Source organism: Anomaloglossus baeobatrachus, chromosome 4, assembly GCF_048569485.1.
Source record: "Anomaloglossus baeobatrachus isolate aAnoBae1 chromosome 4, aAnoBae1.hap1, whole genome shotgun sequence".
Taxonomy (NCBI): domain Eukaryota; kingdom Metazoa; phylum Chordata; class Amphibia; order Anura; family Aromobatidae; genus Anomaloglossus; species Anomaloglossus baeobatrachus.
The window spans coordinates 524,399,115-524,543,293 of NC_134356.1; the positions used below are offsets into that span (position 1 = coordinate 524,399,115).

Below are 144,179 nucleotides of genomic sequence, written 5' to 3' on the forward strand. Positions count from 1 at the left end.
GATTCTTTTTGAAGCACTCCTTTGTTGCCTTAACCGACCCTTAAAATTATAGACTGTTCATGTTTTTGTCAGTGGGCAAACTTATAAAATCAGTTTTTTACCTAAGGAGTTTCCACATCTAATGCAAGTCCATGAGAAAAATCTGCACATAAAGCCCAGCGTACCCGCAAGAGAAATTGGCATTTTACGGATTTAAAATTCACACCACGGGTCAGGTTATGCTGAGCAAAACAGAAGCACAGTGGGCAGGATATTTCTTGAAATCCCCTCTGCTTTGCTGGAACTGTAAGACGCTGCGTTTTTTACCCTTTTTTAATTCAAAGATGAAAAAAATATATTTGATATAATTATGTATATAAAAGTCCTAGTAGATGTAGGAAAATATAACATTAATGAACCCAAATGGTAAATCATGTTAAGAAAAACAAATTGAAACACCAGAATTGCCATTTTTCATCTACAACACTTCTCAAAAAAGTTCACCATGCAAAAAGCAAGCCCTCTAATAGCTTCATTAATGGAGAAATAAAAAAGTTATGGGTCTCAAAAAACGGCGACAGCAATCAAATTTATTTTTACAAAGTTTGGACCTGAAAAAATCTTAGTGAATTATTCAATAAATTGAATGGTGTCAAAACTACGACTTTTCCACCAAAAAGAAGCCCTTATATGGCTATTTTAATGGAAAACTAAAGACAGGTTCCCCGTGCCCTCAGAAGTTGTGTGCACCTAAGTTCCCTGCCTAACAGTTCATTTATTACGCTGACACATGAACAGATCTTTAGAAAAAGTATTTCTAGAGTTCTCTTATGGTATGTGTGGCGCTCCAGGATTTGGTCGCCACAACAGTGTTGCCCTCCTCCAAAGGGTTAATGCTGAGCCTGGAGGTAATTGGGGAAGTCTATTGGCCAGTAAGTACCAACATTCAACACCGTTTCTCCCTCAGGCCAGCAGAGGGAGCTCTAAACCTGGAGTTCCAGGGAGCACTCCCTTAAGCCTGACCTGGGGGAGGAGTTAGGTAGTCTGTTAGGGAAGTTCAAGGAGAGAGGAGCTGAGTAGTGCGGTCTTGTGAGCTGGGGTTTGGAGCTAGGCTAGCTCAACCCAGGAAAGCAGGAGCTGTAGCGAGGCACGCAGACAAGATTCTAGGGGAGAACTGGTTAGAACCTGTTCACCTCAGAAGAACACACTAAAAATTGGACATCGGAGTCTGTGGTTGCCAGGGTGTTAGATCCCCCAGCAACCGAATCCGGAGGGCAGGAGGAGTGTAGGTCTCGTGGCCCCCAAAACAACCCAAAGGTACAGCTGCATCACCAGGGCCCGGTGTGGACTCTAGCAGGGAAGCATCAGAGAGGGCCTGCGCAGCCTATCCTACGAGAAAGGGACGTACCACAAGTCCCAGCAGCAAGAGGGCCATTGCCAAACCCAGAGTGCAGGGTCCTGTAGGAGAAAAGGAAGAACAGGGAGTAGGCCTCAATACTCGACTGGCCAAGGAGATCACCCCAGGTGCTTCCAGGCCGACCGGATCCCCTTCACCACCTGTGACGGTCTCCCAGGACTGAACTGTTACAGAGTAAAAGAAAAGAAGGTAAAGAGACTGTTGTTTGTGTCGGTTCTTTACACTACCTGATTAGCCTTGCACCATTTCCAAAACCATCATAGACTCTTACAACCACCAACGGTTGCCCCGGGACACCATTCCACCTGTGGGGAGCAGAACCATCCCAGCTGCTAATCCATCAGCCCCGGAGGTCCCATCCAGCAGCGGCGGCTCCATAGTCGCAATCCACAGGTGGCGTCACGAATATTTCCACCAACTTTAATTAATATCCCCACCACCATCACTGTCATATTAGTTGACCCCGCCAAGGTCACGGAGTCGGGCCCTGCCACCACTGACTACCCCCGGACTAGTCCGGCCCGACACCGGGTGTCCTAAAGCCCTGGGGTGAGCGAGTCATATGCAACTTTGACTAGTCAATGGGGCAATAGATTTCCCAGACTAGTCGGCCCACTTAGCGTGATAACATGATTTACAGTAGCCAATGTCATTGCCAGAGCTTTAGAATTCATGCACATGCACGCAGCTTTGTTCACTTACATCACTGAGCCTCTGAAGCCGGATGTATGCAAATATTTCTATTCCTTGATTCCTTGGCTCTCCTGTGTATGTGAGCCATCTTCTGCAATTCCAATCATGTGCAATGCGCCTCTCTGAAGCCGGGATGCATACACCCTGCTTCAGAGGTTCAATGATGTAAGTGAACAAAGCCACTTGTATGCGAGTGATTTGTAGAGAGCTGGCAATTACACCGGCATTTGTAAATCATGTTATCATGGCCACAGGGGCGTGATAACATACTAAGTGGGCCGACTATTCTGGGGAAACTAACTCCCCATCGACTAGTCAAAGGGTTCATTTTCACATCATAAACGGATTTTACAAATATTTTTTCTAAAGATTTGTTTATGTGTCCAATGTAATAAATGGACTGATAGGCAGGGAAATTAGGTACACAAAACTGCTGGTTTTCTGTGGGCAAGGGGGACCTGTCAGGTTCCCTTTAAGAAAATAACAAGCCCAAAATATGAGGAATATAGCAAATGAGAAGTGGTTGCCCAAGTAGTGGACAACCCCTTTAAGGCCGTGGTCACACGAGTGTCCCTGTGAGGTGCGTGGTGGAAATCGTGCGCCTGTTCATTATGCCTGACGTCTCTACCCTGCACTTTTCCAGCCTTCTGTGGGCACAGACTACAATTTTGATGTCTCAGACATTGGGAGTCACTGCTATTTCACAGTGCAGAGGACAGATGGCAGGCAGAATGTGCAGGCTGCGCACCTGAAGTCACAGAGACACTGAAGAGGTGAGGAAGAATCCTGACTCAGCAAGGAGGTGCGATGACATCATTACTCTGTGCTTCCTGTGTGGATGGAACCTCAGTAGAAATAGTGCACTGACTGAAGCAGACATTGCGGGAAAGGTGGAAAGTGAGTAGTTTTTTTATTGTCAGTACTTGTGGACATGATGCCTTCTGGGGGCAGTGGAGGAACAGACAACGAATATGGTATTTGGACGTCTGTTGGGGCTGCAGGTATGACCAGACCCTGAGTCACAGCCTAATGGCAAGGCAAATAGGATACAGAAATAACAATACCACGCCACCTAGATACACATAGAGCTATAAAACATACAGTGCCTACAAGTAGTATTCAACCCCCTGCAGATTTAGCAGGTTTACACATTCGGAATTACCTTGGCATTGTGACATTTGGACTGTAGATCAGCCTGGAAGTGTGAAATGCACTGCAGCAAAAAAGAATGTTATTTCTTTTTTTATTTTTTTTTTATTTTTTTTTTAAATTGTGAAAAGTTTATTCAGAGGGTCATTTATTATTCAACCCCTCAAACCACAAGAATTCTGTTTGGTTCCCCTAAAGTATTAAGAAGTATTTCAGGCACAAAGAACAATGAGCTTCACATGTTTGGATTAATTATCTCTTTTTCCAGCCTTTTCTGACTAAGACCCTCCCCAAACTTGTGAACAGCACTCATGCTTGGTCAACATGGGAAAGACAAAGGAGCATTCCAAGGCCATCAGAGACAAGATCGTGGAGGGTCACAAGGCTGGCAAGGGATACAAAACCCTTTCCGAGGACTTGGGCCTACCTGTCTCCACTGTTGGGAGCATCATCCGTAAGTGGAAGGCTTATGGAACTACTGTTAGCCTTCCACGGCCTGGACAGCCTTTGAAAGTTTCCACCCGTGCCGAGGCCAGGCTTGTCCGAAGAGTCAAGGCTAACCCAAGGACAACAAGGAAGGAGCTCCGGGAAGATCTCATGGCAGTGGAGACATTGGTTTCAGTCAATACCATAAGTAACGTACTCCACCGCAATGGTCTCCGTTCCAGACGAGCCCGTAAGGTACCTTTACTTTCAAAGCGTCATGTCAAGGCTCGTCTACAGTTTGCTCATGATCACTTGGAGGACTCTGAGACAGACTGGTTCAAGGTTCTCTGGTCTGATGAGACCAAGATCGAGATCTTTGGTGCCAACCACACACGTGACGTTTGGAGAATGGATGGCACTGCATACGACCCCAAGAATACCATCCCTACAGTCAAGCATGGTGGTGGCAGCATCATGCTGTGGGGCTGTTCCTCAGCCAAGGGGCCTGGCCATCTGGTCCGCATCCATGGGAAGATGGATAGCACAGCCTACCTGGAGATTTTGGCCAAGAACCTCCGCTCCTCCATCAAGGATCTTAAGATGGCTCGTCATTTCATCTTCCAACAAGACAACGACTCAAAGCACACAGCCAAGAAAACCAAGGCCTGGTTCTAGAGGGAAAAAATCAAGGTGTTGCAGTGGCCTAGTCAGTCTCCTGACCTTAACCCAATTGAAAACTTGTGGAAGGAGCTCAAGATTAAAGTCCACATGAGACACCCAAAGAACCTAGATAACTTGGAGAAGATCTGCATGGAGGAGTGGGCCAAGATAACTCCAGAGACCTGTGCCGGCCTGATCAGGTCTTATAAAAGACGATTATTAGCTGTAATTGCAAACAAGGGTTATTCCACAAAATATTAAACCTAGGGGTTGAATAATAATTGACCCACACTTTTATGTTGAAACTTTATTAAAATTTAACTGAGCAACATAACTTGTTGGTTTGTAAGATTTATGCATCTGTTAATAAATCCTGCTCTTGTTTGAAGTTTGCAGGCTCTAACTTATTTGCATCTTATCAAACCTGCTAAATCTGCAGGGGGTTGAATACTACTTGTAGGCACTGTATATGTGAACAACCATATATGTAAATGAAAGGGGCATCCACGTATATATATAAAGGGTGCCTGCAGGATAAAAAGGAAATAGCATATTCCACACAGTACAACATATGAATAAAGCATATATGAATTGAAATGCAGTTTTTTAATCATTTAAAAAGGGGGGAATAAAAATAATTGCAGTACATTACCAATGTAAGATATTAAACACACAACGAGTCCTAAAATACTTGATTAATAGTAGCCTGCAGTGACAAGTTTAAAAACTTTAAGAAAAATATACCTCAGAACCATAACTATGCAAATTAAGGTCACGGATGCCCACAATGGGGACTAACCGTGCCTAGCACTTACTCCATGACATGTATCCAAAACAGAAGAATTCAGATTAATAAATTGTGCAAACTATAACAATATTTATTGATGTACAAACACGCAAGACACACAAAAGGAAAAAATGGCCATTGTAAAACACCATTAAAAACACCATAGACAAGGGGAAAGTAGCCTTAAAGTGGGACAGGAATACAACTACATAGATGTACAATATAAGTAACCTGAACTAGTAATAACTCTCATATACAATATATCATGCATTAATACATCATGTGTAACACTTAAATCAACAAAAGAGACATAAATTGTTGCATTTTGCCATAAATTGCAGTTATACAAGAAGCCAAAATAGGCAGTAGTGGATATATCCCAGGATTGCACGTAATATAACCTATACAGTGCAAACATGGTACAAAGCAGTAAACAGGTTACTGGAAGCAAAAAGGTGCTATATGCAAGTACTACAAGTCCCAGTAAGGGGATCCCCATGAAAATAAGCCCCATAACCATCCAACGCACATTTCGCCATTATATAAATACCCTTGTGGATACAGCTTCATCAGGGAGGGAAGACGTTTAAAAACTTTCACAACCAGAAGAGTCAGAAAGTAGTCAGAAGCTCCGCTCTGGGAGCACTTACAGCTACCACAGGGTAGTGCCTGGAGGAGGGATGTCCGTAAAATATCCAGTGCAGATTAGGGATCCTGCATCTGATCTGCTCGGTGAGGACACTCTGGCCGGCAGACAATCACAGTCGCTTCTAAGTAACCCCAGCGTGTGACGTCACAGTGATGCTTCGGGTGCCTCGCAGACTCTTCTTCCGATGCGCTTCCAAGAGACCGCCCTTCTTTCTTAGGGAATCATTACTATATGTTTTTTTAGTTCTATGTGTATTTAGGTGGCGCTGTATTCTTATTTCTGGGTTTTAGTACTGTCAGAATTACTGGGAATCTGCTGTCATTTTCCTAGACTTTAAAAGTTATGAGAAATAACTCTACTGCTCTAAAAACATTTTTTATGGGGGGCATTTAGAGAGGGAACCCAATTAGGACCTTTGCTATGAGCCCCATGATTTCCATGAATGCCACTTACTAAATTGGTAAGACAATTATGCATTGACTTGGGCAACTAATGACATCTTGAAACTTCAGAAGATTGGATTCTGGGCGAGGTTTGATTCTTGTCTGTGTACCTGTTCCAGTCTTGTCTGTGTTCCCAGATCTGCCCTGCCTGAATTCTAGTACTCGTCCTGTCTGTGGCTCCATTACTGTCCTGCTGTCATCCAGCTCCACTCAGCTATTACAGTCCTGAACACTGCCCTGGAAGTGGCACCTGGCGTCTACCGGCAGTGAAGCCCAACCTCACCATCAGAGGCTCTGGTAAATACCTGGTAGGCACTTACATAACTCCATGCTTACCCACACACTTGTCTGATGAATCTAGTGCTGATCATAACATCCTCATGGTTTTATAGAAGCCTAGGTACATAAATTTCTTACTTTGATGAAATTTCTGTGCTGATATCAGAAAAAAAAAATATCCGGCCTCTGCCCCCTTAATAGCCGGCCATCACTCACCTGTTTCCTCAGCACACATGACAGATCTGTCATAATGATAAGGAATTTTACGTACAAGTAAATGTAAAACAAACATAGGAATGTGCTTAGATGTTACGATTAAAAAAAAATCCGGCCTGCTCATCTCCCCTTAATAGCTGGCCATCACTAACCTTTGTATTTTCCCATTGCCCAAAACAGCACTAGATGCTGGTGCTATCAGGAGCATGGGGAAATCCACTTACTGGTAAGTATAAAATGTGTTACACATACCTATGTCTTATAGCGCAGGTGTTATAGCGCTTACTTACTACCAGCTGCTGGATGGATCTGCTGGCTTCTTCGTTTGCCGTCCTCCTAGTGTCTTTCATCTAAGTCAGGTGTCTTCAGAGGAGCAATGACGGTCTTCATCCATGTAGTGATGCATGATGATATTGGATATGTAGTCTCCTGGTCTCTTCTCATGGTCTTATTGAGGCACAAGTACATATTTTTCTTACTTTGATGACATTTCTAATCTGGTATCTGAAAAAAAAAATCCGACCTTCTTATCTCCCCTTAATAGCTGACCATCACTCACCTTTGTATTTTCCTGTTGCCCAAGACAGCACTAGAAGCTGGTGCTATCAGGAGCATGGGGACATCCACTTACTGGTAAGTTTAAAATGTGTTACACATGCCTATGACTTGATGATGCAGGTGATATGGCGCTTACTTACTGCCAGCTGCTGGATGGATCTGCTGGCTTCTTCTGTTGTCCTCCTACTGGTGTCTTTCATCCCAGTCAGCTCTCGTCAAAGTAATGGAGGTGTCCATTCATGTAGTGATCCATGGTGATGTTGGATATCCAATCTCCTGGTCTTCACTTTCTGGTCCTCTGGAGTCTCCGGTACATATGTTTCTTACTTTAATGGCATTACTGAGCTGGTAGCTGGAAAAAAAAAAATCCGGCCTCCTCCACCCCTTAATAGCCGGCCATCACACACCTCTTTCCTCATCACCCATGACAGATCTGTCATAAGAATAAGGAAATTAAATTACCAGTAAATGTAAAACTATCAGTGGCATGTGCATAGATGTTAAGATTAAATTACAAAAAAAAAATCCGGCCTCCTCATCTCCCCTTAATAGCCGGCCATCACTCACCTTTGTATTTCCCCCTTGCCCAAGACAGCACTAGATGCTGGTGTTATCAGGAGCATGGGGAAATCCACTTACTGATAAGTAAAAAATGTGTTACACATGCCTAAGACTTGTGGTGCTGGTGTTATAGCGCTTACTTACCGCTAGCTGCTAGATGGATCTGCTGCCTTCTTCTCTTGTCCTCCTCCTGGCATCTTCCATCCCAGTCATGCGTCTTCAGAGTAATGTCGTACTTCATCCATGTAGATATCTATGGTGATGCTGGATATTCAATCTCCTGGTCTTGTACTCTGTAACGCCGGAGTTCCTATACCTATATTTGATGTTTGCTGGCGTCCCGGTGTTTGCCAGTGCTTATGCCCCTGCATTATCCTCTTCCACCACCCAGCAGGGATACTAATGCCGTTAACTCCTCGGCCGCCTGCTTTGGTTGCGAGTGTGCATGTGTTACATGGCCCTCTACTCCCTCGCATGGCGATCCACGTGTGTATAGGTCCCCTGCCCTCTTGAATGGCTGTTCATGTGTGTCTCGGTCTTCTCTCCCACATGGCCGCTCACTTGCTGCTTGGTCCTTGGTTCTCCTGCACTGCCATCCTCATGCGTGGTCCTTTGCTGTCCTGCATTGCTGCCCACATGTAATGCGGACACTGGTTCTCCTCCGCAGCTGCCCACTTGTGCTTTGGTTTTCAACTCCTGGCAAGGTCCCTTAGGCTCCAAGGCCTGCTCTTGCTGATCGGGTTCCCTGGTTACTAGGATAGAGTATGTGTGCGCGATCCTCTTCCCTTTAAGGTGCAGCAAACATCTGTGAAGATGTCCCCAGCCTTTCTCTGGGTGGCACCAGGCATTTAAAGCCCATTCCCCTGTTGGACGGGGCTTGAGCAACGCTTTAAGTTTTTAACCTTTTCCTGTCATGTTGGTCCAGCCTGTTGCTCCAGTTTACCTATATCCAGCTCCAGTCCTGCCTGTAACCAGTTCTGTGTCTGCTGTGTACCTGGACCCATCCAGCCTGTGTTCCTGTCCATGTTCCTGAACCCAATCAGCTTGTCTTCCTGTCCATGTTACTGGATTCATTCAGCTTGTTTTTCTGTCCATGTTTTTGGACCCATCCAGCCTGAGTTCCTGCCAGTGTTCCTGGACACGTGCAGCCTGGGTTCCTGTACCTGATCTGTTCTGTGTTGATGGATCCCTCCAGCCTGTGTTCCTGTATCCGTACCTGCATCCATTCCTTTGTCCACGTACCAGCCTGTGTTCATGTGTCTGTATTCCGGTATCAGTCTGGCCTGAGTCTGGTGTCCTGCCTCAGTCCGGCATGTCCTGCGTCCATCAAATTTAGGGTTCAGCGTATTCAGAGACCGGCGTATCCAGGATCCAGTGTTCAGTATATCCAGTCTTGCAACTGTTTCTGTTCCAGTCCTGTCTATGTACCTGTTTCAGTCTTGTCTGTGTTCCTGACTCTGCCCTGCCTGAATCCTAGTACCCGTCCTGTCTGTGGCTGCATTACTGGCCTGCTGTCATCCAGTTCTGCTCAGCTAGCACAGTCTCGGACACTGCACTGGGAGTGGCACCTGGCTTCTACCGGCAGTCAAGCCCAACCTCACCATCAGGGGCTCTGGTAAATATTTGGTAGATAAGCCCCTCCCTTGTAACGGTAAGAATAGCTCTGTCTGTGATCCAGTGGGTCCAAGCTTACCAACACACTTGTGTGCGATGAATCCAGCGCTGAGTGTAACATCTTTATTGTTTAATAGAAGCCTAGGTACATATTATTCTTACTTTAATGACATTTCTGAGCTGATATCTGAAAAAAATTAAAATCCGGCCTCCTCATCTCCCCTTAATAGCTGGCCATGACACACCATTTTCCCCATCACCCATGACAGATCTGTCATAAAGATAAGGAAATTCACTTACCAGTAAATGTTAAACAAACATAGGCATGTGCTTATATGTTAAGATTGAAATAAAAAACAAAATCCGGCCTCCTCATCTCCCTTTAGTAGCTGGCCATCACTCACCTACCTTTGTATTTTCCCCTTGCCCAAGACAGCACTAGATGCTGGTGCTATCAGGAGCATGGGGAAATCCACTTACTGGTAAGTATAAAATGTGTTACACAAACCTATATCTTATAGCGCAGGTGTTATAGCGCTTACTTACTACCAGCTGCTGGATGGATCTGCTGGCTTCTTCGTTTGCCATCCTCCAAGTGTCTTACATCCCAGTCAGGTGTCTTCAGAGGAGCAATGACGGTCTTCATCCATGTAGTGATCCATGATGATATTGGATATTCAGTCTCCTAGTCTCCTCTTATGGTCTTATTGAGGCACAGGTACATACTTTTATTACTTTGATGACATTTCTAATCTGGTATCTGAAAAAAAAAAAATTATCCGACCTCCTTATCTTCCCTTAATTGACAGCCATCACTCACCTTTGTATTTCCCTGTTGCCCAAGACAGCACCAGAAGCTGGTGCTATCAGGAGCATGGGGACTTCCACTTACTGGTAAGTATAAAATGTGTTACACATGCCTATGACTTAATGATGCAGGTTTTATGGCGCCTACTTACTGCCAGCTGCTGGATGGATCTGCTGGCTTCTTCTGTTGTCCTCCTACTGGTGTCTTTCATCCCAGTCAGCTGTTGTCAAAGTAATGGAGGTCTCCATCCATGTAGTGATCGATGGTGATGTTGGATATCCAATCTCCTGGTCTTCTCCTTGTGGTCCTCTAGAGTCTCCGGTACATATTTTTCTTACTTTGATGGCATTAGGCTATGTGCCCACGGGCGCTCGTACCTGCGGATGTATCCGCAGGTACGAGCGCATGTTTCCCGCAGCTGCCCGCCGGCGTCCGCAGCTATTTTTAGCACTGAGATTCCAGCGGAATAGCTGCGGGAAACATGCGGACATTCATGCGGACGTCCCGGCCTCTATCTCCATAGCGGAGGGCTGGGATTTCCGCAGGTAATTCCGCATGAATAATTGACATGTAGTTACGTGCGGCTGCGGGACATCCGCAACATGTTCCGCAGCCGCATTTTCCGCAGCGTGGACACAGCACTCCCCATGTCCCATAGGATAACATGGGGAGTGTCTGTAGCTCCCGTGGGCACATAGCCTTACTGAGCTGGTAGCTGGAAAAAAAAAAATTCCGGCCTCCTCATCTCCCCTTAATAGCCGGCCATCACTCACCTCTTTCCTCATCACCCATGACAGATCTGTCATAAGAATAAGGAAATTCAAATACCAGTAAATATAAAACTATCATAGGCATGTGCTTAGATGTTAAGATTTAAAAAAAAAAAAAATCCGGCCTCCTCATCTCCCCTTAATAGCCGGCCGTCACTCACCTTTGCATTTACCCTCTGCCCAAGACAGCACTAGATGCTGATGCTGTCATGAACATTGGGAAATCTACTTACTGGTAAGTATAAAATGTGTTACACATGCCTATGTAATATATCGCAGATGTTATGGCGCCTTCTTATGGTGTCATTCATCCCAGTCAGGTGTCATCAGAGTAATGGAGGTCTCCATCCATGTCTCTTCTCATGGTGTTATTGAGACACAGGTACATATTTTTTATTACTTTGACAACCTTACTGAGCTGGTATCTTTTAAAAAAAAAAAAATCCGGCCTCCTCATCTCCCCTTAATAGCCGGCCAACACTCACCTCTTTCCTCATCACCCATGACAGATCTGTCATGAGGATAAGGAAAGTCAATTACCAGTAAATGTAAAACTATCATAGGCATGTGCTTAGATGTTACGATTAAACAAAAAAAAAAAAATCCGGCCTCCTCATCTCCCCTTAATAGCCGGCCATCGCTCACCTTTGTATTTCTCCCTTGCCCAAGACAGCACTAGATGCTACTGCTATTAGGAGCATGGGGAAATCCATTTACTGGTAAGTAAAAAAGTGTGACACATGCCTATGACCTGAGGCGCAGATGTTATAGCGCTTACTTACCGCCAGCTGCTGGGTGGATCTGCTGGCTTCTTCTCTTGTCCTCCTCCTGGTGTCTTTCTTCCCAGTCAGGTGCCTTCAAAGAAATGGAAGTCTTCATCCATGTGGAGGTCCCCGGTGATGTTGGACATTCGATCTTCTGGTGTTCTTTGCATTATCTTCTGGAGGCTCAGGATCACAGCATGCTCTGATATTATTGAGCTGGTGTCTTGTTGAGGGTTTCCCAGTTGACAAATGAAAACCCTCTGAACCTGGCCTGGTCCTCTGGTGTTATAGAACACCTAGCCTCTGCTGCTTCGATGTTTTGAAGCTTTAATGGATGGGAGCTGGGATTACGCTTAGTTGGCTACAAGAAAATGAGGCAGAAAAACAAAGTCATTGTGAACTTGGTGACTAATTATAGCAATCTTAGATTTGAAGTATTGAAAAGAAATTTCTCAATGTTTAAGGAATGTTTTCAAATGTAAAAAGAATATCTCAGAGACAAAACCAGCACCGCATGCATTGCATCTCAGGTCTAGTCACCTCAATGAGCTTCAATGCCATTAATAATCTATATGGACAATTATACTTTTGTCTTATCATGAATAGGATGCAGAATTATGTGCACTGTAACATGAAAGTGCTGAAGCATGGTTAGAATGAGAAATGACCAGAAAACAGTTTTTACACAAATACAATATAACCTGTCATTACAACTTCAGCTCTGGACACAGTGGCATAACTAAAGTTTGATAGGCTTTGGAATAAAATTTGGACCTGGGCCCCCCCTCCACGTACACCGACACTCGGGGTATGGGATAATGATGCCGACACTGGCGGTACGGGATAATGATGCTGACACTTGGCTCTTACCCTCAGCACCCAGGTTTACCATGATCTGACATCCCTCTTTCTATCAGTACCCAGCTTTCTTATGTTCTCATATCCATCTTGTCCTGGAGACCTAGCTTCCCCATGATCTACTATACATCTTTCCCTCGGCACCCAGCTTTCCCATAACAGAGCATGTGAAAGCTGGGTGCTGAGACAATATGTATAGCAGAGCATGGAAAAGATGGGTGCTGAGGGAAAGAGCCATTTTCCGTCACCAAAAAAAACTTTCCCATCCAGTGCTTGTATATTTGTCCCACAATTATATATAGTTCTCCAAATACAATACTGGCCCCCACATAGCCTTTCATATAGTATAAAGGGTCCCACATAATTCTTCATATATTAGAATGCACCCCCATAATCCACCATGTATTATAATGCATTTCCCATAGTCCTCCATGTATAAAGTAGCCCTCATAGCCCTCCAATTATTATAATGCCACTCCCATAGTCCTCCATGTATTATAATTCACCCCATAGTTCTCCATATGTTATAATGCACCCGTTAGTCCTCCATATATTATACTGCAACACATAGTCCTCCATACATTATAATACACCCCCATAGTCCTATATGTATTATAATGCAGCCCTATTGACCTTCATATTGTATTATACAGCCCCATAGTCTTCCATGTATAATGCACCCCTACAGTCCTTGTATAAGGTGTCCTTCATATTGTATTATGCAGCCCCATACTCCTCCATTTATAATGCACCCCTATAGTCCATGTATAAGATGTCCTCTATGTATAATGCAGCTGCCCATAGACCTTCATGTATAATGCAGCCCCATAGACCTCCGTGTATAATGCAGACCCATAGAACTCCATGTATAATGCAGCCCCATAGACCTCCATGTATTATGCAGCCCCCTAGGCCTCTGGCCACCATGTACTTACTGATTTAAAAAAAAAACAACAAGTACTCACCTCTCCTCGTTCCCCCGCTGCTCCGGTCAGAGCATCCTCCCGTCCTGCACTTCGTGATCTGCAGTTTCAGCACAGTAGTCACGCAGAAGTAACGTCACCATGCTCTGCTGCATTGAGACGTCAAACACAGGCACAGGGGGACAATGATGAAGCATGGAGTGGAGCGCGCCGTTTGATGCTTCATCATTGCTGTGTGCGATGACGGGTGAGGGTGACCCGATGCCGCTGCCGCTGACACCGGGTCCCCTTGACTCACGGGTCATATAGCAGCCGCGTGGTCTGCCACAGAACAGCGCAGCTCCTCTCTCAAAGAGAGGAGCCGGCTGCTGTTCTGCAGGATGGGTGCTGGGCCCCTAACATGCCGGGCCCGGTCGCGATGGCAAGCTCTGCGACTGCAGTCATTACACCAATGTCTGGACACTTGGGCCTGTTAACAGACTTTCCAAATTGTTGTTAGCTCAATCAGTTCTGTTTTGTGACAAAATTTATTTTTTTTTCTTCTGGGCAAAATCAGTAGTGGAGACTATAAAAAAAGGAGAATTATGGAAAAATGTAAACTCTTCTCTGGAGGTCTTTCTGAAAAGTTATCAAGAAGTTGTGAACTTGGCCTCATGGACTGCTCATTTTAATCTTTTAAGTCAAGGTTCCTCTCTTCTAGCTCAGGCTACAGACACCTGTGCAGTGCTTTGTTAACCAGTTAATTATTCGCATACAGACTGCAAAAAGGGTCTTAAAGAGGCACAATACTTTAGATTAGACATAAGCTGGGTTTACACACTGCAACATCTCAAACGACATCGCTGTAACGTCACCAGTTTTGTGACGCAATAGCGATGTCGTTTGCGATGTTGCAGTGTGTGAAACACATCAGCGACCTGGCCCCTGCTGTGAAGTTGCTGATCGCTACAAATCGTTCAGGACCATTCCTAGGTCCTTTGTTTCCCGCTGTGCAGCATGGATCGCTAGAAAGTTTCAGTGTGTGAAAGACTTTGCAGCGACTTTGTTAGCAACTTCCCTTTCAAAAAGCTGCTTATCAACGTCCCCAACAACCAGCTAGGTCGCTCTGCAGGTCCGGATCGCTGTTGCGTTGTTGGCCAGGTTTGCCTGTTTGACAGCTCACCAGCGACTCAACAGAGACTTAGGGAGGTCGCTGTTACGTCACAAAACCGGTGACGTTACAGCGATGTCCTTTGCGATGTTGCAGTGTGTAAACCCAGCTATACATCATTAATTAATTAAGTTGTCCAACCAGCCCGATAATAGTATTTTAAAGATTAACGCCATCCAAATTACTTTCCAATCCTAACATTAACCATAAAGTATAAGAGAGCCAAAAGTGAAGAGTGTTGGAGAATATGTAAGTCTTATCCAAGTGACATAGTGACATATCAGTAAAATATATACTTACTACAGGGATGTATGGTGGGTCCATCCTAAGGGCTTCCACTGAGACCCAATCAATACGCTGGAAGAATTGATGTTCTCGAATGTTACCATTGACTCCCAATCGCTGGACAGGATCTTTCTGGAGGAGCTGAAAATGAGAAACATATTTAGAATTTAGTAAGTGAACCCCGTGATCTGCGGAACACACAAGAATCTGAACAATAAAGATTATAACACAGTGATCACTTCATTCTGATTGCTGCTCTCCAGTAGCATCATTGAAGCTCATGTGCCCCAATGCAAAGCTCCAACGGGGCCCACAATTATTGCAAGTCTTTTATAGCATTGGTCTTTCCACATAGGCCAAAGGGACTTTTGGGGCCCCCAAGTCTCTAGGGCTCTGGTGTGATTGCACCTATTGTAATTGCACCCCTGCTGCTCTCCATTTTTAGTTGTCTGTTGTGATAATAAAAAATAGCAATATTTAGTGGTGACGGGTGCAATCAATGGAAAATTTCTGTGTAAAGCGCTGTTCAATTCAATTCCAATCACCATGTCAGCTGTTAATCTGGCAACCCTAATACTAGAATCTTACACCGTGAACATACTCACCTGTTTAATGATGTCCTTGGCGCCGGAGGAAGATTCATCAGAGAGTGTGCGATGGTATGCACTCTTACTGGGCAGCATATCGTTTAGGATGACACCAAACGAGTACCAGTCTACTCCGGCGTTATACTCCTTCTTGTCCAGCATCTGCCATAAAGAATCATTATTAGTACTGCTATATACTGTATGTCACCATACTGATATGTCTCATATTGTTGTCTATTTATATAGTAAATGGCACTGTGTTTTACTAACTATTCAAGAGACAACATCCTTGTAGACATGTGCGCTAGGAGGAATGAGAGACTCTAGTCCTCCCACTTAGTGATTGTGAAGCTTCTATAGATGAAACATTTCACACTTGTTCTGTGGATAAGTTGAAAATCCCTTAAAGTGAACCTGTCAGGAACAATATTCACCCAGAACCACGTGCTGTTCTGGGTGCATATTACTAATCCCTTCCTATCAGTCCCTGTATCTAGTAGCATAGATAAAGAGATCTTTAGAAAAAGTATTTCTAAAGCTCCTTTATGATATGATAATGAGCACAGGGACAAGTCACAAGGGCGTTAGTTCCTGCGCTCACTCTGCCCTTAGCATGTTAGCACGCCCACATGGATGTGCTAACATGCTATACAATGCCAATTTCCTAGCATCAACAGCGATGATGAGTGAACCTGTGTCCATTGTCACTGCCTCAGGAGCCGAGTCTAGGGTCAGTGCGCATAATCAGAATGCCAGCACTTCCGGACATGTTCACTAGACCCCTCTGAAGTCGGTACGCGTGCACCTGGCTTCATAGTGCGCATGACCAGAAGTGCGGGTCATTCTGATCATGCGCACTGACCCTAAGCCTGGCTTCTGAGGCGGTGACAATGGACACAGGTTAGCGGAGCTTCACAGCTCTGATCACTGGATAGTGGCAACTGCTCAATACTACAGATCAGCTCCTATTGAAATCAACACAGGCTGATCTGCAGTTTTCTGTGCTGACCACTAAACAGCACAAAGGTTCGGCTTTCCACGCTGCTTACATCTAGTTTCCGTGAATGATGATAGCTAATCGGTAAGGATGCCGGTTGTTAGATCCCCAACAATTTTATATTGATGACCTACCCAAAGTATGTGTCATCAATATAAAAGAACCAGAAAGACCCTTTTAAGTGGAAAAATAATAATAATAATAATAATAATAATAATAATAATAAATAATTAAAAAAAAAAGTAAAAATCTTTTCTCACCTCAGGAGCCATGTAACCCATGGTCCCAGCGTAACTGGTGGCTGTCCGGTCTCTGTGCATGTTGTCAAGAGCTAGACCGTAATCCATGATCTTAATATGGCCCGTATCAGCCACCAGGATGTTTTCGGGCTTCAGGTCTCTGTAAGAATAATAAAAAGTACCTGAATATGGAGTAGTTGTTTACTTATATCTGTGATCAATGATGACACACACTTTAATAAACATATTTTATTTTATTAAAATACTTTCATTGATGAAATTCTTTTACCATATGTCCTATTTGCAACACTCTGGATATAACTGCGGCTACATGTGACAGGCCGCTCATTGTAGCTTCCTGGCAGTGATACTGTCGCGGGCGGGGAGGAGGGTGTCAGCACACCGCGCTCACCCCTTCTGCTCGGGTCCGGCTGCTCAGTGGTGGCTCGAGCCGTAGGTCGGATCCCGGGGGTTTTCTCGAGCGGCACTCCTCGCCCGTGAGTGAAAGGGGTTGGTTGGGTGTGGGGATTGTTATAGTTCGTGACGCCACCCACGGTTGTGGTGATTTCACCACCGCTGCTCAATGCGGGGGTCCCGGGGATGGTGATGCGGAGCAGCCAGGTGTTGTGTTGCCCCTCCGTGGGCAGGGGTTGGTGATCCCGGGGCCCGGTGATGGTTTGTGAGGTGCGGGGCCTGGTGGGCGCAGGGACGCGGGGGCAGCGCTGTGCCTTGCGGCACCGTGGTACTCACTCAGCCTGAGACACGGACACAGTTTGTACGGTAAACCAAACGGCTGGTAGGACGGTCCCACAGACGGCTGCACCTGCACTCCCGGTAGGTGACGGTGATGTCCCTCTTCCTTGCACCTATGGTTGACTTGTGGTAGCGGTGGATTCCCTCCGGTTACCCGCTCCCCGACTACAATCTGGGCCGGAGGAGCTCTACACTTTGCCCGCAGGCGCTGGCCCTGAGAAAACTGGTGCCTTGGCGGTGACGATGTCTCTCTGCTTCAGGTTGAGCTGTTGCCTTCAATCGGGACTTGGTTGCTGGGGGGTCTACGTCCCCTTCGCTGACGGATTCGGCAAATTTGGCGACTCCTAGCCTTGCCGGGGTCCGAGAGGCCCCTGCCCTGGTGCTGACTGTCTTTCGGAACACTGCTCCAGACCACCGGGCACACAGCCAACGGGGTCCTTCCAGGAACTTCCAAACGGTCCCACTCCGGACAGTCACCGCCGTCGCTGACCTTGCTGATCTGGCCCTACACAAAGCTGGACCTTCAGGCTTTCCTTCCTTTTCCACTTTTCTACTTTCACTTAGTTGTTTACTCCTCTCTAGCCCTCAGCTAGACTTCAGTCTTGCCCTGCCTGGGCTTAACTCTCTGGTTTTCCCCGCCTCCAGAGCTGTGATCTCCTTGGTGGGCGGAGCCAACCGCCTGGCCCACCCCCTGGTGTGAATCATCAGCCTCTGGAGGAAGGCAACAAGGATTTGTAGTTTAGCTGTGATGTGCCTACCTGGAGTGGGGTGTGGTGGTGTTGTGACCTGTGACCCCTGGCTTGCCCAGGGCGTCACATTCCCCCTTAGCAAAATGCAGACCGTCCGCGGGCTGCCGTCCTACACCGGTTTTATTTTTCTGAAAAAGGGGATAACAGGGTTAAACATAACATATGACATTTTTAATAAATCTTCCCAAGACGGGAGGCACATTTCTTAAACGTTGCAACGGTTTACGGTTACGGTTTCCGCTCTCTCCCACCCAAGTAACCTGGCCCTGATGCTGCCCCTAAAGCCCAGGCAGCACCCCTTGACCCACAGTCCAGCACATGGTACCCGAGCGGGATCTGTCCTTCCCTGCAGAGGGTAGCCACCGGTTCCTTTGGTGGCTGGGCCCCAGCCTGCTCTGCTGAGGGCCCTCCCTCCAACCTGCCGCTCCGGAGGCGGCTTTGCGGAAAACGGTAACGGTAACCAACATATTTACAAGCCACTAACGTCTGTGGTTGCCCTGCAAGTTCACGGGCTTGTCCCATGGATAGTTCCCATGCATTTTTAAACGGTCCCCACGGGGACAACGGTGCCGGCTCCGGCCGGTTCAATCACAACAGACAATCTGGTGAAAACTCGGTAATTATCATTCTTCATTTTTCAAACTTTCAACAAACAAACTGTGGTGGTCCCAACGGGGACTGGACAACGGTGCTCCGCTGCCCTACTCCGGTCCCTCTGCTGCTTCATCTGAGGGAGGGGGTGCAGGGCTCACCTTGCTCTCTTTGCTGCTCCTTAGCTTTACATCCAGGGCAAACCACCCCCTCTCTCCGCAGTGTCGGGTGTACCGCACCATGTCTCCCGGTATGAGGTTTCGGCCAGGATGCTCCTCGGGCAGGTGGGCATTCACGTCCCGCCGGGCTACAAACACTTCGGCCTCCAGGCCCGGTTCATATATAAACCCGTAGCCCCGGCGGACATCAAACCGCCTCACCTGCCCCTCGTACAACGGGCCCCGGACACGGAAGGTCGCTTGCCGCAGATTTTCTTTTTCCCGAATGGCTCGGGCCACCAGCTCGGCTTTCCTTCTCTCCCTCTCCGCGATCTCCAGGCCCAGCTTTGTCGGCTCCCTTTCCCAATATGGCGCTGCTGCCAGCTCCGGCGCACGGGTCGGGCCCCGCGGGACATCCAGAACGTTACCCACTGTCAGGAAGGTGGGCGGCGTATCCCGCGGTGTCATGGCCTTGGGCGCTGCCCTGCAGCAACAACCTGGCGCCACCTCAGCCGAGGTGTGGGGGATGGGCACAGGGGCTTTCCGCAGCTGGGCCTTCGGCTCGGAGCGGGTCATCGGCTCCGGCTCAGGAAACTGCTCGGGGACTGTCTCTGGCACAATCTTCGGGGCCTTCCATGGCAACACCTCCGGTTTGCTACGGGCTCCGGCTACAGGTCGGTCCGTTGGGGCGGACGGGCTGGGTATCGCTACCGGTTGCGGTGGTAGCGGGCCTAGTGGCGGGGTCACGGCCTCCGAGACGGGTGGCGAGGGAGGCAACGGGGGGAGAGGGCTTGGACCGGGTCCCTCAGCCGCAGCGACCGGTCCCTCCGGGACATAGGGGCGTGGGTCACTCACCCTCCCTTCCTCCGCTTCCTCCTCGCGTCTCCACACGGTGGCTATAATGTCCGCCATGTCGGTCTCCCACTCCTCCAAGAGGAGCTGCATCTTGACCTGCAGCCTTAGGTGGAGCTGCGCGGTCCGGATTTCCACCCACGCTGCGGTTCCCGGCGCGGGGGCCACGGTGTTTCGGGACGGCATCCACATGGTGACTTTCTCTCTTTCTTCCAGGAACGGTATGTTTGCAGGGTCCTGGTGTCCCTGCTTTTATAGCCGCGACTACATGCGGCCAGCCGCCATCGTGTCCCCCTTAGCTCTTTCCGGCCCCTCCTCTCTCGGGGCGGGGTCTTGGCCTTCGCGCCTCTACTGCTCGAGAAGACGCTCGAGCGGGAACTTTTCGCGCCAAAGATGGCGGCTTCTGCAATTTTTCTGCCGGATACCTCCGGCGGTAACAAGGCGCACCTCCACCAGACGGCAGAGCGGTAAGATCCTGTTCGTGACGCCAAGTTGTCGCGGGCGGGGAGGAGGGTGTCAGCACACTACGCTCGCCCCCCTTCTGCTCGGGTCCGGCGGCCGCTGCTCCGTGGTGGCTCGAGCCGTAGGCCGGATCCCGGGGGTTTCTCGAGCAACACTCCTCGCCCGTGAGTGAAAGGGGTTTGTTGGGTGCGGGGATTGTTATAGTTCGTGACGCCACCCACGGTTGTGGTGATTTCACCACCGCTGCTCAATGCGGGGATCCCGGGGATGGTGATGCGGAGCAGCCAGGTGTTGTGTTGCCCCTCCGTGGGCAGGGGTTGGTGATCCCGGGGCCCGGTGATGGTTTGTGAGGTGCGGGGCCTGGTGGGCGCAGGGACGCGGGGCCTTCCCGGAACTTCCAAACGGTCCCACTCCGGACAGTCACCGCCGTCGCTGACCTTGCTGATCTGGCCCTACACAAAGCTGGACCTTCAGGCTTTCCTTCCTTTTCCACTTTTCTACTTTCACTTAGTTGTTTACTCCTCTCTAGCCCTCAGCTAGACTTCACTCTTACCCTGCCTGGGCTTAACTCTCTGGTTTTCCCCGCCTCCAGAGCTGTGATGTCCTTGGTGGGCTGAGCCAACCGCCTGGCCCACCCCCTGGTGTGAATCATCAGCCTCTGGAGGAAGGCAACAAGGATTTGTAGTTTAGCTGTGATGTGCCTACCTGGAGTGTGGGGTGTGACCTGTGACCCCTGGCTTGCCCAGGGCGTCACAATACCTACTAGAAACCCATTCACAGGGCATCAATCTGCAGGTCACCAGGGTGGAGAGTTAAGTACAGGCTTTAACACTGACTCAATTACCTATGGATGACGCCCTTAGAATGGAGGAACTGGATCCCACAAACTAGTTCGGCGGCATAGAATCTGACAAAAAGAAAATGAACAAGTATCAGTTCCTGTAGATAATACACTTGTGAATTCATATTAGTCAATGTCAATATAAGCATTATTCTATATTATCCTGCTTCCAGAACAATTTTCTATTATTACTAAAGATGAGCAATCTGGTTTGGAAAAGATTCGCCAATTTTAAATTTGGTACGAGCCTTGGCGCGCTCAGCTTGGGCTCGGATTTGCGAACACTTTTGTCAAAAGTTGGCAATGTTTGGTTATGTTTGGTAACTGTTCAGTTTGCAGATACCATCTACTCACAGCCCCATCACAGCCAATATCAAGTATTGGCATGGCTGTGATTGGCCAGGGAAATCATTGCAGTCAGACTCTCATCCAGGCCAGCTTAGTAAACTTCATCAATTTTCAATGCTTTCCTCACCTACTGTGTAAAGCAGTCTGTGTTTGGTTACTCCAGCAGTGAGGACGGAGTGCAGAGCACGCCCGGAAGATAGTGTCACATCATGGGCAAGGGCAGCTGTAGTCTCCTGCGGAGGACACTTATGGCCCCACAGGAAAGGACACGCTGCTTCCAGGATGCAGTGTGTCCTGACTCCTGAACAAGTGCATAAACACTGAAAGTGAAAGTCACTGCCAGAGTGCGGAGCAAACCACACTCTGGCAGCACTTTCACTTTGAAGCCACTGACGGACTGTCTGAAGGTAGAAAAACACGTTCTTTTGGCTAAAAGATGCAGATTTTTGCTGAAATTTATACACAAAATTCCTGCATCAAATCTGCATTTACTGGCAAAAAACGCATCAATACTGCATCACTACTGCATAGAATATTTTGCTAGAAGATGCAGATTTGGTGCAGGAATTTGCAGCATAAATTTCAGCAACAAATCTGCATCTCCTGGTTTTTATGCGGTTTTCTGCCAAGAGATGCAGCTATAGTGCAGAAATGTCTCCATCTAGATTTCCAAGCAGCTGGGAATTCAAGGAATGTTAAAGGCTCTCTTGCAGCAGCTTTTAACACGGTAACTTTAAGGGAGCCTTTAAGTGAGCCTTTAGGCTATGTGTCCACAGGAGAAAGTACCTGCGGATTTTTCTGCATCAAAATCCGCAGCTTTCCCCCGGAATCCGCACCTTAGCATAGGTGCGGATTTGACGCGGATTTGACGCGGATTTGACGCGGATTTCGTTGCGGATTTTGATGCGGATTTTGATGCGGATTTTGTCCATTGTACTCTATTGTGTTTCTGAATAAAGCTTAGTCTGTTTTGAAGGAAAAAAAAGGCTCTTTATGTCATTTCCTGTCCCAACCCTCCTTTCTTCTCCCATTTTGTAATAAAGGGGCAGAAATGTATAAAGGGAACCTGTCACCACTTTTTTTGTAAAAAGCTGCGGCCAACACCACTGTGCTCTTATATACAGCATTTTAACAGGCTGTATATAATAACCCAGTGGTGGTGGCCGCAGCTTACAGCCAAAAAATGTGGTGCCATGTTCCCTTTCACTGTTATTTTTAAAAAAAAAAAAAAAAAATGTGCTCCGCTGTATTTTCACTGTCCAGCCCGATGCAAGCAAGCAACTGAGGGCTGTGCTTCTCAGCGGGGTAAGGCTGAAGCATTCTCTGCCCCTCCTGCTGAGAAAAACAGTCCTCAGCTGCCCCTGAAAATGGCGGCTCCGTTGTGAAGCGCCATTCACAGGTGCTGTACCGAGGCTCATCCAGCTGCCCTGATGCATTGGCTGGCTGGGTAATAACGGGGTTAATGCCAGTTTTCTGCAAACTGGCACTAAGCCTGAGGTTCATAATGTCATGCCTGTGTAGACACGGCCATTATGAACCTCCGTTTGGTAATAAATAAAAGAAAACACTTTTTGAAAAATTTTATTTGAAAGAAAAACACACACACATCCCTGATTGCCATCTTTATTACTCCCAAGCCTCAGAGGTTAATCCAGGACAATTGTAATCACTGGTTTGCTCTCTGCCGGCTGCTGTGAGCGCCAGAACTCACTGGCCGGGTCAGCTCAGTTCATAGCTGAGCCCGGGTCACAGCGTCAGCCGGTCACAGCAGCCGTCAGTGTATTAAATGCTGCACAGCTCTCTTCCGGCAGCTGGGAACGTCTGACGTCAGAGCCCTGGTCAGCTGACTTAATTCGCGAGCGCGGGCGGGTCAGCTGACTGCACACCGATCAGCTGATGTGCCGGGCTCCGATGTGCACTCATGTGACCCGGGCATGGACGTCAGCCGGTACCAGCAGCCGGAAGAGAGCTTTGCAGCATCTCGAACACTGACGGCTGCTGGGACTGGCTGACGTCCGTGCCCGGGTCACATGAGTGCACATCGTCAGCTGACCCGCCTGCGCTCGCGAATTAAGTCAGCTGACCAGGGCTCTGATATCAGACGTTCCCAGCTGCCGGAAAAGAGCTGTGCAGCATTTAATAATACACTGACGGCTGCTGTCACCGGCTGACGTCAGTGCACGGGTCAGCCGGGTGCACATCGGAGCCCGGCTCGGAGTTGTCATGGATTATCGTCGGGGATTCAGGGAGTAATAAAGATGGCAATCAGGGATGTGTGTGTGTTTTTCTTTCAAATAAAATTTTTAAAAAAAGTGTTTTCTTTTGTTTAGTACCAAACGGAGGTTCATAATGGCCGTGTCTACACAGGCATGACATTATGAACCTCGGGCTTAGTGCCAGTTTGCAGAAAACTGGCATTAACTCCGTTATATTACACAGCCAGCCAATGCATCAGGGCAGCTGGATGAGCCTCGGTACAGCACCTGTGAATGGCGCTTCACAACGGAGCCGCCATTTTCAGGGGCAGCTGAGGACTGTTTTTCTCAGCGGGAGGGGCAGAGAATGCTTCAGCCTTATCCCGCTGAGAAGCACAGCCCTCAGTTGCTTGCTTGCATCGGGCTGGACAGTGAAAATACAGCGGAGCACATTTTTTTTTTTTTTTAAAAGAATTGTGAAAAAAGACCTGGGATCCTGTTTTGCCAGCTAAAAGCAAGCAGCCTGTAACTAGCTGCTTTTAGCTGGCAATCCAGAGTCCGGACACAACACGACTACACTGCCACTACTCTACACTACAAAATGGTGAAACTTCCTCTTCCTGAACTATCCTACATCACTTCCTGCGGATTTGTTTGCGAAATCCGCACCAAATCCGCAGGAAAAAGAGCCTGTGGGAACAGACCTGTGGATTTCTTGCGGATTTTACACCTTGCATTGACTTGCATGGGAAAAATCCGCAACAAAATCCGCAACAATAATTGACATGCTGCAGATTTTTCCGGATCAAAATCCGCAGCATGGGCACAGCATTTCCAAAATGCCATTGAAATGGCTTGGAAGTGCCGCTGCTGCAGATTTTCGGCAAATCCGCGGTAAATCCGCGGCAAATCCGCGGCAAAATCCGCGGTAAATCCGCAGCGTGGGCACATAGCCTTAGGCTATGTGCCCACGCTGCGGATTTTACGCGGATTTTGCCGCGGATTTGCCGCGGATTTCCCGAAAATCTGCAGCAGCGGCACTTTCAAGCCATTTCAATGGCACTTTGGAAATGCTGTGTCCATGTCGCGGATTTTCAGGCAGAAAAATCCGCAGGTACATTCTACCGTGGACACATAGCCTTAATGTTCCTTAAGTTCCCAGCTGCTGGGACATCTGCAGGCTCTGCGCTGGTACCAGGGTTCAAAGCCTTCAGGTGTCCAAACAGCAGGGAATTCCAATAAACTTAAAGGCTCTCTTAAAGGCTATTTTAAAGGCTCCCTTAAGGATTCTGGATTACACAGCTGCCGGGAGACCATGTGGCTATAAGCTTCAGTAACCTTTATGTTATATAAGTTGTATCTTGTCTGTAGTGGTAGGGACCTCAGAGCAACTGGCTTACACCTGTCACTCATCCATCCACCCAGCTCTTGATTTGAAAGTTCAAAATGCTAGGTCAGTCCCTGTGTCATGTATGGCCCATGCTTGACTGCAGCGGTAAGACACTATGGGTGCTGTGGGGCAATTGATGCCACTGTCCTGCTGTCTGGTTCTAATTTTTGGAAATGTGGAGATTACAAGATGGGTCTCCAAGTTGTATCTTGTCTGTAGTGGCAGGGGTCTCAGAGCAACAGACCTACTCCTATCACTCATCCAATATTTTTTATGTTAATAATTTAGGAAGGTAATGGCTGTGACACAACAGTGTGGCTCCACCGTAAAACGATTTGAGCTGTATTAGCAGCTTTTAGACCCCCATTAAGGTGTTGTCTATGCCTTTGTTTTGCCTCCCATTGAATTCAATGGGTTTATGTATGTTCAGCGAACCATTCAGTGAACACAGGTGAAGTCGGAGAAAACGAACTGAACCTCGGGCATTTCGCTCATCTCTAATCATTAGGCTAAGCAATTTAATTTGAGTTACTTTAAAAATAATCAGAATTAATCTGAGCCCTTGATGAGACTATTATCAAATATTTCCACTTTCAGAAACAGACGGACTCGCAGGACCTGACCTTTCAGAAATGGAAGTAACGCTGTGACCGAAGTATCTAACTACCCATATATGTACAAAGTAGCTTGAAGTTTTACTTAAAGTAGTTGTCTGGTCTCAGAAGAAAAGTCTAATGTGACTGTGTAAAAAGGGCACAGTGTCAATATTCCATTATATTTACCATGTGTTTGGGCAGTCTCGTGACTGCATGTATGCAACTTACATACTTGGGATTACATGCAGACTATACTCCTGCACTTCTCTCAATTCTCTCCTATTGAGTGAAGCCGGGTGAGACTAGTCGTCACGTGACCACATGTTTACAAACACAGGATCGCCCACTTGAACAGTGAAAACAGAGAGATCATGTGACTGCTGACATTTATTCTGATGCCGGGCAAACCATAAGACACTTTACCTGGCACTGGTGATGTCAAGCCGCCCCTTCTTCCGTAGAAGTTTGGCAAAGTCCCCGCAGCGCATGTATTCCATACCAAGAAAGAGACTCCCCTGTAACATGGAACATACTTGTATACGCATTTCTTATACATTATAGACAAATACTGTATACATTTCAATATTTAAACCCTTAAGTAATGACAGATATTTTCTGTCAAAAGTAGGTGTCAGTTCCTGCATTATGATGGATATGCTCATCGTGAACTTGAACTGTCACTGTGCGGAAACACAGGGACAGGTCCATGCCGGCAGCAGTCACAGACAGCTACCAGTACAACTAGTGATGTGGTGACCAATTACAGCTGCCCCTGCTCTCTGATCAATGTGATTGGTTAGCCAATTTGACTAACATATCACAGCATGTGATCGGCAGAAGTTCAGAGTTCATCTTAGCTGACAGCTGCACTCCAGCAGTAACAGCCAGGGTCGGTGACAGCACCGCTACAGGCTAATTTACCTGACAAATACTGTGATTGATGGCAATCACGGCATTTAGAAGGTTGTGAGGGAGCTCAACGCAATAACAGGGAGCCAAGGGTTGACATGGCACTCACAGGACAAACAATGACATCCTGCTGTGCCAGGTATGGTGGCCTGTTAGACTGTGCCATGGCCTGGCTCTAACAGGCATTCTGCCTGTGTAATCTGACGTTTTCTGACATGTAGTTCAGCTAATCTGTGTAACTCCGCTGCTACTACTGATTAGCAGTTTGCTGATAATTATCAACACTACATTACACCACTAATTATCAGCTTCTTGTGTGCACTGTATATTATAATGCACAATGTACAGAATAAGCTGCTAAAAAGTGGTGTGGGTGGGGTTATACAGAGCTCAGCATTCTGAGGAACGCAACATCTACAGCAGAGAAAACAGGAATGTTATCAATACTGCATGACAAGCGGTCTAGTAAGTGATACATCCCTTTAGGCCTCCTTCACAAGTCAGTGTTTCCGGTACGTATGGCTTCCGTATTTTTCACATAGGACACACCTACCCATTATAACCTATAGTGCTGCTCACTTGTCCGTGTTTTTCTGCAGCATGGATGACAAAGGCCAATATATGTATATGGGTCTGTGAAAAACATGTACAGCTCACGGATGGCATAGTGTGCAATCCGTGCGCCATCTGTGTGCTGTACGTGTTTAACATTAAAAGTATAGGAAAAGCTTTGTGATATCTTTATGTCTTTACACATGAAAAAAAAACGTGGATGGCACACACATGACACATTAATGGCACACTAATGGAAAACACTGACAATACCGGTATCATTTTTCTCATGCACGTGTTTTAAACACATATGTGAAGAGACCCTTAAAGAGGCTGTTCAGGTTTAGGAGAAAAGCTTGCTTTCCTTCCAGAAGTAAAGTGTTGTCTAACCATGGGCTGTACTTGGTATTTCAGCTCACCTCCATTGAAGACTATATAGAGCCATTTTGTTCTGAACACTAATATCTTCTATACCACCTCTGTACTGTTTGCCCCCTGCCAGAGGCATTGCCCATTAAAAGCAACCTGTCACCAGATTTGGTGACTATAAGCTGCGGCAATCACCAGTGGGCTCTTATATACAACATTCTAACATGCTGTATATAAGAGCCCAGGCCGCTGTGCAGAACGTAAAAATGACTTTATAATACTTACCTAAATGGTTGGTTCGGTGCAGATGGGTCAAATTGGTGGCTCCATTCTCCGGGTGTGGCCATTTCAGCCATCTTCATTCACCTTCTTCTGAAGCTGAGGTGCATGATGCGTCCTACGTCATACACACGTGCCGGCATTGAGGTCCTGCGCAGGCGCACTTTGATCTGCCCTGAGCAGGGGAGATCAAAGTATTGTACTGCGCCTGCGCAGGACCTCAATGCCGACGCATGTGCATGATGTAGGACGCATCATGCACCTCGGCTTCAGAAGAAGGAGGACGAAGATGGCCGAAAGAGGAGGCGCCGCACACAGAGAACCGAGCCACCAATTTGACCCATCTTCACCGACCTAACCGTTTAGGTAAGTATTATAAAGTCATTTTTTCGTTCTAAACAAAGGCCTGGGCTTTAATATACAGCATGTTAGAATGCTGTATATAAGAGCCCACTGGTGATTGCCGCAGCTTATAGTCACCAAATCTGGTGACACGTTCCCTTCAAGCAGAACAGCTTCTATTCAGACAAATGGGTCATCAATATCAAAGAAGTGGAAAACCCTTTTAAGGCTGGGGTCACACCAGTGGGTTGATTATGCAAATCACACTCTGATATGTGATCAGAGTATGTTCAGAAAGTGATGATACCTTGGTCTGGAATGAGAAGTCTGCGTGGACTAGGAAGGGGCTTCCAGTTGCCAGCTGAAGAACTCGCCTCTCCACCATGACATCCTCGTCCTCACCAGCGGCTAGCAGGGCTCTTTTGCTGATGATCTTAACAGCAAATTGTCGGCGGGTTAAAGTATCTTCCGCCATCAGGACCTTTCCAAAACCTCCAGAGCCGATCTTATGATGGAATAGTAATCTCTCTTTGATGGAATGAGAGCTTGTGCTGGAGGTGGTTGGCCGAACACCGCTGTATCCTATCAGTGGAGATAAATGGGATACATCACTTGGCTGTACAGTATTCACAATGAGGACATCGTCAGCTCTAAGTAAAGATTGTGCATCATGTAGGCTGTCATGAGATTGAAGAGATTGAACAATGTGAACATTTAAAGCGTTTTTCCATAATGACACTTATCACTAGAGATAAACAGAACTGGCGAGATTCAAGTTTGCTAAATCGCATGGATTTTACTGGAATATTTGATTCACAGTAAATTTATTCTCTATAAACTCAATGTCCTTTATTAACCCCTGGGGTATTGAAAGCCCCCGGGTCATAAGAACCATAAGATATAGAAAAAAAACCCCTACTAATACTACTAATACCACACTGCTTACTGTCTCCTGTAGGTCCTTGGTCCTTCTCACCGCTGGCGAGAAGGGTATCTTCATGCTGAGCCAGGACTTTTGGCCGCATACACAGGAATGCCCTTGTGTACTCCAAGAGTGCACGTCCTAAAGTCATGGCGCACATCATTACGTCACTATGTGTGCGTCACCTTACAGCAAGCCTTCTAAACCAGGACTTTCGGCTCTGACTAAGCCTGGGATGTTCCTGTGCATGATGGCAACTCTGTACAGGAGATCTGAAAAGGTGTTTTACCATGTTGAACCTCTCTGTAGGGTTTTAACAGCTGTGTATGTTTAATCTGGTGCACAAAAATAATCAGAAATGCTTTCTGAGTGTTTCCTAACACTAAAGTGCCCCAGGCTCGCTATAAGAAGCGCACCAAAACATGTTCACTGTACTGTTGAGTGATGACTGCCATAGACATCTGGACAGATGCTATGGCTGTGTCACTCAAGAGCAAAGGTGTAGTAAAGTGCTCACTGCAGAATGCCCAGAGGTCAGGAGCAGCGTGCACCAGAGAAAAATCTACATTTTCTAATTTGTGATGGTGATAAAATATACATTTGCAGACTTCTTTTTAGAGAATCACTCCAGCACTTTTTTGTGTGTATACAAGGTTGAACTGGCCCACCAGGGTAGCAGGGAATCCCCTGGTAGGCCTCGGGCCCTCAGTGGGCCGCCATGCCTTATATAGTGCGGGGCTGAAGTACAGGGCCATGGGGCCTCGTGTTTCTCAGGTTAGGCATTTATTGGTGGGCAGACTGGGCAGCTGAACCAGGGCCCCCACGCTCTGAGGGGCCACCAGCCTTTAAATCATAAACTTCAGTGATCATACAAGTTGTGTACAATCACTGAAGTTTGCACAGTTGCAGAATGACCTTTAGTGGCATCAAAGTCATGTGACTCACCAAAGGTCCTAACGCTGCCCTGAGGACCTGCACAGATGAGGGACATAATTACTATATGAATGACAAAGGAATTCAGCTCACCCACTCCAAGTCTCCAGGCCTTCTCTCTGCAGCAAGGACAATCGGCCGGGAAGCTGCAAGCATGTAAGAAAAGATCCAGCGCAGAAAGGAAGGCACTCATGACTAAGACCGTGTAAAGTGGTCGAAATGCATCGCTAGTCATTTTTTCCCCTGCTTAGGGGCTGTCTGTACCTACCTTCACATGTGTGCACATGGAATAAACCATATGGAAATTTATATTGAAGAGTGCCTTCCTATCTGCGCTGGAACTTTTCTTACATAATTACTATATGGGGCCAGAATGAGGGACATATATTATTGGTTTATGGTGACAAGTGGGGCATAATTACTGTAGGGGAAATTATTATTGATGAAATAAAGGTGAATTTTGAGGATACTGTCTTCCATGGAGAACAAAAGTCTGATGTAGTGTAGAAATTGGGGAAAAAGTGTGGAATGTGCTCTGAAAGTGATCAGCTACAGGTGACTGTGTGTTATTTTCTGCAGAGTTGCCTCATAGCAGGAAGAAGTGATGGCGGTCAGTGCCGGATGAAGAGGAAAATGAAGCTGAGTAACTTCAGCTAAAGACGTCACTGGTAAGTCAGTGTATTACATGTATACACACTATACACTATATACAGCGCTCCTGTGTATTATGTCACTGGTGATCGCTGTATTACCTATACACTGTATACAGAGCTCCTGTGTATTACGGTACTGATGATAATATTAGTGTTATTAGTATTGTAGTTTTAATTCATGATCATAATTGTAGTATTATACGTCCCTGTTTGGTAGTAATATGTGGTCTGGTCATGGTGTGCTGATATTTGTCTCTTGTGTTTGGTATTATTTAGTCATTATGTTGTGTGGTTATAGTATTGCAGTATTTCTTATTATTCCTCTATAATTGTTACTTGTTTGTATATGTTTATGTATATGATATGTATATGTTCCTCCTGAATTGTAAAGCGCTGCGGAATATGTTGGCGCTATAGAAATAAAGATTATTATTATATCTCCTTTGTATGTGGTTGTATTCGCTCACTATGTGGTCTGATTATGTTGTGGCGGTATTACTCTCTTGTATGTGGTTATATTCGGTCATTATGTGGTCTGGTCAAAGTGTTGCGGTATTTCTCCCTTATATGTGGTTATATTTGGTTACTACGTGGTCTAATTATGGTGTGGCAGTATTCCTCTCTTGTATGTGGTATTATTGGTTTTGGTATAGTAGATTGTATCATGTATGGTGGTCACTTTTTCTCTCTATAAGGGGGAGATTATTTCCAGTATCTATTAAATACTTGAACATTAAACCCCTCTCTGTCCTGTGATTATTACACTGTAGGAAACATGCACTTACATAGGTTCTCCGGTCAAAATAAGTAATCATCTTTTCTAAGGCCACGTGCACACGTTGAGTATTTGGTAAGGATTTTACCTCAGTATTTGTAGCCAAAACTAGGAGTGGTAAAATCAGAGGAAAGTATAATAGAAACACGACACCACTTCTGCGTTTTTCACCCACTGCTGGTTTTGGCTACAAATAGTGATGTAAGATACTGACCAAATACTGAATGTGTGAACGTGGCCTAAGGATAAGTGAAAACTTAAGCGGGCTTTACACACTACGATTTTGCTACAGCGATCTCGTTGGGGTCACGGAATTTGATCTCGTTGTGTGTGACGACTAGGAGCGATTTCGGATCGTTACAAAAACGTCCAAAATCGCTCCTCGTTGACATGGGGGTCCGCTCCCAAGTATCGATGCTATTGCTTCGCCGAAGTTGTTCCTCGTTCCTGCGGCAGTGCACATTGCTGTGTGTGACCCCCGTAGGAACGAGGAACATCTCCTTACCTGCCGCCGGCCAAAATGCGGAAGGAAGGAGATGGGCGGGATGTTCATCCCGCTCATCTCCGCCCCTCCGCTTTCATTGGGCGGCCGCTTAGTGACGTCGCTGTGACACCGAACGGACCGCCCCCTTAGCAAGGAGGCGGTACGCCGGTCACAGCGACATCGCTATGCAGGTAAGTATGTGTGACGGGGGTGCCGGATTTTGTGCGCGACGGGCAGCGATATGCCAGTTTCACACAAACGAAGGGGGCGGGTCGCATGCTGTCGGTACCTATATCGTAGCATGTAAAGCCACCCTTAGTCATCAGTGGGGATCTGATTGCTGGGAGCCGCACTGATCGGCCAAATGTGCAACTTTTATCTCCATTACACTGGAGCTCATGTCCGACTCGACCCCTGATCCATTCATTCCCTCAGTGGCTGCCGTGTGCTGTGCTTGGCTTTTTCTGTCCTCCCCAAAGTGGATCAGTAGAGCTGCGGTCACACATCTGACCTGCTGCCACTGCATATTATAATGGGTATAAAAATTACAAAATCTTCCGATCGGTGCGGTTTCCCCTGGTCGGATTCCATCAATCAATTAGTTATCACCTACCTAACCTGTGGATCGGTGATAACTTGTTGTTGTAGCACCTGGTCCCGCCAGATCCCGAGGGGGGCGCTCTCCCTCACATCTGCCCAGCTCCAGCATGGCCCCCACGTGCACTCACGGTCCCAGCCGCCGGCAGCGACGTCCTTCCTCTTACCGGTCCCATGGCTCTGCAGGCTCTGCTCCTGGTTCAGGTCCTGCTGTACGTCCTGCTCACTCCCGGGTCGGGCATCCTGCTCCAGGGGCTGCTGCAGCCTCTTCCTGTCTCCCGTCCACACACAGATCTGCAGTAAGTGACTCTAGGCTGCGCGCGAGGCCACGCCCCCTTTCTTAAAGCGGTAGTGCCCCATTATCTGGAAGTGACCTCAGAGGCCACCTGTTACCTAATGGGTATTTAGGTTCGCCTCCCCTGGCAGCAGGCGCCCGAGCAACGCTCCTACTAGTGCATTGCTAGTGTCCAGGCCCCTGTGTACTACTGTTTGTATCCGTGTATCATCTACCTGTTGCTAATCTTCTGTCTCGCCTTAGTGCCATCTGTACCTTTCCGGCTGTGGACGTCACCGGTCATACCTGCAGTGGACGTCATCGTGCCATACCTACTGTGGACGTCACCGGCCATACCTGCAGTGGACGTCACCGTGCCTTACCTACTGTGGACGTCACTGGCCATACCTGCATTGGACGTCACCGTGCCATACCTACAGTGAATGTCTCCGTGCCACCTGCTGTGAACATCTCCGGTGCCACAACCATGTTCTGCCTGCTGCGGACGTCACACCCGTGCTACGCCTGGCCGTACTGAGACTCCTACTACCGGTTCCTGGCTGCCGTGCATCTAGGCCCTCTGAGGAGGCACCACACAGTCCCTGTATAGGGGTTCGCTGCTGGATGTCTTCTCAGGGGAGTCCGGTGCACGGTTCAGTGAGTCCACCTCCGGACGCTCGCCGCTCCTCGGCATGGACTCCGCCGGGATCAAGGTTAACCCCCTGACTGACTTGCAACAGGAGCTCTCTCGCCAACGCGAGACCCAAGCAAGATTAGTGGCTCACATGAAGTCCGTGGAATCCCGTCTGGCATCCATGCAAACCTCCGGATCCTCTGACGGCTACCAACTAGTTGAACTACAGAAGGAACTATCCCGCCAGCATGAGGCCCAGAGACGCATGGCTGAATACATGGCGTCCGTGGATTCCCGTCTATACGCCCTGCAGAATCCGGCCTCGTCAACAACCCCCGACTCTACGGGATTGTCGACATGCATGTCTCCTTCCCGCCTGGCCTCCCCACCCATGTATGGAGGTGATCCCAGTTTGTGTCGTGGATTCTTAAACCAATGCTCCCTGCACTTTGAGCTGTCGCCTCTGCAGCGAGCGACTGATCGCTCGAAGATAGCATTCATCATGTCTCATTTGACTGGTCGGGCTCTGACTTAGATGAATCCGCTCTGGGAGAAGAATGACCCGACCATTCAAGTCCTGTCTGTCTTTTTGAATACCTTCCGTAAAGTGTTCAATGAGCCAGGCCGTCTCTCGTCTACTGCCTCTTCGCTCATGAGAATCCGCCTGGGGAATCTCACCGTGGGACAGTATGCAATCGAGTTCCACACTCTGTCCTCCGAACTCAAGTGGAACAACGACGCTTTGGTAGCTGCCTTCATGGAAGGGTTATCCGGAAAAATCAAGGATGAACTGGCCGGCTGGGATGTACCTACCACCCTGGAAGAGCTGATCTCTCTGGCTACCCGTATTGATCTCTGCTTCCAAGAGCGTGCCAGAGAAGTCACCCGGGCGAGAAGAACCCCGCGCCTTGTGCCCACCTTCCAACGGCCAATGTCACCTCCTTCCAACAGGCCTACTGCTCCGCACGAGCCCATGGAGGTCAATCGCGTCACTGAGTCCAGACTGCGGCAGGGGAATCGGAGAACGGCAGGAGAGTGCTTCTACTGTGGAAGTGCCAAACATCTGATTCAGGACTGTCCAGTAAAGCCGGGAAACTACTGAGCCTAGGGTCAGTTGGAGAGGCCACCCTAGGTCACGCCAAGTCCTCTCCTTTTCTCCATGTACCCGTATCCCTGTCCTGCGGTTCCATCCGGTTGTCTGAGTATGCATTCTTGGATTCAGGCTCTGCCGGGAACTTTATCCAACAGTCTGTGGTGGACCTACATCGGATTCCTGTCCGACGTCTTGCTACCCCCATCAGTCTTTCTTCGGTGGATGGAAAACCGCTTTCCGAACCCATCCGGTACATCACGGAGAACTGTGAAATGCAAGTGGGGTTGCTGCACTTTGAGACAATTGCCTTCCATGTGCTCCCTGGCATGGCGCATCCTCTACTTCTGGGAATACCCTGGCTTCGGTCACACAAGCCAGTACTGGACTGGGATTCTGGAGACATCCTGCAATGGGGTGCTTCTTGCCACAATAACTGCATGAAACCAATGCATCCTCCGCACCTACCAGTCGAACCGGTCACCCTTCCTGGGTTACCCCCCACCTATTGGTCCTATGCCGATGTCTTTGACAAGAAGGAAGCTGAGACGTTACTGTCACACAGACCCTACGATTGTCCCATCGACCTGCTCCCCGGGACAACCCCTCCTCGTGGGCGCATCTACCCTCTGTTGCGAGAAGAGACCCAAGCCATGTCTGACTACATAAAGGAGAATTTAGCACGAGACTTCATCCGAAAATCCTTCTCTCCTGCCGGAGCGGGCTTCTTCTTCTTTGTGGGGAAAAAGGACGGGGGTCTACGGCCTTGCATTGACTACCGCAGATTGAATAAGATCACGGTGAAGAACAGATACCCGCTACCCCTTATACCGGAACTGTTTGATCGTTTTCGAGGTGCCAAGATCTTCTCCAAGTTAGATCTCCGGGGTGCGTACAATCTGGTCCGCATTCGGTCGGGGGACGAATGGAAGACTGCGTTCAACACTCGTGATGGGCACTATGAATACCGAGTGATGCCCTTCGGGCTCAGTAACGCTCCGGTGGTTTTCCAGGAGTTTGTGAACGACGTCTTCCGTCATCTTCTCTACACCTGTGTGGTCGTGTATTTAGACGACATCCTTATCTTCTCTCCGGACTTGCATACCCATCGAAGACATGTCCGTCTTGTCCTGCGGAGGTTGAGGGAGAATCGCCTTTATGCCAAACTTGAGAAATGCCTGTTTGAGCAGACCTCGCTACCCATCCTTGGCCACATAGTCTCTAATACCAGTCTGAAGATGGATCCAGATAAGTTGTCAGCCGTACTGAATTAGCCCCTTCCGGAAGGATTGATGAAATCTATCCAGCGATTCCTGGGATTCACCAACTATTACCGGCAATTCATTCCACATTTCTCGTCTCTGGTACGCCCCATATCCTCTCTCACTCGCAAAGGGGAGAACCCAAAGAAATGGACCCCAGAAGCTGAAGAATCTTTCATGTCCCTTAAACGAGCCTTCGCTTCTGCTCCAGCCTTACACAGACCCGACACTAACAAACCGTTTATCCTTGAGGTAGATGCCTCCTCATCCGAAGCCGGTGCGGTCCTTACACAGAAAACGTCCGATGGTAAGACGTGGCTTCTTTTCTAAGGCTTTCTCCCCAGCGGAACAAAACTACTCAATTGGAGACCGTGAGTTGCTGGCAATTAAGTTGGCCCTGGAGGAGTGGCGATATCTGTTGGAAGGGTCATTGCATACAGTTACCATCTATACCGACCACAAGAATCTGGCATATCTCCAGACAGCCCACAGGCTAAACTCCCGACAGGCCCGATGGTCCTTATTCTTCGCCCGCTTTGATTTTGTTCTGCACTTTCGTCCAGCCGAGAAGAATCTGAAGGCTGATGCGCTGTCTCGATCATTCCTGTTAGTGGATCAGGAGGATGAACCTCGGCACATCACTGAACCTTCCAAGCTAATGGCGACACCAGTTGACATGCACCACCTTCCTCCCGGTAAAATGTTTGTTGCTGAGGTCGATAGAGAACGTGTACTCTGGTGGGGACACTCTTCCAGAATAGCAGGTCACGTGGGTCAAAGGAAATCTCTGCAATTGATATCCCGGTATTACTGGTGGCCAGGGCTACGTCAAGACGTCCAGGACTTCGTTTCATCCTGTTCCTCCTGTGCTCGGAACAAGGTCCCGAAGACTCTTCCAGCAGGCCCTTTGCTTCCTTTACCCGTACCATCCGCTCCATGGCAACATATCGGCATGGATTTCATCACAAACCTGCCAAAATCGTTTGGCTGCACAGTCATCTGGGTGGTGGTGGACAGGTTCTCCAAGATGGCCCACTTCACACCACTCACCAGGCTACCGTCCGCTCCGGTTCTTGCTGAACTATTCATTCAAGACATTTTTCGGCTTCACGGCTTGCTTCTCCATATCGTGTCCGACAGAGGGGTCCAGTTCACCGCTCAGTTTTGGAGAGCAGTCTGCAAAATGATCGATGTGAAATTGGACTTTTCTTCTGCCTACCACCCTCAGTCTAATGGGCAAGTGGAACGCATTAACCAAGTCCTGACTAACTATCTTCGCCACTTCGTGGACGAACACCACAGCAACTGTGTCAAACTTCTTACATGGGCCGAGTTCTCCTACAACAATAATGAAAGTGAGTCCTCTTCTAAATCTCCGTTCCAGGTGGTTTATGGACAGCGACCCAAAGTGCCGTGCCCTGTGACATGTTCTTCAGGCAACCCTGCAGCTGATGACCTCGTGAGGTCCTTCTCCGCCATCTGGGCTGAGACCAAGTCGGCTCTGGAACATTCCTCTGTCCGCATGAAGACACAGGCTGAGAAGAAACGTCTGAATGTTCCTTTCTTTCAACCCGGAGATAAAGTCTGGCTCTCATCCAAGTACGTCCGCCTGAAGATGCCGTATTACAAGCTGGGTCCCCGCTTTATTGGTCCCTTTGAAGTGCTCCGGCGGATCAATGAGATGTCCTATAAGTTGAAGTTGCCGTCTACACTTCGCATCCCGAACTCCTTCCATGTGTCCCTCCTCAAGCCGGTCCTGAGCCGTTTCCATAGTGATCCTGTCAGCCGGTCACTGATAAGGGCAATCTGACCTGTTGTCCGGAGCACCAGGCTCCGGGAGGCCCGTGGTCAGATTGCCCTCATCACACGCTGTGTGCCGGGCAGGGAACAGAGGACAGACCCTGCAGCGCCGCACAGTGTAGGCAGCGGAACGCAGGAATCTCTCCTCTGTTTCCTGCCCGACACTTTTCTCTGTGACACATGCGCGCCCTGATATCATCAGTACGGCGCGCGTGTGTCATTTGAAAAGTTCCCGCCCGGCAGGAGAAGAAGCTGCAGCGGCAGGGCCCATACGGAGAGAAGCAGCGGCGGGGGCTCCTAGGAATACAGCATCGGCGCAGCCTGGGCATGTAAACGAGAAGCAGTTCAGTTTGGGGCTCGTACGGAGGAGCCTGAGAAGGGGACAATAAGAAGAGACAGGTGAGTGGTTACTAGTAACCTTCGGGGACAATGGGGGGCGGGGGGGTGGGGGGGTAACTGTTGACAAATATTTAGGGTGTAGTGGTGTAGTATATGGGAATGTAGTTTTACAGGTGTGGTATATGGGGGGTGTAGTGGTGCAGTATATAGTGGTGTAGTTTTATAGGGGTGTAGTGGTGTAGTATAATACAGGTATATATAGGGGTGTAGTATAATACTACACCCCTATATACACCTGTATTATACTACACCCCTATATACACCTGTATTATACTACACCCCTATATACACCTGTATAATACAGGTTTATATAGGGGTGTAGTGGTGTAGTATAATACAGGCGTATATAGGGGTGTAGTATAATACAAGTGTATATAGGGGTGTAGTGGTGTAGCATAATACAGGCGTATATAGGGGTGTAGTATAATACAAGTGTATATAGGGGTGTAGTGGTGTAGTATAATACAGGTGTATATAGGGGTGTAGTGGTGTTGTATAATACAGGTGTATATAGGGGTGTAGTATAATATAGTATAATACAGGTGTATATAGGGGTGTAGTGGTGTAGTATAATACAGGTGTATATAGGGGTGTAGTACAATACAAAGCGTATATAGGGGTGTAGTGGTGTAGTATAATACAGGTGTATATAGGGGTGTAGTGGTGTAGTATAATACAGGTGTATATAGGGGTGTAGTGGTGTAGTATAATACAGGTGTATATAGGGGTGTAGTGGTGTAGTATAATACAGGTGTATATAGGGGCGTAGTGGTGTAGTATAATACAGGTGTATATAGGGGTGTGCTCCAGGGCCGTATGTATATGCTGTATAATAATAATAGTTGTACACTGGCCTTACAATGGTGGTCAGCGGTGCTGGTGCTGGGTGCACTGAAGCAGGTAGGCAGATTTCCTTTAAGAAGTGTGCTTTAGAAGCACCGTGAATCCTGCAATGATGCTCCTTTATGCAGGTCTGAAACCGAGGAGTGGTCTCTCCTTAGAAGTGTGCTGTAAAGCACCGTGGGGCTAGTGATTGTGATAGGCGCTCAAGTTCAAAGCGGGAAATATATATGTATATATTTGTGTAGAACAATATGAATAAATATATCGAAATGATAAAATATATAAAGAATATAAAAAATATATAAAAAAATGCAAAAGAAATCAAAAAGTGTAAAAATCCGCAAAAAATGGACAAGAGGTTCAGAAAAAATATTAATATAAGATACAATAAAGATTCAATAAAAAATTATGATTTGTAAATAAAGCACACATCTTTCAAAATAGGATTAAAAATAAAGATGCAATGCAGAGAGTATATAAATAATATTATAAATAATATAGTTTGTAAATAATATGGATATGGTACAAATAAAAAATAAAAGCTACACAAAAAATAGAATGATAAAGTATGCGCAAAAATAGAATAATAAACATGAAAGAATTTACAGTACCTTGCGAAAGTATTCGGCTCCCTTGAATTTTTCAGCCTTTTCCCACATTTCAGGCGTCAAACATAAAGATAAAAAGTTTAATGTTATGGTGAAGAATCAATAACAAGTGGGACACAATTGTGAAGTTGAACGAAATTTAATGCTTATTTTTACTTTTTTAAAAAATAAATAACTGAAAATTGGGGCGTGCAATATTATTCGGCCCCTTTAAGTTAATACTTTGTAGCGCCACCTTTTACTGCGATTACAGCTGCAAGTCACTTGGGATATGTCTCTATCAGTTTTGCACATCGAGAGACTGAAATTCTTCCTTTGCAAACAGCTCGAGCTGAGTGAGGTTGGATGGAGAGCGTTTGTGAACCGCAGATTTCAGCTCTTTCCACAGATTCTCAATTGGATTCAGGTCTGGACTTTGACTTGGCCATTCTAACAACTGGATATGTTTATTTGTGAACCATTCCATTGTAGATTTTGCTTTATGTTTGGGATAATTGTCTTGTTGGTAGACAAATCTCCATCCCAGTCTCAGGTCTTTTGCAGACTCCAACACATTTTCTTCAAGAATGGTCCTGTATTTGGTTCCATCCATCTTCCCATCAATTTTAACCATCTTCCCTGTCGCTGCTGAAGAAAAGCAGGCCCAAACCATGATGCTGCTACCACCATGTTTGACAGTGGGGATGGTGTGTTCAGGGTGATGTGCTGTGTTGCTTTTATGCCAAATATATCGTTTGGCATTGTGCCCAAATAGTTCGATTTTGGTTTAATCTGACCAGAGCACCTTCTTCCACATGTTTGGTGTGTCTCCCAGGTGGCTTGTGGCAAACTTTAAAAAACACTTTTTATGGATATCTTTGAGAAATGGATTTCTCCTTGCCACTCTTCCATAAAGGCCTGATTTGTGCAGTGTACGACTGATTGTTGTCCTATGGACAGACTCTCCCACCTCAGCTGTAGATCTCTGCAGTTCATCCAGAGCGATCATGGGCCTCTTGGCTGCATCTCTGATCAGTCTTCTCCTTGTTTGGATAGATGGCCGTGTCTAGGTAGATTTGTAGTGGTATGATACTCCTTCCATTTCAATATGATCGCTTGCACAATGCTCCTTGGGATGTTTAAAGTTTTGGAAATCTTTTTGTAACCAAATCCGGCTTTAAACTTCTCCACAACAGTATCACAGACCCGCGTGTTGTGTTCCTTGGTCTTCATGATGCTGTCTGCGCTTTAAACATAACACTGAGGCTATCACAGAGCAGGTGCATTTATACGGAGACTTCATTACACACAGATGGCTTATATTTATCATCATCAGTCATTTAGGACAACATTGGATCATTCAGAGATCCTCAATGAACTTCAGGAGTGAGTTTGCTGCACTGAAAGTAAAGGGGACGAATAATATTGCACACCCCAATTTTCAGTTATTTATTTGTTAAAAAAGTTTAAAGTAAGCAATAAATTTCGTTCAACTTCACAATTGTGTCCCACTTGTTGTTGATTCTTCACCATAACACTAAAATTTCTATCTTTATGTTTGAAGTCTGAATGTGGGAAAAGGTTGAAAAATTCAAGAGGGCTGAATACTTTCGCAAGGCACTGTATATTCTTCCATCTTTATCATTCTATTTTTTTGCATCTTTTATTTTTTATTTGTACCATATCCATATTATTTACATACTATATTTTTTAAAATATTATTTACAGTCAGATGAAAACGTTTGGGCACCCCTATTAATGTTAACCTTTTTTCTTTATAACAATTTGGGTTTTTGCAACAGCTATTTCAGTTTCATATATCTAATAACTGATGGACTCAGTAATATTTCTGGATTGAAATGAGGTTTATTGTACTAACAGAAAATGTGCAATCTGCATTTAAACAAAATTTGACAGGTGCAAAAGTATGGGCACCTCAACATAAAAGTGACATTAATATTTTATAGATCCTCCTTTTGCAAAAATAACAGCCTCTAGTCGCTTCCTGTAGCTTTTAATGAGTTCCTGGATGAAGGTATATTTGACCATTCCTGTTTACAAAACAATTCCAGTTCAGTTAAGTTTGATGGTCGCCGAGAATGGACAGCACGCTTCAAATCATCCACAGATTTTCAATGATATTCAGGTCTGGGGACTGGGATGGCCATTCCAGAACATTGTAATTGTTCCTCTGCATGAATGCCTGAGTAGATTTTGAGCGGTGTTTTGGATCATTGTCTTGCTGAAATATCCATCCCCTGCGTAACTTCAACTTCGTCACTGATTCTTGCACATTATTGTCAAGAATCTGCTGATACTGAGTTGAATCCATGTGACCCTCAACTTTAACAAGATTCCCGGTGTCGGCTTTGGCCACACAGCCCCAAAGCATGATGGAACCTCCACCAAATTTTACTGTGGGTAGCAGGTGCTTTTCTTGGAATGCCGTGTTTTTTTGCCTCCATGCATAACGCCTTTTTGTATGACCAAACAACTCAATCTTTGTTTCATCAGTCCACAGGACCTTCTTCCAAAATGTAACTTGCTTGTCCAAATGTGCTTTTGCATACCTCAGGCGACTCTGTTTGTGGCGTGCTTGCAGAAATGGCTTCTTTCGCATCACTCTCCCATACAGCTTCTCCTTGTGCAATGTGCGCTGTATTGTTGACCGATGCACATTGACACCATCTGCAGCAAGATGATGCTGCAGGTCTTTGGAGGTGGTCTGTGGATTGCCCTTGACTGTTCTCACCATTCTTCTTCTCTGCCTTTCTGATATTTTTCTTGGCCTGCCACTTCTGAGCTTAACAAGTACTGTACCTGTCTTCTTCCATTTCCTTACTATGTTCCTCACAGTGGAAACTGACAGTTTAAATCTCTGAGACAACTTTTTGTATCCTTCCCCTGAACAACTATGTTGAATAATCTTTGTTTTCAGATCATTTGAGAGCTGTTTTGAGGAGCCCATGATGCTACTCTTCATAGGAGATTCAAACAGGAGAACAACTTGCAAGTGGCCACCTTAAATACCTTTTCTCATGATTGGATACACCTGCCTATGAAGTTCAAGGCTCAATGAGGTTACAAAACCAATTTAGTGCTTCAGTAAGTCAGTAAAAAGTAGTTAGGAGTATTCAATCCAGAAATTGTTAAGGGTGCCCATACTTTTGCACCTGTCAAATTTTGTTTAAATGCAGATTGCACATTTTCTGTTAGTACAATAAACCTCATTTAAATCCAGAAATATTACTCAGTCCATCAGTTATTAGATATATGAAACTGAAATAGCTGCTGCAAAAACCCAAATTGTTATAAAGAAAAAAGGTTAACATTAATAGGGGTGCCCAAACTTTTTCATATGACTGTACATACTCTCTGCATTGCATCTTTATTTTTAATCCTATTTTGAAAGATGTGTGCTTTATTTACACATAATAATTGTTTATTGAATTTATTTAATTTTTATTTTATCTTATATTGATATTTTTTCTAAACCTCTTGCCCATTTTTTGCACATTTTTGTGGATTTTTACAGTTTTTGCTTTCTTTTGCATTTTTTTTATATTCTTTATATATTTTATCATTTTGATATATTTCTTCATATTTTCATACACAAATATATGCATATATATTTCCTACTTTGAACCTGAGCGCCTATCACCGTCACTAGCCCCACGGTGCTTTACAGCACACTTCTAAGGAGAGACCACTCCTCGGTTTCAGACCTGCATGATTCACGGTGCTTCTAAACCACACTTCTTAGGCTAGGTTCACACTTCCGTTGTTTTGCATCAGTCACAATCTGTCGCCTTGAGGAATTACTTAAAATATTTTGCAGGAATCCAGTTTTTTCCCATAGATTTCTATTAGCGATGGATTATGACTGATTGCCTTGCGTTGCATCCGCTGTGAATGGATCAGTCGTTTAGTGACTGACCGTCAGGCAGGAGCAACGCTGAATGTATCGTTTTTTGGAGCAGCCAAAAAACGAACTCTGCAGGAATCCGTCACAATCCATCACAAACTATAATGAATGTCTATGGTGTTGGATTCTGTCGTAATCCGTCACACGGAAGCCCAGCATGTTTGGCACACCCAGCGGGCTGTCCCAAACACAAACGGATCACGACGCATCCGTCAAAGAACCAATGCACAACGGATGTAAGGCTACTTTCACACTTGCGTTGAACGGCATCCGTTGCTATCCGCAGCCTTGAGGAATTACGGTAACCGTTGCAGGAAACCGTTTGATTCCTCATAGACTTCTATTAGCTATGGATAGCAACGGATGGTCTTGCGTTGCATCCGCCCCTCGGCATATCTGTTATTTTGTCGCTGACCGTCAGTGACCGCCGGGCGGATGGAATGCTGCATGTAGCGTTTTTCTGCACTTGGCGGAGTGTCAAAAAGCGCAACCTGCAGGAATCCGTTGGCGTCCGTTGTTTTTATAATGGACGCCTATGGTGGCGGATTCCGTTAGAATACGTAATTTAACGGATTCCGTTAACGCATTCGTCTTTACACGACTGCGCATGGCCAGATGTGTAAAATCAAGAAAAAAAAACTATAACGGATTGTGTTATTTTGTACGATCCGTAGCATCCGTTGTGCCACTATATGCAACGCATCTGTTGCATGCGTCACACAACGCAATGCAACGGATGCCATTCAACGCAAGTGTGAAAGTAGCCTAACGGACGCGACTGATCAGTTTTTTCACAGGATTCCGTTCACAAATTACACATCCGTTGCGTCAGTTGACATCTCAAAAATGACGGATCCGTCATTGCTTCGCAACAACGGACCTGACGGAAGCAAAACAAGGGAACTGTAAACCTAGCCTAAAAGGAAATGTGCCTACCTGCTTCCTGCACCCAGCACCAGCACCGCTGACCACCATTGTAAGGCAAGTGTACAACTATTATTATTATACAGCATATACATACGGCCCTGGAGCAGGCAAACCGCTGAGACAATCTGTCATTCAGCCACTGTAACTAAGCTGGTATAAGCCAACTATATTCAGCATAATCGTTGGTTTTCACTGGCTGAACTAAGTTCTCCACCAAGCCTGCAGCCAGATCTATCATCAGTGTATAATCTGAATATATTAATCTGCATATATTGATCTGTTTTTACCCCTTTTTTCCTTAGACCTATGAGACCACGAGGCACAGCAGAGCCTAGATCTCGGTTCCAATATTCCTCAGTCACCCACTAATATAAAAGAAAAAAAGACGCCGGTCTGATGGAGCGCTATAACTGATTAAACGAAACCAGGGAATGTTTTTTTAGATATTTTTTAAAAAAACAATCCTTTTATTAATAGTCCCTTATAGTCACAATGCCTTTCAACAACAATGTTGCCTTCCGCTAGTAATATCCAGCCTACTACTGGAGTTGTGCGGGGGCGCACAACCCTTTAAGGTGAGCAGTAAATTAATGAAAGCTTTTTTAATAATCCCACTGGTGCTTCTCATTTGCGCCCCATATTTTTACTTTGTCTTGTATCTATCACCCACTAAGACTTACCATACCCGGTGTATTTCTCTCTACACACCACCTGAAATCTAGACACCGTGCTCAGCCAGTGGTCAAAAACCAGACATTAAAAATTAGATACTTAACGCCACTGCCCTATTTTGTATTTCATAGAATATACATTAATAATAAAAAAAACAAAAAGTAACAAAGAACAAAATAGAATTTTTAAACTCTCCTAAACCTTCCACATTTCCCCTCTTCATACCATTTCCCCACAGACAACCATCAATTATCCGCACACCTTGCTGCTCGTCCTGTACCTACTACCACGTACTACATCCCCGGGTACTTAAAGGCAAGGTCAGTATTATCACATTATGGTCTATAAACCTTGTTTCCTTTTCTTCCCCTATCTCAGGTCATAGTCATACCATTCTATTTACACTTATAGTTTTACCTCCAACTTTCCCCGTACTAGTGGAACTTTGCATATTTTGGGCCTAAAGCATCTTCCTAAGGACCATACCAAATACTTCATAATCACAGGTACCCTAAAAAAACTTTCTGTCCACTTTTGTATTAATTTATTTATTTATTTAGATTTTTATCTAGTATTATAGCAGTTAACCCCCTTACCACCATTAAACCACTACGTTAGGCGTATTTTAGCTCAGCAGTTATTAATACCATTTCTTTCGCTCTTCCTTGGCAGGTTACGCGGACCCTGCCTACTGCTTGCAGCTTTACATTTGTGGTACATAATACCTTCTCAATAAACATACTCTGTTTTGAAGCTATTATTGTCACCTCTCATTTTCTTGAGCGCCAGTGTTTCCTTACTGTAATTGTACATGAGTTATGGCGCACAGTAGATGTGCAGGAGCCGTCTGTGTTTTACAGTCTATGCAACACAATAACGGGGTTAACACTAATGGGTATTTATATTTCGCTGTAGGGTGGGCCCCTGGAGTCAATTTCCCTGGTGGGCCCCAGACACCCCAGTCCGACCCTGTGTGTATAAAATTACTCACCATCAATATTATAGCTATTTAACCACTTAATGACCGGGCTGTTTCACCCCTTTTCTTTCCAGTCACTATTTGAGGTTTTATCAAACATATGCCTTTAATCCCTTCCCCCCTGGGAAATTTTCTGTTTTGTTTTTTTCTCCACTTCTTCCAAGAAGAATGTAATTACACAATTTTGAGGTTTTTTTTAATTTACCATGTTCACAATATGGTAAATTAAACGGCTGGTTCACGACACAGCATTACTGGCCATATCCATGTAAAACTCATAGGGAAGGCTTTTCTCAAATACCTTGTGAAGTAACTTCTGCCTCTGAGCATTGCTATTGTGGTCCACTCACCCCTTCAAGTTGCCCCCAAACTCCGTGACCTCTGAGATCCGGTGATGTCACATCAACTTCCAGTTGACCCGACATCACCGAGGTGGCCCCAGTCTTCCTGAGTGACTGGGCTTTGGGCAGAGTTTCACCGCTCACCACAGCCCAGCGTCACTCCTACTTGCGGCGGCGGTGCTCTGCAGCGAAGGAGGGAGCATGAGACGCTGGGCTGTGGTGAACGGTGAAACTCTGCCCACAGCCCAGTCACTCAGGAAGACTGGGGCCACCTCGGTGATGTCGGGTCAACTGGAAGTTGATGTGACATCACTGGATCTCAGAGGTCACTGAGTCCGGGGGTCATTTGAAGGGGATGAGTGGACATGCAATAGCAATACTTAGAGGCAGAATTTACTTAACAAGGTATTTGAGAAAAGCCTTCCCTATGAGTTTAACATGGATGTGGCCACTACACCATGTTCCAAATTATTATGCAAATTGGATTTAAGTGTCATAGCGATTAATTTTTCTTTTTTCAATGAAACTCATTGATGGTATTGTGTATCAGGGTTCTTTGGATCACTGAAATCAATCTCAGATACCTGTGATAATTAGTTTGCCAGGAGAAAAACTGTGGAAAAAGAAGCGCAATAGGGTCTTACCCCAATATATATAGGGTGAGGCAATGAGCAATACTACTCACCAAAAGGGGTTGTGAAAGTCACAACTCCTATAACAGCATGTAACTCCAAGTCCCGGCAGCGCTCCCCATAAGGCAGATAACAGAGAGTAGTAGAGATGGGTTTCAAGGCCGCGCCAAAGACCACTGGATCTTTATTTCATGCACAGGTCAGGTCAACGCGTTTCAGGAGGCACAGCTCCCTTCCTCAGGACAAACCAGCAAAGAACATCAAATTCCTCAAAGAGATTTGATGTTCTTTGCTGGTTTGTCCTGAGGAAGGGAGCTGTGCCTCCTGAAACGCGTTGACCTGACCTGTGCATGAAATAAAGAAACATTAATCTTAAGCTGATATGATCCAGTGGTCTTTGGCGCGGCCTTGAAACCCATCTCTACTACTCTCTGTTAATTAGTTTGCCAGGTGAGCCCAATAAAAGGAAAACTGGATGTTCCACAATATTAAGCAGGCCACAGTTTTCAAGTAACATGGGAAAGAAAAAGGATCTCTCTGCTGCCGAAAAGCATCAAATAGTGCAATGTCTTGGACAAGGGATGAAAACATTAGATATTTCACAAAAACCTAAGCGTGATCATCGTACTGTGAAGGGATTTGTGGCTGATTCAGAGCACATACTTGTTCGTGCTGATAAAGGCAGAATGTGGAAGGTTTCTGCCAGGTAAGTTCATCGAATTAAGAGAGTAGCTGCTAAAAAACCATTACAAACCAGCAAACAGATATTTGAAGCTGCTGGTGCCTCTGGAGTCCCTCGAATCTCAATGTGTAGGGTCCTTCAAAGGTTTGCTGTGGTACATAAACCTACTATTCGGCCACCCCTAACCAGTGCTCACAAGCAGAAATGGTTGCAGTGGGCCCAGACATACATGAAGACTAATTTTCAAACAAACAGTCTTGTTTACTGACGAATGTCAAGCAACCCTGGATGCTCCAGGTGGATGGAGTAGTAGATAGTTGGTGAATGGCCACCATGTCCCAACAAGGATGTCACGTCAGCAAGGAGGTGGAGGAGTCGTGTTTTGGGCTGGAATCATGGGGAGACATCTGGTAGGCCCCTTTAGGGTTCCTGAAAGTGTGAAAATGACCTCTGCAAAGTATATAGAGTTTCTGACTGACAACTTTCTTCTATGCTACAAAAAGCAGAAACGTGCCTTCAGAAGCAAAATCATCTTCATGCATGACAATGCACCATCTCATACTGCAAAGAATACCTCTGTGTCATTGGCTGCTATGGGCATAAAATGAGATAAACTCATGGTGTGGCCACAATCTTCCCTTGACCTTAACCCTATAGAGAACCTTTGGAGTATCATCAAGCAAAAGATCTATGAGGGTGAGAGGCAGTTCCCATCAAAATAGCAGCTCTGGGAGGCTATTCTGACATCATGCAAAGAAATTCAAGCAGAAACTCTCCAAAAACTCACAAGTTAAAAGGATGCAAGAATTGTGAAAGTGATATCAAAGAAGGGTTCCTATATTAACATGTAACTTGGCCTGTTAGGATGTTTTTGATTTAAATAGCTTTCTAATTCAGTGAATGTGACCTCCTAATGCGGCAAATTCCACAAATGAGCATTTTCAGTTCTTTAAAACATATAACATTTTTAGAAACTCTACTGTGCCTAATAATTGGAACAGTGCATTTTGAGGTTTTTTTTTTTAATTTTGAAGATTATACTGTTATCATTGGGAGGTTTCTTCAATAAAATTCAATGTATACTCTAACGGGTGATGACTTTATTAGACTGACTGTCATTTGCATCGACCATTTAGGAAAATCACAGAAAAATATCATTTGCATAATAATTTGGAACATTGTGTAATGCTGAGTTTTGAACCACCTCTAACATGGCAATTTGATTCTCCAGGTCGGTACAAGTACATAGATATCAAACTTGTATAGTTTTTTTAAGTAGTGAAAAAAAATTGGAATTCTGTAAATATTGTATTTTTCGCTTTATAAGACGCACCCCAAACTTAAACATAAAAAAAGGTAAAAAAAAGAAAAATGGGGTCTGTCTTATACTCCGGTGTTCTCTTACCGGAGGGGGGCAGCAGTGGTGGTGAAGCGGGGTCACAGGGGGCACAGGTTGTGCTGGCAGGCGCGGCGGGTCAGTGGCAGCGGAGTCCGCGGTGGCAGGAGCCGTGGGGTCTGTGGTGGCGGCAGCAGCGGTGGCGGGTGAGCCGTGCAGCAGGCCGGTGCAGTGAGTGTCCGCGGTCCCGGTTCAGTGGTGTCAGCGGCGGCGACGTCTCAGTGGTGGGAGCGGCGGCGACTGCTCAGTGGTGGCAGCGGCAGAGACTGCTCAGTGGTGGAGCAGACGGATGCGGTGTTTTCCCAGTGTGTCCGCGGTCCCGATTCAAGTAATGGCGCCCGGAGCGACGCATGCGCAGAGGGAGCTCTCATCCAAGGGCTCCATCTGTGTACGCGCTGACTCCCGGAGCAGCGCGTGCGCAGATGAAGCTCTCATCCAAGAGCTCCACCGGCGCCATCATTTGAAAGTGGGACCGCGGACAACTGGTAACATGCTGCACAGCCGCCCGCCCCGCATGCACAGAGTGGCAGCCAGCAGGCTGCCCGCCCACCCTGCGTACAAGCCGCCGGGTACCCGTGCTTGCGTGCGGTGGCAGCCGGGTACCCATGGCTGTGTGCGGGCGGCAGCTGGGTGACTGTGTGAGGGCGGCAGCCGGGTGCCTGTGTGAGGGCGGCAGCCGGCTGCCGCTCGCATGGGCACCCGACTGCCGCTCGCACACAGCACTCGGCTGCCGCCCGCACACAGCCATGGATACCCGGCTGCCACCGCACGCAAGCACGGGTATCCGGCTGCCGACCCCACACAGCACCCGGCTGCCGCCCGCACACAGCCACGGGTACCCGGCTGCCACCGCACGCAAGCACAGGTACCTGGCCGCTTGCATGCAGCCATAGGCACCCGGCCGCCCGATCGCCTCAGACAGGACCCCCCAGGTACTGCTTTATAAGACGCACCCCCAATTTTCCTCCCAAATTTTTGGAGGAAAACTGCGTCTTATAAAGCGAAAAATACGGTAAATAAATAAATAAAATTTGCTTGTCACCAATTTCCAAGCCCTGTAACATTTTTATTTTTCGTGATCTGGGGGTGTGATGGCTCATTCTTTGTGCCCTGAGCTGGCATTTTTATTGATAACATTTTGGGGTAGATAAAACGTTTTGACTGCCTCTTATTGCTTTTTATTGAGACGTTGCAGTGAACAAAAAATGTAGTTCCGGCATTTTGATTATTTTTGTCATGTTTGGCATTTACTAATCAGATTATTTTATTTTATATTTTAAAAGATCAGACATTTCTGACAGAAGCAATACCAAATATGTGCAGATTTTTTTTAATTGTTTTAATTTTAATGGGGCAAAAGGAGGAGGGTGATTTGAACTTCTGGGCCATTTTTATTTTTTTCATATTTGTCCCAATTTTTTTTATTTAACTTTTTACTGTATTTAATAGACCCCTTAGGAGACTTGAAACTGTAATCATCCGATCTCAAAAGTTGCGTTTAAAGAATTATTATCACCAAAACAAATTTCTTGCTTGGATACTCACATAATTATTGCCCCTTTTTCATGAAACATGGGCTTAATTTTTATGTAAGGTTTGTACTCCTCTTTTTCTGTTCCTATTTTCCATCCAATTAAAATACATTTGTAACCGGGATGGAGGATATCCCCCAACCAGGATAACCAGCAACTCAGATAATAAAGAAAAAACAAGAGGACAAGGAGTTATTGCTGAAAGAAAAAGTGTTTATTGAAAAATATCATAAAGTGCAATCGTGCATAAGAATAAGAAAAAAGAGGAGGGATATGGCATTAACAGAAAAGGTCCCAAATCATCCTGCAAAGTGCATGTGCAAGTATATGAAGAATAAATATTATGTGCAGGACAATGAGAAACACCAGACGAGAAAACACTGGGCAAGACACAACATTATGGATTGGACTGAGCTGCATGCAGGAAGGATCAAAGACAAGTTATGTGCAAACAAGTGACTCCTGCATGCAGCCCAGTAACACCACAAGTGCAAAATAGCAATGGTTGAATGAGGTATTTACAGTATTTTTCGGACTATAAGAGGCACCCTGGTTTTAGAGGAGGAAAATAAAATTTTAAGCAAAAAATGTGGTCATGACACACTGTTATGGGACGAGGATCTGCTGCTGACACTGTTATGGGGGTAATGTCCCCAAATTCTCTACTAAGGTACCCCATCCTGGTAATGATCCTCCTGCCTTGTTTATGATCCCCATCCTTGTATATACTGTATGTCCCTCATCCTGGTATAGCCCCCATCCTGCTATATACCGCCATCCTGCACAATACCCCCATCCTGATAAATACCCCATCCTGGTAAATACCCCCATCCTGCTATATACCCCCATCCTGCTATATACCCACATCCTGATATATACCTTCATCCTGCTCAGATACCCCCATCCTGCTCATATACACCCATCCTGCTCATATACCTTTATCCTGCTCATATACCCCCATCCTACTCATATACCCCCATCCTGCTCATATACCCCATCCTGACATATACCCCCATCCTGCTATATGCCCCCATACTGCTATATACCCCCATACTGCTATATACCACCATCCTGCTCATATACCCCCTTCCTGCTCATATACCCCCTTCCTGCTCATAATATACACCCATTCTAGTATGTGCCCCCATCCTGCTATATGGCCTGTATCCTAAGGCACAGAAAAAATAAACATTAATACTCACCTTTCCTCACTCCCTGCAGCATCGATCATCTTCCTCTCTGTGTCAGCAGCAGCGCCGATGACCTGTGTGGAGCCGTCACCACCAGTGGACTCTTATATACAGCATTCTAACATGCTGTATATAAGAGCCCAGGTCACTGTGTAGGACTTAAAAAACACTTTATAATACTTACCTAAACCGGTCATTGCAGTGGATGTGGCTCAAATAGGCGTCTTCGTCCTCCGGTGTCGGCGCCTCCTCTTTCGGCCATCTTCATCCTCCTTCTGAAGCCTGTGTGCATGACACATCCTACATCATACACACCGGTCCCGCTCATGCGCACTACAATACTATCATCTGCCCTGCTCAGAGCAGATCAAAGTGCACCTGCAGAGGACCTGAATGCCGGCGAGTGTGTATGACGTCAGACGTGTTATGCACCGCGGCTTCAAAAGATGAAGGACAAAGATGGCCGAAAGAGGTGACGCCAGCACCGGAGGACGGAGACGCCCATTTGAGCCACATCACCGCAGCAACTTCTTAAGGTGAGTATTATAAAGTGTTTTTTATGTTCTACACAGCGGTCTGGGCTATTATATACAGCATGTTAGAATGCTGTATATAAGAGCTCACTGGTGGTGGCCGCAGCTTATAGGGCAAAAAACTGGTGACAGGATCCCTTTAAAGGTACAGTGCGGTCCTCCGGCGGCCCTGAACCACGGCTAAAGCAGGGGTGGGATTCAAATTTTTAACAACAGGTTCTCTGTAAACCCCGCCCATTTGAAAACCACGCCCATTCTGTAACCACACCCATTTTGTTAGCCACACCCATTTTCATGCACTTTCCTCAACCAAAAAAATACAAGTAATTTAACGTAAAATCTCTTTCCCCTTCTTCCCCTCCTCTACCTTCACTCTCCTGTCCAGTACCAGTAGTTCCAGTCACTGTCACTCTTATTGTATTAAACGGTTTATCTACAATTTTTAAAAATTATTACTAAAGTAGCCCTGCTAAAATTGGAACGAACGACCTTCCCCATACAGATCTCATCCCATGTGGCTGCTTTTCCAGTGCAGATCCCATCCCATGTGGTCTCTTTCCCCTGCAGATCCCATCCCATGTGGCTCCTTTCCCCCTACAGATCCCATCCCATGTGGCTCCTTTGCCCCTACAGATCCCATCCCATGTGGCTCCTTTCCCCCTACAAATCCCATCCCATGTGGTCTCTTTCCATTGCAGATCCCATCCCATTATGACCTCTTTCCCCTGCAAATCATATCCCATTATGGCTTCTTTCCCTTGCAGATCCCATCCCATTATGGCCTCTTTTCCCTGCAGATCCCATCCCATTAAGGCCTTTTTAACTGCAGATCCCATCCATTATGGCCTCTTTCCCCTGCAGATCCCATGCCATTATGACCTCTTTCCCCTGCAGATCCCATTCCATTATGGCCTCTTTCCCCTGCAGATCCCATCCATTATGACCTCTTTGCCCTGCACATCCCATCCCATTATGGCCTCTTTCCCCTGCAGATCTCATCCCATGTGGCTCCTTTTCCCAAATAGTTCCCATGTTATGCGGCTCCTCTGCCCTGCAGATGCTTGTCTCCCTGCATCTTCGGCTTACTGAGCACTTATCTACTCCAAGCACCGGCGTCCTCTCCTCTGTCTTCCGTCCTCCTCCGCGGCACTCTGCAGCCACACTGACGCTGGCAGGCGGCAGCAGGATGAGCAACCTCACGACGCTGCCGTGACCTCTGCAGCGTCAGCACGTCGCTGCATGTCAGGCAGGGGCTGGCGGTCACATTTTAGCCTGGGGGGCAATCATAAGGCAATGGCCCTCAAGTTGTAGCGGTCCACCTTTGGCCTGTTTATCTCTAGCCGCTGCATTAAAGCAGAAGAGGTAACAGGCTTTACGAACAGACTGGTACATATATATGGGAACAGAACCGCGCTTACTGCAACAGAACCAAGATGAATACAAAGATACGGGAACTGCAAGCAGCTTACTACAGAGATATGGGAGGAGAACCGAGCTTACTACAGAGATACAAGATCAGAACCGACGTTACTACAGAGATACGAGATCAGAACCGAGCTTACTACAGACATACGAGATCAGAACCGAGCTTACTACAGACATACGAGATCAGAACCGTGCTTACTACAGAGATACGAGATCAGAACCGAGCTTACTACAGAGATACGAGATCAGAACCGAGCTTACTACAGAGATACAAGATCAGAACCGAGCTTACTACAGACATACGAGATCAGAACCGTGCTTATTACAGAGATACAAGATCAGAACCGAGCTTGCTACAGACATACGAGATCAGAAGCAAGCTTACTACAGAGATATGAGATCAGAACCAAGCTTACTACATAGATACATAATCAGAACCGAGCTTACTACAGAGATACGAGATCAGAACCAAGCTTACTACAGAGATACAAGATCAGAACCGAGCTTACTACAGAGATATAAGATCAGAACCAAGCTTACTACAGACATACGAGATCAGAACTGAGCTTACTACAGAGATACATGATCAGAACCGAGCTTACTACACAGATACGAGATCAGAACTGAGCTTACTACAGATATATGAGAGCAGAACTGAGCTTACTACAGATATATGAGAGCAGAACCGAGCTTTCTACAGAGATATCGGAGCAGAACAAAGCTTACTACAGATATACAAAAGCACAACCGATCTTACTACAGAGATAAGGATGCAGAACTGAGCTTACTACAGCGATATGGGAGCAGAACAGACATTACTACAGAGATAAAGGAGCAGAACAAAGCATACTACAGGGATACGAGAACAGAACCGAGCTTACTACAGAGATACTGGAGCAGAACAGAGCTTAGTACAGAGAAAAGGGTGAAGACCAAAGCTTTCTACAGAGATATGGGAACAGAAATGAGCTTACTACAGAGATACGAGAACAGAACCGAGCTTACTACAGAGACATTGGAGCAGAAGAGAGCTTAATACAGAGATAAGGGTGGAGAACAGAACTGAGCTTACTACAGAGATATGAGAAGAGAACCAAGCTTACTACAGATACGAGAACAGAACCGAGCTTACTGTATCCATACAGTAACAGAATTGTACTTACTATTCTACTACATAGAAACCGCAACAGAACCAAGCCTCCTACATAGATATGGGAACATAACACGCTTACTGCATACACATAGTACCACCACTAAGCTTATTGCTTAAATATGGTACCATAACTGAGCTTACTATATAGATGCAAAACCACACTTGCTACATAGATACAGTACCATATCCCAGCTAACTACATATACAACAATTAGAAAGCTTCTCCTATATTTTCAATGTTAAACACGCACAGCACACAGATGGCACATGGACTGTACACTGCATGTGCTGTACGTGTTTTTCACAGCCCCATAGACTTCTATTGGCCCTTAACATCTGTGCTGCTGGAGAAAAAACAGACGGCTCCATGTGAACCACATGGACACGCGGTCCTCGTAAACACACGGACATGTGAGCAGCACCAAAGTTTATAATGGGTACTTGTGGTAACAGTGAAAAAAACGGATACAACTCGTACCAGACACACAGACATGTAAAGGAGGCCTTAAGGTCACTTAGCTACGTCACAGTGCAGGGGTTAATTTCACTTTTCTTTTCATAAACATAGAATGACAAATGAAATTCCCAAACACATATGTGATTGAGCTGCGTACCCACGATCAGTGTCAACAGCGTTTTGGACGCAAAGTGTTTTCACTGTGTCCAAAATGCTGCATTGTACATTACAGGCACAGTTGATGGATTTATAGAAATCTCCTGCCCCCTGGGCTTCTTTTAGGCGTTCCATAAACTGACCTGTGGCGTGAGTTTCCAAGCTGCAGCATGTCAATTTATTCTAACAGCGATGATAGTGCTCTGGGCGGGAGAACACAGCGACAATCCGCTGTCAGTCACCCTGATCGCTCAGGAGACTAGCGTCTCCAATAGAGAAAGTACGCTGCATCCACACCCATAAGGAAGCCTGATGGTGGGCACTCACCCTTATAGATTAAATGGTGCTTTACACGCTGTGACATCGCTAACGATATATCGTCGGGGTCACGTCGTTAGTGACGCACATCCGTTGTTGATCATTGACACGTCGCTCCTTTTCATAATATCGTTGGTGGTGCATGCCGCTGGTTGTTCGTCGTTCCTGCGGCAGCACACATCGCTATGTGTGACACCGCAGGAACGATGAACATCTCCTTACCTGCCTCCACCGGCAATGAGGAAGGAAGGAGGTTGGCGGGATATTCCGCCTGCTCATCTCCGCTTCTAGGACGGCTGCCGTGTGACGTCGCTGTGACGCCGCACGAACCGCCCCCTTAGAAAGGAGGCTGTTCGCCGGGCAGAGCGACTTCGCAGGGAAGGTAAGTCCGTGTGACGGGTGTAAGTGCTATTGTGCGCCACGGGCAGCGATTTTCCCGACGGCGGGTACGCTCGCTAGCGATATCGATAGCGATATTGCAGCATGTAAAGTGCCCTTTAGGGGGCTATATATCGTCGGGGTCATGTTGTTAGTGACGCACATCCGGCGCCGGTAGCGACATCGCAACGTGTAAATCCTAGGTGTGACGATGAACGAGCACAGAAGCGTACAATATCGCTGATCTGTGTAACGTCGTTCATTTCTATAATGTCAGTTCGACCGCAGGTACAATGTTGTTTGTTGTTCCTGCAGCTCTACACATCGCTGTGTGTAAACCCGCAGGAGCGACAAACATCTCCTTACCTGCGTCCTGACCGCAATGCCGAAGGGAGAAGGTGGGCGGGATGTTATGTCCCGCTCATCTCCGCCCCTCCACTTCTATTGGCCGGTCGCTCAGTGACGTCGCTGTGACGCCAAACGCACCTCCCCCTTGAAGGACGGATTGTTCGGCAGTCACAGTGACGTCGCCGAGCAGGTATGTGCGCGTGAAGCTGCTGTAGCAATAATGTTCGCTACGGCAGCAATAATCACATATAGCATGCACGACGGGGGCGGGTACTATTGTGCTCGAGATTGCTAGTAATTGCTAGCGATGTCGCAACGTGTAAAACCTGCCTTAGTGTTGTGCCCTAAAGATACAAATGTTTTACACATACACCACAATACACTATAAAGCTATGTGCCCACGTTGCGTTCTGTCCGTGCAGAAATTTTTGCAGCGATTTGAACAGCACACGTGCACTTCAAATCGCTGCAGAAACAGTCCGTAATGAAAAGCCGATTTCATGCGCTCTGGATGCTGCCTCTCCCATAGACAGAGCGGGGCCTGCATCCAAAGCACATGAAAGAAGTGACATGTTGTTTTTTAGAACGCAGCGATTTGGCAGCAGCCGAAGCGCTTCGTTCTAATATGCAACGTGGGCATGGATTAGGCACAATCTTCATAGATTGTGCTGGGGACGCAGGACGCATGCAGTTACGCTGCGGTGCAGAACGAAGCGTAATTGCATGAAAATACACTACGTGGGCACATAGCCTAAGACGCAGCATGTCCTCTCCTGCAGGGCCACGAGTGCCATCTGCAGGGACCACAGCTGCAGTGACTTCTATCCACAGGGACTGCAGCTGCTCGTGCCCACGATCAGGGTTCGGGCTGCTGCGGTGTTTCTCTGTTTTCTGTGTGAAGAACACTCGTGGCTCCACAGCAATAAAATGACATGCTGCAGCATGGAAAGCCACTCCGCAGATCAGATTACGCTGCGGCCAGTACACGCACAGTGGGCATGTGATTTCTATAATTCCATCCACTGTGCTTGTACTGTACAATGCAGCATTTAGAAAGCAGCGAAAACACACTGCTTCCTTCGCTGCAAACACTGATCGTGAGCACACAGCCTTAGGCCCGTTTCACACGTCAGTGAAAAACAGTGACGTTTTTCACTGGCGTGTAAAACATGCACATGTCCCTGCGTGTGCCGTGATTCATGGCACACGTGGGTTGTCTAAGTGCAATCCGGGCTCCGTTCTCCGTGGCCCGTGATTGCACTTAGAAAACAACTCACCTGTGCGCGCTCCCGCTGTCCATGGTGCTGATCGCTCCTGCGGTGCACATCCGGCCGGCGGTGACCCCCGCAGCAGCTGCTTCCGGGTCGGCTGTGTCGCGCATAATGAATATGCGCGACAATAATGAGCCGGCTCAGAAGCAGCCGGCAGAACGGGCTGCAGAGGACATCGCTGGACGCCGGGTGAGTTAAAATGTTTTTTATTTTAAAAGAACATTTTTTTCTGGCACGTGTTTCACGGAGCACACCACTGCGTGGTCCGAGGGACATCAGTGATGCCAGAAAAAAATGGACATGTCTCCGTGCGGCAATCACGCACACGCGGGTACGCCGCACGGAGACACGTGCAGTGACAAATCACTGACGTGTGAGCAGACCCATTCATTATAATGTGTCTGCGTATGTCAGTGATTCTGGTACGTTTAAAAAAAAGCACAAACGTACCAGAATCACTGACGTGTGAAAGGGGCCTTACACACATACAGCCCCAGAAACACGGACATGTAAACACACAGGACACAGATGTGTACACACACACAGACATTTGCACACACCTATACACAGACACGTACACAGATATAGTCACATAGAAGCATATACATATTTGAAGACAATCACAAACATGTAAACACACAAGAATGGAGAAACACAATCATATACACACAGCCATACACACATACTGGGGGCTTTTACTGATGATGATTGGGGAACACTTCTTCTCTTGTCTTCCGTGCCGTCCACATAATTGTTTGAAGGTAAACTCCAGTGGGCTAAAGGACCTTGCTGACGTCATGCACATGTGATCAGAAGGGGGCGGGGCCAACATTGCTGATACCAAGATCAAACTCCACGTGGTCCTGGAGTTGTTTATAATAGAAGCGCGGGTCTGAGGTAAGATCCCCAAATGGGAAGGGGTGCGGGGGGGGGGTCTTACCACAGACCCCCACTTCTATTATAAACAGCATAATAGTGGGCGGGAGGAAACATGGCCACGCCCACCAAGCAAGCCGGCCACGCCTACTAACCGGGAAGGTCCTTCTAGCTACTGGGATTCAGCCACAACCCTTGTCTGATGCTCCTCTTCGGAGGCAGCGCGCGCAGCATGACGCCATTATAACACACATGGCTGTGCACTGCGCACGGCCGTGTCTCCTGTACTATGCGGCCGGTCAGCACTGTCTGTGCCTGTAATGTGTCAGTGTGTCCGGCCACATCTCAGTGCAGGAGACGGCCACGCACAATTCACTGTGCGCGGCCATGTGTGTTATAATGACATTATGCAGCGGGCGGCCGGCCCTGTACAACAGCTGGGGGAGCAGACAGGGTCCACTGAACCCGGAAGTGCGGCGTGTACGGAGGGACGGGATTCATTTGTGTTAGTGTCTTAGGCCGAAAACACACTTCCGCATAAAAAACGTACGTGTCTCACGTTCCGTTTTTTAGGGGCGTTTCTCAGGTACGTATGACATCCGTGTGATGGAGTATGCTGTCCGTGTGTGCGTGTGGAATGCCCGTGTGATGGCGTATGCTGTCCGTGTGTGCGTGTGGAATGACCGTGCATGTGTACGTGGAATGTCCGTGTGGAATGTCCGTGTGGAATATCCGTGTGTGTGATGCACAATGTCGTTGATACATGTCGGCTGACAGCAGACAGAGTTGTGCGATGAGAATGAACTCGGGTGAACTTCACCCGACTTCATTGTCATGCCGCGGCTGTCGCGTACTGATTAGCGGTCACCCGTGAAGGATTCACCGTTGACCGCTAATCCCCTGAGTGACTGAAGTGAGCAGCCCTCTCTCATACTTACCGTTCCTCGATCTCCGGCGCGGCGCTGCACGGCTGTTATAAAAACTTCGGCGGCTTTTACTATTTTGAAAATGCTGGCCGCTCATCCTGGCATACCTCCCAACATTTAAAGATGAGAAAGAGGGACAAAGTATGCGGCGCGCTGAGCGCGCCGTGGCAATTTTAAGCCACGCCCCTAACCACACCCATTTTGCAATCTGTCACGCCCACATCCAATCCTTTTCAGCACTGCTGATCACATTGTTTAAGGCTGCGTGCCCACGATCAGTATTTGCAGCATTTTGGATGTAGCGTGTTTTTGCTGTGTCTAAAACGCCGCATTGTACAGTACAAGCACAGTGGAGGGATTTCTAGAAATCCCGTGCCCACTGTGCTTGTTTTTTCTGCAGCAAACACTGGTCTGCGGAGCGTCTTTCCAGACTGCAGCATATCAATTGTTTGCTGCAGTTGCATGCGTCCTCCGTAGGGAGAACACAGCAGCAGACCGAAGCGCACTGAACCCTGATCGTGGGCACAGGCAGCTGTGGTCTCCTGTGGAGAAGACGTGCAGCACCGCAGGTCAGGACCCGCTGCCTCCAGGACACAGTGAGTCCTGATTGTGGGCACAGGCAGCTGTGGTCTCCTGCGGAGGAGACGTGCAGCCCCGCAGGTCAGGACTCGCTGCCTCCAGGATACAGTGAGTCCTGATCATGGGCACAGGCAGCTGCATTCTCCTGGGGAGGAGACGTGCAGCCCCGTAGGTCAGGACCCGCTGCCTCCAGGACACAGTGAGTCCTGATCGTGGGCACAGGCAGCTGCATTCTCCTGGGGAGGAGACGTGCAGCCCCGCAGGTCAGGACCCGCTGCCTCCAGGACACAGTGAGTCCTGATCGTGGGCACAGGCATACGCACATATATGATACATATTTGAAGACAAATTCCCTAAAATACATATAAACAGACAAATCTATACACAGTCATCTGCACTGACATACATAGATATATACATCATACATATACACACATTGGAGGTAATAATATGGGGAAGCCGGCAGCAGCCGCACTCACCTACCCCGCTTGTCTCTATCCAGCTCCTCCTCGCATGTGATCACTTGGCAACACTTTAACAGACCTAGCAACGCACAGTGCACACTGACACCGCTGTGTATGTATCACAAGGGAGGATGGGGGTTTTATATACTAATATATATATATATAAATATATATATATACACACACACACTGTATATATGCAGTATATACAGCACAGGAGGGGCTGGGGGCTACAGTATATACAGCACAGGAGGGGCTGGGGGCTACAGTATATACAGCACAGGAGGGGCTGGGGGCTACAGTATAGGGGACTACAGTATATACAGCACAGGAGGGACTGGGGGCTACAGTATATACAGCACAGGAGGGGCTGGGGGCTACAGTATATACAGCACAAGAGGGGCTGGGGGCTACAGTATATACAGCACAGGAGGGGCTGGGGGCTACAGTATATACAGCACAGGAGGGGCTGGGGTTATAGTATATACAGCACATGAGGGCCTGGGGGCATAGACAGTACTTGAGGGGCATACATATTAGGCCTGTTTCAGATGTCAGTGATTCTGGTATGTATGTGCTAGTTTTTATACGTACCAGAATCACTGACCTATGCAGACCCATTATAATCAATGGATCTGCACACACATCAGTGATTTTTCATTGACCGTGCCTCCGTGCGGCGTACATGCGGCGGTGTATCCGTGATTGCCGCACAGAAACATGTCTGTTTTTTTTCTGGCATCACTGATGTCCCACAGACCACACTATGGTGTGATCCGTGAAACACGTATCAGAAAAACACGGACATTTAAAATAAAAATCTTTTTCAACTCACCTTCTCCAGCGATGCTGAGTTCGGCAGCTGCTCTCTGCTTCTTCCTGGCCGGTTCATTATGGCATGCATATTCATTTATGCAGCCAGAGCCGACCCGGAAGCAGCTGCAGAGGTGAGAGAGCGGTGGCTGGATGCTGAATCACGGGACTCTTCAGCACCACGGAGAGCAGGAGCGGGGGCAGGTGAGTATATGTCCATGTGCAATCACGGAGTACGGATCATGTATCATGGATTGCACATGGACAACCACTGTGTGCCGTGAATCACGGAGTATGAAGGAACATATGCGTGTTTAACATGTCAGTGAAGAGCGTCTGTGTTTTTCACTGAGGGGCATACACGTTACTAAGGGGTATACACATTACTGGGGGAAATACACTTTACTGTGGGGCATACAAATTACTGGTAGCATAGATATTACTAAGGGGCATATAGCTCTGGTGTTGGGGCTTATACAGCTCTGGGGGCACATACAGCTCCAATGGGGGGGCTGGGGGCATACAAATCTGGTGTTGGGGCTGGGGGGGCACACAGATCTGGTGAGGGGGGGTGGCTGGAGGCATATAGCTCTGGTGAGGAGAGGGCTGCTGGGGCATACATATCTGGTGAGGGGGGGGGCTGGGATACATATCTGGTGGGAGGGGGCTGGAGGCATACAGAGCTGGGGAGTGCTGGGGGGTATATAGATCTGGTGGGGTGGCTGAGGGGTATACAAATTTGGTGTGGGGGCTGTGGGACATACAAATCTGGTGAGGGGGGTGGCTGGAGGCATATAGATCTGGTGAGGAGAGGGCTGCTGGGGCATACATATCTGGTGGGAGGGGGCTGGAGGCATACAGAGCTGGGGGGTGCTGGGGGGCATATAGATCTGGTGGGGGGGCATACAAATTTGGTGAGGGGGCCATACAGATGTGGTGAGGGGGGTGGCTGGAGGCATATAGCTCTGGTGAGGAGGGGGTTGGGGCATACAGCTTTGGGTAGGTGGGGGGGTTCACATACAGCGTTTCTTGGTGTTGCAGCTCCTCTTCCTGCAGTGTCTTTATCTGTGGACAGAGCTCAGCATGTTGCTCGGTAGCTCCGCTACTAATGTGTAGACAGGAAGTCAGTCTAAAGGGTGCTTTACACGCTGCGATCTCGCTAGCGAGTGTACCTGCCCTTGTCTGTTGTGCGTCATGGGCAAATCGCTGCCCGTGGCGCACAACATCGCTTACACCCGTCACACGGACTTACCTTCCCTGCGACGTCGCTGTGGCCGACGAAACGCCTCCTTTCTAAGGGGGCAGTTCGTACGGCATCACAGCAACGTCACACGGCAGCCGTTCAATAGAAGCGGAGATGAGCGGAACAAACATCCCGTCCACCTCCTTTCTTCCTCATTGCGGGCGGCCGCAGGTACGAGGTTGTTCCTCGTTCCTGCGGTGTCACACATAGCAATTTGTGCTGCCGCAGGAACGACAAACATCCTCGCTACTGACCAGACAATGATTTTTGGTAAATGAATGACGTATCACAGACCAACCATTTTTGCCTCTTTTGCAATCGTTTAAGGTCGCTCATAGGTGTTACATGCTGCGATGTCGCTAAACGACGCCGGATGTGCGTCACAAACACCGTGACCCCGACGATATATCGTTAGCGATGTCGCAGCGTGTAAATGGCCCTTGATTTCCTTTGAACTTCAATATGACATCATCACCTATCAAATCCGTCCTAGCAGCTCAGACTCTTCCCTTCAAAACCCAGCTTTAGACTCTGTCACTTTCCATGTCCTCACATGCAGCTAAAGATATGCTTGTAGACTTGTTTAAGAGAAAACCTGTCTTTGCCGCCCATAGACCCAATCATAGAGCAGCTTCATTCTGTTTAAATAAGTGATCAGTGACATAATGACAATCTAATCACAATGTATAAATATATGAGGGGACAGTACAGAGACCTTTCCAAAGATCTGTTTACACCTAGGCCTGCGACTGGAACACGGGGGCATCCGCTACGTCTTTAGGAAAGAAGGTTTAATCATAATCACAGACGAGGATTCTTTACTGTACGAGCAGTGAGACTATGGAACTCTCTGCCGCATGATGTTGTAATGAGTGATTCACTACTAACATTTAAGCAGAGCCTGGACGCCTTTCTTGAAAAATTTAATATTACCAGTTATGTATATTAGATTTTATGACAGGGTGTTGATCCAGGGAACTAGTCTGATTGCCGGATGTGGAGTCAGGAAGGAAATTTTTTCCCCATTGGAACTTGTTTGTCACATTGGGGTTTGTTTTTTTTGCCTTCCTCTGGATCAACATGTTAGGCTACGGGTTGAACAAGATGGACTTAGAGTCTCCCTTCAACCTTAAAAACTATGAAACTATGAATAATAGTGCAGATAGGCTGAAGCGCCATCACATAGGGCATCACCCAATCAATCAAACAGTATGACTGTTTACATTGACTATAGCAACCAATCAGAGCTCAGCTTTCATATTATCAAAGCAGTTTTAGAAATTTAAACTGAATCCTGATTGGTTGCTATGGGTAACAAAGACAATCTTAATATTGAAGAGTTTTGAGAAATGAGGCGCTCAGACTCTGCATTATACATCAGGGTACAGCAGGGCAATGTCACTGATCTATCACTATTGCCAAGAGATAGGAGAACAATTCATGAGACTCTAGCATTATGGGTAATGTAGTCTGCACTGCAAGAACCATATTAGAGGAGAATTCAAGATGGCAAATAACCCAGACATGGCCCATCCACCCCAACAGGTATATACTTGGCATAAACAAGACTGTCTACATGTACGGTGTATGGTGATGAGAAGCAACTGCAATACTCATGAAGTAAACCTTAAAGATGGACAATGCTTTTACAAATACCACTAGGACTGTATATTATTACATTTGCACACAACAAAAATTAGCAACTTTTTAGTAGTCAATAAATGGTTTGTCCACAACTGGTCACCGCTCATTAAATGCTACAGAAACCCCAAATGTAGTATAAATAGTTTGCAATTACTAAGAAATATAGCACCATTTTATTTGAGGAACTGCATTATTTAAAGGGAATCTGTCACCAGGTTTTTGACATAATCTGAGAGCAGCATAATGTAGAGAAAGAGATCCTGACTCCAGCGATGCATCACTTACTGATGTTGCTTGTTGCTTCTCCGCAGGAGGTTAGCACTAGAGGACTAGTATACCTGCTGCTATGTAGTCTTCCATATTCATGATCTCTGTATGACCCCAACCCCACCACTGATTGTACACAGAAAGATGCCAATTAGTGGTGTGGGCGGGGTTATAAAGAGCTCAGCATTCAGAGAACTGGTAAATCTGCAGCAGATAAACAGTGATTTTATCAAAGTCAAAAAAATATGTAGCCCAATGAGTGACACATTACTGGCATAAGGGCCTCTGCCCCTTCATCATGCAGCTCTCAAATCAGGTAGAAAAAACTTGTTGACAGATTCCTTTTAAAAAGGTGTCAGCATTTTCCATGTCTTGGGGTAAATCTCAGAACTGAACCTGCACATTATACAATGATTGGAACATTTCACCATGATTTGGGAATAATAGAAACCTCTGACCACTTTGTTCTGGTGAATTGTGCCTTCTACACCTATAATAATCCACCCTGATATAACACTAGTTTTGGTAATTTTACATTATAAAGGCAGATTTTAAATAACTTCTCAGAGTTTTTATCCCTGGATAACATGTGGAGGTAGAAACCATGTACAATAATGTTCCCCATAATTACTGCTTGTATTTCTCTGCTTACCTGAGCCTCTCGGGTCCTCCTGCAGGTCTTCTTTCTTCTGGATATTGGTCTTGATTGATGGTGTCTTTCCTTCCTCTGAACAGTCCAGGCCGATTCTTCTGTTCTTCGGTCCTTTACTCTGGGCAATGACGTCTTCATCCGCTCGCTCCATCACTGGAGTGGGAGACATCTTATGCACTGGGTCTGATTTCTTCCTCTTTCTTGCCCTTCTTTTGGCCTTTTGGGCAATGACGTCTTCATCCACTTTTTCCATCTTTGGGGTGGGAGACATCTTTTGCACTGGGCCTGATTTCTTCCTCTTTCTTGCCCTCCTTTGGGCCTTTTGGGCAATGACGTCTTCATCCACGCGTTCCATTTCTGGAGTGGGAGACGTGTTCTGTACTGGGCCTGAATTCTTTTTGGCCTTTTTGATTGAAGACTTCTCATCAGCCGATGAGTCCAAGTGTCTTCTTTTCTTCAGTCTCTTCCTCATCACAACCTCTTCTTTTTCCATATTAGAGCTTTGCTCACAATCCGCAGACAGCTTCTTCACCGTCACCAGCCAACTCCAACTGTCACTTTTCTAACTGTCAACTCGCGGTTATATGTAAAGCACCACAATAGCACTGAGCGCACGGGCACCTGGTCATGTGATCAGTGACTGACCAATAAGATTCCAAGAATAATGCTACAGTATAAGTATTTGCAAGTATCAGTTTTATATATGAGTTGTAGTAAAATTAAATCTGTTTCTGTTTTACTATTTTTGTTTATTTAAATTCCAGTGACTTTTTTATTTTCCATCACTTTATTATTATTGTACAGAAGGTTTTACAATTTTTAGGGACCATTTTAACAATATGTTGCATTATTTATCAATATGAAAACCTATAAAATAAATTCCTGTCCATTGAGAAAAAGTTGAGAGCTCTAAATAATTTGACTAGTGTGGCGGCTACATTATTAAAATAGCAAAGCATGAGGGGGTCACAGGTGGGTTGCCCAGGTGCTAAAGTTTTTGAGGGTGCAAAATATTTCCTCCCAAAATACCCCACGTCACCCCCAATATCAAATGATTAACACCTAAAACTACTATTTCCTATTGGAGCGGTGCAGTGAGGGCCCGCATAGTTTGGCTTATGCAGCATGAAGCAAGCAAGATGCATTTGACATTCACACCTGCACTCTGCATAGGCAGCAACTGAAATGACAAAGCTAAATATGAACAAATTAACTTTGTCATTCCATTGCTGGTTACGTAAAGCACAAAAGTCCATAAAAAAATAATTTTCAACTGCTGTCTCTGTATGAGCAATGACAAAGATAACAGAAAATTATCAGCTAATTAATAAAGACAGCTTGAATCATGTGCAGTATATATAAGCAGTGTTTCTCTATTAGCTGTTCTTTTTATGTAATTTCAGTTTCTGCCTATGTAGAGTGAAGCACTTGTGATGAGTTTAGCATAGCCTGTTGCGCTCTCAGTAGGCAGTGATTTGGATGGGAAAGCTCACTTCATTATTCTGAGCTTGGTCAATAGTTGATTATGTAGAGAGCAGCAGCCACTGGCAAACGTATCCCACCTACTGCGCTCTGCACAAGCAGCGTTGGGTGAGCTTCTGCTTTTCCACTCAATACTGTCTTCATTCATTACTTATAGCTACTTTTATGGTTTTACATTTTTCTAACCTGACTTAGCGTTACAAGTAGGGCCAATTTGTAGTTACATAGGCTGAAAAAAGACTTAGGTCCATTTAGTTCAACTTTTCTCGAACATTGTACAATCTTTGTCACTAAATTATCCATAACTCACAATGCCATTTTTGCTGAGGAAATCATCCAGCCTTTCTTAAAAGTTGTTATAGTATCTGCCATTACTACCTCTTATAATAGGGCATTTCACAGTCTGACTGCTCTAACTGTAAAGAACCCTTTCCTATTTAGCTGCCGGAATCGCCTTTCTTCCACTAACAGTGAGTGCCCCCTGGTCCTTAGTATAATGGTGAGTAACCCCACCTGTTAAAAGATATGTAAATAAAAGAACCTATCGTTGGGGGGTAACTCATTGATTAATTGTTTGGTCTCTGGGCAGGTTGCATTGCCTGCATCTATGCCCTGTATTCTATAGACAGATTTCCCTGATGAATCCTAGCAGACGAAGCGTGTTGGGAGGTCTATGGGATCAAGTAGTGTATAAGTAGTTGGGGATCAGCTGTGGCCTGCCCTTGTAATGGCAGGAACCGGGGTGCAATAGGGCTCAGTGATTAATACAGGGTTAGAGGATGTAAACAGGAGATGTATGGAGGCCATGCACATCAGGCTGACGACCTCACAAGAAGGAATATCTACTGATGGGGGAGATTGTTCAATATACTAACATCACCACTGTGATTATTGGGAATTTGTGTCAATGTGGTCTATGTTACCAGTAGAATGACAGCCACCACTGGGGTTTGGTAGCATGGAATATTGTGATAGAAAATATGTATAGCATCCATACTCTGAGCATCACATAACTGACATACGGATTAGTAACCTGTCAGCATTATTTGTATTGGGTGTTCTATCAGTAATATTGTGATGTGGTGGGAGCGCTGACACCGGCTGTGACCATCCCTCTTGGCCTTTGGAAGTTGACATGGTGGGGGCCACAATCAGTATCTGCATTTAATACTCCATTATTGATGTCCACAATGGACGAGGTGTGAATGGTGTTTGTCCATTCTCTTTTTATTGCACGGTTTTTGGGCACTTTAAAGCAGTTACGCACTTTTTCGTGTGCTTTTTGTGTGTCTTTTTGGATGATATAGATTAATGCATATTAATAAAAGTTAAGTTTTATAGTTTGATCATTCCTTTCCTGTTGCTAGTAGTGCAACCATAATCTTTCACGGATCGATCTTCTCATCTCTAATAGCAACCATTCAGAGCTAAGCCTTAAAGGGAATGAATCTACCAGCAGGTTTTTTCTATGTAATCTGAGGACAGCATGAGGTAGAGGCTGAAACACTGATTTTAGAGATGTGTCACTTATTACACTGTGAGCTGTTGTTTGAGTACAATAAGTGTTTAACAGCAGGAGATTATTACTACAGAACTAGCTGCTGATGTGAGACCTTGTCCAATGATGCCCCCAGCACTGACTAGCAGCTTTCAGACCTCTGCTACATGCTACATCTAAAACCTCTGATAGTTCATTGAGTGCAGCATTTGTGACACAAAGTGCTGCATCGCTGGAATCAGGGTCTCTTTTCCTTTCCGGAGAAAACACACGTTTTTGAGAAAATAAAATAAAAAAAAAACTTTACTCACCTTCGCCAGCCCTGCTGTCTCTGCCGCTGCTGTCACGTGCTGCCGACCGCCGCTCATTATACTCATTGAATATTCACTTCACTGCGGCCAGAAGCTGCAGCAGCGGGGAGGCGGCAGGACCAGAGACCGAAGATCAGCACCACGGACAGCGACGCCAGGGACAGGTGAGCAGAAAGTTCTTGTTCTCCGTGTGTTATCACGGATAACACACGGAGAACACACGTAGGCCATAAACACGGCTCACGGAGGGCAAAATGCACCTCTGACACGTCCGTAAAAAACGTGCGTGGCTTTTCACGAACGTGTGAAAGAGGCCTTAGGCAGATTTCAAAGCAGAAAGGGGATTCAAGATATGATGGGATAAGTCTTTTTAAGAAGCACCAAGAAATGGGCATCATTGAGGACCGTAGATGCAGAGGTCGGCTAAGGAAACTTACTGCAGCAGATGAATAACATGTCATGCTTACTTTAGCTCATAACTGGCAGCAACGAATAGGACCCATTAGAACAAACAAGTTATTCCCCAATTTAATTTAATTTTAATAAATAATTTATTTTAATAAAGTCAATAAAACATTTTAATACACCACACCATTTTGTGCATAATAAACAGAACAATAATCAATTTGTCTCAAGGGACCAACTTAATGGCCACCCCTGATCTTGAATATCAAGAACAGGGTTTACAGTAGATAATTGACAAATTGATACAATTTACAAATGAATACAGTGCTGGTTCACACAAAGGACATATATACATCACATCAAGCCAGACTTAACTTTATAGCCTCCCATGTGATTCTGCTGGCACATTCGTGCTGATTTAGTATATCACACTCAGATGTAATAGTCCAGAAGCATCCACATTTAGGTCACAAGGCATTGAGTATTTAGTCCCATAGTCATTATGGTAAACCGCCGACCATTTAATAGATTATAAACGTCTCCACCTCGACGCGTTTCCCCACATTAAACATGCGGTTCATCAGGAGGCTGGGAAAATAAGTGTAGTCTATCAGCATTCAAACAAATATAGATAGACAGACAGGCATAGATATACAACTTATGCACAAAATACCACCAAACATATAAACATAAACAGATTTATACCACTCACTTGTTAAATCAGCAGATATAGGGCATGCAGGTCCATGGCGCCATTAAATCAGATCAACAGCATCACAGTGAGATCCTGTCTTGATAATAGTATACTGCCGTCCTCCTGGCGTCATGGAGCTGCATGTCCATCTGTGCTTTAAATAGCCCACTCTTAGTCTGTACAGCTGTGGGAAATCAGCCCACCCACAATCAACGTAGCTATAGATGCCACTGCGCATGCGCGACTAGCGCTGTCCATGCGCATGCGCACACAGGCAGCACAGAGAGAATGCCAATGCATTCAATCACGTGAGCGGGAAACCCCGATGATTGCTACCTCCCACATTGTGAGCTAATATGATCACATGATCGAAATATGGGCGTGCTAGCACGGACTGGGACGCAGCCGCACTAGAACAAATCTGGGACTTAGAGATTCCACAGCTGCAGTATGACGTGGATCAAACAGATATTTTAAGGGGCAGAGCGCCGATGGCTATGCACATGGACAGCATTATTGCTGGAGATCCCACGATCATGCATTTAGTTGAACATACCAATACCGGCACTTTGCACAGTTCATAAGTATGACGTTATTTTTATATATACCATTTATGTGCATTAACAGGCCACATAAGGGCAACAAGGCTGATATAATACATATACATTACAGATATCATGATAAATTCAAAGCCCCATTAACAATTCATTATCTCAGAATATATTTTATTTCATTTCTCCAACAAGTGAAAGTATCAGGATGATACTAAAAATGGCTCCCACCAAAGTGGGTGACCCCCCAAAACAAAGGGGTTTTGTCCCTAAAGCATGTCATAATGGATTCCATAGCATAATGAGCCTACTAACAATTAGGTGGGAAGAAAACAATTAAAGGAGAGTTGCTCATTGAGCCCTCTCGGGGTTAATGATCCCATTCTAAAAATCCAGGCAGATTCTTTCTGTAGTAGTACCCTGTCAAAGTCACCTCCCCTCGGGCTACGTCTAACAAGTAAAATAAAATAAAAAAAAAAACTTTACTCACCTTCGCCAGCCCTGCTGTCTCTGCCGCTGCTGTCACTTGCTGCCGACCGCCGCTCATTATACTCATTGAATATTCACTTCACTGCGGCCAGAAGCTGCAGCAGCGGGGAGGCGGCAGGCCCGGAGACTGAAGATCAGCACCACGGACAGCGACGCCAGGGACAGGTGAGCAGAAAGTTCTTGTTCTCCGTGTGTTATCACACGGATAATTAAGTTTTAATTTTTATGACTTTGTTAGTAGTTTGTAAATCCACTTTTAGCTTTCAGCACTGCCTGAATCCTTCTGGGCATGCTCTAGATCAGATTAAAGTATGTAATGACCAAAATCTGATCCCAGGTCTCTTCTACATGGTCCAAATGTTGGTGCATACTGGTAGACTCATTTGGGTATGTATCCAGCTTTTTCTTCAACTCTACCCACAAAGTGTTCAATTTGATTAAGTTCTTGGGACTTTGTGGACCAATCCAGCACATATACTTCATTGTGATTGAAGCATTTCTTCACCAATCTTGACGTATGCTTTGAGTCGTTGTCCTTCTGCAACCCTATGTCGCCCTTTTCATAACTATAATACTCAAGTGTACGAGGTAACTCGTCTTGTAGGATACTCACATATACCTCAGCATTAAGATCACTATTGATCCTGGTCAAGTATCCAACGCCTTTGGCTGTGAAACAACCCCATATCATCTGGCTTCCCTTACTGCATATAACAGTTCCTTCAATTTCTCGATCCGTTAGCGCCTTGTTTCTTCCAGACCCATTTGCACCTATCAGAGCCTAATATATTGCCTTTTATCTTATTTCTCCAAATCACCTGTTTTCAATCTTCTACTGTCCACTTTTCATCCTTCTTTGCAAACTTGAGCTGACACTTCTGATGATGATATTGAAGTTGAGGCTTCTTCACTTTTTTCAGGTCACCCTTTCCAGGCTTGTGTAATGTGTGCCGAATGGTGCTTGTGTAGCGCCCCACAGGGGTTACTCGTCACCGGGCCAGTTGTTTTGTGGGGTTTGCTGTGACTGGCCTGTCCCGGCTCCGTGGCCCCATCGGCTACATGTAAAGACAGGTGCAAGGGTGTCCGGTGTAAAAGGGGGATGGAAGGAGAGCGAAGGGTCCCTGGGAAGCATGTCACCGGTTGCGGTGGTGACGGGGGTCCCGGCCTCCTCCACCGCAGACCCTCCCTGCGACTTTTTCCTCTCCCAGGAACTGTGTTGGATGGGGATGCGGGACTCTTTGCAGCGCCACCCGTGGTGTGTGGCCAGGGATCAGCCGCCGCTGCGAGATGTTGCTCTCCTCCGGGGCTGGTGTTCACGCAGCTCAGGTAGTCCAGCTCCCCAGAGGTGGAGTGAGCCCCGGGGAGGTCGTCGGCGACATGGGAAAGGGGCCCTTGGCGCCGAAGCACAGTGTGCCGGTAATAAGAGGCAGAGGCAGCGATCGCTGATCCATGTCATTTACTTACAGTTCTTTAGAAGGCTGCCCTCGGGGTACTGGTCACCACCGTGCTGGGCCCCAGCTGATCCCGAGTAAGCAAGGAGCAACCACCGGTGTCTGTAAACATGTAAGACCTTTCTCCTCTGCGCTTGTAGTGTAGTGTGGATCCCCGTGGCATGAAGCGACTTGTGGACTCCAGTTTCACGTTGTGTCCCATTTAAAATGGGATTAGCCCGAGGACTACCTAGTCTACCCTCGACCCTGCAGAATATGATAAAGCAACCTGAAGTATGGTCCATCCTAGGGCTCTGCAATCTGACTGCGCCAGCCCCAAGGGAGCGTTTCAGCTTCCCATCGGCTGTCATGTCCTCCTCAGTCTCACAGGCTCACCCAGTGGTCTCAGTTACTCCCAGTCTACCTGGTTCCGGTTCCCTCCAGTCTGCCCGCTTCTACGAGTCCACGGTGTTCCGGTACTCTCTCTCCTTTCCCCTGGAATAGCTCTCAAGCACTGATTCCAGTCGGTCCCTCTGAGGGAAGCCATCTGGCGCACCCCTCAGCGACCTGTCTCCTTCTGTGTCCCAGACTGATCTTAAGTGAATTCCTGTCTGCTCCTTCACCTCACTCCTACTGCCCCCACCCTCTGGTGACTCACTGCCAAGGTAACCACCTCTGCCCTAGTTTCAGTGTGAAAGCACCTGGTTTCCTAATTGTGTAACTTGATATGAACATGTACCGCCCCGTGCTCGGCAGCTGAGCCGCTCGGATCCGGACCTTCAGTGGGTGGCTCGAGGGTTACTGGACCCGGGGGTCTCACGGTCACTTCAACTGAAAAGGGGGTGGTGGTTTGGGAACGTAGGTGTACGGCCGGAGCCGTGTTAAGTTCGTAACGCCACCCTCGGGATGTGGTGAAGGTGGACACCACGGCTGCAATTACGGGGCACCCGGGGGAGAAGTTCGGCAGCAAGTTGTTAACCCCTCTGTGGGCAGGGATGGTGGCCCCGGGACCCGTTGGGTTTGGTTGGCGGTGCAGGGAGTTGGGCGACCGGAGGGTGCTGATGTACTCACTATTAGTAAACACACGAGTCTCTGGAAAACCAAGGTGATGGTGGTCGGTGCCCACAGCCGGCTGCAGTCTGGTCCCCCACCCGGCTGGTGGTCTCTGTCTTTCTCCTACACCTGTGTGTGATGGTGGACTGCCTGTGCTTTCAACTTCAGGAGTCCGCTCCCGGCTTGTGGTCGCCTAAGTAGCCCGTTGCCTGCAGACGCTGGCCCGTGGGATCTCTGAGCCGTGGCGGTGGCTTTCTATTCCCCTCGTTGGGCTGTTGTCTTCAGTCGGGACTTTTGGTGGGACAGGACCTCTAGTCCTGGCCTCAATCAGTTAATTAGCTAGCCCCCAGTAGCTTCTGGACCTAGCTTCAGGGTCTGAGTACCCCCCTTTGTGCTCCGGTTTCCGAGTCGGTTCCCCGGGTCGGTACCGGCGGGCTACAACCCTGTCCCGGTCCACCCCGGTTCCACCGAGCCGTCTTCCCGGCTCCTGCAGACAGAGACTGACGTCTGCCTCCTAGCCAAAGGTACCAGGGCTCCTACCCAATTGGTTTCTCTCCTCTGCTGGAGCTGCACACAGCTCCAGCCCACATACCTCTCCAACTTGAACTCTCAAACTCTTGTGTTGTTTACTTTCCCGCCTCAGGCTGTCTGAGACTCCTAGGTGGGCGTCTTCAAACCACCTGGTTCCGCCCCCTGGTGTGTCCATCAAGCCCTGAGGGGGTGACTAGGGTTTTAGTGTTTGGCTGTGTGTTACCTATGAGGGACAGGTGTAATGCGGGGCCCTATTTGTGACTACCTGGCCCGGCCAGGGCGTCACAAACACAGGATGTTGTGTAAAGCTCCAAACACCAGCGGTTAACCCCCTCTTACCTGGATCGGTATAGCACCCTAAATCAGATGCAGTACCCTGTGGTGACTGAGGCCTCAGGGGCGCCACACTTGCATGGACGTGTGTGATCTCACTATTATAAAGCATACAAGCCACCTCCACTGCCTTGTCGCACCAGAACTGATAGACTTCATGATAAGCCGACTTGTTGATATTTTGCCTGCCCACTTCTTAACTTTTGAATGGATGGACGGACTTCATTTTGTAGTCTTCCAACTATCATGTCACTCACACAATGGAGTTTGCCAATTTTCTTGCTGGAGTGAAGCTATCGATGAACTGGATGATGCCGTTTCTCTTTTCATGGAATATCTTCTTCTTGGCTGCTCCTTGAATCAAAACAGTGACCTTTCACTTGGGAATCAACCTAGTAAAACACTGCACTATTGTGGAATGTGAGAATAGGTTGTTATCTGTAGTATAGAAGAAGAAAAACATTTTTGAAACACCAGGAGCAAAACAGTAACAATGCAGTAACAGGACAAGAATCTGCATAACTAGTTATATGCTAAATAATTGCAAGTCAAATTTATGTATAAGTTAGCCAAGATTAATGCCTATAAAATAAAGGTAATCTCACGCTCAAAATTTAGTGGTTGGTGAAATATGGAGCCTGAAAGTCAAAAGTTTAAGCATTGTTACCATTTTGCTCCTCACAGTAGATAGATAGATAGATAGATAGATAGATAGATAGATAGATAGCCTGACCGTTCCGGCTGGGATGGAGATGTGGATCTACTGGACCACGGATCATGGAGGGGCATAACTAAGTGGCTACCTGTTCTTCCATAGAATCTTTGGTGGTGAGGTTAGGTTTGTGCTGCAGGTAGCACTCCAGGGCAGTCCCCAAATCTGCATAAGCTGACACTAACGGAAACAGGTGAGGCAGAGTCATTGCCACAGCCAGAACAGGATTAAGATAACCGGCAGGGTGTAAACTGGTAATAGTACAAATGGGACTTGTTCAGGCTCATGTACAGGCAGGATGGCTGATACATACAGGACAGATTCAGGTTTGGGTTCAGACAGTAACTTGGTTTCAAAGTGTGGAACAATAAAAATTCCAATGGAGAAACAAACTTCCATATATTCTATAAAACTTGACTTTTATCTCCTGCGTAATAACATAATGGATAAAGAAACCAGCATGGACATGTAGGAGAGAAGCAGGTTATAGGAATACGCGTTTCATTTCTTTATAGCGTTTCATGGTTTTTGCCACTGCACTTGGGGACACTTTCAAAGTTTTCCCCAGTTTTCGGACTGACTGACCTTCATTTCTTAAAGTAATGATGGCCACTCGTTTTTCTTTACTTAGCTGCTTTTTTCTTGCCATAATGCAAATTCTAACAATCTATACAGTAGGACTATCAGCTGTGTATCCACCAGACTTCTGCACAACACAACTGATGGTCCCAACCCCATTTATAAGGCAAGAAATACCACTTATTAAACCTGACAGGGCACACCTGTGAAGTGAAAGCCATTTCCGGTGACTACCTCTTGAAGCTCATCAAGAGAATGCCGAGAGTGTGCAAAGCAGTAATCAAAGGAAAAGGTGGCTACTTTGAAGAACCTAGAATATAAGACATATTTCCAGTTGTTTCACACTTTTTTGTTAAGTATTTCATTACACATGTTAATTCATAGTTGTGATGCCTTCAATGTGAATCTACAATTTTCAGAGTCATGAAAATAAAGAAAACTCTTTGAATGAGAAGGTGTGTCCAAACTTTTGGTCTATACTGTACATCACCCCTCACCCTCTCCCCCCATACATCATCCCTCACTCTCTCTGCCCATATATCACCCCTCTCTCTTCCCATTCTGTGTCCAAAGATATTTCCCCCTCCTCATCCTCTCTTCCCACCACACTGTGACCATCTAAGGTCTCTCCCCCATCCTCTCTCCCCCATACTGTCTATGGATACTGCCCCCTCCCCACCCTCATACTATGTCATAGATGCCTCGCCCTTCACCCCATAGTGTTCCTCTCCCGTTTCTTCAGCTCCACTGGAGCACTTATCATCAGCGCTCTGTCTGCCGCCTCTGTGCTGCAGCCCTGACTTCCGGGTCAGCAGTGTGATCAGCTGACCTGATCACACTGACGTCGCTTTGACCCGAAAGTCAGGGCTGCAGACACCGCTTCAATTGCGTCTGAAAGATATGAGGACAATTGTTCAGTGGGAGCCGCACGCTGCAGTTTCTATGAGTGCGGCTATCAGCGTGACAGCTGGGCTTAGAGAATGGCATCTCCCACTACAGGCAGCAAACGCAGCCCCTGGGGAGACTTCCACAGCACCGCATCAGGCAGCGTGAAAGCGCCCCCCTAACAGTTGCACCCGGGTCAGATGCCACCCCCATAGATACGCCTCTGGTTTACAACACAGACACATTTTAGTTCTCACATTTTCACCACCATCCATTTCCAACCTACACAAACTTCCCATCTTCTAATTCAGCCTGTTGCAGCTTCATTTGTCACTATTACTGCACCTGGTAATTGCCATAGATCCCTCAAATACAGCAGTGTAGAAATACTAGTGTCATTACTATGATTAAAAAAATGTGCTACAGGTGCAGTGCCCCAGAAAACAATAATACTATATAAACAATATCCCCAAAATATTAGTAACTGACAAATAGTGCCCTAATTAGGCTCCAGGTGATAGAAAGTATTAGTAACAGTGGCCACTTTGTGCCTTTTTGAAGCTCATAATTCCCCTATTGTTCTCTTATATAGTGTAAGTGCAACCTATAAAATAATAATATTGTCTCGTAGGTGTCCCCTATAAACTAATAATGCTCCTTTAATGCCCCCTTAAAAGTAATATACTTCATTGAGTCATGCAAGAAGTTATAATACCCCCTAAGTGCCACCTCTAAAAGTACTTATACCTCTTAATTGCCCACTTACTGTAAATAGAACCTGAAATGTCGGCTAATGTAACCTGCAGGAATAGGACTAAACTGCAGGTTAATAGCATTAGTGTGGTGCATGGCTGCCTTAAAGAAAGAGCACCCCTGGGAGAAAATAAATAAATAAATCTCTTGAGAAAACCGCAGACTTTCAGTTATACAGGCATGCAAGCAGAGCTTCAGTCCCCTCTCACATCACTATGAGAGGTGGCTTTTAGCATGCCACGGCACTTTAACTGACATTTGTCTCTACACCGATGCACGATGATTTTCTGTCAAGGTTTTGAGGCATACTTATAGCAGCCGCTCACAATGCTGTGACTGTGGCTTCATCAGCATCCCTGGGTGACTGAAAGCCGGCGGCTCCTGGAGAGTTAAAATACATTTTCTTCTGGGCGCTGCATTGTCTCTACAGTAGCCTGATACCTTCCTAATGTGTCACTACTTTCCTTTTAACAATTAAAAGTGCTCCAAGTGCCCTCCAAAACGTAATTGTGTCCTGAATGCCCCACAACTAGTAATATTGTCCCATGAGTATAACACAAATAGTAATAGTGCCCCCTAAGTGCATCCATAAATAGTAAGAATGTCCCCTAAGATGGATATAATGAAAAGGCCACCAAGTGGCTGTATAAAAAAAAGTACCAAACACTCCAGTTTGTGAGTCTGCCAGCAATTGTACCAGCTTTGATGGAAAGATGTGATATCTATGTCTTCCTAATGCCTGCAGCGGCAAGCTGATATTCTGTAAGGAGCCTTGCTCTTCAGGTGCAGCCTACTATAATATGTGGCCATTCAGGGAGCTCATGGTTCCCTACTTCATTATATTTTTGGACACATGCTGCTGGGTGTAGTGGTTACCCTGGAATCTTGGTGGGCCCACTGTACAAGTGGACCAGAGTTGCCTGCCCCTCTTCCTGGCTATGCCATTGCTACAGCATCAATATTAGGACATTCTCAGGTGTCAGAGTTAAGGACTGTAATGCACATTTGTGTCAATGTCTCTCTTTAAAGACTCCAATATCTAACCCTGATACTTAAACTTGATTCTCACACCTGAGCCTCAAATTCCTGACAACTGCTTCTAACGCAGTGTATGTGTGTGTGTATGTACATGTGTATGTATGTGTGTCCGCTAAAGGAATCTGCACCGTCGCATTTACAATCACAAAATTTTGCACAGACACTTCATGTGACTCAGGGAACGTCATAGACTATGTTTTGATGGGAAAATTTAACCCTATGCTTTACAGTTAGTCTCCAAAAAACATTAAAGTGAATGGAGCTAGGAGCTACAGGTTATTAATAGCAGCTTTGATTGGTTGCTATAGGAACAAAGGAAATTGTTAGAATAAGAAGCTTATGTGTGAGGTAAAATGATGTTGGTGGAGAGACAGACACAGACAGATACAGACTGACAGACAGGCAAACAGACAGAGAGAGACAGGCACAGACAGATAGAGAAAGAGGCAGACAGGGAAAGAGACAACGAGACAGAGATAAAAAGACAGAGACAGATAGGAAAAAATAGCCAGACAGAGAGAAAGAGATAGACAGAAAGACACACAGGGAAAGAGACAGACACAGGCAGACAGGGAAAGAGACAAACAGATACAGACAGGGAAAAAAGGCAGACAGATAGAGGCAGACAGGGAAAGAGACAGACAGAGAAAGAACCAGAATAGACAGAGGTAGATAAAAAGAGAGAGACAGACAAAGAGATACAGAGACAGACGAAAAGAGACAGAGAGACAGAGAGAGAGACAAACAGACAGAGACAAACAGAGAGAGACAGACAGACAAAGAAAGACAGACAGGGAAAGAGACAGACAGGGAAAGAGACAAACATGGGGCGTGGCCTAACTACCGACAATGTAAGACATACGGTGCATCAGCTCCTGCTTTAAGATCCCCAAAAGCGACGACATTAGATGAATTCTACAAAACTTTTCTTCAAAAAAGAAGAAATGTGTACAATAGAAACAATTTATAAAGTCTTTTTGTGAATTTTAGATTTTTTTTACCCATCTTCAACTTCAGCTTCTAAAGAGAACTGTCATCTCTGCCATCTCCTCAGCAGTGAAACTCTGGGCCAAAAGATAAGTAAAACTTGTTAAACTACAAAAAAGAAAACATCTGGACAATCAAATTTTCACTTTGAACATAATTAATCTCCTGAGCTAACCTATTTTGAAGTGGAGAAGTTTTCATATAATTTAGCGGCGGCCATATTGGGACTGTACTGCAATCTGTGGTGCTGAGTTTGTGAGTTTTAATTACAAATATTCCTATGCCTTCTCTGAATAAACTCTTCCCTGCCATATTTTATTACTAAGCTTGAAAATCTGATAACAAATCCGCCATTTTCACTACAGATCAGCAATTGCTCTATTGACAGGATTTATTGTACAAAAAAATATGTGGAGAAGGCATCTTCTTTATTAATATCAACACTATATATAAATCATCTGTAAACCAAGCACTTCAGAAGTTCTGTTAATCTCACACAGTTTATTAAAGAAAACTAAATTTTACAGCATACAATGGCACAGATACCATGAGTAATCGTTTAGTTGATATGGCAACCGAAGCTGTGTGAGAGGTTGGCGGCCATTTTGGATTCATTCCTGTCAGTAAAATAAATAAAATTATAAAGCGCCTAATATCTATGAAATAAATAGTAAATATTCTTACTAAGCAATTCACCTGGCTAATGAAATCATTCAGCCTTTAGTTCTACCTTGCGGATTTGCCCTGTACACACTGCTCCTGTTTCTGAAGAAGTCTACAACTTATAAAATACTTTATTAGTGATCTTTACATTGCTAGTCAGTACCCAAATAGCGTAACCACGACTACACTAGAGAGAGAGGTGAAGTGTAACCATCTAATCAGAGCCTTCATACAGGATTTCTAACAAAGCTGCTTTCTCTCAATTCAGAAATCACATTGCTTTCAATACAGCGGACTGTGTATACTATTAAATTTAAAAGGACACTTATATGTCTGAGTCTTTATTCTTATAATCTGCAGAGGACGAGAATTACAATTACATTAATGCCTATTTAAAGGAAAACCAGTTGTTGTTTTTTTTTTTTTTTAATTACATATCATTTATACCAATTTTTTACCTGTTAACTAGCTGAAGCATTGCTATACTATACTATATATGCTATGCTCTGGAGATTCAATTACTGAACAATCAGACTCGCAGATTGTAAAATCTTATATTGTCACAACAAACAAGCAAGAAAGAATAAAGAGTCTACCCTTGAAAGAGACGCATATAAATGGAAATCAATCTTCCAGCTAAACAGAAAAGAAAAGGTGAAAGGAAAATGAAAAACTCTGAAGGGGATAACCCAATATTGCCACAGAGTCAGAACTACGAGACAGACTCTTCCTGCTCTAACGACAGCCCAGACAGACAAAGAACGAAATGGGACAACAGTGCTTCTCCCGAACCTTCAATTTTAGATATTGGATTCATCAATAGAGATAACCCAAACAACATGGATATAAACACACTTCAGAGTTTTTTTGAGAAATCATTTGCAAGTTTTAAAATTCAACTTAACAAGGATATGCATAAAGAGTTTACAGAAATAAAACAGACAATGGAACATTTCAATGCAAGGGTTGAAAAAAACGAATCAGACATAGTTAATTAACAAAAGAAAACAAAGCGATTTCCAAAGAACAACTGGACATGAAAAATCAGATCAAATATCTCAAAATAAAAATGGCGGATTTGGAGGACCGGAATAGAAGGAATAATTTTAAGATCAGAGGGATTCCAGAGAATGTTAAACAAGAGGATCTGTTGACCTATATTAAAAAAATCCTTCAGGCTACCTTACCCACAATTACTGATGCAGAGTTAACAATTGACAGGGCACACAGACTACCAAAACCGAAATTCTTATCAACAGAGGTACCAAGAGACACAATCTTAAGAGTCCACTTCTTCCACGTGAAAGAAGGTCTATTCAACTATTTAAAAGTCAATAAAACCTTACCTTCTCCCTACGAAAGACTGAGGTTATTTGCTGACCTTTCAAAGGAGACTTTAATTCAGAGGAAAAAATTTTCAGCAGTTACCCAGGCACTGAGAGAACTTAAAGTCCAATACAGATGGGGATTTCCAACAAAAGTGATAATTTTTCATCAAAACAAGAATATCCCCATCAGTTCAGTAGAAGGTGGATTAAACTTCATAAAAGAATTGAAGAAAAACCCGACTTAGTGATAGACTACTTTACGACTCGATGTTCAACAAAGAGGATCTTAATAGTCAGGAAGTTGCAGTTGACTTTCCCCCATAGGAGTAGCCTCTTGCAAGCCAAGAAGCAATACACTCCTTTAGTAATTTACTGTTCAAGAATACTTTGAATCCTACTGTTATTTTTAACGTTTAAGTTATTGGTTATGTACAACAATACCCATGACATTTTTATTTTTAACTCCTTTTTTCTCCCTACAGGAACATATGATTACAAAAAAGTTGGCTGTAAAATAATCAGCTTGCAAGCCGTGTCTAAATGCATGTACGGAGTTTATACCCCAGCTTTTCATCTTATTAATGACACTTAAATTTGTTACTTACAATGTTAAAGGATTGAACTCACCCCAAAGGAGATTCTGGCTATGGAAATTCATTCAGGAAAACAATGTGGACGTAGTAGGTGTACAAGAAACAAAATTTGCCAAAGAGAATATTCCCAAACTTAATTTTAAAAACTATCCGCATTTATTTTTGTCTAGCAATGATAGGAAAAAAGCTGGCGTGTTAATTCTCATTAGAAACAGTGTCTCTTTTGAACTAATAGAACAAATTACAGGGAAGGATGGGAGATATATTATTTTAATTTGCAAGATTAATGATGTGACCTACACTCTTGTAAATTTGTACGCTCCAAACAAAAATCAGTTACCTTTTTTAGACAAAATGTCTGTTGTGATAAGAGAAAAGCAACAAGGAGAACTATTGGTGTTTGGAGACTTTAATATGATTCCTAATGGTGTATTAGATACAACATCTAAGACTAGAATACTCCAGCCAACATTAGATAAATGGTTAGATAAAGAAGAACTAATGGACATCTTCAGGTGTATCAACACTTCTTCCAAGGAATTCACTTTCTACTCACATTCACATAAAACATACTCTAGAATAGACTTGATTTTATCCACTCTACATACTCTTAAAAAATTTACATCGATAGAAATTGGCGTTAGATCTTGGTCAGATCACGCACCAGTTTTCTTTGAGATTACTGAAAAATTCACTTTTAACAACAACAGAATTTGGAGATGTAATTCTCACATATTTAGAAATCTTGAGTATAAGAAAGAGATAGAATCATCCTTAAAACATTTTTTCACAGATAACAATACCAATGATATTTCCACAAATACCTTGTGGACTGCTCACAAAGCATTTATTAGAGGTATTCTAATACAAATAAGCAAAAGAGAACGAAAGAAAAATTTAGAAAAGTTAAAAAATCTAACTGAAGAAATAAAACATCTTGAGCAAAGACAAATAAGAAAACCTAACACCATCTTGGAATCTAAACTCTTAGAATTGAGGATTAAGCTTAAATCCTGTTTAATTGAGGATTATAATAGAGTTATAAACTCCAGTAAAACTAATATGTATCATTCAAACAATAAACCAACTAAATTTATGATGTCAAGGATAAAACAGCAAAGAGTTAGAAACAGAATTATAGCTGTAAACAATAAACATGGTCAGCTATGCAAACATCCAAAAGATATTGCAGAGGCATTCGCTGACTACTACCATGACTTATATAATCTAAAAGACTGTACTTTACAAACGCAACCTTCGCAATCGTTAATTAATTCTTTTCTAGATAAAGTTAATTTACCTAAAATTGAAGAAAATGATTTAGAGGTTCTGAACAGGCCCATCACAAATAAAGAAATAGAGACCATTATTAAAAATTTAAAAAATGAAAAATCTCCTGGCCCCGATGGCCTAAATAATGAATATTACACAACATTTCAAAACATTTTAATACCCCACCTAACCAATCTTAATAATTATATATTATCATCAAATGATATTCCCGAGGAAATGTTAGGGGCAAATATAATTATGCTATTGAAATCAAAGAAAGATCCTATGGACGTTTCGAACTATAGGCCAATTTCGCTTATAAATACGGACACGAAAATTATTTCAAAATTAATTGCAAATAGAATCCAAACTATAATCCCAGAAATAATTAATATGGACCAAGTTGGGTTTATCAAAAAGAGACAGGCCTCGGATGCTACTAGAAAACTCATCAATCTAATTGACCATATTAACAAAGAAAAAGTTCCTTCTCTGTTTCTTGCATTAGATGCAGAGAAGGCATTTGATAGAATCCATTGGGGCTACTTGGATGCAACTTTGGAAAAATTTGGATTCATAGGGCAAATTAAAAATCTCATATCCCTTCTTTACTCCAAACCCTCAGCTCAAATTTACGTTAATAATTATATTTCGAGAAAATTTCCTATTACTAATGGTACAAGACAGGGCTGCCCACTATCACCACTTCTATTCGCCTTACTTATGGAGCCTCTAGCAGAGTATATTAGAATGGAAAATAGAATTAAGGGAATTAATACTAATTGGAAACAGTATAAACTGACCCTTTATGCGGATGATATTATTTTATCAATCACAGATCCGTTAGAATCTCTAAGAAATATTGACAAGGCCTTACAGGAATTTAATAATATCTCCTACTACAAAATTAATAAACTTAAGTCACAAATTCTTAGTTTCAATTTAGATGACAGCCTAAAAGATGCTATCTATAAAGAATTTAACTATTCCTGGGGGGAAGGTAATGTACCTTATTTAGGTATACTGCTTTCTAATAATTTAAATAAAATTATACCCTCTAACATGAAACACCTTCTTGCTGCTCTGGACAATGTCCTGAAAGCTTTAAAAATAGAAAAGACCTCATGGTTTGGGAAAATATCATCATACAAAAGTATTATTTTGCCAAAAATTCTATATACCTTTAGATGTTTACCCCTTAATATCACCAATAAGTGGTTAGGAAAAATTCAATCTCAATTACAAAAGTTTGTCTGGCAAAGCAAAAAGCCTAGAACCTCTAAAACCATACTATTTAAACACAAACTGAAAGGTGGCCTGGGTGTGCCTAATATACAATCCTGTTACCTAAGCAACCTAGTAAAACAAACTCAGTTTACACTATTAGAGAACCTTGATAACAGTTGGATGTCTCTTGAAAAATTCACCACCTGGAATAAAAATAAAAAGGACTTACTCTTAGCTTATCTGCTTAGAACAAATAAAAAATTGCCAAGAAACCCAACTAATAATGCAGAGATAAAAGCTTGGAGAACTCTGCTAAACTGTTTATTAGCACAAAAGGTCTCGATGACAAGTTTAAAAAACATCTCGATAGATACTGTGGAACTGATGATACCAAGAATTAAATTATTAAATTGGAAAAGATGTGGTATACATTTCCTTGACGATATTGTAAGTAATAAAGATATTATTCCTTTTGACATATTACTTATAAAATACAATCTACCAATATCAGAGAAATATAAATGGACTCATATATGGGAGTTTCTGCAAGAAACACATCTTCTATCAAAAAAATTACCCACCTTCATCATAGACTTACTAAACGACCCATTAAACATAGGTTTATGGAATACCAGAAACATATATTCAATTTTTAATGATGACTATACATTTAAGAAATTGAAATATATGGAATCTTGGGAAAAACAATTGAATACGACATTTCAATCTAACAAATGGAAATCTGCATTAACCTATACATACTCGATGTCTACCTGTATATCCATACAAGAATCTTATTATAAGATTCTGGTTGAGTGGTATTATACCCCACAAAAACTACATAGATTCTCTTCTCAAAATTCTGATTTATGTTGGAGAGAATGCGGAGAGAGAGGTACTACCAGTCATATTTTTTGGAGTTGTCCAAAACTAAAGGAATTGTGGAGAGATACAGAAATTCTCCTCCATAATGTAACCTCATCTGAAATTAGTCTCTCTGCGGAATTAGTTCTGCTATCAATTGGGATAGATGAACTTAACTTAAATTATAGACATATTACCTGTCATATCATACAAGTGATTAAAAATCTCCTCGCTGCCAACTGGAGAAATACTAATATTCCATCTATACATGAAGTAATAGAAAGAATTTCCTCTCACAATCTTTACGAATTTAAGTTTGCTTTGAAAGATAGATTATATGATAAGTACTCGGTGAGATGGAATCTTTGGTCAAAGAAGTTCAATCCTAATCTTATTATATTAAATCCTTGAGTTAGTGGAGTTACTAGCTGTAAAAATGATTTAATTATATTCTCCGTCTTTTTTTATTCTAATAGTTACGTTTAGCAATTCATGTGTTAAGAGATTCAGTTTAAAATTTCAGCCAAAACTCTACTATAACTCTAGTTTACCTTTTTCTTTAATCATATAACCTTTCCCTCTCCCCCCCCCTTTTTCTTCTTCTTTATTTGTTTTCCCCCTTTCCCGTGCTCCACTTTTTCTATTTCAAAAATTGAATGTTAATTTAACTTTAGATTGTAATTTGACTAATTGTTGTTAAGTTTTACTGTGTGAACAATTTGTTTTGTTTGACCAAAATTTAAAAATAAAAAATATGTAAAGAAAAAAAAATGTGCTACAGGTGCAGTGCCCCAGAAAACAATAATACTATATAAACAATATCCCCAAAATATTAGTAACTGACAAATAGTGCCCTAATCAGGCTCCAGGTGATAGAAAGTATTAGTAACAGTGGCCACTTTGTGCCTTTTTTGAAGCTCATAATTCCCCTATTGTTCTCTTATATAGTGTAAGTGCAACCTATAAAATAATAATATTGCCTCTTAGGTGTCCCCTATAAACTAATAATGCTCCTTTAATGCCCCCTTAAAAGTAATATACTTCATTGAGTGATGCAAGAAGTTATAATACCCCCTAAGTGCCACCTCTAAAAGTACTTATACCTCTTAATTGCACTTAAATAGAACCTGAAATGTAGGCTAATGTAACCTGCAGGTATAGGACTAAACTGCAGGTTAATAGCATTAGTGTTGTGCATGGCTGCCTTAAAGAAAGAGCACCCCTGGGAGAAAATAAATAAATAAATCTCTTGAGAAAACCGCAGACTTTCAGTTATACAGGCATGCAAGCAGAGCTTCAGTCCCCTCTCACATCACTATGAGAGGTGGCTTTTAGCATGCCACGGCACTTTAACTGACATTTGCCTCTACGCCGATGCACGATGATTTTCTGTCAAGGTTTTGAGGCATACTTATAGTAGCCACTCACAATGCTGTGACTGTGGCTTCATCAGTATCCCTGGGTGACTGAAAGCCGGCGGCTCCTGGAGAGTTAAAATACATTTTTTTCTGGGCGCTGCATTTTCTCTACAGTGGCCTGATACCTTCCTAATGTGTCACTACTTTCCTTTTAACAATTAAAAGTGCTCCAAGTGCCCTCCAAAACGTAATTGTGTCCTGAATGCCCCACAACTAGTAATATTGTCCCATGAGTATAACACAAATAGTAATAGTGCCCCCTAAGTGCATCCATAAATAGTAAGAATGTCCCCTAAGATGGATATAATGAAAAGGCCACCAAGTGGCTGTATAAAAAAAAAAGTACCAAACACTCCAGTTTGTGAGGAGTCCGGCAATTGTACCAGCTTTGATGGAAAGATGTGATATCTATGTCTTCCTAATGCCTGCAGCGGCAAGCTGATATTCTGTAAGGAGCCTTGCTCTTCAGGTGCAGCCTACTATAATATGTGGCCATTCAGGGAGCTCATAGTTCCCTACGTCGTTATATTTTTGGACACATGCTGCTGGGTGTAGTGGTTACCCTGGAATCTTGGTGGGCCCACTGTACAAGTGGACCAGAGTTGCCTGCCCCTCTTCCTGGCTATGCCATTGCTACAGCATCAATATTAGGACATTCTCAGGTGTCAGAGTTAAGCACTGTAATGCACATTTGTGTCAATGTCTCTCTTTGAAGACTCCAATATCTAACGCTGATACTTAAACTTGATTCTCACACCTGAGCCTCAAATTCCTGACAACTGCTTCTACCTCAGTGTATGTGTGTGTGTGTGTGTGTATGTACGTGTGTATGTATGTGTGTCCGCTAAAGGAATCTGCACCGTCGCATTTACAATCACAATTTTGCACAGACCCTTCATGTGACTCAGGGAACGCCATAGACTATGTTTTGATGGGAAAATTTAACCCTGTGCTTTACAGTTAGTCTCCAAAAAACCTGCCTCCATTAAAGTGAATGGAGCTAGGAGCTACAGGTTATTAATAGCAGCTTTGATTGGTTGCTATAGGAACAAAGGAAATTGTTAGAATAAGAAGCTTATGTGTGAGGTAAAATGATGTTGGTGGAGAGACAGACACAGACAGATACAGACTGACAGACAGGCAAACAGACAGAGAGAGAGACAGGCACAGACAGACAGAGAAAGAGGCAGACAGGGAAAAAGATAACGAGACAGAGATAAACAGACAGAGACAGATAGGAAAAAATAGCCAGACAGAGAGAAAGAGACAGAAAGACACACAGGGAAAGAGACAGACACAGGCAGACAGGGAAAGAGACAAACAGACAGATACAGACAGGGAAAAAAGGCAGACAGATAGAGGCAGACAGGGAAAAAAGGCAGACAGAGAAAGAACCAGAATAGACAGAGGTAGATAAAAAGAGAGAGACAGACAAAGAGATACAGAGACAGACAAAAAGAGACAGAGAGACAGACAGAGAGACAAACAGACAGACAGAGAGAGACAGACAGAGACAAACAGAGAGAAACAGACAGACAAAGACAGACAGGGAAAAAGACAGACCGGGAAAGAGACAAACAGAGAGAGACAGACAGAGACTGGGAGAGAGACAGAGAAACAGTTTCTATCCCGGGCAATGCCGAGTACTACAGCTAGTGGCTTATAAAGCTACCACAGATAAGATTAGGGTTATAGCTATTTTTCTAAAACAGAAACAAAAGCTCAGTGTTAACGGGAACCTGTCAGCGAATTTCGCTCCAAAACTATTTATATGCACACGTACTTCTTTCAAAGACAAGTTCAGAAAATATAAGTAGTTACTACCGCGCTACCAATAGGGGAAAAAAGGAAGTACTAAATGTCTATCCAAATATTTGTGAAGGTGACGTACAAAGGGGAAAAAACGTATTTAGGGTACTTTCACACTTGCGTTTATTTCCTTCCGTTACAATCCGCCCTTTTGGAAAACAGCGGAATCCGTTAACGGATTCCGCTGTTTCCCATAGACTTGTATGGGTGACGGATTGTACCAAAAGTACCTGCGTTGCTTCCGCTGGGCGACGCTCCGTTGCTTCTGCCCAGCGGGAGGAACGCAGCATGTAACGTTATTTTGAGCAGCGGAATCCTCTGGATTCCACTGCGCATGCTTTTTTTTTTTTTTAATCAAACTTTATTTTGGCTTGCGGTGGCCGAACGTTCAGCTGAGCGCCCGGCCACCGGCATGCCCGGCTGCCGGCAAGTCACAGCGCTCAGATGAGCGCCCGCCTGCCGGCATGCCCGGGCGCCGGCAAGTGACAGCGCTCAGCTGAGCGCCCGCTCGCCGGCATGCCCGGGCGCTGGCAAGTGACAGCGCTCAGCTGAGCGCCCGCCCGCCGGCATGTCCGGGCGCCGGCAAGTGACAGCGCTCAGCTGAGCGCCCGCCCGCTGGCATGCCCGCCCGCCGGCATGCCCGGCCGCCGGCAAGTGACAGCGCTCAGCTGATCACCCAGCGGCCGGCTGCAGGGAGCGATCAGCTGATCACCCGGCGGCCGGCTGCAGGGAGCGATCAGCTGATCACCCGGCGGTCGGCTGCAGGGAGCGATCAGCTGATCACCCGGCGGTCGGCTGCAGGGAGCGATCAGCTGATCACCCGGCGGTCGGCTGCAGGGAGCGATCAGCTGATCACCTGGCGGCCGGCTGCAGGGAGCAATCAGCTGATCACCCGGCGGCCGGCTGCAGGGAGCGATCAGCTGATCACCCGGCGGTCGGCTGCAGGGAGCGATCAGCTGATCACCCGGCGGCCGGCTACTGGGAACGATCAGCTGATCGTTTACAATAGTCTGCCGCTGGTAAAACTGTAAAAAAAAAAAAAAATCAAAACGAATTGCGTTGTTTTGCAGCATCCGTTGCATCCGTTGTGCCACTATATGCAACACATCCGTTGCATCCGTTACACAACGCAATGCAACGGATACCGTTCAACGCAAGTGTGAAAGTACCCTTAGTCAGCCACCAATTGTGCAAGTTCTCCCACTTAAAAAGATGAGAGGCCTGTAATTGACATCATAGGTAGACCACAACTATGAGAGAGAAAATGAGAAAACAAATCCAGAAAATCACCTTGCCTGATTTGGCAAAATAATTTAAAAAATAACCATAGGAATAACATGCATTGTATCACATGTATTGTTATTATACTATAATCTAGTAACCATCTGCAATCATCTTTATAAGAGCCATAGACATGTCATCATAAATTATCATATGACCTCCCACTTGCGGTCATAGTCTGTGATTATATACAGGCATTTAGTCATATTACTAAACAAGAAAAAAAGTAATGATAATAATGTAAATGACACTTGTAAGTAGGATTTACTTGTGCTTTTCATATATTTTTTTTATGGAGGAATAGTCACTTTTTCTGTCTCAACCATTATCAAGATGCTCAATGTCACACAGAGTTTGGCTCAAGACTCACTGAGTGTCAAGGCGGCATCAGATGCTGTTCACATTACAGATTCTGTCACTCCTCACTAGGGTTTCTCTGGTGCTTCTGATTTGCACAGGCAGGCGTCGACCAGCTGTGTGCTCATTAGTGGTCAGGCTAGCAGGAGGTATTCTCCGCTAGCCTGCTGCTTACCACTAGGATCACATATTGTAGGTAACCTATCACAGTTTCCCAGTACCTTTTTAAAATGGTGGAATCTGTCTTCACATGCTGTCTATAGCTTCTGCTAAACTGGTCCTTGTGATGTGTGTCCCAGGTTGCTTGTTTTGTGTCCCAGTTGGCTTGCTTTGTTTATATTACGTGCTGCTTGGGGTTTTGTGGAATTATCTCGTTGTCTTATTGTTTCCACCCTGCTCTTCTTTTCCTCATTATTTGTTGTCTAATACCTCCGTGTGAGCGTGCTGTGTTATCGATTTTTGGTTTGCCTTGTTTGTCTCCTTTTGTGGGTTTAACCACTCCTGTCATGGCCCTCTCCTGGGGAGGGGAAGAGGGGGTATTAAATCAGGGCTGGCCAGGAGAAGGATCAGGAAGGTGGCCCAGATGTCCTCACCTTCAGATGTATCTCTGGGAACAGAGATAGTTTGGGCCCCCCCTAGCCTGAGGGCCAGTCTAGGAGCCCAGGTCCCATTATCTCTATACCAGCTATGACACTGAACGGACATTAGCCGTCCATGTTAAATTAATATCCAATGAAAAATACCAGACGTAAAAGTAACAATATATTACAATCAAGGTAATGTTAAAGGGATTATCTGAAAGTTTGAAAAGTTTTTCTCTAATTTTTTACAATATAAAATAAAGAAAGAGCAATTACTTAACAATACTATCCCCTCTTTTTCCAGGAAATCCACTCTGTCGGTGCCCATTTGTCCCGCAAGTATCCTCATCGCTGCTACCGATCATTGTCCTCACTGCTGAAGTGATTGCTGAAAGGCATTTGGGTTATCCTCCCCCTTCCTCAAGATTCAGAATAAGCTAATGATTGTTCCCCATTTGATATTTTCTTACTGTCGGGGCACAGAGCAGCTGGACGTCTTCCATTTGTTTGTCCCTGGAGACCTGAAACCTGAGAAGAGGTTTACATACCTCGAAAAATGGGAACTATCTATATAAACCTTATTCACAAAGTAAACATTCGTGTGATTTAAATAGGGAAGATATACAAAACAATAAATACAAGACAAATTAATATGTAACCTGGTTGACTACTGTGCCCACCAATGGCTATGAAAACCTTACCTCAAAAGTATCTGCATCGACATTATTCCCCTTTACAACCTCTGCTATTTAGCTTCTTCTGGTTTCTTTATGGTGGTAGTTGAGCTCAATTTCCCTTCCGAGGTGATACATTAATATTCTAAGTATCGCCATAAGCACATGATGAATATTTTTTTTAACTCTCTAGAGCTTTAATGTTTGCTATGAACATAGTCCTTCTGCTTGCACTTTACTATGGATATATTTGATTTCTTCCCAAAGAAAATAATTTTTTAGGCCCGTTTCACACGTCTGTGAAAAACACTGACGTTCTTCACTGACGTGTAAAACACGCACATGTCCATCCATGTACCGTGATTCACGGCACACGTGGGTTGTCCATGTGCAATCCGTGATCCGTGATTGCAAATAGACATTACTCACCTGCCTTCGTTCCTGCTGTCCATGGTGCTGTACTCCTCGACTTTGCAGCGTCTGCCCACCGCTCTCTGCAGCTACTTCCGGGTCGGCTGTTCCTGCTTTCATGAATATTCATGAGCCGGGCAGGAGCTGCAGAGAGCGGAGGCTACACAGCGAATCGCTGGAAAGGCTAGTTGAAAATGTTTATTATTTATTATGTCAGTGTTTTTCTGGTACGTTTTTCATGGGTCACACACGGATCAAACCATAGTGTGGTCCGTGGGTCATCAGTGATGCCAGAAAAAAACTTGTCTCCGTGCAGAATCACGGATACGCGTGTACGCTGCACTGAGACACGTTCAGTGAAAAATCACTGATGTGTGAGCAGACCCATTGATTATAATGTGTCTGTGTATGTCAGTGATTCTGGTACGTATAAAAAAAAGCACATACGTAACAGAATCACTGACGTGTGAAGGGGGCCTTAGACAGATTCCAATACAGAATATAATTGTCAACATGAAATTTCTTCCATTTCTATGGCAGTCAGTGTATGCAAGTGTGGCGCCCCTGAGGCTTCCGTCGCCACAGAGTATTGCACCCAACATTGGTTGTAATGCTGAACCCGGTTCCTGAGGAGATCAGTCCCGGTTTCACCACATTACACACTCACTTACACACCAGGTTGCCGTGTTCCCACTGGGACCAGGGACTGGTCGGTGAGGCTGTACACCACTGCTGTTACGGGTCAGTATTGTCTACTAATAGTTGGAGGATTTTAGGATAATTTTGCCTGGGCACCTTATACTAGTCTCACTATGTATACTTACATTGCTATACTGCAAATTCCCTATCCCTTCACTTAGCATGTATGGAGAGTATGTAATGCTGGTAACTGTGATTGGGCAATTTTATACTATGGCTGCATAATTTATAGTTTATTACAGCAATTATGTTATAGCATAGTGTACAGGCACAATTAGTGAGGTTAATTATGTTGGAATACATACTCTAATACTCTGGCTATGACATAAATTGGGTATTTTGTCCACAATAGTATAACTAATTCTTGACCTTTTTTACAACAGCCCTTTTATCACTCAGTACACAAACTATTTCCATCTCCATATATAATTTATACTGATCTATTATGACTGTACATAATGACTGAATTACAAATCAGTGGTTAGCCGACCTTATGGACTCCTTGTTTTCTATTTTTATCATAATGTGTATTAAATTAATTGAAATAATACAAATATAATTTTAATTATTGGGTTTTGTACCATTTTTTTTCGCTGTTGTAATCACACATAATAAGACTAGATCCATGGTAAAGCGGACTTTATCACACAAGATTAGCCTTGGTCATGTCCTTATTCGGCACATCTGGGAAAATGTGTCCAATTCTGCTAATCAGACTCTGATCCAAGTTTGATCAGAGTGGGATCTGTGGATAATGAAAAAAGTCCTTCTTCTCTATTCTGTCAGTCCATGAAAATGTCATCTGAGTACGGTCCAATTTTTTTCAGAGACGCATAGACTGGATTGGTCGCGTAAATTCCAATAATCAAAGGCAAATCGTGCAAGCGGAAATTTACTTCCTCAGACTACTCAACATGGCCCAATAGGATAGCATTGGTCCCAGTATGATTCAATGTTTTGCTTTTTTACTACTTGGACCGAAACTACAGTTGTCTGCATTAGCCCTTAGATACACAGTCTGCAGACTGCATCACACATGATAGAATTAAGGGCTCGTTACACGCTACAATTTATCTGACGATCGCATGTGAGACGTGACACGCCCAGATCGTATTTACGATTTGCCGGTATCGCTTATAGGTCGTTTATTTGCTGTCACACATAACGATCTCAAAATCGATGCATCAGCGATCAACGATATGACCCAGGCGGTCGTTTGAATGTTGTTCGATGTTTGCAGGGTGTCAAACAGAGCAATATGTTGTCTGCTTCCCCAAAACGAACATTTTTTTAAAAATGAACGACGTGTCAACGATCCACGATTTTCATCCTATTTGCGTTCAGAGTCGCTCGTAGGTGTCACACTCAACAACGTCGCAAACGATGCTGGATGTGCGTCACGGAATCCGTGACCGCGATGACATATCTCCCGACAAATCGACGCGTGTAACGGGCCCTTTATATACACACCTCTGTTGACTGTATCTCACATGATAGCTTTTGATAAACGGCTATGCAGACTGTATCACACATGATTAGATGCATTACACATGACTGTATCACACTTTAAACATATTACAAAATAATAAAACTCTAAGGGGCACTTTACACGCTGCAACATTGCTAGCGATGTCGAGCGCGATAGCACCTGCCCCCTCGCTCGTGCGACATTTGGTGCTCGCTGCCGTAGCGAACATTATCGCTACGGCAGCGTCACACGCACATACCTGGTCAGCGACGTCGCTGTGGCCGCCGAACAATTCCTCCCTTAAGGGGGAGGTGCGTTCGGCGTCATAGCGACGTCACTGCGGCGTCACTAAGCAGCCGGCCAATAGAAGCGGAGGGGCAGAGATGAGCGGGACGTAACATCCCGCCCACCTCCGTCCTTCTGCATTGCCGGTGGACGCAGGTAAGGAGATGTTCATCGCTCCTGCGGTGTCACACATAGTGATGTGTGATGCCGCAGGAATGACAAACAACATCGTACCGGTGGCAGCAGCAATATTAAGGAAATGAACAATGTGTCAACGATCACCGTTTTGGAACGATTATGCGATCGTTGATTATCGCTCATTAGTGTTACACGCTGCGATGTCGCTACCGGCGCCGGATGTGCGTCACTAACGACGTGACCCCGACGATATATCTGTAGTGATGTCGCAGCGTGTAAACTACCCCTTAGTCTACATTCTAACGATGAGCTTCTGCTGTTGCAGAATTTCTGTACCATAGCTGCCGAAACTCCTGGATTCAGCAAATCTGTCCCAATTTGAGGGGGCAGTCCCGCTGTACCGGCAGGTCAGAGTGTTGTCCTCTCTCACTGTGCAAATGTCTTATCCTATCATCGCTCTGCAGCTCCTCCTCGGAGGGCGGCATCTTTGCTCTGCACACACATTAAATAAACAATTGTCATCTTATTATATGGTCTTCCCGGGAATCTATCCAAAATTTTGAAAACCATTTTCTTTTGATCCCACGTTTTTTCTTATCCCACAACTTGTACCATTGCAAGTGTCAACTAAAGTTGTGAGCTACAGCCTACGCAGATATCAGTAGGAGGATTTCCTAAATTTGAAGCTGCATTGCAGACTCTGAATCCACAGGCAGATTATACTGATACATAGAGATACATCTGCATATAGCCATGTATTCCTATGTACCTGTATTCTAGAGGGAAAATAAAACTAAATTGTTTTCTTCTTACAAAATTACTAAAAATTATTGAGGACAATTACAATAATGTAAAATAAATGTCATTTTTAATGCGCTTCTTTTAAAAATTACAAATAACAGACATATTTGGTGTCCTCATAATTGTAACAACCCGCACAACACAGCAAACAGATTATAGTGATTTGTAAATAATGTAAAAAAAAATATGGTGTAATTGATTTTTTTTCTTTATTGTGTCTGCACCACACAACAAAATAACAATAATTTATTGTGTGTTTGCTGCGTTTCTTTTGTGTTTTTGGTGCCAATGTTAACCAATGTTTTGAATGCTTTTTAAATAGTACAGAATAGTTTTGCTTCTGCACTTAAAAATGCAACAGAATTTTTTCTTTTTTTTAACCTGCATCTTTTTCAGGATCCACAAGAGGCCTACAAAGAAAAAAAATGCACCAAAACCGCACAGTATACCAGCTTCTTTAGATGCACCAATCAATGAAATCACATCCATTTTTCTTGGACATATAGGCTCACATGTAGCGTAAATGCTGCCTTTTTTAATGTGTCTTTTGTTATTTAGCTGTACAGTGGATGCGATTGCATGAAAACTGTGCCCAATGTGCGTCTAAAGACACTGCTGACCTGTGTGGTTTTGGTGCTTTTTGTTTTTTTTTTACAGACTTTTAGGTGGAGCCTAAAAAAAATGTAAAAAAATGCAGGGTTTTTATTTTAGAAAGAAAACGGTTGTGGCTAGCGGCGGTTAAAATTTAACATGGTCCCCATATTTCGCTGTATAGATTGTTTCTTTCCCATGCTGTACCATCTACAGTGAAGGAAATAAGTATTTGATCCCTTGCTGATTTTGTAAGTTTGTCCACTAACAAAGACATGAACAGTCTATAATTTTATGGGTAGGTTCATTTTAACAGTGAGATATAGAATATCCAAAATAAAACCCAGAAAATCACATTGTATAAATGATATAAATTTATTTGCATTTTGCAGAGATAAATAAGTATTTATTCCCTCTGGAAAACAAAACAATACTTGATAATGAGGTTTGGGCTCATGTCAGGAGGAATTTTTGCAGATCATCTTTAAATCATGAATTTTGAGGCTGTCACATGGCAACTCAGATCTTTAGCTCCTTCCATAAGTTTTTTATGGGCTTAAGGTCTGGAGACTGGCTAGGCCACTCCATAACCTTAATGTGATTCTTTTTGAAGCACTCCTTTGTTGCCTTAACCGACCCTTAAAATTATAGACTGTTCATGTTTTTGTCAGTGGGCAAACTTATAAAATCAGTTTTTTACCTAAGGAGTTTCCACATCTAATGCAAGTCCATGAGAAAAATCTGCACATAAAGCCCAGCGTACCCGCAAGAGAAATTTGAATTTTACGGATTTAAAATTCACACCACGGGTCAGTTTATGCTGAGCAAAACAGAAGCACAGTGGGCAGAAGATTTCTTTAAATCCCCTCCGCTTTGCTGGAACTGTAAGATGCTGCGTTTTTTACCCTTTCTTTAATTCAAAGATGAAAAAAATATATTTGATATAATTATGTATGTAAAAGTCCTAGTAGATGTAGGAAAATATAACATTAATGAACCCAAACGGTAAACCGTGTTAAGAAAAACAAATTGAAACACCAGAATTGCCATTTTTCATCTACAACACTTCTCAAAAAAGTTCACCATGCAAAAAGCAAGCCCTCTAATAGCTTCATTAATGGAGAAATAAAAAAGTTATGGGTTTCAAAAAACGGCGACAGCAATCAAATTTATTTTTACAAAGTTTGGACCTGAAGAAATCTTAGTGAATTATTCAATAAATTGAATGGTGTCAAAACTACGACTTTTCCACCAAAAAGAAGCCCTTATATGGCTATTTTAATGGCAAACTAAAAACAGGTTCTCCGTGCCCTCAGAAGTTGTGTGCACCTAAGTTCCCTGCCTAACAGTCCATTTATTATGCTGACACATGAACAGATCTTTAGAAAAAGTATTTCTAGAGTCCAGTTATGGTATGCAACTTTGACTAGTCAATGGGGCAATAGATTTCCCAAACTAGTCGTCCCACTTAGCGTGATAACATAATTTACAGTAGCCAATGTCATTGCCAGAGCTTTAGAAATCATACACATGCACGCAGCTTTGTTCACTTACATCACTGAGCCTCTGAAGCCGGATGTATGCAAATATTTCTATTCCTTGGCTCTCCTGTGTATGTGAGCCATCTTCTGCAATTCCAATCATGTGCAATGCGCCTCTCTGAAGCCGGGACGCATACACCCTGCTTCAGAGGCTCAATGATGTAAGTGAACAAAGCCGCTTGTATGCGAGTGATTTGTAGAGAGCTGGCAATTACACCGGCATTTGTAAATCATGTTATCATGGCTACAGGGACGTGATAACATACTAAGTGGGCCGACTATTCTGGGGAAACCAACTCCCCATCAACTAGTCAAAGGGTTCATTTTCACATCAGAAACGGATTTTAGAAATATTTTTTCTAAAGATTTGTTTATGTGTCCAATGTAATAAATGGACTGATAGGCAGGGAAATTAGGTACACACAACTGCTGTTTTTTCTGGGGGCAAGGGGGACGCACATTTCGCCATTATATAAATACCCTTGTGGATACAGCTTCATCAGGGAGGGAAGACGTTTAAAAACTTTCACAACCAGAAGAGTCAGAAAGTAGTCAGAAGCTCCGCTCTGGGAGCACTTACAGTTACCACAGGGTAGTGCCTGGAGGAGGGATGTCCGTAAAATATCCAGTGCAGATGAGGGATCCTGCATCTAATCTGCTCGGTGAGGACACTCTGGCCGGCAGACAATCACAGTCGCTTCTAAGTAACCCCAGCGTGTGACGTCACAGTGATGCTTTGGGTGTCTCGCAGACTCTTCTTCCGACTCGCTTCCAAGAGACCGCCCTTCTTTCTTAGGGAATCATTACTATATGTTTTTTTAGCTCTATGTGTATTTAGGTGGTGCTGTATTCTTATTTCTGGGTTTTAGTACTGTCAGAATTACTGGGAATCTGCTGTCATTTTCCCAGACTTTAAAAGTTATGAGAAATAACTCTACTGCTATAAAAACATTTTTTTATGGGGGGCATTTAGAGAGGGAACCCAATTAGGACCTTTGCTATGAACCCCATGATTTCCATGAATGCCACTGACTAAATTTGTAAGACAATTATGCATCGACTTGGGCAACTAATGACATCTTGAAACTTCAGAAGATTGGATTCTGGGCGAGGTTTGATTCTTGTTTGTGTACCTGTTCCAGTCTTGTCTGTGTTCCCAGATCTTCCCTGCCTGAATTCTAGTACTCGTCCTGTCTGTGGCTCCATTACTGTCCTGCTATCATCCAGTTCCACTCAGCTATTACAGTCCTGAACACTGCCCTGGAAGTGGCACCTGGCGTCTACCGGCAGTGAAGCCCAACCTCACCATTAGAGGCTCTGGTAAATACCTGGTAGGCACTTACATAACTCCATGCTTACCCACACACTTGTCTGATGAGTCTAGTGCTGATCATAACATCCTCATGGTTTTATAGAAGCCTAGGTACATATTTTTCTTACTTTGATCAAATTTCTGTGCTGATATCAGAAAAAAAAAATATCCGGCCTCCGCCCCCTTAATAGCCGGCCATCACTCACCTGTTTCCTCAGCACACATGACAGATCTGTCATAAGGATAAGGAATTTTACGTACAAGTAAATGTAAAAGAAAAATAGGCATGTGCTTAGATGTTAAGATTAAAAAAAAATCTGGCCTGCTCATCTCCCCTTAATAGCTGGCCATCACTAACCTTTGTATTTTCCCATTGCCCAAAACAGCACTAGATGCTGGTGCTATCAGGAGCATGGGGAAATCCACTTACTGGTAAGTATAAAATGTGTTACACATACCTATGTCTTATAGCGCAGGTGTTATAGCGCTTACTTACTACCAGCTGCTGGATGGATCTGCTGGCTTCTTCGTTTGCCGTCCTCCTAGTGTCTTTCATCCCAGTCAGGTGTCTTCAGAGGAGCAATGACGGTCTTCATCCATGTAGTGATGCATGATGATATTGGATATTTAGTCTCCTGGTCTCTTCTCATGGTCTTATTGAGGCACAAGTACATATTTTTCTTACTTTGATGACATTTCTAATCTAGTATCTGAAAAAAAAAATCCGACCTTCTTATCTCCCCTTAATAGCTGACCATCACTCACCTTTGTATTTTCCTGTTGCCCAAGACAGCACTAGAAGCTGGTGCTATCAGGAGCATGGGGACATCCACTTACTGGTAAGTTTAAAATGTGTTACACATGCCTATGACTTGATTATGCAGGTGATATGGCTCTTACATACTGCCAGCTGCTGGATAGATCTGCTGGCTTCTTCTGTTGTCCTCCTACTGGTGTCTTTCATCCCAGTCAGCTCTCGTCAAAGTAATGGAGGTGTCCATTCATGTAGTGATCCATGGTGATGTTGGATATCCAATCTCCTGGTCTTCTCCTTCTGGTCCTCTGGAGTCTCCGGTACATATTTTTCTTACTTTGATGGCATTACTGAGCTGGTAAAAAAAAAAACCGGCCTCCTCCACCCCTTAATAGCCGGCCATCACACACCTCTTTCCTCATCACCCATGACAGATCTGTCATAAGAATAAAGAAATTAAATTACCAGTAAATGTAAAACTATCATTGGCATGTGCATAGATGTTAAGATTAAATTACAAAAAAAAAAAAAAAATCCGGCCTCCTCATCTCCCCTTAATAGCCGGCCATCACTCACCTTTGTATTTCCCCCTTGCCCTAGACAGCACTAGATGTTGGTGTTATCAGGAGCATGGGGAAATCCACTTACTGATAAGTAAAAAATGTGTTACACATACCTAAGACTAGTGGTGCTGATGTTATAGCACTTACTTACCGCTAGCTGCTAGATGGATCTGCTGCCTTCTTCTCTTGTCCTCCCCCTGGCATCTTCCATCCCAGTCATGTGTCTTCAGAGTAATGTCGTACTTCATCCATGTAGATATCTATGGTGATGCTGGATATTCAAAGTCCTGGTCTTGTACTCTGTAACGCCGGAGTTCCTATACCTATATTTGATGTTTGCTGACGTCCCGGTGTTTGCCAGTCCTTATGCCCCTGCATTCTCCTCTTCCACCACCCAGCAGGGATACTAATGCCGTTAACTCCTTGGCCGCCTGCTTTGGTTGCGAGTGTGCATGTGTTACATGGCCCTCTACTCTCTCGCATGGCGATCCACGTGTGTATAGGTCCCCTGCCCTCTTGAATGGCTGTTCACGTGTGTCTCGGTCTTCTCTCCCACATGGCCGCTCACTTGCTGCTTGGTCCTTGGTTCTCCTGCACTGCCATGCTCATGCTGCGTGGTCCTTTGCTGTCCTGCATTGCTGCTTACATGTAATGCGGACACCGGTTCTCCTCCGCGGCTGCCCACTTGCGCTTTGGTTTTCAACTCCTGGCAAGGTCCCTTAGGCCCCAGGGCCTGCTCTTGCTGATCGGGTTCCCGGGTTACTAGGATAGAGTATGTGTGCGCGATCCTCTTGCCTTTAAGGTGCAGCTAACCCTGTGAAGATGTCCCCAGCCTTTCTCTGGGTGGCACCAGGCATTTAAAGCCTATTCCCCTGTTGGACGGGGCTTGAGCAACTCTTTAAGTTTTTAACCTTTTCCTGTCATTTTGATCCAGCCTGTTGCTCCGGTTTACCTATATCCAGCTTCAGTCCTGCCTGTAACCAGTTCTGTGTCTTCTGTGTTCCTGGACCCAATCAGCTTGTCTTCCTGTCCGTGTTACTGGATCCATTCAGCCTGTTTTTCTGTCCATGTTTTTGGACCCATCCAGCCTGAGTTCCTGCCAGTGTTCCTGGACACGTACAGCCTGGGTTCCTGTACCTGATCTGTTCTGTGTTGATGGACCCCTCTAGCCTGTGTTCCTGTATCCGTACCTGCATCCATTCTTTTGTCCACGTACCAGCCTGTGTTCATGTGTCTGTATTCCAGTATCAGTCTGGCCTGAGTCTGGTGTCCTTCCTCAGTCCGGCATGTCCTGCATCCGCCAAATTTAGGGTCCAGCGTATTCAGAGACCGGCGTATCCAGGATGCAGTGTTCAGTATATCCAGTCTTGCAATTGTTTCTGTTCCAGTCCTGTCTATGTACCTGTTTCAGTCTTGTCTGTATTCCTGACTCTGCCCTGCCTGAATCCTAGTACCCGTCCTGTCTGTGGCTGCGTTACTGGCCTGCTGTCATCCAGTTCTGCTCAGCTAGCACAGTCTTGGACACTGCCCTGGGAGTGGCACCTGGCTTCTACCAGCAGTCAAGCCCAACCTCACCATCAGGGGCTCTGGTAAATATCTGGTAGATAAGCCCCTCCCTTGTAACGGTAAGAACAGCTCTGTCTGTGATCCAGTGGGTCCAAGCTTACCAACACACTTGTGTGCGATGAATCCAGCGCTGAGTGTAACATCTTTATTGTTTAATAGAAGCTTAGGTACATATTATTCTTACTTTGATGACATTTCTGAGCTGATATCTGAAAAAAAATTAAAATCCGGCCTCCTCATCTCCCCTTAATAGCTGGCCATGACACACCATTTTCCCCATCACCCATGACAGATCTGTCATAAAGGTAAGGAAATTCACTTACCAGTAAATGTAAAACAAACATAGGCATGTGCTTACTAGAGTTGAGCGCGGTTCTCAGTTCGAGGTTCTCCAGTTCACGGCTCGAGTGATTTTGGGGGCTGTTCTAGATCGATCTAGAACTCGAGCTTTTTGCTAAAGCTCGATAGTTCTAGATTCGTTCGAGAACGGTTCTAGCAGCAAAAAGACAAGCTAATTACTAGCTGGCTTTCCGCTGTAATAGTGTAAGTCACTCTGTGGCTCACACTATTATGAAAGTTCAGTGTATAGTGTGCGGGAACAGCGCATTCAGATCACTGCTGTATGGATAATGGCGATCGCCATTTTTTTTTTTTCCTTGTCTTCCTTCCCTAAGCGCGCGCGTGTAGTGGGGCGGGCCATCATGTCAGCCAATCCCAGACACACACACAGATAAGTGGACTTTTAGCCAGAGAAGCAACGGCATCTGTGATAGGATGTCCATGTCACATGTCCCTGCAATATAAAAACGGACATTTTCCTCCAGCACGCCATTATCTGCCTTCTGCGTCTTGGTGTCAGTCACCGCTGGCGTAGCTCCTGTCTCCGATACTGCTGTGTACGCTCTATACACAGCGCTATACAGAATAGGGATAGAAGTTTCTATTAGTCCTTTTAAGGGCTAATACCGATAGGGTCAGAGCCATAGGTGACAGTCAGGTCCGTGAAAACAGATTTTAACAGCTACACAAGCGTCTGTGTAGCTAAGGTCAGGGATTTCCTCGCTGCATTTCCCCATTAGGAGGGATAGAAAGGCAGGCTTCCTTTCGTCTACCCAGACCCACAACCCTGCCACTGTACCCTCCTGCCTTTTGCACACTCAAGCTCATTGTTACTAAGCCATTATACTAGCAAACACTGAGTAAACTTAGTGGCATCCTAAAAGTGGCTGTTGGACTTCCATTAGTGTCCCACTGGTGCAAAGCTATTTGCAGTACCACTGCATTACACCCTCCTGCTCTGTTTTTAATAAACTATAATAATAGCAAAAAATGCTGCCATTCAGTGGCATCGTAAAAGTGGCTGTTGGACTTCCATTAGTGTCCCACTGGTGCAAATCTATTTGCAGTACCACTGCATTACACCCTCCTGCTCTGTTTTTAATAAGCTATAATAATAGCAAAAAATGCTGCCATTCAGTGGCATACAAAAAGTGGCTGTTGTACTCCATTTGTGCCCCACAGGTGCCAAGCTATTTACAGCACCTCTGGATTACACCCTCCTGCTCTGTTTTTAAAAGCTATAATAATAGCAAAAAATGCTGCAACTTAGTGGCATACAAAAAGTGGGTGTTGTACTCCATTTGTGCCCCACAGGTGCCAAGTTATTTACAGCACCTCTGCATTACACCCTCTTGCTCTGTTTTTAAAAGCTATAATAATAGCAAAAAATGCTGTAACTTAGTGGCATACAAAAAGTGGCTGTTGGACTTCCATTAGTGTCCCACTGGTGCAAAGCTATTTGCAGTACCACTGCATTACACCCTCCTGCTCTGTTTTTAATAAGCTATAATAATAGGAAAAAATGCTGCCATTCAGTGGCATCCTAAAAGTGGCTGTTGGACTTCCATTAGTGTCCCACTGGTGCAAATCTATTTGCAGTACCACTGCATTACACCCTCCTGCTCTGTTTTTAATAAGCTATAATAATAGCAAAAAATGCTGCCATTCAGTGGCATACAAAAAGTGGCTGTTGTACTCCATTTGTGCCTCACAGGTGCCAAACTATTTACAGCACCTCTGCATTACACCCTCCTGTTCTGTTTTTAAAAGCTATAATAATAGCAAAAAATGCTGCAACTTAGTGGCATACAAAAAGTGGATGTTGGACTTCCATTAGTGTCCAACTGGTGCAGAGCTATTTGCAGTACCACTGCATTACACCCTCCTGCTCTGTTTTTAATAAGCTATAATAATAGCAAAAAATGCTGCCAGTTAGTGGCATACAAGAAGTGGCTGTTGTACTCCATTAGTGCCCTACTGGTGAAAAGCTATTTGCAGCACCTCTGCATGACACCCTCATGCACATTTTGCTACGCTAATTTTATAGCAAACTCAGGGAATTCCTTGCTGCATTTGATCATTCGGAGAGATAGAAAGTGAGGCTTCCTTTACTGTCCTGGTAACCACAGAACACGGCCACTGTACCCACCTGTCCACTTTTGCCACGCTATTTAATTTGCCCAAAGAGCTGACCCTTTTTCTGCCTTCCTAAAATTGTCTGTAATACTAAGTTAGTGTTCCTTTGCTGCCAAGCAAGGTACAACACATGTGCATTCTACACTCCTTTCCATTTCTTGAATGCAATTATTAACTGCAGGTAGTCCAGCCAATCTGTGACGAAGGTGCAGGTGTGGATATAATGTAGCCTGCATCCAATGTTGGTTTTCTCGATGTCTGACAGCTCAACAATACCATCTGTTTCCACTTCCAAAACAAGTGATGACCTGCCAATCACACTCCCTGTTGCGTGTAAAGGGGTGGAAGTTCAGTGTGAAAAACCATGTGAGACTGCTGTCCCCACAGTCACAGAGGATGAAGAGCACGCAGATGCACTTGATGGGGCAGGCGGTGGTTGCACAGGCACGCTAGGCCGCATTGTAGCACAGTGAAATTCACATTGTGACTTATGCTTCATTTTAAGTCGTGTACAGGGTGGGCTCCCCAGTATGCAGCAAAACCAGGCAACAGGAAAAGGACTCTAGTCAGTTGGGTTGATAAATGATTGTTTAACTTTACCAAAACAAACAATAAGAACCATGCATACAATTTAAATAATTGAACAATCTATTCTGTTGCCTACTACCTGCTAATCCCTCTGCGTAGCAGTAATTGTGTGTTTGTGCGTGTGTGTGTGTGTGTGTGCGAACACGACTTACCAGTGGCGCATCACAAGAGCTTCCCAGTTATCTACCTAAACATAGACAAAACACATTACCCCCCCTGAATACCCTTGTTAGCTGAAGCCTCACAGATAAGGCAGATGATAACAGTGTGAATGCAAATCACACAGCTCTGCAACACAGTCATGGAAATCTTGAAAAGCAACAGTCAATGCAAACATGTGTCGCTGTCCCTCTATGATTTAAACTGTACGTGACAATTTGACAGTGCAGAGGCAGCAAGTCTTATTGTCTATAAATAGTCGGCCTACCCAGAACAGATATGTGTTTTGCTAATAAAACAAAGTGTTGCGTGCCCGCATTATTGTCTGGGCACAGCCTACCGTACCCGGGTACTGTGATGTCCAGTTGCCAGAAATACAGACTTTACGCTCCTCTCACGGTAAGCAGTATAGACAGCACCGTAAGAATGTTGGTCTGTGGCACAGGATGCTGCTCACTGGCGTTACGGTACTCCTCACCAAACTCCAAAATGACTCCCGTCACAATTGAACGAAGTGTTTCCGCGGTGGCTCCTTGCTGTAACACACACCTTTAGCTTTTCCTTCTGTTCATAGTCAGCATCTCCAAGTCCACACCCGAAGAGCAATTTCTCCTCCACGTCTAAGTGTGGAGAGGCAGCTAGTGCGCATGCGTGTGCCGATTTACCCCAGCCGCAGCCTAACTACAGTGTTTCGCCTAGTGAGTATGCTCAGCCTGACTGCCATTCCTGAGGCTAAGTCTTCATTTCGGGATACAGCGCATGCTCCCACACTTAGTGCAAAAAGCCTCTTTGCACAGGTACTTGCACTCCGTGCCGGGTCTAAGTCCTGTTTTGTGCCTAGACACCATGCTAATGCTGATAGTCTTTTTTCAGAGACTGTATTTCATGCTACTGAGCATGCTCAGACACTTACTGCATCAGAGACTAGGTCCGGTAATGAACTCTTTGGCCCTGCCCCTGATGTGGGGGGCCCATATAGACCACAGGGCATCAGATGTCCTGACGATGTGGCCAGGCCACTCCCAAATGGCTTGCAGAGGCCCGCCCCTATGACTTGTCACCTCATTATTGATGGTCAGACGATGACGGTGAGGTGTTTGTGTCGTGGCAGCCATGAGGTCATTATTGAAGTTGCGGTTCCAAATAGGACGCTAGTTATGCCACTCATGACGTGTCACTCTGCTTTTGTCTCCAGGAGGTGCATTGTGGTCCACCCTGGTTTGGGGCGGACCCAGGTTATAAAACGGGCTGGAGCCAACAAGGAGGTGCGCAGTCTTCTATTATGCTCCGAAAGAGCACACCTCCATGTGTTGAACCCATTGCGGCTTTAGGCCAGAGGTAGGCAGGGATAGGACGTCGATGCAGGCCGCCACCACAGTTGGTAACGCAGAACGGTTAAGACCAGCTCCTGTCCTACCAGTCCTGCTTGTGCAGCCCAGTGGCATTAACAGGCCTGCTGCTGCTGATGCGCCTGCTGTCCACAGGTGTGGCCCCAATGCACACGGTCAGCGTACTCAATGGCCCCTGTGATGTTAACAGGGAGTTCCTGGACTGGGTGGGCGTGTTGACCCTGTGATGCTAACAGGGCTCCCAGTCTCCAGATCCGAGTGGCGTCTAACTCGGTTCAGGCTACTATTGGTTTCATAGCCACACAGCTCTGTATCCTCCACCTAACCTTCCAGTTGCCAACCTCTCCTTTTCCATCTGGGAGCACGGTGGACACTGACTGCTGATGGAGATATATACCTTTCTCTTTCTTTTCTTATTAATTTTCGTTATATAGCGGTAACATAGTATATACCACCTTATCCAAATCTGCCAGTCCCACTGTAACAGATGGTGTTTCTTCAGCAAATGTTACTTTTGCTTAACCACCAAACCCACGGACAAAAACTTTTTTCCCCTTTCCAACACACCTGTTCCCCTTTCCACCAGCATCTGTCCTTTTTCAACTCATTTTGTATATGACCAAAAGTGCAACTCTGCAGGGACACCGTACTCAACGCCATCTCAGCACAGCAGCCAGCCCTCAGTCCCTCAGATGTGGACAAGTAAAAGACCATTTCCTCCTATCCATGACAAAGCGTTGAGATTCACTCTGTGCAGCACTGGTGTTTAGTGGAAAAGCAGGTCTAAGATTGCGTACCACCTTCTGCAGATACTCCTGTATACGTGCGTCCCTTTCTATGGCAGGAATTATTTAGCCAAATTTTGTCTTGTACCGGGGATCTAACAGTGTGGCAACCCAGTAGTTAGCATTACTTCGAATTCGTACAATCCGAGGGTCATGTTGTAGGTAGTGCAGCAAGAAGGCGCTCATGTGTCTTGAGCATCCAGGAGGACCAAGTCCTTGGTGTGTTGGTGGCAGAGAGGTGAGAATCGTGCCTCCTTCCTCTGCCCTCTCCCCCAACCTCGCACAACCGAAATGTGAGCAAGCTCTCACTCATCTGCTGAGTCTTCCATGCCCATCGCCAGTTCGTCCTCCATTTCTTCATGGGCTCCTGCACCTTCCTCAACACTTTTTGCTGATACTATGCGCCCTTGTTAATCCCTCTCCCCCACCATGACTGCCGCCTAGGTGCCGCTGACCATCTGGCCATCGTAGATCTTGTTATCCCTTCCGCATATGACTCCTCCTGTACTTCCTCCCCTTCCTCTTGTCCCAACACCTGACTCCGAATAATGCTTACAGTGTGCTCCATCATGTAGATGACCAGAATTGTCACGCTGAGAATGGCATTGCCAGTGCTAAACATCTTCGTCGACATTTGTAAACTGTGTAGAAGGGTGCATAGGTCCTTGATCTGACACCACTACAGCAGAGTGATCTGCACCACCTCTGGATCAAGTTAGGCCAGGCTATATGTCATAACGTATTGCAGCAGGGTTCGGCGGTGCTGCCACAAACGCTGCAACATGTGCAGATTCAAATTCCTGCGTGTCGGCACATCGCATTTTAGGCGTTTAACCACCAGACCTAAAGACTTCTGGAGCGAGGAAAGTTGTTGAGCTGCTGTGTGCGAACGATGGAAGTGAGCACATAGCGAGCGTACCCGCTGCACAAGGCCATGTAGGCCGGGATGGTGTTTTAAAAATTGCTGGAGAATTAGATTCAACACGTGAGCCACACAAGGCACGTGTGTCACATTGTCACGGCGAAGGGCCGCACCCATGTTTGCATCATTGTCACACCCGGCCTTCCCTGGCTGCTGGTTGAGTGGAGACAACCATTGATGAAACTTGGTCTACAGAGCTAACCGTCCACAACTTCTCAGCGGTGTGACTCACATTTCCCATACATTTCAAAGTAAACATTTGACCGCATGATGGCATTGAGCTCTGCTGCCAGCATAGTAAGGAGGTGTGTGGTTTTCCTTGTGCGCAGTTACAAGGAAGGGTGCCCTGACCACACAGGGTTTGGGCCGAGGTGAAGGACCCACACGAGGTTGAGGAGGCAGAAGCAGTGTATTAACTTCTACATACAGAGGAAGGATTGATAAAACTCGTGGGGACAGCAAGACTTGTACAGCAGACTCTTCTCCATCTCTCCCCATAGTAACCCATTGCCCAGTCAGCGACATGTAACGCCCCTGTCCATGCTTACTGGGCCAAGTATCTGTGGTGAAATGCACCCTGTCACACAGTTTCTCGAAGAAGCGGTGATGTTTGATGCGACATGCTGGTGTAGTGTGTGGACGCCTTTGTTGAAGAAGGAGTGGCGCCTGGGCATCGGCTCTTGGGGCACTGCAATGGGCATAAGGTCTCGAAAATCCTCGGTTAAAAAGGTTGGAAAGGCAGCATTTTGGTAGCCAACAGTTTGCAGATGCAGAAAGTCAACCTCTAAGCCATGTCATGCCCTTCTAAAAGCATGTAAAACACAGCAAGGGGACTCCAACCACAGTCTCCCTTGTTTCCAAAAATTGGTCCACACACACCCCACTTGACTGGCATCAATTGACCCCCATTTTCAAGCTTACAAAGATGCTTTGCATGAAGCACTATCAAAAATACGCGTGCCTTTGGCCTCCCCTGGCTGACCCAGGGGAAGAAAAGTCCTCTGAGAGCCATGACTTGTTCATCTTGGTTCTTTTTTCAAAAGCGAGGGGACTCCAACCACAGTCTCCCTCGTTTCCACTAATTGGGCCACACACACCCCACTTGACTGGCATCAGTTGACCCCCCTTTTGAAAAAGAAAAAGATGCTTTGCATGAAGCACTCTCAAAAATACGCGTGCCTTTCGCCTCCCCTGGCTGACCCAGGGGAAGAAAAGTCCTCTGAGAGCCATGCCCACATTGTCAGTGGACAGACACGTGTGCTTATCTGCCAGCAGACCCCCAGCAGCACTGAAGACAGGTTCCGAGAGAACGCTGGCTGCAGGAATCGACAAGATCCCCAAGGCATACGTGGCAAGCTCAGGCAATTTATCCAGATTGGAAGCCTAAAATGAGCAGGGTTCAAGTTGCACAGTAATGGCATCGATGTTTCCTTGCATACACTCATATATCTGTGTCTCCTCCTCTTTTTCCTTGTCCAGCTCTTTTGTTTTCGCATGAGTATATGTCCTTGTCACTTTCCCATGTGTTTGTGTTGTGTTGTGAGTTGTTTGTCACCTTTTGGACACGTTTGAGGGTGTTTTCTAGGTGTTTTTATGTGTTTGTGATTGCCTGCCATTGTTTCCTATGCGGTTCGAGTTCGGTTCGTCGAACGTTTGCCGAACCGAACTCGAACAAGACGCCCGTTCGGCGAACCGAACTCGAGCCGAACCGTGACCGGTTCGCTCATCTCTAGTGCTTACATGTTAAGATTGAAATAAAAAACAAAATCCAGCCTCCTCATCTCCCTTTAATAGCTGGCCATCACTCACCTACCTTTGTATTTCCCCCTTGCCCAAGACAGCACTAGATGCTGGTGCTATCAGGAGCATGGGGAAAGCCACTTACTGGTAAGTATAAAATGTGTTACACAAACCTATGTCTTATAGCGCAGGTGTTATAGCGCTTACTTACTACCAGCTGCTGTATGGATCTGCTGGCTTCTTCATTTGCCGTCCTCCAAGTGTCTTACATCCCAGTCAGGTGTCTTCAGAGGAGCAATGACGATCTTCATCCATGTAGTGATCCATGATGATATTGGATATTCAGTCTCCTGGTCTCTTCTTATGGTCTTATTGAGGCACAGGTACATACTTTTATTACTTTGATGACATTTCTAATCTGGTATCTGAAAAAAAAATTATCCGACCTCCTTATCTCCCCTTAATTGACGGCCATCACTCACCTTTGTATTTCCCTGTTGCCCAAGACAGCACTAGAAGCTGGTGCTATCAGGAGCATGGGGACTTCCACTTACTGGTAAGTTTAAAATGTATTACACATGCCTATGACTTAAAGAAGTTGTCCAGTTACCAAAACTGATTTTTTTTTTTTCTGATAAATCTTGCTAATATGTGCCCCTCAACACATCTATTATGTTTTTTCAGCAAAATTACCTTTCATTGTGCACTAGCAGCACACGGTCATTGCTGGCTCCAGCTCTGATGGGGTTAATCTCTCCTCTGACTTCCTGTGTTCAGTTCCTACAAGTCCCAGAATTCTTTGTGGCTTTAGGGCGGTGTCTGGCTTATCTAACACACCCATTGTGTCTAACACACCCACTCTGCTCCCACCCAAACCCTCCTCCCTGCCTCTTCCCAGTGGATGTGCACTCAGAGAAATCACAGATACAGCAGCTCTGCACAGCCAGGGGAAGAAAGTGTGTGCGCGTGTATATACAGTGTGTGTGTGCGTATATACAGTGTGTGTGTGTATATATACAGTGTGTGTGCGCGTATATACAGTGTATGTGTGTGTATATACAGTGTGTGAGTGAGTGTGTATGTGTGTGTGTATGTCATACTCACCTGTCTGCAGGGTCCCGGTGCCATGCCCGCTTCCAGCTCCTGTCGCGGTCCCGCCGCTCTGGCTGTGTGCAGTCTCCCCGGTGCATGCACGAAGCTTGCAGGACCTGGCCGTGGATCACCTGATGCAGTCACCTGACGCATCAGCTGATCGTAGTCTCGCCGGCTTTTTCGCGCCCGGCCGGCTATCAGCTGATCCTGCCGGTCGGGGACTTCATCAGCTGATTACCGGCAGCTGCTGCAGTGATGGGCCAGGATCAGACTCTCATCCGATCGCTCCGGGAGCTGCCGGTAATCAGCACAGACGTGAGTATTTATTTTTTTTTTTTTCTACTGATGCATCAGCTGATTGTATAATCGGCTTTTATACAATCAGCTGATGTATGATGTGATTCACATCCTTTAACCTGACACATCATCTGATCGGTATGCCTTCCAGCAAACCGATCAGATGATATTGGATCCGGATTGGACGGCGCGGGACCCTAACCCAGGATTACTGCGGAGGGGGGTTTATTTCAATAAAGATGGAGTCACTAATTGTGTTGTGTTTTATTTCTAATAAAAATATTTTTCTGTGTGTTGTGTTTTCTTTTTTTCTTATCATTACTAGAAATTCATGGTGGCCATGTCTAATATTGGCGTGACACCATGAATTTCGGGCTTAGGGCTAGCTGATAATATACAGCTAGCCCTAACTCCATTATTACCCGGCTAGCCACCCGGCATCAGGGCAGCTGGTAGAGTTGGATACAGCGCCAGAAGATGGCGCTTCTATGAAAGCGCCATTTTCTGGGGTGGCTGCGGACTGCAATTCGCAGTGGGGGTGCCCAGAAAGCATGGGCACCCTTCACTGTGGATTCCAATCCCCAGCTGCCTAGTTGTACCCGGCTGGACACCAAAATTAGGCGAAGCTCACGTCATTTTTTTTTAAATTATTTCATGAAATTCATGAAATAATTAAAAAAAAAAAGGCTTCTCTATATTTTTGGTTCCCAGCCGAGTACAACTAGGCAGCTGGGGGTTGGGGGCAGCCCGTACCTGCCTGCTGTACCCGGCTAGCATACAAAAATATGGCGAAGCCCACGTCATTTTTTTTTTCTTTTTGGGTAAAAAACTGCATACAGTCCTGGATGGAGGATGCTGAGCCTTGTAGTTCTGCAGCTGCTGTCTGCTCTCCTGCATACAATGAACATTTTGAATAAGGAAATGACATCAGACCTTTTTTATTTTTTTCATCAACAATCTTTAATGGCATTGTGCACTGATTAAAAACGCAGTGAGCAAAAACGCAGCAAAAAAGGCACCAAATCGCGGCAAAAACGTGACATGCAGCACCGCAGGTGACAGAGCAGAGCAAGTTGGTGACATGCTCTGCTCTGACACATAGTGTGCTGCATGTCACTGTATCCACTCTGGGACTTGTTGTGCAGGTGACCGGATGATACATGTCACTAACTGCCCCACTCTGTGATTTCTGCTGCATAGTACCAACTGTATACACTCTCACCTGAACAAGTCTCAGAGTGGGGCAGTTAGTGACATGTAGCATCCGGTCACCTGCACTACAAGTGCCAGAGTGAAGAAAGATAGTGACATGCAGCACACTATGTGTCAGAGCAGAGCATGTCACTGTCTCCACTCCGCTGACCTCACAGCCCGAACACGCTGCGATGGATGCAGGGGGACACAGAACAAGTAATCGGCCGACACTGGAGTCATCTGATTACTTGGGATGAATTGAGCAGTAAAATGCTCTGGTGCTCGATGGGCGAAGCCCATGCCGTTTTTTTTAAAAAAAAATTAATTAAAAATAAAAAAAAAAAAAATCACATTGTTTGTGGGCTCCCGCTGCATTTTCTGTTGCTAAGGGTAACCAAAGCAGCTACTGGCTGCTAGCCCCCGCTGCTTGGTGTTACTTTCACTGGCAATAGAAATGCAGGGAAGCATTTTTTTTTTTATAAAGGTTTTTCCCTGAAAACGTTTTTAAGAAAATGACGTGGGCTTCGCCATATTTTTGTATGCTAGCCAGGTACAGCAGGCAGCTACGGGATGCCCCCAACCCCCAGCTGCCTAGTTGTACCCGGCTGGGAACCAAAAATATAGAGAAGCCCTTTTTTTTTTTTATTTCATGAATTTCATGAAATAATTAAAAAAAAAAATGACATGGGCTTCGCCGATTTTTTGAGTTCAGCCAGGTACAACTAGGCAGCTGGGGATTGGAATCCGCAGTGAAGGGTGCCCAAACTTTCTGGGCCCCCCGCTGCGAATTGCAGTCCACAGCCGCCCCAGAAAATGGCGCTTTTATAGAAGCGCCATCTTCTGGCGCTGTATCCAACTCTTCCAGTGGCCCTGGTGGCAGGTGGCACGCTGGGTAATAAGGGGTTAATACCAGCTATGTTTTACCCGCTGGTATAAAGCCCGAGATTCTAAATGTCAGGCCAAGGTTGACCTGGCCATTAAGAATCTCCAATAAAGGGTTAAAAAAAAAAAGACCACACACCACCATTTATTAGAAATAAATACACAGACACAGTAGGGACTCCATGTTTATTACTCCCTCTCACCCCTCCACGATGGAGAGATTTCTGTACTGACCATGCCAGGAGAGAGCGAGGGAAAAGAGAGCGAGCGAGGGGGGGGAGGAAAAGAAAGAGAGCGAGGGGTGAGGAAAAGAGAGCGAGGGGTGAGGAAAAGAGAGCGAGGGGTGAGGAAAAGAGAGCGAGGGGTGAGGAAAAGAGAGCGAGGGGTGAGGAAAAGAGAGCGAGGGGTGAGGAAAAGAGAGCGAGGGGGAGGAAAAGAGAGCGAGGGGGGAGGAAAAGAGAGCGAGGGGGGAGGAAAAGAGAGCGGGGGGAGGAAAAGAGAGCGGGGGGGAGGAAAAGAGAGCGGGGGGGAGGAAAAGAGAGCGGGGGGGAGGAAAAGAGAGCGAGGGGGGAGGAAAAGAGAGCGAGGGGGGAGGAAAAGAGAGCGCAGGGGGGAGGAAAAGAGAGCGCAGGGGGGAAGAAAAGAGAGCGCAGGGGGGAGGAAAAGAGAGCGCAGGGGGGAGGAAAAGAGAGCGCAGGGGGGAGGAAAAGAGAGCGCAGGGGGGAGGAAAAGAGAGCGCAGGGGGGAGGAAAAGAGAGCGAGGGGGGAAGAGAGCGAGGGAAAAGAGAGGGGAGGGGAGAGAGGGATAAGAGGGGGGCAGAGAAGAGGGGGAAGAGGGGAGGGGGAGAAGAGTGGGGGGAGAGAAGAGAGTGGGGAAAGAACAGGGGGGGGGGCAGAGGTGCTCTGTCACCAACTGTCTCCACTCTGTGACTTGTGGTGCAGGTGACAGAGTGCAGACAGTTGGTCCCATGCAGCAGGACAGATGGCAGAGCACAGCGGTGACATGCCAGTGTCTTGCTGCTGGGAGGAGCACACGATCACACTGCCCGACACCGGCCGCTCTCCTGACATCGCAGCAGAGCGGGCGGGTGGACAGTGTGAGCACATACTTACGTGCAGGGGGGGATTCAGCTAAAGACCCCCCCCTGTACTGCACCCTGGCGCCCCATGTCTCAGCCTCTCTGCAGGACGCCGGCTCCACACAAACGTCCTCCGGATCCTCCCCTCTATACTGGGCTGTGACGTGCGGTAGTCACCGCCCACAGCCCTGTCACTCAATCTGAGTGGGGCCGGCATCCTGTGACGCACCCGTCTTGTTTGAGAGCCCGGAAATGCCGGGACGTCAGAGGATGCCGGCGGCCACAGCTCCAGGGGGTCATGTGACTGGCACTGAGCGTGCAGCATAGCGCCGCTCAGTGCCAGAACTGGAAACACAAGCCAATGGAGAAGACGCCTAGAAAGGTAAGTAGAGCTCATACAGAAAATAAAAAAAATGGGTGAACCACCCCTTTAATGATGCAGATTTTATGGCGCCTACTTACTGCCAGCTGCTGGATGGATCTGCTGGCTTCTTCTGTTGTCCTCCTACTGGTGTCTTTCATCCCAGTTAGCTGTTGTCAAAGTAATAGAGGTCTCCATCCATGTAGTGATCAATGGTGAAGTTGGATATCCAATCTCCTGGTCTTCTCCTTGTGGTCCTCTAGAGTCTCCGGTACATATTTTTCTTACTTTGATGGCATTAGGCTATGTGCCCACGGGCGCTCGTACCTGCGGATGTATCCGCAGGTACGAGCGCATGTTTCCCCGCAGCTGCCCGCCGGCGTCCGCAGCTATTTTTAGCTGCGAGATTCCAGCGGAATAGCTGCGGGAAACATGCAGCCATTCATGCGGCTTACCTGCGGACGTCCCGGCCTCTATCTCCATAGCGAAGGGCCGGGATTTCCGCAGGTAATTCCGCATGAATAATTGACATGCATTTTCGTGCGGCTGCGGGACATCCGCAACATTTTCCGCAGCGTGGACACAGCACTCCCCATGTCCCATAGGATAACATGGGGAGTGTCTGTACATGCTAAAACCTGCAGATTTATCTGGAAAATCCAGAAAAATCCGCAGATTTTCCGCGGCAAAATCCACAGAAACAAGCTCCCGTGGGCACTTAACCTTACTGAGCTGGTAGCTGGAAAAAAAAATCCGGCCTCCTCATCTCCCCTTAATAGCCGGCCATCACTCACCTCTTTCCTCATCACCCATGACTCATCTGTCATAAGAATAAGGAAATTCAAATACCAGTAAATATAAAACTATCATAGGCATGTGCTTAGATGTTAAGATTTTAAAAAAAAAAATTCCGGCCTCCTCATCTCCCCTTAATAGCCGGCCGTCACTCACCTTTGCATTTACCCTCTGCCCAAGACAGCACTAGATGCTGATGCTGTCATGAACATTGGGAAATCTACTTACTGGTAAGTATAAAATGTGTTACACATGCCTATGTAATATATCGCAGATGTTATGGCGCCTTCTTCTGGTGTCTTTCATCCCAGTCAGGTGTCATCAGAGTAATGGAGGTCTCCATCCATGTCTCTTCTCATGGTGTTATTGAGACACAGGTACATATTTTTTATTACTTTGACAACATTACTGAGCTGGTATCTTTAAAAAAAAAAAAAAATCCGGCCTCCTCATCTCCCCTTAATAGCCGGCCAACACTCACCTCTTTCCTCATCACCCATGACAGATCTGTCATGAGGATAAGGAAAGTCAATTACCAGTAAATGTAAAACTATCATAGGCATGTGCTTAGATGTTATGATTAAACAAAAAAAAAAAAATCCGGCCTCCTCATCTCCCCTTAATAGCCGGCCATCGCTCACCTTTGTATTTCTCCCTTGCCCAAGACAGCACTAGATGCTACTGCTATTAGGAGCATGGGGAAATCCATTTACTGGTAAGTAAAAAAGTGTGACACATGCCTATGACATGAGGCGCAGATGTTATAGCGCTTACTTACCGCCAGCTGCTGGGTGGATCTGCTGGCTTCTTCTCTTGTCCTCCTCCTGGTGTCTTTCTTCCCAGTCAGATGCCTTTAAAGAAATGGAAGTCTTCATCCCTGTGGAGGTCCCCGGTGATGTTGGACATTCGATCTTCTGGTGTTCTTTGCATTATCTTCTGGAGGCTCAGGATCACAGCATGCTCTGATATTATTGAGCTGGTGTCTTGTTGAGGGTTTCCCAGTTGACAAATGAAAACCCTCTGAACCTGGCCTGGTCCTCTGGTGTTATAGAACACCTAGCCTCTGCTGCTTCGATGTTTTGAAGCTTTAATGGATGGGAGCTGGGATTACGCTTAGTTGGCTACAAGAAAATGAGGCAGAAAAACAAAGTCATTGTGAACTTGGTGACTAATTATAGCAATCTTAGATTTGAAGTATTGAAAAGAAATTTCTCAATGTTTAAGGAATGTTTTCAAATGTAAAAAGAATATCTCAGAGACAAAACCAGCACCACATGCATTGCATCTCAGGTCTGGTCACCTCAATGAGCTTCAATGCCATTAATAATCTATATGGACAATTATACTTTTGTCTTATCATGAATAGGATGCAGAATTATGTGCACTGTAACATGAAAGTGCTGAAGCATGGTTAGAATGAGAAATGACCAGAAAACAGTTTTTACACAAATACAATATAACCTGTCATTATAACTTCAGCTCTGGACACAGTGGCATAACTAAAGTTTGATAGGCTTTGGAATAAAATTTGGACCTGGGCCCCCCCTCCACGTACACCGACACTCGGGGTATGGGATAATGACGCCGACACTGGCGGTACGGGATAATGATGCTGACACTTGGCTCTTACCCTCAGCACCCAGGTTTACCATGATCTGACATCCCTCTTTCTATCAGTACCCAGCTTTCTTATGTTCTCATATCCATCTTGTCCTGGAGACCTAGCTTCCCCATCCTCTACTATACATCTTTCCCTCGGCACCCAGCTTTCCCATAACAGAGCACGGGAAAGCTGGGTGCTGAGACAATATGTATAGCAGAGCATGGAAAAGATGGGTGCTGAGGGAAAGAGCCATTTTCCGTCAGCAAAAAAACCTTTCCCATCCAGTGCTTGTATATTTGTCCCCCCCTTATATATAGTTCTCCAAATACAATACTGGCCCCCACATAGCCTTTCATATAGTATAAAGGGTCCCACATAATTCTTCATATATTAGAATGCACCCCCATAATCCACCATGTATTATAATGCATTTCCCATAGTCCTCCATGTATAAAGTAGCCCTCATAGCCCTCCAATTATTATAATGCCACTCCCATAGTCCTCCATGTATTATAATTCACCCCATAGTTCTCCATATGTTATAATGCACCCGTTAGTCCTCCATATATTATACTGCAACACATAGTCCTCCATACATTATAATACACCCCCATAGTCCTATATGTATTATAATGCAGCCCTATTGACCTTCATATTGTATTATACAGCCCCATAGTCTTCCATGTATAATGCACCCCTATAGTGCTTGTATAAGGTGTCCTTCATATTGTATTATGCAGCCCCATACTCCTCCATTTATAATGCACCCCTATAGTCCATGTATAAGATGTCCTCTATGTATAATGCAGCTGCCCATAGACCTTCATGTATAATGCAGCCCCATAGACCTCCATGTATAATGCAGCCCCATAGAACTCCATGTATAATGCAGCCCCATAGACCTCCATGTATTATGCAGCCCCCTAGGCCTCTGGCCACCATGTTCTTACTGATTTAAAGAAAAACAAAAAAAACAACAAGTACTCACCTCTCCTCGTTCCCCCGCTGCTCTGGTCAGAGCATCCTCTCGTCCTGCACTTCGTGATCTGCAGTTTCAGCACAGTAGTCACGCAGAAGTAACGTCACCATGCTCTGCTGCATTGAGACGTCAAACACAGGCACAGGGGGACAATGATGAAGCATGGAGTGGAGCGCGCCGTTTGATGCTTCATCATTGCTGTGTGCGATGACGGGCGAGGGTGACCCGGTGCCGCTGCCGCGGACACCGGGGTCCCCTTGACTCACGGGCCATATAGCAGCCGCGTGGTTTGCCACAGAACAACGCAGCTCCTCTCTCAAAGAGAGGAGCCGGCTGCTGTTCTGCAGGATGGGTGCTGGGCCCCTAACATGCCGGGCCCGGTCGCGATGGCAAGCTCTGCGACTGCAGTCATTACACCAATGTCTGGACACTTGGGCCTGTTAACAGACTTTCCAAATTGTTGTTAGCTCGATCAGTTCTGTTTTGTGACAAAATTTTTTTTTTTTCTTCTGGCCAAAATCAGTAGTGGAGACTATAAAAAAAAAGGAGAATTATGGAAAAATGTAAACTCTTCTCTTGAGGTCTTTCTGAAAAGTTATCAAGAAGTTGTGAACTTGGCCTCATGGACTGCTCATTTTAATCTTTTAAGTCAAGGTTCCTCTCTTCTAGCTCAGGCTACAGACACCTGTGCAGTGCTTTGTTGGATTTAATGTTTTTTCACCTTATAAAACTTATAACCAGTTAATTATTCGCATACAGACTGCAAAAAGGGTCTTAAAGAGGCACAATACTTTAGATTAGACATACATCATTAATTAATTAAGTTGTCCAACCAGCCCGATAAGGCCTTGTGCGCACTAGGCGTTTTTGCTGCGTTTTTAGCTGCGGTTTTTTACCGCGTTTTTGTGCTGAAAACGCAGTGACATTGCTTCCCCAGCAATGTCTATGGGTTTTCATAAGTGCTGTCCGCACACAGCGTTTTTTTGTAGCTGCGTTTTTGTGGTGACCACAAAAATGCAGCATGTCAATTATTTCTGCGTTTTTCACTGCGTTTTTCACCCATTGAGTTCAATGAGATGTTCAACAACGCAATGAAAAACGCATATAGCTGCGTTTCTATGACTAAAAACGCAGCTATAAACGCAAGGGGTGGGCAGTAAAGTGACGTGTACAGGAAGAGGATTCCTTCTGTTGGTAAACACAGAAGCATGAATCCTCCCGGTACCGTCATCGCTGCGTCCACAACCCGCCCGGTGCCATGTCAGCTCCGTGGGGCGCCATGTCTGGGTGGGAGGTGGAGGCAGCGGCGAAAAGCAAAGTGAACAGTAGAAAAAAAAAAATATGTCATACTCACCTGTCTGCAGGGTCCCGGTGCCATGCCCGCTCCTGTCCCGGTACCGCCGCTCTGGCTGTGTGCAGTCTCCCCGGGGCACGTACGAAGCTTGCAGGACCTGGCGGTGGATCACCTGATGCAGTCACCTGACGCATCAGCTGATCGTAATTCTCACGGTGTCGCCAGCTTTTTGTGCCCGGCCGGCTATCAGCTGATCCTACCATCAGGGGACTTCATCAGCTGATTACCGGCAGCTCCTGCAGCGATGGGACAGGATCAGACTCTCATCCGATCGCTCCAGGAGCTGTCGGTAATCAGCACAGACGTGAGTATTTATTTTTATTTATTTTTTTTTGCACTGATGCATCAGCTGATTGTATAATCGGCTTTTATACAATCAGCTGATGTGTGATGTGATTCACGTAGTTTAACCTGACACATCTGATCGCTTTGCCTTCTAGCAAACCGATCAGATGATATTGGATCCGGATTGGACAGCACGGGACGCTTGACCCAGGATTACTGTGGAGGGGGGTTCTTTATTTCAATAAAGATGGAGTCACTAATTATGTTGTGTTTTATTTCTAATAAAAATATTTTTCTGTGTGTTGTGTTTTTTTTTTGTATCATTACTAGAAATTCATGGTGGCCATGTCTAATATTGGCGTGACACCATGAATTTCGGGCTTAGGGCCAGCTGATAATATACAGCTAGCCCTAACTCCATTATTACCCAGCGAGCCACCCGACATCAGGACAGCTGGAAGAGTTGGATACAGCGCCAGAAGATGGCGCTTCTATGAAAGCGCCATTTTCTGGGGTGGCTGCGGACTGCAATTCGCAGCGGGGGTGCCCAGAAAGCTTGGGCACTCTGCACTGCGGATTCCAATCCCCAGCTGCCTAGTTGTACCTGGCTGGACTCAAAAATTGCGCGAAGCCTATGTCATTTTTTTTTTTAATTATTTCTTGAAATTCATGAAATTAAAAAAAAAAAAAGGGCTTCCCTATATTTTTGATTCCCAGCCAGGTACTAATAGGCAGCTGGGGATTGGGGGCAGCCTGTACCTGCCTGCTGTACCTGGCTAGCATACAAAAATATAGCGAAGCCCGTGTCATTTTTTTTTTCTTTTTGGGCAAAAAACTCCTGCATACAGTCCTGGATGGAGGATGCTGAGCCTTGTAGTTCTGCAGCTGCTGTCTGTTCTCCTGCATAAACTAGTTCTGCAGCTGTCTGCTCTCCTGCATAAACTAGTTCTGCAGCTGTCTGCTCTCCTGCATAAACTAGTTCTGCAGCTGTCTGCTCTCCTGCATACAATGAACATTTTGAAGAAGGAAATGACATCAGACCTTTTTTTTTTTCTTTTCATCAACAATCTTTAATGGCATTGTGCACTGATTAAAAACGCAGTGAGCAAAAACGCAGCAAAAAAACGCACCAAATCGCGGTAAAAACGCATGCGTTTTTGTCGTGTTTTTTAGCCGCGGGTGCGTTTTTTGAGACAAAAACTCACATAAAAACGCAGCGTGAAAAAACGCCTAGTGCGCACATACCCTAATAGTATTGTAAAGATTAATGCCATCCAAATTACTTTCCAATCCTAACATTAACCATAAAGTATAAGAGAGCCAAAAGTGAAGAGTGTTGGAGAATATGTAAGTCTGATCTAAGTGACATATCAGTAAAATATATACTTACTACAGGGATGTATGGTGGGTCCATCCTAAGGGCTTCCACTGAGACCCAATCAATACGCTGGAAGAATTGATGTTCTCGAATGTTACCATTGACTCCCAATCGCTGGACAGGATCTTTCTGGAGGAGCTGAAAATGAGAAACATATTTAGAATTTAGTAAGTGAACCCCGTGTTCTGAGGAACACACAAGAATCTGAACAATAAAGATTATAACACAGTGATCACTTCATTCTGATTGCTGCTCTCCAGTAGCATCATTGAAGCTCATGTGCCCCAATGCAAAGCTCCAACGGGGCCCACAATTATTGCAAGTCTTTTATAGCATTGGTCTTTCCACATAGGCCAAAGGGACTTTTGGGGCCCCCAATTCTCTAGGGCTCTGGTGTGATTGCACCTATTGTAATTGCACCCCTGCTGCTCTCCATTTTTAGTTGTCTGTTGTGATAATAAAAAATAGCAATATTTAGTGGTGACGGGTGCAATTGTGTCGCCCTGGGCAAGCCAGGGGACACAGGTCACACACCACCACACCCTACATCCCAGTTAGGAACACCAAAGCTAACCAAAAATCCTTGTTGCCTTCCTCCAGAGGCTGATGATTCACACCAGGGGGTGGGCCAGGTGGTTGGCTCCGCCCACCGAGGAGTTCACAGCTCTAGAGGCAGGAAGTACCAGGCAGAACAGTCAGGGGAGTGAAGGAGTAAACAGCTAAGATGAGTTAAGGAAGTGAAAGTAGAAGGAAGTAAAGTGGTAAAGGAGGAAAGCAAGAGTGGTGACAGAGAGAAAGCCTAGAAGTAGTCCAGCTGTGTGCAGGACAGGTCAGCAAGGTCAGCAACGGCGGTGACTGTCTGGAGGGGGACCGTTTGGAAGTTCCTGGAAGGACCGCGGACGGGTAGTGGCCCGGCGGTCTGGAGCAGTGTTCCGAAGGACAGTCAGCACCAGGGCAGGGGCCTCTCGGACCCCGGCAAGGCTAGGAGTCGCCAGAATTTGCCAAATCCGTCAGTGAAAGGGACGTAGATCCCCCAACAACCAAGTCCCGATTGAAGGCAACAGCCCAACCAGAGTAGGAGAGACACCGCCACCGCCAAGGCACCAGTTTCTCAGGGCCAGCGCCTGCGGGCAAAGAGTAGAGCTCCCCCGGTCCAGCTTGAAGCCGGGGAGCGGGTTACCGGTGGGGACCCATCGCAACCAACAAGTAAACAAAGGTGCAAGGAAGAGGGACATCACCGTCACCTACTGGGAGAGCAAGTGCAGCCGTCCGTGGGAACCGTCTTACCAGCCGTTTGGTTTACCGTAAAAACTGTGTCAACGTCTCAGGCTGAGTGAGTACCACAGTGCCGCAAGGTACAGCGCTGCCCCCGCGTCCCTGCGCCCACCAGGCCCTGCACCTCCCAAGCCATCACCGGGCCCCGGGATCACCAACCCCTACCCACGGAGGGGCAACACAACACCTGGCTGCTCCGCATCACCATCCCCGGGATCCCCATATAGAGCAGCGGTGGTGCAATCACCACAACCGTGGGTGGCGTCACGGACAATAAACTATCCCCACACCCAACAAACCCCCTTTCACTCACGGGCGAGGAGTGCCGCTCGAGAAACCCCCGGGATCTGGCCCACAGCTCGAGCCACCACTGAGCAGCAACCGCCGGACCCGAGCAGAAGGGGTGAGCGTAGTGTGCTGACACCCTCCTCCCCGCCCGCGACACAATCAATGGAAAATGTCTGTGTAAAGCGCTGTTCAATTCAATTCCAATCACCATGTCAGCTGTTAGTCTGGCAACCCTAATACTAGAATCTTACATCGTGAACATACTCACCTGTTTAATGATGTCCTTGGCGCCGGAGGAAGATTCATCAGAGAGTGTGCGATGGTATGCACTCTTACTGGGCAGCATATCGTTTAGGATGACACCAAACGAGTACCAGTCTACTCCGGCGTTATACTCCTTCTTGTCCAGCATCTGCCATAAAGAAACATTATTAGTACTGCTACATACTGTATGTCACCATACTGATATGTCTCATATTGTTGTCTATTTATATAGTAAATGGCACTGTGTTTTACTAACTATTCAAGAGACAACATCCTTGTAGACATGTGCGCTAGGAGGAATTAGAGACTCTAGTCCTCCCGCTTAGTGATTGTGAAGCTTCCATAGATGAAGCATTTCACACTTGTTCTGTGGATAAGTTGAAAATCCCTTAAAGTGAACCTGTCAGGAACAATATTCACCCAGAACCACGTGCTGTTCTGGGTGCATATTACTAATCCCTTCCTATCAGTCCCTGTATCTAGTAGCATAGATAAAGAGATCTTTAGAAAAAGTATTTCTAAAGCTCCTTTATGATATGATAATGAGCACAGGGACAAGTCACAAGGGCGTTAGTTCCTACGCTCACTCTGCCCTTAGCATGTTAGCATGCCCACATGGATGTGCTAACATGCTATACAATGCCAATTTCCTAGCATCAACAGCGATGATGAGCGAACCTGTGTCTATTGTCACTGCCTCAGGAGCCGAGCCTAGGGTCAGTGCGCATAATCAGAATGCCAGCACTTCCGGACATGTGCACTAGACCCCTCTGAAGTCGGTACGCGTGCACCTGGCTTCATAGTGCGCATGACCAGAAGTGCGGGTCATTCTGATCATGCGCACTGACCCTAAGCCTGGCTTCTGAGGCGGTGACAATGGACACAGGTTGGCGGAGCTCCACAGCTCTGATCACTGGATAGTGGCAACTGCTCAATACTACAGATCAGCTCCTATTGAAATCAACACAGGCTGATCTGCAGTTTTCTGTGCTGACCACTAAACAGCACAGAGGTTCGGCTTTCCACGCTGCTTACATCTAGTTTCCGTGAATGATGATAGCTAATCGGTGAGGATGCCGGTTGTTAGATCCCCAACAATTTTATATTGCTGACCTACCCAAAGTAAGTGTCATCAATATAAAAGAACCAGAAAGACCCTTTTAAGTGGAAAAATAATAATAATAATAATAATAATAATAATAATAAATAATTAAAAAAAAAAGTAAAAATCTTTTCTCACCTCAGGAGCCATGTAACCCATGGTCCCAGCGTAACTGGTGGCTGTCCGGTCTCTGTGCATGTTGTCAAGAGCTAGACCGTAATCCATGATCTTAATATGGCCCGTATCAGCCACCAGGATGTTTTCGGGCTTCAGGTCTCTGTAAGAATAATAAAAAGTACCTGAATATGGAGTAGTTGTTTACTTATATCTGTGATCAATGATGACACACACTTTAATAAACATATTTTATTTTATTAAAATACTTTCATTGATGAAATTCTTTTACCATATGTCCTATTTGCAACACTGTGGATATAACTGCGGCTACATGTGACAGGCCGCTCATTGTAGCTTCCTGGCAGTGATACCTACTAGAAACCCATTCACAGGGCATCAATCTGCAGGCCACCAGGGTGGAGGGTTAAGTACAGGCTTTAACACTGACTCAATTACCTATGGATGACGCCCTTAGAATGGAGGAACTGGATCCCACAAACTAGTTCGGCGGCATAGAATCTGACAAAAAGAAAATGAACAAGTATCAGTTCCTGTAGATAATACACTTGTGAATTCATATTAGTCAATGTCAATATAAGCATTATTCTATATTATCCTGCTTCCAGAACAATTTTCTATTATTACTAAAGATGAGCAATCTGGTTTGGAAAAGATTCGCCAATTTTAAATTTGGTACGAGCCTTGGCGCGCTCAGCTTGGGCTCGGATTTGCGAACACTTTTGTCAAAAGTCGGCAATGTTTGGTTATGTTTGGTAACTGTTCAGTTTGCAGATACCATCTACTCACAGCCCCATCACAGCCAATATCAAGTATTGGCATGGCTGTGATTGGCCAGGGAAATCATTGCAGTCAGACACTCATCCAGGCCAGCTTAGTAAACTTCATCAATGTTCAGTGCTTTCCCCACCTACTGTGTAAAGCAGTCTGTGTTTGGTTACTCCAGCAGTGAGGACGGAGTGCAGAGCACGCCCGGAAGATAGTGTCACATCATGGGCAAGGGCAGCTGTAGTCTCCTGCAGAGGACACTTATGGCCCCACAGGAAAGGACACGCTGCTTCCAGGATGCAGTGTGTCCTGACTCCTGAACAAGTGCATAAACACTGAAAGTGAAAGTCACTGCCAGAGTGCGGAGCAACCCAAACTCTGGCAGCACTTTCACTTTGAAGCCACTGACGGACTGTCTGAAGGTAGAAAAACACGTTCTTTTGGCTAAAAGATGCAGATTTTTCTGAAATTTATACACAAAATTCCTGCATCAAATCTGCATTTACTGGCAAAAAAACGCATCAATACTGCATCACTACTGCATAGAATATTTTGCTAGAAGATGCAGATTTGGTGCAGCAATTTGCAGCATAAATTTCAGCAACAAATCTGCATCTCCTGGTTTTTATGCGGTTTTCTGCCAAGAGATGCAGCTATAGTGCAGAAATGTCTCCATCTAGATTTCCAAGCAGCTGGGAACTCAAGGAATGTTAAAGGCTCTCTTGCAGCAGCTTTCAACACGGTAACTTTAAGGGAGCCTTTAAGTGAGCCTTTAATGTTCCTTAAGTTCCCAGCTGCTGGGACATCTGCAGGCTGTGCGCTGGTACCAGGGTTCAAAGCCTTCAGGTGTCCAAACAGGAGGGAATTCCAATAAACTTACAGGCTCTCTTAAAGGCTATTTTAAAGGCTCCCTTATGGATTCTGGATTACGCAGCTGCCGGGAGACCATGTGGCTATAAGCTTCGGTAACCTTTATGTTATATAAGTTGTATCTTGTCTGTAGTGGTAGGGACCTCAGAGCAACTGGCTTACACCTGTCACTCATCCATCCACCCAGCTCTTGATTTGAAAGTTCAAAATGCTAGGCCAGTCCCTGTGTCATGTATGGCCCATGCTTGACTGAAGTGGTAAGACACTATGGGTGCTGTGGGGCAATTGATGCCACTGTCCTACTGTCTGGTTCTAATTTTTGGAAATGTTGAGATTACAAGATGGGTCTCCAAGTTGTCTGTAGTGGCAGGGGTCTCAGAGCAACAGACCTACTCCTATCACTCATCCAATATTTTTTATGTTAATAATTTAGGAAGTTAATGGCTGTGACACAACAGTGTGGCTCCACCGTAAAACGATTTGAGCTGTATTAGCAGCTTTTAGACCCCCATTAAGGTGTTGTCTATGCCTTTGTTTTGCCTCCCATTGAATTCAATGGGTTTATATATGTTCAGCGAACCATTCAGTGAACACAGGTGAAGTCGTAGAAAACGAACTGAACCTCGGGCATTTCGCTCATCTCTAATCATTAGGCTAAGCAATTTAATTTGAGTTACTTTAAAAATAATCAGAATTAATTTGAGCCCTTGATGAGACTATTATCAAATATTTCCACTTTCAGAAACAGACGGACTCGCAGGACCTGACCTTTCAGAAATGGAAGTAACGCTGTGACCGAAGTATCTAACTACCCATATATGTACAAAGTAGCTTGAAGTTTTACTTAAAGTAGTTGTCTGGTCTCAGAAGAAAAGTCTAATGTGACGGTGTAAAAAGGGCACAGTGTCAATATTCCTTTATATTTACCATGTGTTTGGGCAGTCTCGTGACTGCATGTATGCAACTTACATACTTGGGATTACATGCAGACTATACTCCTGCACTTCTCTCAATTCTCTCCTATTGAGTGAAGCCGGGTGAGACTAGTCGGCACGTGACCACATGTTTACAAACACAGGATCGCCCACTTGAACAGTGAAAACAGAGAGATCATGTGACTGCTGACATTTATTCTGATGCCGGGCAAACCATTAGACACTTTACCTGGCACTGGTGATGTCAAGCCGCCCCTTCTTCCGTAGAAGTTTGGCAAAGTCCCCGCAGCGCATGTATTCCATACCAAGAAAGAGACTCCCCTGTAACATGGAACATACTTGTATACGCATTTCTTATACATTATAAACAAATACTGTATACATATCAATATTTAAACCCTTAAGTAATGACAGATATTTTATGTCAAAAGTAGGTGTCAGTTCCTGCATTATGATGGATATGCTCATCATGAACTTGAACTGTCACTGTGCGGAAACACAGGGAAGAGGTCCATGCCGGCAGCAGTCACAGACAGCTACCAGTACAACTAGTGATGTGGTGACCAATTACAGCTGCCCCTGCTCTCTGATTGATGTGATTGATTAGCCAATTTGACTAACAAATCACAGCATGTGATCGGCAGAAGTTCAGAGTTCATCTTAGCTGACAGCTGCACTCCAGCAGTAACAGCCAGGGTCGGTGACAGCACCGCTACAGGCTAATTTACCTGACAAATACTGTGATTGATGGCAATCACGGCATTTAGAAGGTTGTGAGGGAGCTCAACGCAATAACAGGGAGCCAAGGGTTGACATGGCACTCACAGGACAAACAATGACATCCTGCTTTGCCAGGTATGGTGGCCTGTTAGACTGTGCCATGGCCTGCGTCTAACAGGCATTCTGCCTGTGTAATCTGACTTTTTCTGACATGTAGTTCAGCTAATCTGTGTAACTCCGCTGCTACCACTGATTAGCAGTTTGCTGATAATTATCAACACTACATTACACCACTAATTATCAGCTTCTTGTGTGCACTGTATATTATAATGCACAATGTACACAATAAGCTGCTAAAAAGTGGTGTGGGTGGGGTTATACAGAGCTCAGCATTCTGAGGAACGCAACATCTACAGCAGAGAAAACAGGAATGTTATCAATACTGCATGACAAGCGGTCTAGTAAGTGATACATCCCTTTAGGCCTCCTTCACAAGTCAGTGTTTCCGGTACGTATGGCTTCCGTATTTTTCACATAGGACACACCTACCCATTATAACCTATGGTGCTGCTCACTTGTCCGTGTTTTTCTGCAGCATGGATGACAAAGGCCAATATATGTATATGGGTCTGTGAAAAACATGTACAGCTCACGGATGGCATAGTGTGCAATCCATGCGCCATCTGTGTGCTGTACGTGTTTAACATTAAAAGTATAGGAAAAGCTTTGTGATATCTTTATGTCTTTACACATGCCAAAAAAACGTGGATGGCACACACATGACACATTGATGGCACACTATTGGAAAACACTGACAATACCGGTATCATTTTTCTCATGCACGTGTTTTAAACACATATGTGAAGAGACCCTTAAAGAGGGTGTTCAGGTTTAGGAGAAAAGCTTGCTTTCCTTCCAGAAGTAAAGTGTTGTCTAACCATGGGCTGTGCTTGGTATTTCAGCTCACCTCTATTGAAGACTATACAGAGTCATTTTGTTCTGAACACTAATATCTTCTATACCACCAATGTACTGTTTGCCCCCTGCCAGAGGCATTGCCCATTAAAAGCAACCTGTCACCAGATTTGGTGACTATAAGCTGCGGCAATCACCAGTGGGCTCTTATATACAACATTCTAACATGCTGTATATAAGAGCCCAGGCCGCTGTGCAGAACGTAAAAATGACTTTATAATACTTACCTAAATGGTTGGTTCGGTGCAGATGGGTCAAATTGGTGGCTCCATTCTCCGGGTGCGGCGCCTCCTCTTTCAGCCATCTCCATTCTCCTTCTTCTGAAGCTGAGGTGCATGATGCGTCCTACGTCATGCACACGTGCCGGCATTGAGGTCCTGCGCAGGCGCACTTTGATCTGCCCTGAGCAGGGCAGATCAAAGTATTGTACTGCGCCTGCGCAGGACCTCAATGCCGACACGTGTGCATGTCGTAGGATGCATCATGCACCTTCAGAAGAAGGAGGACGAAGATGGCCGAAAGAGGAGGCGCCGCACACAGAGAACCGAGCCTCTCATTTGACCCATCGGCACCGACCCAACCGTTTAGGTAAGTATTATAAAGTCATTTTTTTCGTTCTACACAGCGGCTTGGGCTCTTATATACAGCATGTTAGAATGCTGTATATAAGAGTCCACTGGTGATTGCCGCAGCTTATAGTCACCAAATCTGGTGACAGGTTCCCTTCAAGCAGAACAGCTTCTATTCAGATGAATGGGTCATCAATATCAAAGAAGTGGAAAACCCTTTTAAGGCTGGGGTCACACCAGTGGGTTGATTATGCAAATCACACTCTGATATGTGATCAGTGTATGTTCAGAAAGTGATGATACCTTGGTCTGGAATGAGAAGTCTGCGTGGACCAGGAAGGGGCTCCCAGTTGCCAGCTGAAGAACTCGCCTCTCCACCATGACATCCTCGTCATCACCAGCGGCTAGCAGGGCTCTTTTGCTAATGATCTTAACAGCAAATTGCCGGCGGGTTAAAGTATCTTCCGCCATCAGGACCTTTCCAAAACCTCCAGAGCCGATCTTATGATGGAATAGTAATCTCTCTTTGATGGAATATGAGCTTGTGCTGGAGGTGGTTGGCCGAACACCGCTGTATCCTATCAGTGGAGATAAATGGGATACATCACTTGGCTGTACAGTATTCACAATGAGGACATCGTCAGCTCTAAGTAAAGTTTGTGCATCATGTAGGCTGTCATGAGATTGAAGAGATTGAACAATGTGAACATTTAAAGCGTTTTTCCATAATGACACTTATCACTAGAGATAAACAGAACTGGCGAGATTCAAGTTTGCTAAATCGCATGGATTTTACTGGAATATTTGATTCACAGTAAATTTCTTCTCTATAAACTCAATGTCCTTTATTAACCTCTGGGGTATTGAAAGCCACCGGGTCATAAGAACCATAAGATATAGAAAAAAACCCCTACTAATACCACACTGTCTCCTGTAGGTCCTTGGTCCTTCTCACCGCTGGCGAGAAGGGTATCTTCATGCTGAGCCAGGACTTTTGGCCGCATACACAGGAATGCCTTTGTGTACTCCAAGAGTGCACGTCCTAAAGTCATGGCGCACATCATTACGTCACTATGTGTGCTTCACCTTACAGCAAGCCTTCTAAACCAGGACTTTCGGTTCTGACTAAGCCTGGGATGTTCCTGTGCATGATGGCAACTATGTACAGGAGATCTGAAAAGGTGTTTTACCATGTTGAACCTCTCTGTAGGGTTTTAACAGCTGTGTATGTTTAATCTGGTGCACAACGCTAATCAGAAATGCTTTCTGAGTGTTTCCTAACACTAAAGTGCCCCAGGCTCGCTATAAGACGCGCACCAAAACATGTTCACTGTACTGTTGAGTGATGACTGCCATAGACATCTGGACAGATGCTATGGCTGCGTCACTCAAGAGCAAAGGTGTAGTAAAGTGCTCACTGCAGAATGCCCAGAGGTCAGGAGCAGCGTGCACCAGAGACAAATCTACATTTTCTAATTTGTGATGGTGATAAAATATACATTTGCAGACTTCTTTTTAGAGAATCACTCCAGCACTTTTTTGTGTGTATACAGGGTTGAACTGGCCCACTAGGGTAGCAGGGAATCCCCTGGTAGGCCTCGGGCCCTCAGTGGGCCGCCATGCCTTATATAGTGTGGGGCTGAAGTATAGGGCCATGGGGCCTCCTGTTTCTCAGGTTAGGCATTTATTGGTGGGCAGACTGGGCAGCTGATCCAGGGCCCCCACGCTCTGAGGGGCCACCAGCCTTTAAATCATAAACTTCAGTGATCATACAAGTTGTGTACAAACACTGAAGTTTGCACAGTTGCAGAATGACCTTTAGTGGCATCAAAGTCATGTGACTCACCAAAGGTCCTAACGCTGCCCTGAGGACCTGCACAGATGAGGGACATAATTACTATATGAATGACAAAGGAATTCAGCTCACCCACTCCAAGTCTCCAGGTCTTCTCTCTGCAGCATGGACAATCGGCCGGGAAACTGCAAGCATGTAAGAAAAGATCCAGCTCAGAAAGAAAGGCACTCTACAATATAAATTTCCATATGGTTTATTCCATGTGCACACATGTGAAGGTAGGTACAGACAGCCCCTAAGCAGGGGAAAAAATGACTAGCGACGCGTTTCGACCGTATTACACGGTCTTAGTCATGTCTAAGACCGTGTAAAGTGGTTGAAATGCGTCGCTAGTCATTTTTTCCCCTGCTTAGGGGCTGTCTGTACCTACCTTCATATGTGTGCACATGGAATAAACCATATGGAAATTTATATTGAAGAGTGCCTTCCTATCTGCGCTGGAACTTTTCTTACATAATTACTATATGGGGCCAGAATGAGGGACATATATTATTGGTTTATGGTGACAAGTGGGGCATAATTACTGTAGGGGAAATTATTATTGATGAAATAAAGGTGCATTTTGAGGATACTGTCTTCCATGGAGAACAAAAGTCTGATGTAGTGTAGAAATTGGGGTAAAAGTGTGGAATATGCTCTGAAAGTGATCAGCTACAGGTGACTGTGTTATTTTCTGCAGAGTTGCCTCATAGCAGGAAGAAGTGATGGCGGTCAGAGCCGGATGAAGAGGAAAATGAAGCTGAGTAACTTCAGCTAGAGACGTCACTGGTAAGTCAGTGTATTACATGTATACACACTATACACTATATACAGCGCTCCTGTGTATTATGTCACTGGTGATCACTGTATTACCTATACACTGTATACAGAGCTCCTGTGTATTACAGTACTGATGATAATAATAGTGTTATTAGTATTGTAGTTTTAATTCATGATCATTATTGTAGTATTATACGTCCTTGTTTGGTAGTAATATGTGGTCTGGTCATGGTGTGCTGATATTTGTCTCTTGTGTTTGGTATTATTTGGTCATTATGTTGTGTGGTTATAGTATTGCAGTATTTCTCCTTTGCATGTGGTTGTATTCTGTCACTATGTGGTCTGATTATGTTGTGGCGGTATTACTCTCTTGTATGTGGTTATATTCGGTCATTATGTGGTCTGGTCATAGTGTTGCGGTATTTCTCCCTTATATGTGGTTATATTTGGTTACTACGTGGTCTAATTATGGTATGGCAGTATTCCTCTCTTGTATGTGGTATTATTGGTTTTGGTATAGTAGATTGTATCATGTATGGTGGTCACTTTTTCTCTCTATAAGGGGGAGATTATTTCCAGTATCTATTAAATACTTGAACATTAAACCCCTCTCTGTCCTGTGATTATTACACTGTAGGAAACATGCACTTACATAGGTTCTCCGGTCAAAATAAGTGGAAAGTAAAAACCGGTCTTATGAGCGCTAGTAATAGATCTATTAGTCTTTAGTTTTCTTGGAATTAATAAAGCTTTATTCGTGACAGAATATAATAAAATAAAGCTCTTGTTTTCACAACGCGTTTCAGCAAGATCCACTTGCCATCCTCAGGAGGCGCACAACCTAACAAGGTGAGTAGTTTTGTTAAACAAACATAAACATTCTATCCCACGGGTGCTTCTCATATGCGCTATCATATATTTTACAGTGACCTCCGGTCAAAATAAGTAATCATCTTTTCTAAGGCCACGTGCACACGTTGAGTATTTGGTAAGGATTTACCTCAGTATTTGTAGCCAAAACTAGGAGTGGTAAAATCAGAGGAAAGTATAATAGAAACACGACACCACTTCTGCGTTTTTCACCCACTCCTGGTTTTGGCTACAAATAGTGATGTAAGATACTGACCAAATACTGAATGTGTGAACGTGGCCTAAGGATAAGTGAAAACTTAAGCGGGCTTTACACACTACGATTTTGCTACAGCGATCTCGTTGGGGTCACGGAATTTGTGACGCACATCCGGCCGCTGTAGCGATCTCGTTGTGTGTGACGACTAGGAGCGATTTTGGATCATTACAAAAACGTCCAAAATCGCTCCTCGTTGAGATGGGGGTCCGCTCCCAAGTATCGATGCTATCGCTTCGCCGAAGTTGTTCCTCGTTCCTGCGGCAGTGCACATCGCTGTGTGTGACCCCCGTAGGAACAAGGAACATCTCCTTTCCTGCCGCCGGCCAAAATACGGAAGGAAGGAGATGGGCGGGATGTTCATCCCGCTCATCTCCGCCCCTCCGCTTTCATTGGGCGACCGCTGAGTGACGTCGCTGTGACGCTGAACGGACCGCCCCCTTAGCAAGAGGCGGTACGCCGGTCACAGTGACTTCGCTATGCAGGTAAGTATGTGTGACGGGGGTGCCGGATTTTGTGCGCGACGGGCAGCGATATGCCAGTTTCACACAAACGAAGGGGGCGGGTCGCATGCTAGCGATGTCGGTACCTATATCGTAGCATGTAAAGCCACCCTTAGTCATCAATGGGGATCTGATTGCTGGGACCCGCACTGATGGGCCAAATGTGCAACTTTTATCTCCATTACACTGGGGCTCATGTCCGACTCGACCCCTGATCCATTCATTCCCTCAGTGGCTGCCGTGTGCTGTGCTTGGCTTTTTCTGTCCGCCCCAAAGTGGATCAGTAGAGCTGCGGTCACACATCTGACCTGCTGCCACTGCATATTATAATGGGGATAAAAATTCCAAAATCTTCCGATCGGTGCGGTTTCCCCTGGTCGGATTCCATCAATCAATTAGTTATCACCTACCTAACCTGTGGATCGGTGATAACTAGTTGTTGTAGCGCCTGGTCCCGCCAGATCCCGAGGGGGGCGCTCTCCCTCACATCTGCCCAGCCCCAGCATGGCCCCCACGTGCACTCACGGTCCCAGCCGCCGGCAGCGATGTCCTTCCTCTTACCGGTCCCATGGCTCTGCAGGCTCTGCTCCTGGTTCGGGTCCTGCTGTACGTCCTGCTCACTCCCGGGTCGGGCGTCCTGCTCCAGGGGCTGCTTCAGCCTCTTCCTGTCTCCCGTCTACACACAGATCTGCAGTAAGTGACTCTAGGCTGCATGCGAGGCCACGCCCTCTTTCTTAAAGCGGTAGTGCCCCATTATCTGGAAGTGACCTCAGAGGCCACCTGTTACCTAATGGGTATTTAGTTTTCGCCTCCCCTGGCAGCAGGCGCCCGAGCAACACTCCTACTAGTGCATTGCTAGTGTCCAGGCCTCTGTGTACTACTGTTTGTATCCGTGTATCATCTACCTGTTGTTAATCTTCTGTCTCGCCTTAGTGCCATCTATACCTTTCCGGCTGTGGACGTCACCGGCCCCGGCCATACCTGCAGTGGACGTCACCGTGCCATACCTACTGTGGACATCACCGCCATACCTGCAGTGGACGTCACCGTGCCATACCTGCAGTGGACGTCACCGTGCCATACCTACAGTGAACGTCTCCGTGCCACCTGCCGTGAACATCTCCGGTGCCACAACCATGTTCTGCCTGCTGCGGACGTCACACCCGTGCTATGCCTGGTCATACAGAGACTCCTACTACCGGTTCCTGGCTGCCGTGCATCTAGGCCCTCTGAGGAGGCACTGCACAGTTCCTGTATAGGGGTTTGCTGCTAGACGTCTTCTCAGGGGAGTCCGGTGCACGGTCCAGTGAGTCCACCTCCGGACGCTCGACGCTCCTCGGTGAGCGTAACAGTAGTCACCAAAGATCCCCCTTACTAAAAACTACTGTAATCGTAAGAAATGGTATTAATAACTGCTGCGTTAAAATATGCCTAACGTAGTCGTTTAGTGGGGGTAAGGGGGTTGACTACTATAATACTAGATAAAAATCTAAATAAATAAATGAATGAATGAATGAATGAATACAACAGTGGATAGAAAGTTTTTTAGGGTACCTGTGATTTTGAAGTATTTGGTATAGTCCTTAGGAAGGTGCTTTGGGCCCAAAATAAGTGAAATTCCACTAGTACAGGGAAAGTTGGAGGTAAAACTATAAGTGTAAATAGAATGGTATAACTATGAACTGAGATAGGAAAGAGAAGGAAGCAAGGTTTATAGACAATAATGTGATAATACTGACCTGTGGTAGTAGATACAGGAAGAGCAGCAAGGTGTGCGGATAATTGATGGTTGTCTGTGGGGAAATGGTATGAAGAGGGGGAGGGGAAATGGGGGAGGGTTAGGAGAGTTTAAAAATTCTTTTTTGTTCTTTGTTACTTTTTTGTTTTTTATTATTAATGTATATTCTATGAAATACAAAATAGGGCAGTGGCGTTAAGTCTAATTTTTAATGCCTGGTTTTTGACCACTGTCTGAGCACGGTGCCCATTTTTGAGGTGGTGTGTAGAGAGAAATACACCGGGTATGGTAAGTCTTAGTGGGTGATTGAGAAATATTGGAACAAAGATCTATGCCAGACCTGAGCAAGGGGCGGCCCGCGGGCCATATCCGGCCCGCCTACTCTCTGTGACCGGCTTCAGGGCGTCCTTGCTGGCTGTCACTGATGAGGGCAATCTGACCTGTTGTCCAGAGCACCAGGCTCCGGGAGGCCCGTGGTCAGATTGCCCTCATCACACGCTGCGTGCCGGGCAGGAAACAGAGGACAGACCCTGCAGCGCCGCACAGTGTAGGCAGCGGAACGCAGGAATCTCTCCTCTCTTCCCTGCCCGACACTTTTCTCTGTGACACACGCGCGCCCTGATATCGTCAGTACGGCGCGCGTGTGTCATTTGAAAAGTTCCCGCCCAGCAGGAGAAGAAGCTGCAGCGGCGGGGCCCGTAAGGAGAGAAGCAGCGGCGGGGGCTCCTAGGAATACAGCATCGGCGCAGCCTGGGCATGTAAAAGAAAAGCAGCTTAGCGGGGGGCTCGTACGGAGGAGCCTGAGGAGGGGACAATAAGAAGAGACAGGTGAGTAGTTACTAGTAACCTTCGGGGACAATGGGGAACGGGGGGTGGGAGGGGGGGTAACTGTTGACAAATATTTGGGGTGTAGTGTATGGGAATGTAGTTTTACAGGTGTGGTATATGGGGGGGGGTGTAGTGGTGTAGTATATAGTGGTGTAGTTTTATAGGGGTGTAGTGGTGTAGTATAATACAGGTGTATATAGGGGTGTTGTATAATACTACATCCCTATATACACCTGTATTATACTACACCCCTATATACACCTGTATTATACTACACCCCTATATACACCTGTATAATACAGGTGTATATAGGGGTGTAGTGGTGTAGTATAACACAGGCGTATATAGGGGTGTAGTATAATATAAGTGTATATAGAGGTGTAGTGGTGTAGTATAATACAGGTGTATATAGGGGTGTAGTGGTGTTGTATAATACAGGTGTATATAGGGGTGTAGTATAATACAGGTGTATATAGGGGTGTAGTGGTGTAGTATAATACAGGTGTATATAGGGGTGTAGTATAATAGAGGTGTATATAGGGGTGTAGTGGTGTAGTATAATACAGGTGTATATAGGGGTGTAGTGGTGTAGTATAATACAGGTGTATATAGGGGCGTAGTGGTGTACTATAATACAGGTGTATATAGGGGTGTAGTATAATACAGGTGTAGTATATAGGAGTGTAGTATAATACAGGTGTAGTATATAGGAGTGTAGTGATGTAGGTTATCACAGGTGTAGTATATAGAGATGTAGTGCTGCAGATTATTACAGGTGTAGTATATAGTGATGTAGTATATTACAGGTGTATATAGGGTTGTAGTGATGTAGTATATAGTGGTATAGTATATAGAGGTGCAGTTTATTACAGGTGTAGTGTGTAGGGATGTATATTACAGGTGTAGTATGTGGCGGGTGTAGTGATGTAGTATATGGGGATTGTGTGTGTGTGTGTGTATGTATACATTGTGTGTATGTGTATATATATTATATACACACACAGTATATATATGCGTGTTTGTGTATATATATATACAGTTAGGTCCAAAAATATTTGGACAGTGACACAATTTTCGCGAGTTGGGCTCTGCATGCCACCACATTGGATTTGAAATGAAATCTCTACAACAGAATTCAAGTGCAGATTGTAACGTTTAATTTGAAGGTTTGAACAAAAATATCTGATAGAAATTGTAGGAATTGTTCACATTTCTTTACAAACACTCCACATTTTAGGAGGTCAAAAGTAATTGGACAAATAAACCAAACCCAAACAAAATATTTTTATTTTCAATATTTTGTTGCGAATCCTTTGGAGGCAATCACTGCCTTAAGTCTAGAACCCATGGACATCACCAAACGCTGGGTTTCCTCCTTCTTAATGCTTTGCCAGGCCTTTACAGCCGCAGCCTTCAGGTCTTGCTTGTTTGTGGGTCTTTCCGTCTTAAGTCTGGATTTGAGCAAGTGAAATGCATGCTCAATTGGGTTAAGATCTGGTGATTGACTTGGCCATTGCAGAATGTTCCACTTTTTTGCACTCATGAACTCCTGGGTAGCTTTGGCTGTATGCTTGGGGTCATTGTCCATCTGTACTATGAAGCGCCGTCCGATCAACTTTGCGGCATTTGGCTGAATCTGGGCTGAAAGTATATCCCGGTACACTTCAGAATTCATCCGGCTACTCTTGTCTGTTGTTGTGTCATCAATAAACACAAGTGACCCAGTGCCATTGAAAGCCATGCATGCCCATGCCATCACGTTGCCTCCACCATGTTTTACAGAGGATGTGGTGTGCCTTGGATCATGTGTCGTTCCCTTTCTTCTCCAAACTTTTTTCTTCCCATCATTCTGGTACAGGTTGATCTTTGTCTCATCTGTCCATAGAATACTTTTCCAGAACTGAGCTGGCTTCATGAGGTGTTTTTCAGCAAATTTAACTCTGGCCTGTCTATTTTTGGAATTGATGAATGGTTTGCATCTAGATGTGAACCCTTTGTATTTACTTTCATGGAGTCTTCTCTTTACTGTTGACTTAGAGACAGATACACCTACTTCACTGAAAGTGTTCTGGACTTCAGTTGATGTTGTGAACGGGTTCTTCTTCACCAAAGAAAGTGTGCGGCGATCATCCACCACTGTTGTCATCCGTGGACGCCCAAGCTGAGTTTGAGTTCCCAAGCTCACCAGTCAATTCCTTTTTTCTCAGAATGTACCCGACTGTTGATTTTGCTACTCCAAGCATGTCTGCTATATCTCTGATGGATTTTTTCTTTTTTTCAGCCTCAGGATGTTCTGCTTCACCTCAATTGAGAGTTCCTTAGACCGCATGTTGTCTGGTCACAGCAACAACTTCCAAATGCAAAACCACACACCTGTAATCAACCCCAGACCTTTTAACTACTTCAATGATTACAGGTTAACGAGGGAGACGCCTTCAGAGTTAATTGCAGCCCTTAGAGTCCCTTGTCCAATTACTTTTGGTCCCTTGAAAAAGAGGAGGTTATGCATTACAGAGCTATGATTCCTAAACCCTTTCTCCGATTTGGATGTGAAAACTCTCATATTGCAGCTGGGAGTGTGCAATTTCAGCCCATATTATATATATATAATTGTATTTCTGAATATGTTTTTGTAAACAGCTAAAATAACAAAACTTGTGTCACTGTCCAAATATTTCTGGACCTGACTGTATATATATATATATATGTGTGTGTGTGTGTGTGTGTGTGTGTGTGTGTGTGTGTGTGTGTGTGTGTGTAGAACCGAGTTAATTATATTAGTCCAGCCCTCTAAAGCCATCCCAATTTCTCATGCGGCCCCATGGGAAAATTAATTGCCCACCCCTGATCTAGGCTCTGCTGTGCCTCGTGATCTCATAGGTTCATGGAAAAAAAGGGTTAAAAACAGATCAATATATGCAGATTAATATATTCAGATTATACACTGATGATAGATCTGGCTGCAGGCTTGGTGGAGAACCTACAGTTCAGCCAGTGAAAACTAACGATTATGCTGAATATAGTTGGCTTATACCAGCTTAGTTACAGTGGCTGAATGACAGATTGTCTCAGCGGTTTGCCTGCTCCAGGGCCGTATGTATATGCTGTATAATAATAATAGTTGTACACTGGCCTTACAATGGTGGTCAGCGGTGCTGGTGCTGGGTGCACTGAAGCAGGTAGGCAGATTTCCTTTAAGAAGTGTGCTTTAGAAGCACCGTGAATCCTGCAATGATGCTCCTTTATGCAGGTCTGAAACCGAGGAGTGGTCTCTCCTTAGATGTGTGCTGTAAAGCACCGTGGGGCTAGTGATTGTGATAGGCGCTCAAGTTCAAAGCGGGAAATATATATGTATATATTTGTGTAGAACAATATGAATAAATATATCAAAATGATAAAATATATAAAAAATATATAACAAAATGCAAAAGAAATCAAAAAGTGTAAAAATCCACAAAAATGTGCAAAAAATGGACAAGAGGTTCAGAAAAAATATTAATATAAGATACAATAAAGATTCGATAAAAAAATTATGATTTGTAAATAAAGCACACATCTTTCAAAATAGGATTAAAAATAAAGATGCAATGCAGAGAGTATATAAATAATAGTATATATAATATAGTTTGTAAATAATATGGATATGGTACAAATAAAAAATAAAAGATACACAAAAAATAGAATATAAAGTATGCGCAAAAATAGAATGATAAAGATGGAAGAATATACAGTACCTTGCGAAAGTATTCGGCTCCCTTGAATTTTTCAGCCTTTTCCCACATTTCAGGCTTCAAACATAAAGATAAAAAGTTTAATGTTATGGGGAAGAATCAACAAGTGGGACACAATTGTGAAGTTGAACGAAATTTAATGCTTATTTTAAACTTTTTTAAAAAATAAATAACTGAAAATTGGGGCGTGCAATATTATTCGTCCCCTTTGAGTTAATAATTTGTAGCGCCACCTTTTACAGCGATTACAGCTGCAAGTCGCTTAGGGAATGTCTGTATCAGTTTTGCACATCGAGAGACTGAAATTCTTCCATTGCAAACACCTGGAGCTGAGTGAGGTTGGATGGAGAGCGTTTGTGAACCGCAGTTTTCAGCTCTTTCCACAGATTCTCAATTGGATTCAGGTCTGGACTTTGACTTGGCCATTCTAACACCTGGATATGTTTATTTGTGAACCATTCCATTGTAGATTTTGCTTTATGTTTGGGATCATTGTCTTGTTGGAAGACAAATCTCCATCCCAGTCTCAGGTCTTTGCAGACTCCAACAAATTTTCTTAAAGAATGGTCCTGTATTTGGTTCCATCCATCTTCCCATCAATTTTAACCATCTTCCCTGTCGCAGCTGAAGAAAAGCAGGCCCAAACCATGATGCTGCTACCACCATGTTTGACAGTGGGGATGGTGTGTTCAGGGTGATGAGCTGTGTTGCTTTTATGCCAAACATATCGTTTGGAATTGTGCCCAAATAGTTCGATTTTGGTTTAATCTGACCAGAGCACCTTCTTCCACATGTTTGGGGTGTCTCCCAGGTGGCTTGTGGCAAACTTTAAAAAACACTTTTTATGGATATCTTTGAGAAATGGATTTCTCCTTGCCACTCTTCCATAAAGGCCAAATTTGTGTAGTGTACGACTGATTGTTGTCCTATGGACAGACTCTCCCACCTCAGCTGTAGATCTCTGCAGTTCATCCAGAGTGATCATGGGCCTCTTGGCTGCATCTCTGATCAGTCTTCTCCTTGTTTGAGATGAAAGTTTGGATAGACGGCCGTGTCTAGGTAGATTTGCAGTGGTATGATACTCCTTGCATTTCAATATGATCGCTTGCATAATGCTCCTTGGGATGTTTAAAGTTTTGGAAATCTTTTTGTAACCAAATCCGGCTTTAAACTTCTCCACAATAGTATCACAGACCTGCCTGTTGTGTTCCTTGGTCTTCATGATGCTGTTTGCGCTTTAAACATAACACTGAGACTATCACAGAGCAGGTGCATTTATACAGAGACTTCATTACACACAGGTGGCTTATATTTATCATCATCAGTCATCATTGACAACATTGGATCATTCAGAGATCCTCAATGAACTTCAGGAGTGAGTTTGCTGCATTGAAAGTAAAGGGGACGAATAATATTGCACACCCCAATTTTCAGTTATTTATTTGTTAAAAAAGTTTAAAGTAAGCAATAAATTTCGTTCAACTTCACAATTGTGTCCCACTTGTTGTTGATTCTTCACCATAACATTAACATTTTTATCTTTATGTTTGAAGCCTGAATGTGGGAAAAGGTTGAAAAATTCAAGAGGGCTGAATACTTTCGCAAGGCACTGTATATTCTTCCATCTTTATCATTCTATTTTTGCGCATACTTTATCATTCTATTTTTTTGCATCTTTTATTTTTTATTTGTACCATATCCATATTATTTACATACTACATTTTTTATAATATTATTTACAGTCATATGAAAAAGTTTGGGCACCCCTATTAATGTTAACCTTTTTTCTTTATAACAATTTGGGTTTTTGCAACAGCTATTTCAGTTTCATTTATCTAAAAACTGATGGACTCAGTAATATTTCTGGATTGAAATGAGGTTTATTGTACTAACAGAAAATGTGCAATCTGCATTTAAACTAAATTTGACAAGTGCATAAGTATGGGCACCTCAACATAAAAGTGACATTAATATTTTGTAGATCCTCCTTTTGCAAAAATAACAGCCTCTAGTCGCTTCCTGTAGCCTTTAATTAGTTCCTGGATGAAGGTATATTTGACCATTCCTGTTTATAAAACAATTCCAGTTCAGTTAAGTTTGATGGTCGCCGAGCATGGACAGCACGCTTCAAATCATCCACAGATGTTCAATGATATTTAGGTCTGGGGACTGGGATGGCCATTCCAGAACATTGTAATTGTTGCTCTGCATGAATGCCTGAGTAGATTTGGAGCAGTGTTTTGGATCATTGTCTTGCTGAAATATCCATCCCCTGCGTAACTTCAACTTCGTCACTGATTCTTGCACATTTTTGTCAAGAATCTGCTGATACTGAGTTGAATCCATGTGACCCTCAACTTTAACAAGATTCCCGGTGTCGGCTTTGGCCACACAGCCCCAAAGCATGATGGAACCTCCACCAAATTTTACTGTGGGTAGCAAGTGCTTTTCTTGGAATGCCGTGTTTTTTTGCCTCCATGCATAACGCCTTTTTGTATGACCAAACAACTCAATCTTTGTTTCATCAGTCCACAGGACCTTCTTCCAAAATGTAACTGGCTTGTCCAAATGTGCTTTTGCATACCTCAGGTGACTCTGTGGCGTGCTTGCAGAAATGGCTTCTTTCGCATCACTCTCCCATACAGCTTCTCCTTGTGCAATGTGCGCTGTATTGTTGACCGATGCACATTGACACCATCTGCAGCAAGATGATGCTGCAGGTCTATGGAGGTGCTCTGTGGATTGTCCTTGACTGCTCTCACCATTCTTCTTCTCTGCCTTTCTGATATTTTTCTTGGCCTGCCACTTCTGAGCTTAACAAGTACTGTACCTGTGTTCTTCCATTTCCTTACTATGTTCCTCACAGTGGAAACTGACAGTTTAAATCTGAGACAACTTTTTGTATCCTTCCCCTGAACAACTATGTTGAATAATCTTTGTTTTCAGATCATTTGAGAGTTGTTTTGAGGAGCCCATGATGCTACTCTTCATAGGAGATTCAAATAGGAGAATAACTTGCAAGTGGCCACCTTAAATACCTTTTCTCATGATTGGATACACCTGCCTATGAAGTTCAAAGCTCAATGAGGTTACAAAACCAATTTAGTGCTGCAGTAAGGCTAAGTTTACACTTCCGTTGTTTTGCATCAGTCACAATCCGTAGCCTTGAGGAATTACGGTATCCTGCAAAATATTTTGCAGGAATCCTGTTTTTCCCCATAGGCTTCTATTAGTGACGGATTGTGACTGATGATGCTGCCTTGCATCCGCTGCGTCGCGGTCAGTCATTTTTTAACTGACCGCCGGGCGGGAGCAACGCAGCCTGTAACGTTTTTTGAGCAGCGCGATCCGTAGGATTTCACTGTGCATGCGCTCTCTGGCTCCCCGCCCCCATAACCAGGATAAACATCGGGTAACCAAGCAATGCGCTTTGGTTAGTTACCCGATATTTACAGTGGTTACGGGGGCGGGGAGCCAGCGCTAAGCTGGTATCCAAGATAAATATCAGGTAACCAAGCAAAAAGTGCTTTGCTTATACCCAATATTTAACCTGGATACAGTGTGCAAGGAGGCTGACACTTCACCACTCGGCTCCGCCCCCTCCCGCACTCCGCATGTGTACACACACTCACACTCACACACTTGTTCCCAGCCCTGCAGTCCCCGCGGCACTGACGTCCTCAGCTCCACGGCCCTGCTCGGCTCCGCCCTCTCCCGCTCTGCCCCCTCCCGCACTCCGCATGTACACACGCATGTAGACACACACACACACATACACACACACTCACCTGTTCCCAGCCATGCAGACCGCGGCACTGACGTCCTCAGCTCCGCCCCCCGAACTCCGCCCCCCCGAACTCCGCCCCCCGCACACAACGGAGTCCAACAAAGAAATTATTTTCTTTATCACCGTTGTCATCCGTTGTACAACGCATCAGTCACATGCGTCAAGCAACGCATGTGACTGATGCAAAACAACGGAAGTGTGAACTTAGCCTTAGTCAGTAAAAAGTAGTTAGGAGTGTTCAAATCCAGAAATTGTTAAGGGTGCCCATACTTTTGCACCTGTCAAATTTTGTTTAAATGCAGATTGCACATTTTCTGTTAGTACAATAAAGAGAATTTTGTTTACTTACCGTAAATTCTTTTTCTTATAGTTCCGTATTGGGAGACCCAGACATTGGGTGTATAGCTTCTGCCTCCGGAGGACACACAAAGTACTACACTCAAAAGTGTAGCTTCTCCCTCTGAGCTTATACACGCCCTGGAAAACCAGATCTAGCCAGTTTAGTGCAAAAGCTGAAGGAGAATAGCCACCCACAAGTAAAAACAGAGCAAGAACCGGAACAACCGGAGACTGTCCACGACAACAGCCAGTGATAACACGCGGAACAAGAAACTGCCAACAGGCAACAGGGAGGGTGCTGGGTCTCCCAATACGGAACTATAAGAAAAAGAATTTACGGTAAGTAAACAAAATTCTCTTTTTCTTTATCGTTCCTATGGGAGACCCAGACATTGGGACGTCTCAAAGCAGTCCATGGGTGGGAATAAACAGAAAAACTGAGAAGTAGGCGGAGCCTAACTTCACAAATGGGCGACAGCTGCCTGAAGGATGCGTCTGCCCAAGCTCGCATCTGCCGAAGCATGAGCATGCACTTGGTAGTGCTTTGAAAAGGTATGCAGGCTAGTTCAAGTGGCAGCCTGACAGACTTGCTGAGCCGTAGCCTGGTGCCTGAAAGCCCAAGAGGCACCGACAGCTCTGGTCGAGTGTGCCTTGATCCCCGGCGGGGGAGGCACCTGAGAACACTGGTAGGCATCCGAAATGGTCGACCTAATCCAATGGGCTAAGGTCGGCTTAGAAGCAGAGAGGCCCCTACGCCGACCTGTGGTTAGCACAAAAAGAGAGGTGCACCGCCTAAGAGCAGCGGTGCGAGACACATAGATCCGGAGAGCACGCACCAGATCCAGAGTATGCAACGCTTTTTCAAAGCGATGAACAGGAGCCGGACAAAAGGAAGGTAGGGTAATGTCCTGGTTAAGGTGGAAAGGAGAAACCACCTTAGGGAGAAAGTCCGGAGTCGGACGGAGAACCACCTTGTCTTGATTAAAAACCAAAAAAGGTGACTCCGAAGAGAGCGCAGCCAAATCAGAGACTCTCCTGAGGGAAGTTATGGCCACTAGAAAGACCACTTTCTGTGAAAGACGAAACAAAGAAACCTCCCTAAGAGGCTCAAAGGGGGGTTTCTGCAAAACCGTGAGAA

At 45.3% G+C, this 144,179-nt stretch overlaps 1 protein-coding gene across 1 annotated transcript; it reads right to left on the reverse strand.

Annotated features, from left to right (window-relative positions):
• Nucleotides 1–11,981: 11,981 nt before the first annotated feature.
• On the reverse strand, nucleotides 11,982–65,399 carry LOC142302618 (protein kinase C delta type-like). Its single transcript, XM_075343722.1, has 8 exons — nucleotides 65,231–65,399; nucleotides 28,506–28,780; nucleotides 26,171–26,262; nucleotides 21,222–21,284; nucleotides 16,834–16,972; nucleotides 15,595–15,738; nucleotides 15,005–15,130; nucleotides 11,982–12,134 (listed from the first exon to the last, which is right to left on the reverse strand). The coding sequence occupies exons 1-8, from the start codon at nucleotides 65,397–65,399 to the stop codon at nucleotides 11,982–11,984; spliced, it is 1,161 nt and encodes a 386-aa protein (XP_075199837.1).
• Between the last annotated feature and the right edge of the window lie 78,780 nt (nucleotides 65,400–144,179).

Coding starts and splice junctions, on each gene's coding strand:
- LOC142302618 (XM_075343722.1), bottom strand. CDS start 65,399: ATGTCTCCCACTCCAGTGATGGAGCGAGCGGATGAAGACGTCATTGCC. Junction 28,781..65,230: donor GGAGGACCCGAGAGGCTCAG/GTAAGCAGAGAA, acceptor CTCCACTGATAG/GATACAGCGGTGTTCGGCCA. Junction 15,131..15,594: donor CCAAGGACATCATTAAACAG/GTGAGTATGTTC, acceptor TCTCATTTTCAG/CTCCTCCAGAAAGATCCTGT.